This window comes from Myodes glareolus, chromosome 18 (genome assembly GCF_982192425.1).
Source record: "Myodes glareolus chromosome 18, mMyoGla1.1, whole genome shotgun sequence".
Taxonomy (NCBI): domain Eukaryota; kingdom Metazoa; phylum Chordata; class Mammalia; order Rodentia; family Cricetidae; genus Myodes; species Myodes glareolus.
In genome coordinates this window covers 43,806,822-43,951,000 of record NC_142043.1, presented here as the reverse complement: position 1 = coordinate 43,951,000, position 144,179 = coordinate 43,806,822, and the positions used below count along the sequence as shown (strand labels likewise).

Here is a 144,179-nt window from a genome sequence, read left to right as displayed (position 1 = left end):
CTTCATGCTTTTACACCAGCTGTGATGTGAGGGGTTGTCTCTGGGGGCAACACCTCCTCAGTGTTTGAACTCCAGGGTCCAACAATCTAAGCCCTGATGGCATTAGAGTTGGTCAGTGTGCTTGGGTGTCCACCAGTCATGCGGGGCTTCTGAAAATTTCTTTGTTTCACATTCATTTCAGTTTCCTCATTGAATATTCTCTGGTTTTGGTTTTATCCATTTTTAGGTGGTTACTCTTTTGTTTCATATCTAGTTATTGAGTTTTATACATTGAGAATACTATCCCACTACTGGATATGTAGTTATTGAAAATGTTGTCCTGATCTGTAGGCAGCCTCTTTTTCTGAATGGTGATCAATGTTGATGTGCCTCTTATGGACTAGTATCTGACATTATTTATAATGCCTCCTTGTATTTTCACCACAAGAAACCAATCAATTTTCTCTTATCAAACCCAGCAGTAGTTTTAGTGTTTTTTCTTTCTTTTTTCTCAACTGCTACACCACAAAGGAGCCAGGTTATTTATCATGTCTGTGATCAAGGCTCATTTAAGAATGAATTTTAGTCAGGTGGTGGTGGCACATGCCACAACACTCAGGCACAACACTCAGGAAGCAGAGGCCAGAGGAACTTTGTTAGTGCCTGGCAACTCTAGTCTACATGAACTAATTCCTTGGCAGACTCCAAAGATACAGAGAAACCTTGTCTCAAAACAGAAAGAAGCAAGCAAACAAACAATCAAAAAAATTGTTCTAGGATGGAAGAATTTTCTGCACTCAGATTTTCTATAGACATAGTAAGGTATGAGGCTGGAGATATCTTGCTCCTTATAGAGCTGGGTTGTTTATAGTGCTGGTTTGTTTTGTGGCAGGGGACATTGCCTTATAAATTCTCTATTCTGCAGTAATAGGATAGTTTCACCCCTATGACTTCCAAAACTTTCCAAGCAGCACTAACTAATGGTTACTAGTGCTCAAAATCCTGAGATAGTGCTTAGAAAAAAACTGTGGTTGATTTAATGAGACAGGTCCCTATCGTATTGAGCATTTGTGTGCCAGCTTTGGCATGTTTGGGTAAATTCATGTGGTAGAGCCTTGTTGACTAATTACACAGAATTCTCTATAGCATCAGAGTGCCTTATACAATGACACAATCAATTTCCCTCCCCCTTGGAATTTAATGGAACGATTTACAGGCTGCTGTCCAGCTAATCCAACAATAGCTACCTATGAACTGAAAGTTCAAAAATCCAGGAGTTTCTCAGTCAACAAGGCTATAGTTTCTGTCTGGTCTTCAGTATCTGCTAAAATCCAAAAGAATTTGACTCTCATTCCAGTGTAGAAATGGACTTGCTAACAAGGCAAGGGAAAGAGAGAAATGAGCAAAAGCCTCCTTTTATGAATTTACATAGTCTTCCACACAAGTCGTGATCAAAACTAAAGGTGTGTCTTCTAGCATCATGAACTGGATAAAAGGTATGTGTCTTACCACCATTTTTAATCATCAAAGAAGTATCTTTCCCTCATTGAGATTCAGAACGAACTAATCAAAAATGATCTATTATGCCCTCCATTTCTGGATAGTAGTTCATTCCAGATGTAGTCAAGTTGACAACCAAAATTAGCCATCATGATGGCAGTATTCCCTCAGCGGGATTGTCCTTGAGATTAAGGAGCCTACCCTTCATCAAGCTCCTTCTGCTTTCTGATTTAATATGAAGATGTTCATGGTTCATCTCCGCACTCAGGCCTTAAACACATAAGAAAACTGCAGTGTCTCTCACAGCATATTCTTCTGCCCAGTCAGCAGTTTTACAATGCAATTAGTCCTTGTCTTCTTCTTCTTTTTCTTTTTCTTTTTCTTCTTTTTCTTTTTCCTCCTCCTCCTCCTCTTCTTCTTCTTCTTCTTCTTCTTCTTCTTCTTCTTCTTCTTCTTCTTCTTCTTCCTCCTCCTCCCCCCTCCTTCTTCTTCCTCTTCTGCTTCTATTACCTCTCTCTCTCTCTCTCTCTCTCTCTCTCTCTCTCTCTCTCTCTCTCTTCGTTTTGGCTTGATGGACCTTTGATTTTTTGACTTTTTGACTTTTGAGAGAAGGTTTATGTATGTAACAGCTCTGATTGACCTGGAACTCAAATTGGAAACCAGGGTAGCCTTGAACTTACAATCTGTTCTAATGACTCTGTCTTAAGAATGTTGAGACTGAACATGTGAATCACCACCATTTGGCAATTTCTGATTTGATGTGTACAATAAATACCACATCATCATTGGGGATAATCTCAGACAACCTGCTGTTTTCCAGAGAAAGGTTGATTCTATTGTTGACAGCTTTGGGTTGGGGCCATGAAACTTTCCCTGTGAATTCCAGGCTGCCAGATACCACTCTTCCCTTGATGTCTTCCTCTATAAGATTTACCAGGCTCTACCTTTATGCTTGTTCTGCAAACAGCACCACTGTCCTACCCCCACCCATAACCAAACCCACTATGTGAGTCTCCCAAAAAAGCAAGTAGTGATGACTGCAACCACGGCACCTCCAAGTTAGAAGCTTCCTGGTGGACCAAAGTCCCTTATTTACGGATAACAACTGCTTCTCAAGACCAGCTCCTCCATGTGCTCCAGCAGATTGTAGATGGAGTAGTTGTCGGGGTGTATGGACTGAAAAACCAGATCTAATCCCTGATGGCACCTGAGTGGGTCAGCCTGCTTGAGGCTTCTACCAGTCATGCAGGGCTTCAGAAAATTTGTTTATTTCACATTCATTGCAGGTTCTTCTTTAAAAAAATCTCTGTTTATGTTTTGCCCCATTTTTAGGTGGGTTATTGTTTTTTTATATTAGTTATTCAATTTGTATTTAATGTGAATACTATCACTCTATCGGATATGTAGTTATTGAAAATCTTGTCCTGATCTGTAGGCTGCCTCTTTGTCTCAGTGGTGGTGTCTGTTGATGTGGAGACACTTTTCAATGTCACAAGTTCCAGTTTATTAACTGTTGATCTTAGTATGTGTGCTAATGGTGTTATGTTCAATAGTTTTCCCACACTATTTCCAAGACTATTCTTTATGTTCTCTTCTATCAGAATCTGTATATCTGTTTTTTATGATGAAATCCTTGATTTGTTGGGGTTTAGGATTTTTGCAGGCTAATCAATATGAGTCTATTTGGATTTTTCTACATTCAGCCATCCAGTTTAACCAGCACCATTTGTTGATGTTTCTGTCTACTTTCCAGTATGAGGTTCTGTTTTGTTTTTTTTTTTTTTGACAAAAATCTGGTTCCCGAAACATCTAACAGTGACTCCAATATACAAAGAAAGGGCTCAGCTTCAGGCTGTACCATTATGGATTAGTATGTGACATTATTTATAATGCCTCTTTGTATTTTCACCACAAGAAACCAATCACTATTCTCTTCTCAAACCCAGCAGTGCTTTTAATTTTTTTTTAAATTTTTCTCACCTTCTACACCACAAAGGAAGCCTGGTTATTTTTATCATGACTGTAATCAAGTCCCAGTTAAGAATCAATTCCAGTCAAGTGGTGATGGCACACACCTTTAATCCCAGCACTCAGGAGGCAGAGGCAGGAGAAACTTTTTGCTTGGCAGGCAACTCTAGTCTTCATGAACAAATTTCTGGGCAGGTTCCAAAGCTATGGAGAAATCCTGTCTCAAAACACAAACAAGCAAGCATAGAAACAATCAAAAGAATCAGTTCTAGAAAGGAAGGGTTTTTCAGCACTCAGATTTTCAATGACATAGAAAACCATAGGGCTCACATTATCTTATTATAGAGCTGGGTTGTTTTGTAGCTGGTGACATTGCTTGCATGGTTATGGATATTTGTACCAGCATGCCAGAGAACTAGAAATGTATCTATATATGAGTGTGTGTGTGTGTGTGTGTGTGTGTGTTGTGTGTGTCTACAGAATTCTCTACCTTCCAAGACCTGATCTGTTTGTCAGGTTTTCATTTCTGGTACTTTGAAGTATTTGCCAACTAAATGCTAATAGGAAAGGCATTTGCAGATGTGGCTTTGGTGGAGTAGTTATGGCCTTGTTGGATGAAGTATTCCACTGTGGAAGCAGGCCTTGACCTCTCATATATGCAAAAACCTTGGTTCAAGTTTCAGTTCACTTCCTATTTCCGAGAATTAACATGTATATAGAATGTCTGTCAACACACTACTGTGTTGCAACATCATGACAAAGGACTAAGCATCTGAGAATATAAGTCACCAAATCAAATGATTTCCTTTACTAGAGTTGCAATTATCTTGAGATTTCTTTACAGCAACAGAACCATAACTAATATGGAAGATGATGCCAAGAACTGGAGTCTTGCTGTGATAGGTGAGATCATGTTTCTGATGAAGGAATATGGACTTTGCTACTGTGGATTAGAAAAGCAGTTCAAAGGTTTAAGTGCTCCTAGTTAGGGCACACAATTAAGAGAAAAGAAGACAGTGGTGCTGAGTGGGATTTGAACTGTGTGTGACTTCACTGAGAGGTTTCAGAGGAGAATAACATTAGTATGTGCTCTGGAGATTCTTGTGATAATAACATGAAGAATGTATCTGGGTTTTGCCCTTTTGTGAAGAGTCTCTCTATGTCTAAGTTGTGGAGTTTTGAATTCAAAGAAAAATGAAAAAAGAAACCACTAGTATAGTCTCTGTCAAGCTGTTGTTAGTAGTGAATTTAAGTAGTATTTATAATAAAAAGTGGCAAACTGAGCATTTAAAAAATGAAAGAAGTAGAAAATTCAAGTCAAAAAGGAGCACCAGGAAGTGGAATGGAATTAAATCCTGTGTTAAAGGAAAAAACACACTAGGAAATGAAATAAAGGCAGTGGTGACCTCAGGGCAAGGTCAAACTAGTTAAGTTAACAACTAGTGAAAAAGAATTAAAGAAAAGCTTAGCGCCAGGTATTGTGGTACATGCCTTTAATCCCAACTCTAGTAAAGTATAGGCCGATGGATCTCTGAGATTTAGGGAAGCACAGTATGCACAGCAAATTCCTTAGGAGTCAAGCAAAGTTACTTTAGTAGACAAAGAGAAACAGAAAATTGGTGGAGGTGTAATTATACCAGGGACTATGATCCAGCTAGTAACTGAACCTTTCAGCCTTAGCTACATGGTTCTTACATTAGAGTCAAAAGTAGAAGAATGGCGTTTTAGTATCTCTCCTTCTATCTAAGAAAAGCAGTTGAGCTCAGGCATTTGTCAAGAGTGACCCTCAATAGAAGGCTATAGGGAAATTGTGTGAAGGTGTGATCTTGAAGTCTGTATTGCCTCGAATACACCAAGATTTTGTGGATGCCAGAACCATTGGTTATCTGCCAAGGGCAGCTGCTTCTCTGGTGTAGCACCAGCCTAAGTGGAAATAGTATGTTGACAGTTAAAGCACTAGGGATAAATTATGGTTCCACAATCAGTGGCCCAATCTGCAAGACTCTCAATAACTTTCAGGTGTTCTAATTTAGTTTTTTGCAGGTTCCCTTGCTATCAGTCCAGAGTCAGTATCTCTCACTATCTCAGATCAGCTATTCCTGTGGGGATCACTATCATGGTTTTGATCCCTATGCTCATTCACTCTCTCTTTTTTTCCCATTCCTTTAATTGTGGTAACTTTTTTATTTTTTATTGCTTTATAAATAATACCATTCAAAATTTCCACTTCCTCCTCTCCTCTCAATTCAATCAAGCTCCTCCACTTGTGCTATCCCTATCCCCCTTCAATCCTAAGAGAGAGCAGGGTACCACCCTGCCCTGTGGGAAGTCCAAGGACCTCCCCCCTCCATTCAGGCTTAGGAAAGTGTGCATCCAAATAGAGTAGGATCCCAAAAATGCCAGTACATGAAGTAGAGACAAATCCCAGTGCCGTTATCATTGGCTTCTCAGTCTGCCCCAATTGTCAGCCGCTTTCAGAGAGTCCAGTTTGATCCCATGCTAGTTCACTTCCTGTCTAGCTGGCTTTGATGAGTTCCCATTAGATCAAGCACACTGTCTCAGTGGGTAGACCAACCCCTCGCATTCCTGACTTCCTTGCTCATATTCTCTCTCTTTCTTCTCTTAAACTGGACCTTGGAGTTCAGTCCAGTGCTCTGATGTCGGTCTCTGTCTCTATCTCCATCTGTTGTTGCACAAAGGTTTTATGGTGATATTCAAGATATTCATCAGTCTGACAATGAGACAAGGCCAGTTCAGGCACCCTCTCCTCCACTGCCCAGGGTTCTAGCTGGGGTCATCGTCGTGGACACGTGGGAAGCCTTTTAAAGCCAGACCTCTTGCCAACCCCAAATTGGCGCCTTAATTAAGATATCTTCTTTCCTGCTCCCATATCCGTCCTTCCTCCATGTCAACCATCCCACTCCCCCAAGCTCTCTCCAAACCTCCCTTTCTCCCTTCTCTCTCTCCCTCTCCTCTTCCACTATACCACCCCATGCCCATGCTCCCAACTTTTGCCTGGTAATCTAGTCTGTTTCCAACTTCAACGAGGATCTATATATGTTTCTCCTTGGGTTCACATTATTACTTAGATTGATAGAGCATTGGAGAATGGGTGCGGCAGGAAACGGGAAGGAAATGGGAACTGGCAGCTATGTGAAATGAAAAAGATCTTATTTTAAAAATCATTTAAAATGGAAAAAAGAAAGTATGTTGCAGGCAGATAAGCTGAAAGGAGTTAGACATCTGAAGAGCATTTTGGCATCAGACTTACAAATGCAGAGTTTGGAGTAATCACTGGTGTTTTTGGTCTAGCACTGCTTTGGTCTAGTATCTCCTCACTATGTTCTCTTCCCTACTTTTTGAACAGTAGTGCGTATCTCCAGCCATTATAACTTGAAAGGGTTGAAAATGGCTTTTGATTGTTAATTTTATAGCAGAGTATAATTAAGAGATTGTATGAACCTACTCAGAGGAGACATTCAACTTTGAGTTCAAACATTGTTGAGACTGTGGTATATAATGGGCGAATTTGAAGCTGCATAAAAAGAAATTTGCATTATAATATTGATACAAATTTATAGAGTACAGGGATGAAAGGTGGTAGCTTGAACGTAACCAGCATTTATAGAATACTATGCTGTGGCATTACTAGGAAGTGTGCCTTTATTGGAAAACTGTGCCCTGTTTTAGGACGTGTGTCACTATGGAGGTGAGTGTTGAGGTGGCATAAGGACTCAGGCCATGTGCAGTGTACTACACCACTTCCCATTATCTGTAGGATGAAAATTTACATCTTCATCCACTCTCAGCTCTTCATGAGCACCATGTCTTATTACATGCCACCATGTCTAGGATGATCCTAGACAGAACCTCTGAAGCTTTAATTAGCGATCGAGCTAAATATTTTCCTTTGTAAGTGGTCAATGTGTACTCCACAACAATAGAAACTCTAACAGCACGCTGTGTGCTAATGAACACCAGTTTATGTGTGTTTTTGTTATAGGAAAGTTTATACCTAGCAAGAGCTAAACCCATTCTATATGAGAGCACCATGGCTGTTTTGGAGAGAATTTTGTCATGGGCTGGTAGTTACTCGAATGTATGGTAGGAACTTCTGTGTCGTACGTTAGTTATCCATCCCTGTATATGGGTGAGCTGAAAGGAAGAGAAATATAACAGAAAGAGACACTTGACTTTTATGAATATCGTGACCATGATAATCAGGCAGGGGGATACATAGAAAAATTTAATAATGAATTGGGTTTATATAAGTGGGCTTGAAGTTGATAGAGGTGAGTTATATAGTACACCCTGATGTGTAGATATGAGAAATGGGCTGGTGCTTTGTCTGGAGGGCAGGGAATAGCAAGGAAGACCTGAAACAAAGACATGTATGAGGTGAGACTTTGTCCTTACACAATATGATACAGAATAAGTCATGAACCAATGCTATGTGGAGGGCTGGGAGTTTATGTTTGTATACCTTGCAGGCCCTGACAACCAGTTGTATGTGTTCATGCATTTCTCTGTGTGTTTGTGTGTGGTTTTGACTTCAGGGGAGAGATGGATAACAAATGACATATGAGATTGTACTTGTGTCATTTACAAAAATATATTTACTAATATAACATAGTTAAAATACAATGGAAAAGAACATCTTGGTGACCAAAGCAATTAGACCCCTTTTGGATTACACTACCATCTCTTTCTTTGTAGCTTACACAAGAATTCAGAATTCACTCTGGAACAGGCATGACACAGATCAACAGTGCACCGAGTACATGGGAAATTCGCTTCCTCATCCGTTTCCAACCCTTGTATGCCCTGGATGAAGAGGTTGTAGATCCAATCTGTGGCTGGTAGTAGGGCATATTGGGTTCCATGGATGGTTTCTCTGTCGAGAAGTCCATGTTAAGAAACAATGAGGGTCTTCCATCCAAGAGTGATTCACATAAGGATAGATCAACAGGTGAGCTGTCCAGTGAATCCATGCTGTCTCCAATGTCCCCAGTAGCACACTTGATAACATTAGCCATCAGGACACCTCCTTCTGGGTCTGTGTCTTCTGAACAGGGCTTCAACTCCAGGCAGGGGTATTTGTTGAGTTTGATATGACTTTGGCATCTCTTGCGTCTTCCTTCTACACCCTCTTTAGATTGTCTTGTCCCAGCTTTTCTAATTGTTGGAAGGGCTGGTTCACTGGCTCTTCTCTTCAAAGGGAAAAGGGGGGTGATGAGCACCTATGTGGCTGCTCCTTATAGAGGGATGCTCAGTTTGCTGATAACTGTCCTCACAGCTCAATTTGTGTTTTAGAATATTAAAAGTGGCTGTTATATTATTTGGTTGCCTGTGTCTTAGGGATGTAAAAATCTCTTCCAAGGCATAACCCATGGTGCACATAGTCTCAACAATCCTTGGAAGGATTTCTTTAGTTGTAGGTGCTGTATGTTTTTTAATGGAACCCAGCCATGGTCTTTTCACAAGTTGAAATATTGTTATTCTCCTGTTGGTGGGGACCGTGAGTAATTGTTCAATGATGATGAAACAGGGTTTTGACAAGTTAAAGGGAATGGGATACATTGTGTTGGTGATAAGCCTGTACATACCACGTAATGTGTTTTCTGTGTATGGAAATTGTCCTGTGACCAGTACATATAGGAGGACTCCCAAGCTCCACATGTCAACAGCCAGCCCATCATAAGGTTCTCTTGCCAAGATCTCTGGAGCCATATAGAGCAACGAACCACAGACTTTCTTCAACATCTGCCCCTCTGCGAGCTGAATTGCCAAACCAAAATCACAAAGCTTGACGTTGCCATATCCGTCAATAAGGATATTCTCCAATTTAATATCACGATGTGCAATGCATCTTTGGTGGAGAAAGTGCACCGCTGAGACGACCTGTTGGAAGATGGGTCTAGCCTCCTGTTCCTTTAGATGTCCGACCTCACTGATAAACACCTTCAGGTCTTTTCCTGCCACATACTCCATGACTATATAAGTCCTTGACCATGTGTCAATGATGTGAAAAAATTTAATGATGTTACTGTGTTCTAAAGACTGAAGGATCTTTGCTTCAGAGTTGATCTCACCCAGAATATTGCTTTTTTTCCTCAGGATCTTGACAGCAACTGTTGTTTTTGTGGGAATGTGGCAGGCAAGCTTCACCTCCCCGAAAGAACCTGCAGCTAGAGGTGTTAGGATCCTAAAATCTTTTTGAAGGATGTTCGGGTCTGAGGAGACAGCCATGATGTGTCCGTTCAGTTTCACCAGCTTTTCTTGTTGGCAGGCAATGCTAAAACAGAAATTTAATCAATCTTAAGATGAAGGTCTAGCACTCTGAAATCATGGTCATCAAATCTTAGATACACCATACAAACCTAATGATGCACTTCAGGGACATAGAAATACTAGGAGAGCCCCACAGTAGATAAGGAATCACAGTAGAGATCAAAGAGGGATTCACTGATCAGTTCATGCAAATCCAAATACTTAGATAAGAGAAATAAAGATTTGGTTATTTTCAACAATGAATCAAACTGGAAATCCTTGGTCAACCCTATCAAGTAATAAAGATACAAACTGAATTGTGGTAGAAAGATGTAATGTCCTACCCAAATTACAATCCCTTGGATCTTGTCTGGATCTGTCAATATTAAAACCTAAGTAATTTCAAAGATTGAAAGGAATTCCTAGACTCGTGTGAACATTGAAATAAGGTAAAAGGACAACACTTAAACACATGAGACACATTGGCTATGCACAAAAATGACTCTCGGTCAGGCAGATTCCAGGCATCTGGGATTCTCCACATCTCTCAAAACTTAAGAATAAACAATTGACATAAGCTAGAGAAATCAGAGAGGAAGGAAATCAATTGAGGAAATCCCTCTCTGAGGTACAGCTGCTATACATTTTCTCAATTAGTGATTACTGTGGGAGGGTCCAGTCCACTTAAATAAAACCCAAAAAACCATTTCAAGGATACTACCATTTGTTATATTTCTATACTAAAGCAGAGTGAGCAAGCTAGTAAGCAGCACCTTTCTATGGCCTCTACATCACCTCCTGCATCAAGAATCCTGTTCTGTTTGAGTTTCTGTCCTAAGTTTCATCAGAGATGAACAGCAGTAATGGAAGTGTAAGATGAATAAACCCTTTCCTCCCCACTACTCATGTTGTTCGTGGTGTTTTGATAAAGGAATAGAAACCCTAACTATGCCAAACACCTTAGTGAGCGAAAATGCTTTAAGAAAGAGGACGTAAAGGAAGGTATCTACACTGTTGCTTATGGCAGGATTACCCTGAACCCATGACCAAATGAGCACAGTAAATAAAGTCCAAACTCCTTTACCTCATTAACTTATTGAGAACAGTATTAATGAGAGTTCTTGATACATCATATTCATATCAGAATTCCACTCAAGACCTATTCATTATGCCTGGCAATGAAGGCTGACTGAGAAGCCAAGGACAATGGCACTGGGTTTTGATTCTACTGCATGGACTGACTCTGTGGGAGCCTGGTTTGTTTGGATGCTCACTTTTATAGACCTGGATGGAGGGGGTAGGACCTTGGACTTTGCAAAGGGCAGGGAACAATAACTGCTCTTAAGACTAGAGAGGGAGGGTAGGCGGGGAAGAGGAGGAAAAAAGGAGGCGGGGAAGAGGTGGAAATTTTTAATAAATAAATAAATAATAAAATTACTAAGTCAACCACAAAAAAATACCTATTCATTCACAATCAAAATGGCCTCACTGTGGACCCAGAAGAGAATTCAAATTAAACAACTCAAACCTTAGCAGAGCAGGTAAGTAGACTGTGGTGACAGTACCACACTAATCACAGTGAGTACGGAACCATTGTGTTATAATGAATGTAGCTCCAACTAGATATAATTTTGCAGAAAACAAAGCAGTTCAATGTACAGAAATTAGAAAAATTTTGTGTTGCTTGGGTCATGAGGAAGAAGGGGCCTGAGGTTTTGTAAAAGTCATAGGATCAGTCACAAAGACAAATTGGATGGAGTTAAACAGTTCATTAAATATGGTCAAAGTACAGTACAAGCATGCATGGAAAGTTATAATCAAATTTGTTATGTGTGGTATATCAATTATCATATTTTAACAGTACAAAATAATCAAAAGAAAAATAAAGGATTAAATTTCAAAACAGATATTTAGGTAATATTCAGTTAAGAAAGGGACAATAGATTCACAAATTAAACCCTAAAAGAAACAAAAAATTATAAATATAAATATAAACACCAAACAAAAATCACAGAGAGCTAAACCAATCCATTGGGAATGAACATCTATATGTTTAGGTCCCATAGAATAACGAACTCCAAATCTATCAGGACCACTGTTACATCCCAACTGTTGTGTAAGCATCTAACAGTTACTCCAATGTACAAAGAAACGGCACAGATGCAGGTTGTGACCCTTATGGACCAGTATCTGCTATTATTTATAATGCCTCTTTGTAATTCCCCACTAGAAACCAATCAATCTTGTCTTCTCAAATCCGGAATTGCCTTCGTTTTCTAAGCTTTTATACCATAACAGAGCCCTGGTTATTTTTAGCATGACTGTAATCAAGACCCAGTTAAGAATCAATTCTAGTCAGGTGATGGTGGCACAGGCCTTTAATCCCAGCACTCAGGAGGCAAAGGCAGGAGGAACATTGTGGGTCTAGGCAACTCTAGTCTACAAGGAGTAATTCCTAGACAGGCTCCAAAGATACGGAGATATCCTGTCTCAAAACACGAACAATCAAGTAAATAAACAATTAGAAGAATCAGTTCTAGGAATGAATGGTTTTTCAGCACTCAGAATTTCAACAACATAGAAAGCCATGGTGCTAGAAATGTCTTGTTATGTGGCTGGTGACATTACATTAGGAATTATCCACCAATGGCTTACTTCCTATAAATTTTGGGCTCTATGACTTCCAAAGCTTTCCAATCACCACTAGCAAATTGTCACTTAGTGCTCAGAGACCTGAGATACTGCTAAGAACACCACTGTGGTAGTTTTAATGAGACAGGTTCCTACAGTATTGGTTATTTGATCATTAGTTTTGGGCCCATTTGGGTAATTTCATGTGGTAGAGCCTTGTTGCCTTATTAGTCAGAGTTCTCTAAACAACAGAGCACCATATACAACAGTAACATCAACCTCTCTCCCCCTCGGAATTTATTGGAATCACTTACAGACTGCTGTCCAGGTAATCTGACAATGGCTGGCTATGAACTGAAACTTCAAAAATTTCAGAAGTTGCTCAGTTCAGAGTGCTTTCTCTATTGGCTGGTCTTCAGTATCTTCTGGAATCCCAAATAAGTTGGCTCTTGTTCCCATGAAAGAATGGAGATGCTAACAAGGTAAGGGCCAGGGAGAAATGAGCAAAAGCAGCCTCGTCTTAGGTGTTTATATAGTCTTCCAGCACAAGGCGTGGCCAAAATTAAAGGTGTGTCTTCTGGTGCCATGAACTGGATTAAAGGATTATCTTCCCACCAAATCCACTCTTCAAAGGAGTGTCTTTCCCTCGTTGAGATTCAGAACAAACCAATCAAAAATGATATATTACTGGTGTGCCCTCCTTTTCTGGATTGCTGTTCACTCCAGATGTAGTCAAGTTGACAACCAAAAGTAACCATCTCAATGGCAGAATTCCTTCAGTGGCATTGACCTTGAGAGTAAGGAGCCTAGCCTTCATCATTTGTTGTCTCTGGTTTCTGATTTAATTAGAGGTGTTAGTGGTTCAGCTTCTCACTCAAGCCTTTAGAAAACTGCCATGTCTCACACAACATGTTCTTCTCCCAGTCAGTCTTACAATGCAATTAGTCATTTGATTTTATCTTTTCTTTCCTTTCTTTCTTCCAGATCTTTTTTTGGCTCTTCAGATTCTTTACTTTATGACTTTGGAGAGATTTTTTTGTGCATCAGCTGTGGTTGTCCTGAAACTCAATTTGTAAGCCAGGTTAGCCTTGAACTCACAGTCAGATGTGGATGACACTGCCTGAGGAATGCTGGGATAAAGGTTGTAGTCACTACCATCTGAACTTTTTTGCTTTCTTATAGACGATAAATACCAGATCATCACTGGGACTCATCCCAGATAAACTACTGTTGCCCACAGAAAGTGTGATTCTATTATTGACAGGGCTTTGGGGAAGTTTGAGAGTTGGGTGGTTTGAGAGTTGGGTGGTTTGATAGTGGGTGGTTTGAGGGTTGGGTAGTTGAGAGCTGGGTGTTTTCCAAATATGTAGTCCCAGGTCAGTGGGAAAAACAGACCCCTTGGTGGAACCGCTAGGTAGAAGGCTTTTGAGCCCAATAACCCTCTCCAACACAATCATCTGAATCAGACCAAATGAAAGCAAAATTTAAAAAAATCCCAGGTGCATTAATGACAGCATTCCTGGGTGACCCACAAGGTCCTAAGAGAGTATTTGGGGATCTAAGGCCTTCAAACTTCTTGTATTGTTGGACCTTAAGCCTGACCAAGGAGAAGGTTGCCCCAAGAGACACTCTCAGAGTGGTTGACGCAATAGCAAGAGGAATTTTTCTTCTGCTGCCTCGGCAGAGATCCCTCAGACTGGAGAGTTGAAGGACCCCTGCTTTGTCTATTACAGGCCCTTTTATTTTTTTATTATTACAAATTTTCACCTCCTACCCTTCTCCCTTTTTACTCCGCTTCCCCACCCTCCCTCTCCAATCCAAAGAGCAGTCAGGGGTCCCTGACCAGTGGGAAGGACAAAGTCCTCCCCTTCCATTAGGTCTAGGAAGGTGAGCTTCCAAACAGACTAGGTTCCCACAAAGCCAGTACTTGCTGTAGAATCAAATCCCAGTCCCATTGTCCTTGGCTTCTCAGTCAGCCCCCATTGTCATTCACATTCAGAGTGTCAGGTTTAATCACCTGCTCCATCAGTCCCAGTCCAGCTGGCCTTGGTGAGTTCCCATTACCTCAGCCTCACCTTCACATTGGATGGGTCCTGATTTCCTTGCTCCTGTTCTCTGTCCTCCCCCTCATTTGGACCTTGGGAGCTCAGTCCAGTGCTCCAATGTGAGTCTCTGTCTCTCTCTCCATCCATCGCCAAATGAAGGTTCTATGGTGATATGCAAGATATTCATCACTGTGGCTATAGGATACAGCCAGTTCAGGTGCCCTCTCCTCAGCTGTTCAAGGAACAAGCTGGGGACATCTCCTTAGATACCTGTAAACCCCTCTAGAGTTCAATCTCCTGCCAACCCTAAAATGGCTCCCTTAATTAAAATCTATACTTCCCTGCTACCATATCCACTCCTCCTCAATCCCAACTGTCCCTTTCCCCCAAACTCTCCCCATCCTCCCCTTCTCACATCTGTCTCCCTATCTCCCCTTACCCCCACCCCATCCCCACCCCCTAGCTCTTAAATTTTGCCTGGCAATCTTGTCTACTTCCAATATCCAGGAGGTTAACTACATGTTTTTCTTTGGGTTCACCTTATTATTTAGCTTTTTAGGATCATGAATTATATGCTCAATGTCCTTTATTTATGGGGAGAATCCACTAATGAGTAAGTACATACCATATTCCTCTTTTTGGTCTGGTTTACCTCACTCAGTAAAGTGTTTTCTATTTCCATCCATTTTTTATGCAAAATTCAAGATGTCATTGTTTTTTACCACTGAGTAGTACTCTAATGTGTATATATTCCACACTTTACCCATTCTTCCATTGAGGGGCATCTAGGTTCTTTCCAGGTTCTGGCTATCACAAACAATGCTGCTATGAACATAGTTGAACGAATGCTTTTGTAATATGATAGGGCATCTCTTGGGTATATTCCCAGGAGTGGTATTGCTGGATCTTGGGGTAGGTTGATCCCGAATTTCCTGAGAAAATGCCACACTCATTTCCAAAGTGGTTGCACAAGTTTACAAATATATATATATATATATATATATTTGTAAAAGTGGGGAAGAGAAGGGAGAAAAGAAAGACTGGAGAGAGCTTGGGGGAGTGAGAGGGTGGAGATGGCGGAAGGGTGGATATAGGAGCAGGGAAGAAGATGTCTACATTAAGGGAGCCATTTAGGGGTTGGCAAGAGACTGCTCTAGAGGGAATCCCAGTTGTCCACAGGAATATTGCCAACTAGGTCCTGGGGCAGCAGAGGAGAGGGTGCCTAAACTGTCCTTGCCCCACTACCACACTGATGATTATATGAGAAAATCATATAGGTATCCTCGTGGATATAGCAAGTAGTCAAGATTGCAAGGCAAACTTGGGTGCACGGGGTGGAGGTGGGGTCGTGGAGGTAAGAGGAGATGGTTAGAGAGAATGGAGAGGGGGAGGATTGGGGATGGCTTGGGGGAAAGGGACGGGGGAGGAGGGATGGATATGGGACTAGGGAAGTATATATCTCAACCAATGGAGCAATTTTAGTGTTTTCAAGAGTCTCAATTCTGGAGGGGTTCCGAGGCCCAAGGAGAGGTCTCCAGATTGTTCCCTGGGCAGCAGAGAAGAGCGTACCTGAACTGGACCTGGTCCATAACCATACTGATGAATATTTTGCATATCACCATAGAACCTTCATCTGGCGATGGATGGAGATAGAGACAGAGACACATATTGGAACACTGGACTTAACAACCTAGATCTAAATGAGAAGCAGAAGGAGGGTATACGTGAGCAAGATAGGCAGGATCAGAGGGAACCTTCATCTGTCGATAGGTGGCGATACAGAAGGAGACCCACATTGGAGCACCGGACTGAGCCCCCAAGGTTCAAATGAGGAGCAGATGGAGGGAGAACATGAAAAAGGAAATCAGGACTGCGAGGGGTGCATTCACCCACTGATACAAGGGGACTGATCGAATGAGAGCTCACCAAGGCCAGCTGGACTGGAACTGAACTGAGCATGTGATCAAACCAGATTCTCTGAATGTGGCTGACATGGGGGCTGACTGAGAAGCCATTGACAATGGCACTGGGTCTTGTTTTGTCTGCATGTACTGGCTGTTTGGGATCCTAGTCTGTTTGGGTGCTCACCTTCCTAGGCCTGGCGGGAGTGGGGAGGAACTTGAACTTCCCACGGGGCAGAAAACCCTGACTGCTCTTAGGACTGGAGAGGGAGGAGGAGAGGGAGTGATGCGCAGAAGAGAGGGAGTGGGGGGAATGAATGGGAGGGTATGGGGAGGAGGGGAGGAAGTGGAAATTTTTATTAACAAACAAAATATAATTCAAAAAAGAGTGTGAGTCACAATACATTTACAAAGTGACTTAAGACAAACAGAACTGTCTACAAATACCTAGTTCTCATAAGACTTCTACAATGTTAGATTGTTGATGTATGCCCATTGAAACTGGAAAATCAATTACTTATAAACTTAAATCATAATAAAAAAACGTCTAGTCAGAGACTATTACATATCTTCTAATTGTTCTGAGAGAGATAGTTTAACTTCTTTCCATATCCCTCTGCTCATATGGTTCCTTCCAGACTGACATACGATATTCCTAGTAAAGGAAAACAACAAATCAAAGGTTTCCATATTGAATTTACACAGTTTGATCTCTGTTCCTCTTAGGCATGTGGTAAAGGGATTATGGTTTCTCAAAAAAAACTGTCTCTTGTCTGCATCTGCCCATCTCAAAAAACTTAGCAGAGTCATCACCAGTATATGAGTCACACTAGCTTTCCTATGGACTGCTTATTTAGCAGAAGATTTGGGACATATGCTTATCACCTGTTCAAATTGAACAACTACTGTAATATGAGTGGTATGAAATTAAACAGATTGGCAGTTCTACAGCATAGCTCTCACTCAGTTGTGATTCAGATGGTGATAATTTTCCTTGTCTTCTTTCTTACTACCTTGCAAACACTACTTTTCTAACTGACATTGAGGTGTATGGCTTTTTGAGAATTTAATAATCATCAATACACTTTTGGCTGTGCTTATTTACTTCACATCATTTCTTTTTCAAACCCAGGGCACATTTAGTTTTTCTCAGACCCACACTTAAATAATCTTGCTTATTAAAGTTACCTTCCATGTCCTCTAGAACTTTGAGTATGCTCTTAAATATTTTGATCTTCCCAAGTGTATCCTAAAAATAATACCAGAAAATATGTGATATGTGATTGGAAATTGATCAAAATTTAAGTTATTATATTCAATGAACCTTAGCACCATGAATGATTTATTCACCATACTCTTTCTCTTTCTCAATCCACATTATAGAAGACCCTCAATAACCAGGAAACCACTTGTCCCGTTATGTTAAAACATGAGTAAATTTCACCATCTTATCAATAGCAGTGAGGTTCCTGAAGGTCTCCAGCATTATATCCTTGTAGAGATTCTTCTAGGAAGGATCCAGCAAAGCCTACTCTTCCTTAGTGGGGTTCACATGCACATCATCATAGGTCACTGTATTCTAAAATATCCCATACATATGGAAAACAAAAGGTGTGATACCAACAACATTGTCAATGCATACAGTATGATCTTTTAATTCTGGTTCTTTTTGCATTTGTTTCATGACAGGGATTTTATTGCGCCCTCACCACATCACTACAGAATGAAACTGAATAGGAAGTTCAACTTTGTCATTTCTTCAACCTTTACATAAGATTCATCTTGCAAAAGAAATGCAGTCCTCAGTAAACATCAAAGAATCTGTTTGACCTATTACAAAGAACGAAATATAATAGGATATAATAGGTATTGACTCATGCTTTTAATACCAGCACTTAGAAGGCAGAAGCAGGCCTATATTTCTTTCTATGTGTTTGATTGATATTTTGAAGGGAGAAATGTTTAAATATGTATTTTTGTCAAACACAGATGCCTATAACAGAACTGAAGTGAAATCACACACTAAGAATCCATGACATCTAATATTGCATCTTTTTTGTATACTGGACCAATAGAACCTCAAAAATTCATCCAAATTTTGAGTCTACATTGTAATGGCCGATGCAATTCTTGGAACAGAGTTGCAGAAGATTCAGAATGAAGCTGTTTCCTTGGACAAAGAATCTCTTTCTCTATTCCTACCATATACTGAAGGCATTGAGGATGCCTTCCTAGGCATCCAATTCTGAGGTTGAGCCTTCTCCTCAATGGTGCTAAACACCTTGAAATGTCCTTTCTCTGTTTCATCATACAATTGCCTTCTGTAGCAACCAAGTGCTGATTGTCTCTACAAAACAGAAGTGTAAGTCTATTGTAGTTGTAGGTTGTATGTGTTTTCTGATGGACATAGGTGAAGCCTTGTATAGGATTATTGAGCATCTAGGTTTATGACCTATTTGGCAAGTACCACTACTCTAAAATGACATGAATGTATAAATACATAAATTTGTTCTCAATATAAGGAAGATGAAATTCTTTTTGCATGTTTTATTTTTTCAATAAAGCTATATTTTTTTCTGCATTCCCTTTGTCAAACTTCCATGGTCCCCAAGCTACCAACTTTTGAAGAAGATCTTTTCTTTTCTAATTGTCATGTAGATAAGATCCATGTGTGTCTCTCTTATGCTCCTTGTTGTTGTCGAGGTTTTCTAAGATTGTAAGTCGTTTTCCTAACTGATTTTTATTGAGCTGTATATATTTCTCTGCTCCTCTCCCTGCCTCTTTCCTCCCCTTCAAAAGTCTCCCTAGTTCCCCATGATCCCAATTTATTCAGGAGATCTTTTTTGTTCCTGCAATGGACAGTCCATGATGTGACCTCAACTGGTAATTTTAGAACTCTGTGATGTGGCAATGTTGTAATCCCAAAATTTAGAATGGTTAGTCAGGGGCATAGCAAGGACAATGACTTGTGTATCTACAGACAGGGTTAAAATCTACCTTAATTAACACTGAAGACCTTAACACAAAACTGCTTTTCAAACAGGTTTAAGATGAAGTGGTTCAAGAATTAATATATATATTTTTCTCTTTGTTTCCCTTATTTATTTATTTAAAGAATTTCCACTTCCTCCCCTCCTCCCAATACCCTCCCGCTCCCCCCACTCCCTCTCCTCCTCCCTCACCATTCCCAGGAGCAGTCAGGGTTTCCTGCTCTGTGGGAAATCCAAGTTCCTCCCCCCTCCCTCCAGGCCCAGGAAGGAGAGCATCCAAACAGGCCAGGATGCCAAAAAGCCAGTCCATGCAGATGACACAAGACCCAGTGCCATTATCAATGGCTTCTCAGTCAGCCCCCATGTCAGCCACATTCAGAGAATCCGGTTTGATCACATGCTTGTTCAATCCCAGTCCAGCTGGCCTTGGTGAGCTCTCATTCGATCAGTCCCTTGTATCAGTAGGTGTACGCACCCTTCGCGGTCCTGACTTCCTGTTTCATGTTCTCCTTCCATCTGCTCTTCATTTGGACCTTGGCGGCTCAATCCAGTGCTCCAATGTGGGTCTCCGTCTCTATCTCCATCCATCATCGGATGAAGGCTCCCTCTGGTTCTGCTTTCCTTGCTCACGATCTCCCTCCCTCTGCTTCTCATTTGGACCTACTGAAACTGAGAAGCTTCTGTAAAGCAAAGGACACTGTCAGTAAGACAAAAAGGCTACCTTCGGACTGGGAGAAGATCTTCACAAACCCCTCATCAGACAAATGTCTGATCTCCAAAATATACAAACAACTCAAGAAACTAGACACTAAAACTCTAATTAACCCAATTAAAAAATGGGGTACGAACTGAACAGAGAATTCACAACAGATGAACTCCGAATGGCCAAAAGACACTTAAGGTCATGCTCAACCTCCTTAGCGTTCAGGGAAATGCAAATCAAAACAACTTTGAGATACCATCTTACACCTGTCAGAACAGCTAAACTCAAAAACACCAATGATAGTCTATGCTGGAGAGGATGTGGAGTGAGGGGAACACTCATCCATTGTTGGTGGGAATGCAAACTTGTGCAGCCACTGTGGAAATCAGTGTGGCAGTTTCTCAGGAAACTGGGAGTCAACCTCCCTCAGGACCCAGCAATTCCACTCTTGGGAATATATCCAAGAGATGCCCTATCAAACTACAAAAATATTTGTTCAACTATGTTCATAGCTGCAGTATTTGTAATAGCCAGAACATGGAAAGAATTAATATATTTTATGGCACATTGGAACTTAATGTTGATTGTGACCATATAATGGCCTCTTGAGCAGTGTACTGGAAGTCTGATCTTTGGTATGGAGAAGGGATGGCTTTGGTTCACTTAAGCCAATTTTTTTCTTACTTTTTTATGGGAATGTGGATTAATGGCTAATTAACACTGGTGGTGAACAAACATTTACATTTTATCTCATTTTAAATTTTTTGGATTTTAAAAAAAAACTAATCCAAGTTCCTACTCCCTCCACTCTTCCCATTGCCTCCATGCACCCTTCCACCCAATCCTCATCTAATCCTCAGAGGGTAAGGCATATTGCCTAGTGGAAAGTTCCAAGACCTTTCCTATTGAATATTGGCTGTGCAAGGTATACATCCCAAGACAATAGGATCCCCAAAATCCAATACATGAAATAGGGATAAGTCTTGGTGCCACTGGCAGTAGCTCCTCTGTCTGCCCTAGCAACTGTCAACCACATTCAGAGGGACTAGTTTGGTCCTCTGTTTTTCTTCTTTCCCTGTTTCTCTGGAGTTGGTGAGCTCCAATCAGCTCATGCAAGATATTTTAGTGGGTGAATCAATCATGGTCTTGACCTTTTTGTTCATATTCTCATTCCTTTCAATCTTCAATTGGACTTTGGGTGCTAAGTCCACAGGTTTGATGTGGCTCTCTGACTGCCTCCATCAGTTGCTAGATGAAAGCTCTATGGTGATATTTACGCTTTATATTAATAATCTCTAAGAGGCATGGTTTTCCTACTACTTATCTTAGTGTATCTGGGAGGCAGTACTCCCTTAGCTAAATTCTACTTTATGTGACTTGATGCCTCTTTAAGATTTGATAGATCCTTACACATGATCAATTCTTTTTTTTTAAGTAAATTTTATTAAATTATAAAAGTTTCCATTTCCGCCCCCCCTCCCAACACCCTCCCACTCCCCCCACTCCCCCCCTCCTTCCCCTCTGTCCCCCAGGGCAGTCAGGGTTTCCTGCCCTGTGGGAAGCTCCAGCTCCCTCTCCCTCCTTCCAGGTCCAGGAAGGCGAGCGTCCAAACAGACTGGATCCCCAAAATCCAGCATATGCAGAGGAAACAGGTCCCAGTGTCATAGTCAATGGCTTTTCAGAAAGACCCCGGGCCAGCCACAGTCAGAGAATCCGGCCAAATTCCGAGAATCTGGCTAGATCACGTCCTCGTTCAGTCCCAGTCCGACTGGCCCTGGTAAACTCTCATCAGATCCGTTCCCTTGTATCAGTGGGTGATAGCATCCCTCGCAGTACTGATTTCGTCTTTCATGTTCCTCCTCCTTCCGCTCCCTCTCCGGACCTCGGGGGGCTCAATCCGGTGCTCCAATGTGGGCCTCCGACTGCATAGCCGTCCTTCGCCAGACGAAGGATCTATGGTGATAAGCAAAATATACATCAGTATGGTCATGGGCCACAGCCAATTCAGGCACCCTCTCCTCTGTCCAGAAAGCAATCTGGGGGATCTCTCCTTGGACCTGGGATCCCATATATAATCAAGTCTCCTGTAAACCCTAAAATGGCTCCCTTAGTTGAAATATATTGTTCCCTGATCCCATATTCATCCTACCTCCCTCCCCCCCCCATCCCCGGCCACCAAGCTTTCCCCGTTCCTCCCCTACTCCCTTCTCTCTAGCCCTCTCCCCCTCCATCGACCCTCCCAACCCCCATGCACCCGAGGTTACCTGGGACTCTTGTCTATTTCCTACCTCCTGGTGGATAGCTAAATAATCTTCATCAGGTTCATCTTCTTATTTAGCTTCTCTAGGATCACGAATAATAGGCTCAAAGTCCTTTAATTATGGTTAGAATCCACTTATGAGTGAATACATACCGTGTTCCTCTTTTTGGGTCTGGCTTACCTCACTCAGTAAAGCGCTTTCTATTTCCATCCATTTGCATGCAAAATTCAAGATGTCATTGTTTTTTACCGCCGAGTAAAACTCTAATGTATATATGTTCCACACCTTTTTTAACCATTCTTCTATTGAGGGGCACCTAGGTTGTTTCCATGTTCTGGCTATTACAAATAGTGCAGCTATGAACATAGTTGAACAAATGCTTTTGTAGTATGTTAGGGAATCTTTAGGGTATATTCCCAAGAGTGGTATTGCTGGGTCCTGAGGGAGGTTGACTCCCAGTTTCCTGAGAAACCGCCACACTGATTTCCACAGTGGCTGCACGAGTTTGCATTCCCACCAACAATGGATGAGTGTTCCCCTCACCCCACATCCTCTCCAGCATAGGCTATCGTTGGTGTTCTTGACTTTAGCTATTCTGACAGGTGTAAGATGGTATCTCAAAGTGGTTTTGATTTGCATTTCCCTGATCGCTAAGGAGGTTGAGCATGACCTTAAGTGTCTTCTGGCCATTCGAAGTTCATCTGTTGTGAATTCTCTGTTAAGTTCAGTACCCCATTTTTTAATTGGGTTAATTAGAGTTTTAGTGCCTAGTTTCTTGAGTTCTTTGTATATTTTGGAGATCAGACCTTTGTCTGATGAGGGGTTGGTGAAGATCTTCTCCCAGTCAGAAGGCAGCCTTTTTGTCCTACTGACAGTGTCCTTTGCTTTACAGAAGCTTCCCAGTTTCAGTAGATCCCATTTATTCATTGTTTCTCTTATTGTCTGTGCTGCTGGGGTCCTACTTAGGAAGAGGCCTCCTGTGCCTAAATCTTGTAGACTACTTCCCACTTTCTCTTCTATCAGGTTCAAAGTGGACGGATTAATGTTGATGTCTTTAATCCATTTGGACTTGATTTTTGTGCATGGTGATAGATATGGATCTACTTTCATTTTTTTACAGGTTGACATCCAGTTATGCCAGCACCATTTGTTAAAGATGCTTTCCTTCTTCCATTGTATACCTTTAGCTCCCTTGTCGAAAATTAGGTGTTCATAAGTTTGTGGGTTAATATCTGGGTCTTCTATTCGATTCCATAGGTCGACTTCTCTGTTCTTATGCCAATACCAAGCTGTTTTCAATACTGTAGCTCTATAATAGAGTTTGAAGTCAGGGATGGTAATGCCTCCAGAAGTTCTTTTATTGTGTAAGATTGTTTTGGCTATCCTGGGTTTTTTGTTTTGCCATATAAACTTGATTATTGTTCTCTCAAGATCTGTGAAGAAGTTTGGTGGGATTTTGATGGGGATTGCATTGAATCTATACATTGCTTTTGGTAGAATTGCCATTTTTACTATGTTGATTCTCCCAATCCAAGAGCAGGGGAGGTCTTTCCATTTTCTGGTATCCTCCTCAATTTCTTTCTTCAAAGACTTAAAGTTTTTGTTAAATAGGTCTTTCACTTCCTTGGTTAGAGTAACCCCAAGATATTTTATGCTATTTGTGGCTATCATGAAAGGTGTTGCTTCTCTGATTTCCCTCTCTGCTTCTTTATCCTTTGTGTATAGGAGGGCCACTGATTTTTTGGAGTTGATCTTGTATCCTGCCACGTTACTAAAGGTGTTTATCAGCTGTAGGAGTTCTTTGGTAGAGTTTTTGGGGTCGCTTATGTACACTATCATATCGTCAGCAAATAACGAAAGTTTAACTTCATCCTTTCCAATTCGAATCCCCGTGATCCCCTTATGTTGTCTTATTGCTATTGCTAGAACTTCAAGCACTAACCTTCTGTATTGATTTAACACTGGAAAGCTGCTCTACAGCGGGGGTATCATTTACAAACTCCAAACAATCAACTCCTGATGTATCATAAACCTCAATGTTCAATTTTACTAGTGCAGAAATTCTGGAAGAGACTAGAGAGACCAGGCTTCTTTTCCTTTGGCAAATCTTCATTCCATAGCACAATACAAGCACTACAGGCAGCAACGTTTCACAGTAAAGTCAACAAGAAGGGCCTTTCTAAACACGATTCCACTCCCAGTGCTATACGCAGATGCAGACAGCAGAGTTAAATTATTCTAAGCCTGCTGTCCTAGCCTAGGGAATTACAAGGATCTCACAGAAACCATGGAGAACCAATCAGAAACACACTGAACTCAGCAACAGCCCATTAGCTCTCACCCAAACGAGGGAGGACCCAGCACATGGGTTCCTGTATTTCAGCCAGCTGCTCCACTCAGTCTGGAGACAGTGGCGCATCACTCAGCATGGCCTGCCGCTTTTCCTTCTCCGAGGACAGCTGCCCATATCTCACCATGGCCCGACTGTAGAGCTCAGCCATGCTCTCTGTACATGGAGCCCACAGCGCAGCAGAATATGGCCCAACTTCTCAATTGCACAAGAGAGCACAGGAGCCTTGAAACCAGAAGAACTCTCCGATCTGAGTGGCAGGATGGGCAAAGGCTTTGATTGGCTATTGATGCTTGAGTGACCAGAAGGAACACAGCACAGTAGTACTTAGGTGGAGCTTCCTTTCTAAGCACACCCCTAGCACAGAGTTCCTGGAAGATTTGAGACAACTTCCACAAGTCTTGTTAATGTAAACCAGTGGTTTCTGTTCTAAAAAGAAATATTCAAATTCAGAAGGAGGTTAATCAAGCAATGGTGCACTAATCAAACACATGGTGACTCGAGATTATAATAAAATCAAGTCTACAGTGGCATTCCCTGTAAAATGATGCATTTTCAGGACCTGAAGCAAACCCTTTTTCTCTAAAGGCCATGGTTGCAAGACATTACTAGCGCTTCCAAGCATCTTCTTGGTATCAAAGGAGATCTAATTTCCGTCGATATAGTAGGGTCTCGGAGAAACTCAACGAAGCCCAAGCAGGTTGCTGTTTTTGGAGAAGCCTAGTTTCTCAAGTGTCATCTAGAAATAATTCAATTTTTATATGACATTTAGGAATAAAATTAATTTGGAGATATTTGTGGAGGTTGTATACTGTACCACACAATCTGGGTAGAACTCCCATGCTGATCTGTAATGTATAAGGACAGAACTGCTGGTGTATAAGATTTAATAACTCCTAGAAAATATTAATTGACACAAGATAGGATTAACTTGAAGGAGGGATGCCTCTAAAACATCGCAATGGCTAGTAGTATGAAAAACAGGCCTGAATAAAATTAGGATGCTTAAATGTAAAGGTTTATTCACATTTAGTGGATACTGTTAATGGTCACTTTCCATGGTAAAATCAGCAAATGGAATTCATATTGATGGAAAGGATAGAGAGATCTTCTGTGGAAAGATCTTTCTATAGTAAGCTCGAGCATCATAGCCTTAAAAGCAATTTCTTAGATGTGTTGTATTCAATGCTCTACCCAACAATTTAATGATGTTTTGTTAAAAATTTGCTGTGTCTTAGAATGCCTACATACTTCCATAGAAATTCAAAAGGATAGTTAGAGCAGCAATGCTGTGTATTCTACTGTTTGCTCTAAGGTGTAGTTGACCACATTGTTCCAAGAAAATATAAATTTGTTGCATTATTTTATTTGCTTAGAGCAACTAACACAGAAAATATTTATGCCTTCTCCTTGAATTTCAATGATATTCAAGTGGCTGGGGATGAAGGCCATTAGTCACTTGTCTTATTCAAGGAGGTCATAGATATCCCACTCAATGAATTTGAAACATTTTCCATTCTACAGGAAGGAAGGTCAATGTGGAAAAGATTTTCTGAAATCATTAAACGAACACGTTGTACATTAAGCTGTGCCTTTGACTCATCCTAACTATGATGGACAACTACTGAAAGAGGGGCAAAAGAGTCTGTGATTTCCCCTTTAACCCAAGTGGCCCCTGTGGACTAGCTGCTCATTTGTTCTTGAGAGCACAGAAAAAAATTAATTTTGGCCATCTGCATGATCTGCAGCACTCAGGAGCAATGCGTAAATGGAGACTGAACAAGTGAACTGGTCACAAACCAAGGGATTGCTCTCCACAAGTATTAGATGTGAATCTACATGAGCTATTATTTAGACAATCAACCTCAGAAATATTTTCTTCTACACTCAAATAAATTACCCAGATGTGAGACAACACACTTTTCTTCAATAAACATCACCTCAGACTGAAGAAAGACAGGCCCATGATAGTTTCAACCACTGAAATTAAATAATGGCTAAGACTCCTTCTCTTTCCACGCAGAAGCTACATGGGAAGGGAATGATGCTGAGTTTTCACTGATAAAAGTGCTATGAAGGGTGCTGGAAGCTGATTTTGGGTTCCTCACTCTGGATCGCAAGCATAAATGTCAAAGGAAAACATGTAGTAGTTTGTGGCTACTGTGAGCCCATCTAGAATATCTTATGAATTATGGACAATTTAGTTCTGAGACACCAGTATAGGAATTCCTTTCCTGTAGTTCTCTGAGATTTTTTAACTTTACGAAAGGCCATCAGGGATGGTATGCCAATACTGCAACCAGATTCTCCAAATTCTGCTGGAAGAAGCCATATCTATCAATAGCATTTACGACTAACCTCATCAGAGGCAGGTGGGGTAGGAATTGGACGTAGAAATTTGTCAGGCAGTTTAGGGTGAAAAGACAGCACCAAAAATAATAGATACTTTCTTGACTAAAATACAGAAGTGTTACTGGGATTCTATACAGTTTTATCCTTGAAAAATGGGTGGAATTTCTATCCCAAGCCTCCTCCTGTGGGAGTTGCCTCAGTCCAGACTCCACCTCTTTATTAGCCTGCCAAACAGAGGCCCCTCATTCCCACAGGATATTTAAACTGCTCTGTGGAGAACAAGCAGGTTGTCTGCTGGGCTTAGTTTCCCATCTGCTAAGTGGAGCCCTGGGGACCCACCCAGGAGTGATGGCATCCATTAAAGCTGGGCGTTTACTAAATTGGTTTGATTTGGTCTGATTCAGATTTTATATCGTAGAGGTTTATTGGGCCCAAGAAACCTTCTATCTGGAGGTTCCACCAAGGGAGCTGTTTTTCCCACCAACCCAGAGCTACATGTTGGGAAAACACCCATCTCTCCCTTACCTGCTCTCTGCCAGGCTATCATTGTCTTCATGTTCTGAGTTCCATGTCATTGCCTTAAAGGACCAAGGTGTCATACAATTCTGACAATCTGCAAAAGTTGTTGCTATCTCAGGCACCCAACTTGACTGAGTCAAGGACCTGCTATGTTCAGTAGGTGCAAGGGCTTGCATTGTAACTGTAGGGTTCTTTCATTAAGAGACACCTTTTAAACAATTTCCCACACCCTTCTGCTTTTTTCAGTATTATTTATTGCTTTATAAATAATACCATTCAAAACTTTTATCTCCTCCCCTCCTCCCATTTCCCTCCCAGTCCCATCACTCCCCGTCCCCTCTCACCCTCTAGTCCTAAGAGAAGGCATAGTACCCTGCCTTGTTGAAAGTCCAACGCCCTCCCCCCTCCATCTAGGCCTAGGAAGGTGTGCATCCAAACAGACTAGTATTCCAAAAAGCCAGTACATGCAGTAGAGACAAATCCCAGTGACACTATCATTGGCTTCTCAGTCAGCCTCCATTGTCAGCCACATTCAGAGAGTCCAGTTTGATCACATGCTCATTTGGTCCCAGTCCAGCTGGCCTAATTGAGCTCCCATTAGATCAGTCATACCGTCTCAGTGGGTGGATGAACCCCTCGTGGTCCTGACTTCCTTACTCATCTTCTCCCTCCTTCTGCTCTTCATCTGGACCTTGGGAGCTCAGTCTAGTGCTGTAATGTGGGTCTCTGTCTCTATTTCCATCCATCGCAGGATGAAGGTTCTATGGTGATATTCAAGATATTCATCAGTGAGGCTATGGGACAAGGCCAGTTCAAGCACCCATTCCTCTGCTGTCCAAGGACCTAGCTGGGGATATCACCTTGGACACCTGGAAACCCCTCTAGAGTCAAGTCTCTTGCCAACCCCTAAAATGACTCCCTTAATTAAGATATCTTCTTCCCTGATTGGCTCCTTTGGAATCTGCTGTGAATACTGTGCTTTCTTAAATCTCAGAGATCTACCAGCCTATACCTTAATAGAGTTGGGATTAAAGGCATGTACCACAACAGCTACTGCTAAGCTTTTCTTTAATTTCTTTTCACTAGTTGTACACTTAACTGGGTTGATCTTGCCCTTAGGTCACCGCTCCCTTTATTTCATTTCTTAATTTGTTTTTCTCCTTAAAAACAGAATTTAACACCATTCCACTTCCTGGGTTTCATTTTTTACTCGAATTTTTCTTCAACTTTCATTTTTTTCTTTACTTTTTTCTTTCCTACTCCCATATCTGCCCTTCCTCCATCTCAACCATCCCATTCCCTCAACCTTTCCCCAATCCTCCCCTTCTTCCTTCACTCTCCTCCTCTCCCCTTCCACCCACTCCACCCTCACCTCCATACCCCAACTTTTGCCCCGAGCTTTTGTATGCTTCCTATTTCCAGGAGGATCTGTATATGTTTTTCTTTGGGTTCATCTTATTGTTTAGCTTCTGTAGGATCACAAAATCTATGTTCAATGTCCTTTATGGCTAGAATATGCTAATGAGTGAGTACATACCATATTCATCTTTTTGGGCATAGGTTATCTCACTCAGTTTAGTGTTTTCTATTTCCACACATTTGCATGCAAAATTCAAGATGTCATTGTTTTTTACCGCTGAGTAGAACTCTAATGTGTTTATGTGCCACACTTTCTTTATCCATATGTCCATTGAGGGGCACCGAGGTTGTTTCCTGGTTCTGGCTATTACAAATAGTGCAGCTATGAACATAGTTGAACAAATGCTTTTGTAATATGATTGGGCATCTCTTGGGTATATTCCCAAGAGTGGAATTGCTTGGTCCTGAGGTAGGCTGACTCCCAGTTTCCTGAGAAACTGCCACACTGATTGCCAAAGTGGTTTCACAAGTTTGCATTCCCACCAGAAATGGATGAGTGCTCCCCTGACTTCACATCCTCTCCAGCATAGGTTATTATTGGTGTTTTGATTTTAGTCACTCTGACAGGTGTAAGATGGTATCTCAAAGTTGTTTTGATTTGCATTTCCCTGATTTCTAAGTATCTTTTGTGTCTTAAGTATCTTTTAGCTATTTGAACATCGATGTTCATGAGTGAGATTGGTCTGTAATTCTCTTTGTGTTTGAGTCTTTGTGTGGTTTGGAAATCAGTGTAACTGTAACTTCATAAAGGGAGCTTGACAATGACTCTTATGTTTCTACTTTGTGAAACACATTAAGGCATATAGATATTAGGTCTTTTGGAAGTTCTGGTAGAATTCTACATTGAAACCATCTGGTCCTGGGCTTTTTTTGGTAGGGAGGTTTTTTTTGACAGCTTCTAATTCTTGTCCTATTATAGGTCTTTTTAAATTGTTCACCTTGTCTTGATTCTATTTTGGCATATGGTACTTATCTAAAAAATGTCCATTTCTTTCACATTTTCCAATTTTGTGGCATACAGGCTTTTGTAGTAAGATCTAATGATTCTCTGAATTTCCTCTGTGTCTGTGGTTATGTCCCCCTTTTCATTTCTGATCTTGTTAATTTGGGTGTTCTCTCTCTGCTGTTTGATTAGGTTGGATAGGGGTTTTTCAATCTTTTTGATTTTCTCCACAATCCAGGTTTTTGTTTCATTGATTCTTCGGATTGTTTTCTATTTCTCTTTTGTTGATTTTAGCCTTCAGTTTGCTTATTTCCAGTCTTCTACTCCCTCTGGGTAAGTCTGCTTCTTTTTTTCTAGAGCTTTCAGATGTGCCGTTAAGTCTCTAATGTGAGCTTTCTCTGTTTTTTTTTTTTAAATGTGGGCACATAGTGCTATGAACTTTCTTCTTAGTACTGCTTTCATAGTGTCCTATAGGCTTGGGTATGTTATGTCTTTATTTTCATTGAATTCAAGGAAGAATTTAATTACTTTTTTAATTTCTTCCTTGACCCAGGGGTGGTTCAGTAGTTGACTGTTCAGTTTCCATTATTTGTAGGCTTTCTGGAGGTAGAATTGTTGTTGAATTTCAATTTTTTTCCATGGTGATCTGATAGTACACAGGTGGTTACTACATTTTTTTGTGTGTCTGTGGATGTTTGCTTTGTTACCAATTATGTGATCACTTTTTGAGAAGGTTCCATGAAATGCTGAAAAGAAGGCATATTCTTCTTTGTTTGGTGGAATGTTCTATAGATGTCTGTTAAGTCCATTTGGTTCATTACATCTGCTAGTTGTCTTATTTCTCTGTTAAGTTTCTGTCTGGTTGACCTGTCCATTGGTGAGAGAGGAGTGTTGAAATCTCCTACTATTAGAGTGTGGGGTTTGATGTGTGTTTTGAGTTCTAGTAAAGTTTGTTTTACATATGTGGGTGCTTTTATATTAGGGGCATAGATATTCAGGATTGAGACTACCTCCTGATGAATTGTTCCTGTTATGAGTATAAAGTGTCCTTCTCCATCTCTTCTGATTGATTTTAGTTTGAAATCAATTTTGTTAGATATTAGTATAGCCACACATGCTTGTTTCTTAGGTCCATTTGATTGGAAAACCTTTTCCCAACCCTTTACTCTGCGGTACTGTCTGTCTTTGAGGTTGAGGTGTATTTCTTGTGAACAACAGAATGTTGGATCCTGTATTTACATCCATTCTCTTAATCTGTGCCTTTTTATAGATAAATTGAATCCATTGGTATTAAGTGATATTAATGACCAGTGGTTGTTAACTCCGGTTATTTATTTATTCATTTTTTTGGTTGTAGGGTTTGTGTGTTTCCTTTCTTTGAATTGTGTGGGTGGAGACTTGTCAGATACCTGTGTTATCATGGGTGTTGTTGGCTTCCTTGGTTTGTTTTTTCCTTCTAGTATTTCCTGTAAGGCTTGGTTTGTGGCTATGTATTTTTTAAAGCTGTTTGTGCCCTGGAATATCTTGTTATCTCCATTGACAGTGAATGCAAGCTCTGCTGGGTATAGTAGTCTGGGCTTGCATCCATGGTCTCTTAGTGTGAGCAGCACATCTCTCCAAGGTCTTCTGTCTTTCATGGTTTTCACTGAGAAGTCAGGTGTAATTCGGATAGGTTTCTCTTTATATGTTACTTGACCATTTTCCTTTGTTGCTTTTAATATTCTTTCTTTATTCTGTATGTTTTGTGTTTTGATTATTATATGGCAAGAGCATGTTTTTTTAATCCAATGTATTTGTGTTCTGTGTGTTTCTTGTACCTTCAGAGGAATACCCTTCTTTAGGTTGGGAAAGTTTTCTTCTACAATTTTGTTGAATATATTTTCTGGGCCTTTGAGCTGAAATTGTCCTCCTTCTTCTACCCCTCTTAGGTTTGGTCTTTTCATGGTGTCCCAGAGTCCCTGGATGTTTTGTGTTAAGAATTTGTTGGATTTTCTGTTTTCTTTAATCAAACAGTATATTTCCTCTATATTATTTTCAGCATCTGAAAATCTTTCTTCTATCTCTTGTATTCTGTTGATGATACTTGTCTCTGTAGTTCCTACTTTTTACCCCAGATGTTCCATATCCAGCTTTCCCTCGATTTGTGTTTTCTTCCTTACCTCCATTTCATTTTTCAAATCTTGAACTGTTTCCATTAACAGTTTGATTGTTTTTTCTTAGTTTTCTTGGGTATCTTTGAGAGATTTATTCATTTCTTCTACATTTTGTTTGTCTTCTCCATTTCTTTAAAGGAGTTTTTCACATCCTGTTTAAGGTCCTCTATTATTTTCATAATGTTATGTTTAAAGTTGACTTCTTCTATTTCTTCTGGAATAGGGTGTTCAATCTTCTTGTTGCATGATCACTGGATTCTGGTGTTTTTATGTTGCTTTTCAGGTTGTTGGGGGAATTCTTGGCTTGGTGCCTTCCCATCTCTTCCTTCAAATGCAGCCAGGAGAGTATTGGCATCTTGGTCCTACCTTTGCTCTGAATGACTCTGTACTTGGGGAATTTACTTGGTCTGGCTTCTCTTAGGGCCCTTCGGCAATGAAGCTGGTCGTGCTGGTGGATCTAAGGACCCCGCAGATGGAAAGGAGTGCCCTCTGACTGGATCTCCTCAGTGCATGAGTAGGATCTTTTCCTAGGCCAAGGACCTTGCAGACAATAGGGCATGCTTGGGGGACGCAGGGTCATGTGGAATGAAGAAGCCCCTGCCACAGGAGCTGAAGGGTTCCTGTACTCCCTTCCAGACTGTCTGCTCTGGGGGACACACACTCACCCCTCTGGATGGATCTCCTCAGCACTGGAAAGCTTAATTTTTTCAAAAATAATGTTCCTTTTGCCGTGCTTGGAGGCTGATTTTTATAAAATCCTGGTGGTCCAGAAGCTGAGACAGAAGAATCTCTGCAAGTTCCACATCAGTCTGTGCTTTAGCCACAGATTACACACCAGGTAACCTCTAATCCTCCAGTTTATTTGCTCTGTCTATTGGTTCACAATTAGTCTAGATTATTGATTGTGATGAGATATCATGTCTGCTGGACAGGGCAAATCCAAAGCAAAATGAAGAGGTTGAAAAATATTTGAATCGTTATGTGAAGGACCTTTGTGGCTACAGTATACAAAGTTTAGGGAGAAGACGTCTGGCCTGTTGTGTTCTCAGCCAATGATGCCTTCACTCTGTCAGTCCCTAAGCCACACAAAAGAATCCCATATGGAGGACTAATCTCAGTTTTAGGCAACTAGGTGTTGCTTATTACCATGAGAACTATGCAACCTTGGTTTTCATGTGTCTACACTTTCTTACCATGGTACTATGACTCTGCATTTAGGATGTAGGTGGGAAAGAGGTAGAAGTTTAATTAACTTAGTCAATTGTCTGCTCTGGATATATCAATTGTTTTTCATCTCCATGGTAATATAAAGTGATGTTCTCTTCTTGGGAAAGATGCTGTGGCCTTGAAAAGAAGTGGAGTTGGTTTTCTATATTAAAAGACACCTAAAGTGACCCTGTACTCTGCCAGGATTATCTGGAGTCACCATGTCTGCATGACTTCTTCCATGTTCTTAGCTGTGTCAGTTTAGTACATTCTATGGTAGGGGTGTGAGGATTAGATATGTTAGGTAGGAAGAACAGAGATAAAGAATCAGAGAGACACAGGATAGCAACAAGAGGTCAACTTTATGAATACTGAATGCTGAGTTGTTCTTTTGTGTTTGCCTTCACTTATTTTCCCACACACTTCCATACCCCAATACAAATAGTGTAAGAAAGCAATAGATTCTTTTATCATGACAAATATGTTAACCAGACAGTTATTTGCCCCAATACTTGTGACACCAAGACATTACTACTGAAAAAAGGCATTCTATTATTTAGACAGTAAACCACACTAAACCAAGTATCCTAAAGTTACCACTCCCTTGGTCAAATCTCCTATTTCAAAAGAACCAGCAGAAGTATTCTTGAATTATAGGACCCTTGGTTAAGATGTAGTGAATCATTTAAGGGATATTTTAATGTCAAAAACATCAAGTAACAACATCCTAGTCCAGTGTGTGTGGTGACAGTTGTCAACAATTTTGAATAAGTTCCAACTCTCTGATCTTCAGGCAAAGTGGAATTGGCTCACTTTTTTGGACTTCCCCCAACATAGGAGGATGTTACTGCAGAGGGGAAGAGAATCTTTATTCTACCTCTGTTTTAACAGTTCTCTTACTGACAGTTGATACCTCTTTCCATTACTAGCCTCTTTCATAGAGACAATAATAATCTACTTTTTCTCCTAACATTCTGTCTTTTCATCTCCTGCAAGAAAAAGATGCCTATGGCCTCCAGGATGGCAGTTACCTGCATGCCTCTCCAACCACACCTCCTGCAGAGCATGAGCCCACCAACTCCCAACTCTCCCACCTTCCATGTCACCCCATGTATGTTTGAAGTAGCCAGACTTGAGCCAGTGCTCCTACAACCAAAGAGTCTGTGAAGTTTGGTTGGAAGTGTTATTCCACCCTCTGGTGGGATCCATATACCCATAGACTCTGAAAGGTTGAGTTAAGGCTTCACCCCAGCCTCTGGCATCCTTAAATTCATAGAGTCTGAAATATTTTGGTGGAAATTCCATACCAAGCCTCTTTTTCTGATAGTTGCCTCATTCCAAACTCTATCTCTGAGGAAGCACGCTAATTGGGGACTTCTTCTCAGAGATGCTTAAGACCACACCCAAAAATTATTTAAAGTGCTTCCCAGAGGACAAACAGGTAAGCACTGGGTCTTCCTTCCCCATCTTGATCTTCTCCCTGAGGGACTACAGGGCCACCCAGGAGCACTGGCAGCCATTAAACCTGAACATTTTCTAACTTGGTTTGATTTGGTGTGATCAAGATTATTCCTCGGAGATATAATGGAGTAAGTCACAAAACAATACCACACCAGTTTGGAATATTTATTAATAAAAGGGTTATTTATTTAAAGGGAAAAACTTACAGATCACCGTCCTAGACAACAGCCTTCTTCATGACCAGGAAAAGAGTCTGGTAGTCAAAAGTAGAGTCCAAAACAAGAGAGGGAGCAAACAGCTACCATTGCCTTTTTAAGCTAAAGAGAACCACACCCACGTGGGCTGGTATCTTAAAGGCTATTGGCTAAAGGAATAAAAGGAGTTCCTGCAACAGAGATGTTTATTGGAACATAAAAACTTCTCACCACAGCCCAAAGATGCCAAAACTGTTTGGGGAGCAGGAGGAACAGAGATAACAAAGAATCACAGAGACACAGGAGAGTAACCGGTGGGCAACTCTGAATGGTGGGCAACAACTGAATGCTGAGTTGTTCTTTTGTATTTGCCTTCACTTACTTTCCCATACACTTCCTTACCCCAATACTAATGGGGTAAGAAAGCAAAAGAATGCTGTAACAAGACTCATATGTTGACCAGAACATTCGTTTGCCCCAACACTCAAGAAACCAAGTCATTATTTCTTTACAACAACATTCTATGATTTAGAGGGCAAACCACACTAGCCCACATATCCCGAAATTACCACTCCCATGGTCAAATCTTCTATTTCCAAGAAGCAACATAAATATGCCTGAATTGTAAAACTGTTGGTTAAGGTGTAGTGGATCTACCTTTATCGTATATATTCATGCCCAAACTCCCAAGTAACAATACCCTAGTTCAGCGTGTTTGGTGACAATTGCCAACAATTTTGAATAAGTTCAAACTCTCTGATCTTCACACAAGGTGGATTTGGTTCATATTTTTGGGCTTCCCCAACATAGGAGGGTAAGACTTCTGAGAGGTGAGAAGCCTTCTTACACATCAGATCTAACAATTACTTGTACCATATCTCCTGAAGTTTTGGAACTTCTGGGAATTCAATTCACACTGGACAACTGGCTTGCAATTGGTATCTATACTGGCAAATCCATACACACAAATTAATTTTAATTCTTTAAAAAACCAACATTGATCAAGAACAGTTTTCATAAGATGGAATTATATATGTATTTTTCTTTTCACTATTTGCATACATGGTTTCCTACAGGTCAATAAAATGCAACAGATCTTCAGAACATGGAAACACAGTTCATTCTGAGCCATCAGATGTGGGTGCAATCAACCAATCATGGGTACCAAAGAACAGTACTCTTGAGTCCCAAAATATTTCATTATAATGCACAAGAATAAGATCCCCATTATTTTTCTGTCTCCTATCACTGGAAGGTGATGATCACCCCACTAGATGACTGGGAAAGACTCAATGACTCTCCTCTTCTGTGAATGGAGTCTGCGTATGTCTTCTTATTAACATTTCAACACAGTATTCTTAATGTATTCATATATTTTCCAAAAAATGGACTACTTGTTTAGTTAATCTCATCCATTTAAATGTGTGAACTGTGTCTGTGCACACATCTGTGCCATTGTGAGTCTGTGGCAGTGAGAGGATAACATAGAGGTTTCCATTATCTACTCCCTCCACGTGAGTTCTAGAGATGAAACCAAGGGAGTTGTTTGGATACACTTGACTTGTTGGTGCTTATTTGGTTTTCAAGGTTATTTATGTATATTCTGATGTGTGATTATGGATATACCACAGACCAAGTGCAGATGCAATAGAAAAAATTGCTGGAGAAATATAGGTCTCCATGGGATACACCATGGGTTATCTGGCTTACCAGTAACTAATTGTATCTCCTGAGACAATTCTGTGATATTCACTTGTGTACTGAGAAAGTGTTATGAACAAGTATTCAGTCTGTAGAATAAACTAACACAAATAAAATAAAAAGATAACAATATATAACTTTCATTTGTAAATGGAAATTCAAAGATTTATGGCATTAGGGAACTTGGCAGGTCCCACTGGGTATGAAGGACAATGGGAAAAAAACAGAACATGGCATGCAGAGACAGTTTGGGAGTATAAAGCTTTATTTATGCAGAAGGAATTGGGAGGGTAAGACAGAGGAAGGAAGAGAAACATAGACAGTGTGAGAGATAGAAGCGAGAGAGTGACAGAGAGTTAGGAGAAAAGAGAAAGAAAAGAAGGGAGAGAGGCCCAGATTAGCCTCTTCAGAAGAAATGGCAGAGAGAAAGGTGTCCAAGATAAATTTGCCTCAGTGTGAAGAAAGAGACTGTTTTCTCAAATACCTATGAAGACCACTGCGATATAAAAATGCTTTACCACACTGATTACATCCATAGGGTTTCTCTCCAGAGTGTGTTCTGTTATGCACTTGAAGAAAACTGGGACATGTAAAAGCTTTACCACACTGATTACATTCATAAGGTTTTATGTATTTTTAGTCGAGTCTGACATGCAGTGGTTTCATCAGGCTGAATATGCTCACATGCTTTGTCTTCCATACATACTCTTTCATGTCTTTCAAAATGACTGTTACAGAAAGAGTTTAACACATTAACAATATTCAGAAGGTGACTTGGCACATGCAAGAGCATTAAAACATTTATTACCCTTTATCTTTATGTATTAATTTTATCTTTTTGTATATTTTAATATATATAGAATGTTCCTCTTGTCTATACACCTCCATGCCAGATGAGCACATCAGATCTCATTAGCAATAATTGTGAGCCAACATGTGTTTGCCGTGAGTTGAACTCAGGACATCAGTGTTCTTAGCTTCTAAGACATAGTGAATTTTGAAAAGAAATCAGAACTTTAGGTTTCATCATGTCATTTCAACTCATGTTTTCCCTTAATTAAAGGTTGTTGTGCATCTTTGAAGATGCCTTTTATGGTAAGAGCTTTTATTACATGGTTTATTTTTGGAACAACTTATTTCCATATGGGATTATTCACCAATGTAATGATAACTGACAAAATTCAGAGAATCAACAAACATGTACAAGAGTGTGGGTCATACTACATTTGCAAAGTGACTCAAGACAAACAGAACTGTCTACAAATACCTAGTTCTCATAAGACTTCTGCAATGTTAGATTGTTGATGTATGCCCATTGAAACTGGAAAGTCAATTACTTGTGAACTTAAATTAAAATAAAAAAGGCTAGTCAGAGACGACTACATATCTTCTAATTGTTCTGAGAGAGATAGTGTAACTTCTTCCATATCCCTCTGCTCATATGATTTCTATACAGACTGACATATAATATCCCTATTAAAGGAAGAACAGCAAATAGAAGGTTTCCACATTGAATTTACACAGTTTGATCTCTGTTCCTCTTAGACATTGGTATAGAGATTATGGTTTCTCCGTAAAAACTGTCTTTTGACTGCATCTACCCATCTCAAACACTTAGCTGAGTCATCACCAGTATATGAGTCACACTAGCTTTCCTAGGTACTGCTTGCTTAATAGAAGATTTGGGACATATGCTTATCACCTGTTCAAATTGTCCAACTATTGTAATATGAGTGATATAAAATTGACACATTGGCAGTTTTACAACACAGCTCACACTCAGCTGTGATTCAGATGGTGATAACTGTTAAGGGACTCTTTTCTTCATTCTTGATGTTTTCCAAACAAAACTTTCATACCTGACATTGAGGTGTATGACTTTATGAGAATTTAATAATCATCAATACACTTTAAGCTGTGCTTACTAACATTGCTGAATTTCTTTTCAAAACCCAGGGCACATTTTGCTTTTTCCAGACACTCACTTAAATAATCTTGCTTATTCAAGTTACATTCCATGTCCTCTAAAACTTTGGGAATGCTTTTCAATCTCATGATCTCCCCTAGTTTATCCTAAAATAATACCAGAAAATATATGATATGCAATTGGAAATTATGCAAAATTTAAAGTATTATCTTCAATTAAGATTAGCACCATGAATTATTTATTCACCTCACTTTTTCTCTTTCTCAATCCATTAAAGAAGACCCTCAATAACCATGAAACACTTGTACCCTTATGTTAAAACGTGAGTAAATTTCACCATCTTACCAATAGCAGTGAGGTTCCTGAAGGTCTCCAGCATCACATCCTTGTACAGATTCTTCTGGGAAGGGTTCAGCAAAGCCCACTCTTCCAGAGTGAATTTAACATGCACATCATCATAGGTCACTGCATTCTAATATACCTCACACATGTGGGAAATAAAAGGTGTGATACCAACAACATTGTAAATGCATACAGTATGATCTTCTAATTCTGATGCTTCTTGCATTTGTTTCATGACAGTGACTTTATTATGCCATCACCATATCACTGCAGAATGAAACTGAATAGGAAGTTCACCTCTGTCATTTCTTCAACTTTTAAATAAGATTGCAAAAGAAATGCAGTCCTCAGTAAACAGAGAAATTGTTTGACATAATACTAAAAACAAAATATAATAGTCTATAATATCTTTAATAAAATATAATACTTTTAATAAAAGTGCTGCCTGTAATACCAGCACTTAGAAGGTAGAAGCACATCTATCTTTCTTTCTCTGTGTTAGATTGATTTTTTTAGATACAAAGTCTAAATATGTAATTTTGTCAAACACAAATGCCTGTGACATAACTGAAGTGAAATCACAGACTAAGAATCAATGACTTATAATGTTGCATCCTTTTTGTATACTGGAGTAATTGAACCTCAAGGATTCATCCAGGTTTTTCAGTCCATACTATGCTTGAAACAGAGTTGCAGCAATTTCAGAATGAAGTTGTTTCCTAGGACAAAGAATCTCTTTCTCTATTCCTACCATATATTGAAGGCATTGACGATGTATTACTTCCAAGGCATCCTATTCTGAGGATGAGCCTTCTCATCAATGGTGCTAAACACCTTGAAATGGCCCTCCTATGTTTTATCATACAACTGCATTCTGTAAAAACCAAGTGCTGATTTTCTCTATAAACGAAAGTGTAAGTCTACTATAGTTATAAGATGTATAATAAATATGTGTTTTCTAATGGGTATATGAGAAGACTTGTATAGGATTTTTGAGCCTCATGATTTATGACCTATATGGTAAGAACCACTACTCTAAAATGATACTAGTTTATAAATACATAAATTTGTTCTTAATAAATGTAAGATGAAATTCTTTTGTACATGTTTTTTTTAATTAAGCTATATATTTTTCTCTGCTCTCTCCTTCTCAAACTCCCATGCTCCCCAAGCTACCAAATTTTGCAGGAGATGTTTTCTTTTCTAATTGTCATGTAATTACGATTCATGTATGTCTCTCTAAGGCTTCTTCCTGTTGTCTAGGTTTTCTGGGATTGTAGGTCATTTTTCTAATTGATTTTTATTGAGCTCTACAGTTTTTTCTGTTCCCCTCCCTGCCTCTTCCCTCACCTTCAACAGTTTCCCAAGTTCCCCATGATCCCAATTTATTCAGGAGTTCGTCTTTTTCTATTACCCATAGAGTTTAGATCTATGTATGTGTCTCTTTGGAATCTCATTGTAGTCTAGGTTCTCTGAGGTTGTGATTTGTGCACTGGTTTTCTTATTTTATGTTTAAACACCACTTATGAGGGAGTACATGTGATAATTGTTTTTCTGGGTTTGGGCTACCTCACTCATAATGATGTTTTCTAGCTACATCCATTTGCTTGCCAAATTCAAGATGTGATTATGTTTTTCTGCTGTGTAGTACTCCATTGTGTAAATGTACACAGTTTCCTTATCCATTTTACAGTGGGGGACATTGTTTCCAGGCTCTGGCTATGACAAATAATCAAACAATGCTGCTATGATATAGTTGGGCACATACCCTTGTGGCACAATTGAGCAGTAATACCACCTTTGGGTATATATCCAAAGTATGTTTTTTTCTTTGTATCTAATGTGTATCATATGTGAGTACGTGTGATATTTTATAATAAAATTCTTAGTGATTGGGAAAGGTTTAAAAATAGAAACAATAGAGTTTAGTGCAGTAATAGAGTTAAAATGAAATCTAAATAATTATGCAGACAATTGACTTGTTAAAAAGATAAAAAATATTGTAATAGCACTTAGCTAAACTCAATTTGAAAAAGAATAGGAACTTTCCTTGTTTAGAATTTGTCTGTATGACTACATGAATTTGTCCCATGTAATATTTTCGCTGCTGAGTTCCTGTAAGCTGACAAAGAGTGAAAGCCAATGGCCTGTGTCTCAAATCTCTTAACAGACTGTTAACTGTGTCACTCAGGATTGCACAAATCTGCAAGGGAGAGAATGCTACTGGGAACTGAATACTCAGTGGTTAAAGCCACTCTCTCAAAATTGTAAGCCCACCAATAATATCTGCCATTATTCACATGGAAGGAATTAATGTCTGGGAAATTACACAGACATTCACTTGCCATGCTCCATCAGGTCCTTCTTTATGATTGAGAGCTCTGCAGCTCGTGGCTAAGACATTAGTCTGTGATCTAGGTATTGCCTAGTCTGTTTGCCAGTGCTATGTACACAGGACACTGCCCCTTCTCTTCTGATCTGAAGGCAGAGTCACGCTCCTCATGCAAATCCTCTTTTTTTTTGTTCCTGCAATTGACAGTCCATGATGCGACTTTGACTGGTAATTTTAGAAGTCTGTGGTGCTGGAATGGTGTAATCCAAAAATTTCAGATGGTTAGTCATGGGGATAGCAAGGGCAATGCCCTGTGGGTCTACAGACAGGGTTCAAATCCATCTTAATGAACACTGAAGCCCTTGACACACAACTACTTTTTAAACAGGTTTAACATGAAGTGGTTCAAAAAGTAATATATTTTATGGCATATTGTAACTTAATGCTGGTTGTAACCATATAATGGCCCCTTGATAGCATACTAGAAGACTGATCTTTGGTATAGGTAAAGGATGGTTTTGTCCCAGTAAATCAGATTCTTTTTTTTTATGTGAATGTGGATTAATGGCTCATTAATGTGGGTGTACAATCTCTTAAATTTTATCTCTTTTTAAATTTATTAGATTATTTAAAAAAAATTACCAATCCAAGTTCCTGCTCCCTCCTCTCCTCCCATTCCCTCCAAATGACCTCCCACCCCACACTATCTAATCCTCAGAGTGGGGATGGCCTGTTGCCTTTTGGAAGGTCCAAGACCCTTCCTACTATATATAGGGTGAGCAAGGTATACATCCCAAGAAACTAGTATCCCCAAAATTCAGTACCTGAAGTAGGGACAAGTCCTGGTGCCATTGTCAGTGGCCCCTCAGTCTGTGCTAGCCATGCAACTGTCAATTACATTCAAAGGGACTAGTTTGGCCCCATGTTTGTTCCTTCCCAGTCCAAATGGAGTTGGTGAGCTGCCATAAGCTCAGGAAAGCAGTTCTAGTGGGTGAACCCATCATGGTCTTGACCTCTTTGCCTATATTCTCATTCCTTTCACTCTTCAACTGGATTTAGGGGGTTCAGTCCAGTGCTCCAATGTGGGTTTCTGCTTCTACCTCCATCAATAGCTGAATAAAAGCTCTAAGGTGATCTTTAGATTTTATCTTAAAAAATTTCTAACAAGCATGATTTTCATACTACATATCTTTGGGAAATTTGGGAGGCAGTACTCCCTTAGATAAATTCTATTTCAGGTGACATTCTCTCTCTCTCTCTCTCTCTCTCTCTCTCTCTCTCTCTCTCTCTCTTTCTTTCTCTTTGGTTTTTGTGAGACAGGGTTTCTCTGTAGCTTTGAAGTCTGTCCTGGAACTAGCACTTGTAGATTAGGCTGGCATCAAATGCACAGAGATCTGCCTGCCTCTGCCTCCCCAGTGCTGAGATTAAAGGCGTTTTATACCAAGGCACAACTACGTTATTTTTCTTTCTTTGTGGTTTTTCAACATAGGGTTTCTTTGAAGCTTTGGAGACTGTCTTGGAACTAGCTCTTGTAAACCAGGCTGGCCTTGAACTCACAAAGATCCCGTTGCCTCTGCCTCCAGAGTGTTGAGATAAAAGCATGTCCCAATACCACCAGGTGACTTAATGTTTCTTTAAGATTTGTTAGATCTTATATATGATCAATTGTATTACCCACAATTCTAATCTTCTCTATCGATTTAGCAGTGCAAAGCTACCCTTCACAGCAGATATCATGTACAAGCTCCACACAATCAAATCCAGATAAATCATAAACCAAAATGTTCAATTTTACAAGTGCAGAAATTCTGGAAGAGACTAGAGAGACCAGGATTCTCTTACTTTGACAAATCTTTATTCCCTAGTACAATACAAGCACTACAGGCACCAAGTAAAGTCAACAAGAAGGGCTTTTCTAAACACGATTCCACTCCCAATGCTCTTCACAGATGCAGACAGCACAGTTAAATTATCCCAAGCCTGCTGTCCAAGCCTAGAGAAATACAAAGATCACACAGAAACTATGGAGAATCAAGCAGAATTATGCCAAACTCAGCAACTGCCCATTAGCTCTCACTCAAACAAGGGAGGACTCAACACATTTGTTCCTGTATTTCAGTCAGCTGCTCCACCCAGTCTGGGGACAGTGTCCAGTCACTCACCATGGCCTGCCGCCTTTCCTTCTCCAAGGACAGCTGCCTGTATCTCAGCATAGCCTGGCTGCAGACCTCAGCCATGCTTTCGGCACATGAAGCCCACAGAGCAGCAGAACATGGGCTAATTCTGACTTCCACAAGAGACCATACTAGCCTGGAATCCCGAAAAACCATCCCATCTGAGTAGCAGGTCGATCAGAGGTTCTGATTGGCTAATGTTGCCTGAGTGACAAACATATTAAACACAAGGTAAGGAGCACAATGTTTCTCAGGTGGAGCTTACTTTCTAAGCACAACCCTATTCGAGAGTTGCTAAAGATTTGTGCCAAATTCCACAAATCTCTTGTTTATGTAAACCAGTGGTTTCTGTTTTATCAGGAAGTATACAAATTCAGAAGGAGGCTAATCTACCAATGCTGCACAAAACAAACACATGGTAACTCGAGATTGTAAAAAAAAGGCAGTGGTGCAGGCCTTCAATGTGGGGAGGCTGAGGCAGGCGCATCTCTGTGAGTTCTAGGCCAGACTGGTCTTCAAGAGCTAGTTCCAGGACAGGTTTCAAAGCTAGTTACAGAGAAACCCTATCTCAAAAAACTGAAAACAAACAAAAAATAATACCAAGTCTACAGTTGCATTCTTTGTAAAGAGTTGGGTTTTCAGGAACTGAAGCAAACCCATCACAAAGGTCATGGTTGGAAGACATTATAAGCTCTTCCAACCTTATTCCTGATTTCAAAGTAGATCTATTTCTTTTTGTCTATGCAGCAGGGCCTCAGAGAAACACCATGAGGCCCAGGCAGGTTACTATAGTTGGAGAGGCCTAGGTGCTCAATTATTCAATTTCCATTGGACATTTAGCTGTAAAATCAATTTGGAGATATTTGTAAAGTTGTGCATGGCATCTCACAAACTGGGAAAAATTCTGAGGATAATCTGTATAAGAGAAGAACTGCTGATATAAAGGAGTTACTAACCCTTAGAAGATATTAAACAAATCAACATAGAAATTTCCTGAGGGAGGTTGCCTCTAAAACATCCCAAAGTCTAGTAGTATGACAAGCAGGGCTGAATAAGATTAGAATGCTTGGGTGTAAATGCTTATTCACGTTTTATTTAGACTGTTAATGGTCACTTTTCTGTGGTAAAAACAGCAAAGGGAATGCATATTGATGGATAGTGTAGAGAGACCCTCTGTGTAAAGTTGTTTCTATAGTAATTTGATGCATCAGAGTTTTAAAATGGATTTATTAGATGTGTTATACTGGATGTTGTACACATCAATTTAATGATGTTTTGTTAAACATTTGCTGGGCCTTAGTATGGCTACATACTCCCATAGAAATCCAAAAGGATTGTTAGAGCAGCAATGCTGTTTATTGCATGCATTTGCTCTAGGGTTTAATTGATCACATTGCGTCTAGGAAATATAAATTCATTGCATTATGTCATTTAAAGTTTTTATTTAGCTTTCTTGTTCTTGAGACCTTACCCAGATGTGAGACTTCACACTTTGCCTCAATAAGCATTCACTCACAGTAAAGGTAGGCAGGCCCAAGACTACTTCAACCCGTACCCAAAGCTTTGTGGGAAGGTTATGCTGCTGACTCTTCACTGATTAAAGTGCATGAAAGGGTTTGGAAGCCGATTTTGGGTTCCTCACTCTGGATTTCAAGCACAGATGTCAACAGAAAACATGTAATAGATCGGGGCTACTGTGAGCCCATCTAGAATATCTTATGAATTTTGAACAGTTTAGTCCTTTGAAAACGCCAGCAAAGCTATTACTTTTTTGTACTTCTGAGATTTTAGACTTTACGAGATGTCATCAGGGATGGTATGCAAAGACTGCAAGCAGATTCTCCAATTCTGTTGGAAGAAGCCATATATATCAACAAAATTCCACAATAGCAGTTAGGGCTAACCTCTTCAGAGGCAGGTGGGGTAGGAACTGGAGGTAGAAAATTACCAGGCAGTTTATGGTAAAAGGACAGCAACAAAATAAATAGATATATATTTTTTTTCATTCAAAAATTTACACTTTCTCCCCTCCTCCCATTCCCCTTTCCCTACCCCACTCACTTGCCTCTCTTCCCCTCCCCCCTTAAGAGAGGGCAGGGAACCCTGCCCTGTGGGAATTCCATGGCCTTCCCTCCTACAGTCAAGCATAAAAGGGTATGCTTCCAAATAATCCAGAATCCCAAAAAGTAAGTACATGAAGTAGAGACAAATTCCAGTGTCATTACAATTGGCTTCTTAGTTGTCCCCAATTTTTAGCCACATTCAGAGGGTTCAGTTTGATCCCATGCTCCTTCAGTCTCACTCTAGCTCGCTTTGGTGAGTTCCCATTTGCTCAGGCACACTGTCTCAGTGGCTGGACCAACCCCTCGAGGTGCTGGCTTCCTTGTTCTTCCTCTCCCTCTTTCTGCTCTTCAACTGGACATGGGGAACTCAGTCTGTTACTCTGATGAGGGTCTCTTGTCTCTTTCTCCATCCCTTGCCAGATGAAGATTCTATGGGATTCTGTGGTGATAATTGAGATAATCATCATTGTGATAGTGGGGCAAGACCAGTTCAGGCACCCTCTCCTCTGCTGCCCAATGACCTAGTTGTGAATATCCCTGTGGACACCTGGGATCCCCTCTAGAGCCAAATCTCTTGCCAACCCTTAAATGGATCCCTTAATGCAGATATCTTCTTCCGTGCTCCTATAACCACCCGTACTCCATCTCCACCCTCCCATTCCCCCAATCTCTCTCCAGTCTTTCCTTTCTCCCTTCTCTCTCCCCCTCTCCCCTTCACCCATCCTCACTCCCACCCCTGCCACCACTCCCATGTTCCTACCTTTTGCCTGGCAATCTTGTTTGCTTCCAATTTCCAGGAAGATCTATAGATGTTTTTTTTGCAAACTTGTGCAACCTCTTTGTAAATCAGTGATGTGGTTTCTCAGGAAATACGGGATCAACCTACCTCAGGATCCAGCAATACCACTCCTGGGAATATACGCAAGAGATGCCCTATCATACTACAAAAGCATTTGTTCAACTATGTACCTAGCAGCATTATTTGTAATAGCCAGAACCTGGAAACAACCTAGATGCCTCTCAGTGGAAGAATGGATAAAGAAAGTGTGAAATATGTATGCATTATAGTACTACTCAGTGGTAAAAAAAAATGACATCTTGAATTTTGCTTGCAAATTGATGGAAATAGAAAATACTCTACTGAGTGAGGTAACCCAGACCCTAAAAGAGGAATATGGTATGTACTCACTCATTTGTGGATTCTAGCCATAATAAAGGTCATTGAGCCTATAATTCATGATCATAGAGAAGCTAAATAGGATGGTGAACCCAAAGAAAAACAAATAGTTATCCTTCTGGATATTGGAAGTAGACAAGATTGCCAGGGAAAAATTGAGAGCTAGGAAGTAAGGGTGGGGTGGGGTTAAGGGAAGAAAGGGAGAGAGAACTGAGAAGGGGAGGATGGGGAGAGCTTGAGGGATAGGGACAGTTAGGATGGAGGAGGAGTGGATATGGGAGAAGGGAAGTATAGATCATAATTAAGTGAGCTATTTTAGGGTTGGCAAGAGACTGAACTCTAGAGAGTTCCCAGGTGTCCAAGAAGATGTCCCCAGCTTGTTCCTTGGGCAGCAGAGGGGAAGGTGCCTAAACTGGCCTTATCCTATAGCCACACTGATGAATATCTTGCATATCACCATAGAACCTTCAACTGGCGATGGATGGAGAGAGAGACAGAGACTCACATTGGAGCACTGGACTGAGCTCCCAAGGTCCATATGAGGAGCAGAAGGAGAGAGAACAAGAGCAAGGAAATCAGAACTGCAAAGGATCCGCCCACCCACTGTGACAGTGGGGCTGATGTAATGGGAACTCACCAAGGCCAGTTGGACTGGGACTGATGGAGCATGTGACCAAATCTGACTCTCTGAATATGGCTGACAATGAGGGCTGACTGAGAAGCCAAGGACAATGGGACTGGGATTTGATTCTACCGCAAGTACAGGCTTTGTGGGAACCAAGACTGTTTGGATGCTCACCTTCCAAGACCTGGATGGAGGGGGAAGACTTTGGACTTCCCAAAGGGTAGGGAACCCTGACTGCTCTTTTGATTGGAGAGGGAGGGGGATAGGGAGTGGGGTTGGGAGAGGGAGAAAAAAGGAAGGAGGGAAGGAGGTGAAATTTGTAATAATAAAAAAATAAAAGGGCCTGTAATAGACAAAGCAGGGGACCTTCTCCTCTCCAGCCTGAGGGATCTCTGCCGAGGCAGCAGAATAAAAATTCCTCTTGCTATTGCATCAACCGCACTGAGAGTGTCTCTTGGGGTACATTCCTCCTTGGTGGGACTTAAGGTCCATCAATACAAGAAGTTTGAAGGCCTTAGTTCCCCAAGTACTCTCTTAGGGCCTTGTGGGCCACCCGGGAATGCTGGCATTAATGCACCTGGGCTTTTTTTTTATTTTGCTTTCATTTGGTCTGATTCAGATGATTGTGATTGAGCGAGTTATTGGGCTCAAAAACCTTCTATCTGGTGGTTCCACCAAGGGGGCTATTTTTCCCACTGACCTGGGACTACATACTGGAAAAACACCCAACTCTCAAACCACCCAATTCTCAAACCACCCAATTCTCAAACTACACCAAAGCCCCGTCAACAATAGAATCACACTTTCTGTTGGCAACAGCGGTTTATCTGGAATGAGTCCCAGTGATGATCTGGTATTTATCGTCCATAAGAAATCAAAAAAAAGTCAGATGGTAGTGACTCCAACCTTTATCCCAGCATTCTTCAGGCAGTGTCATCCACATCTGACTGTGAGTTCAAGGCTAACCTGGCTTACAAATTGAATTCCCTAACAATCACAGCTGATACACAAAAAAAAATCTCTCCAAAGTCATAAAGTAAAAGATCTGAAGAGCCTAAAAAAGATCTGGAAGAAAGAAAGGAAAGAGAATATAAAATCAAATGCTTAATTGCATTGTAAGACTGACTGGGAAGAAGAACATGTTGTGTGAGACATTTCAGTTTTCTAAAGGGTTAAGTGGGGAGCTGAACCACTAACATCTTCAAAGGAAATCAGAAAGCAGAGACAGCAAATGGTGAAGGCTAGGCTCCTTACTCTCAAGGTCAATGGCACTGAAGGAATTCTGCCATTGAGATGGTTACTTTTGGTTGTCAACTTGACTACATATGGAGTGAACAGCAATCCAGAAAAGGAGGGCACATTTGTAATAGAACATTTTTGATTGGTTTGTTCTGAATCTCAATGAGGGAAAGACACTCCTTTGAAGAGTGGATTTGGTGGGAAGATAATCCTTTAATCCAGTTCATGGCACCAGAAGACACACCTTTGATTTTGGCCACGCCTTGTGCTGGAAGACTATATAAACACCTAAGGCGAGGCTTTTGCTCATTTCTCCCTGGCCCTCACCTTGTTAGCATCTCCATTCTTTCATGGGAATAAGAACCAACTTCTTTGGGATTCCAGCAGATATTGAAGACCAGTCAAGAGAGAAAGCAGTCTGGACTGAGCAACTCCTGAAATTTTTGAAGTTTCAGTTCATAGCCAGCCATTGTCAGATTACCTGGACAGCAGCCTGTAAGTGATTCCAATAAATTCCGAGGGGGAGAGAGGTTGATGTTACTGTTGTATATGGTGCTCTGTTGTTTAGAGAACTCTGACTAATAAGGCAACAAGGCTCTACAACATGAAATTACCCAAATGGGCCCCAAACTGGTGCTCAAATGCCCAATACTGGAGGGACCTGTCTCATTAAAACTACCACAGTGGTGTTCTTAGCAGTATCTCAGGTCTTTGAGCACTAAGTGACAATTAGCTAGTACTGATTGGAAAGCTTTGGAAGTCATAGAGGCAAAACTTTATAGGAAGTAAGCCATTGGTGGATAATTTCTAATGTAAGGTCACCATCCACATAACAAGACATTTCCAGGACCCTGGCTTTCTATGTTGTTGAAATTCTGAGTGCGGAAAAACCGTTCCTTCCTAGAACTAATTCTTTTGATTGTTTGCTTGATTGTTTGTGTTTTGAGACAGGATATCTCTGTATTGTTGGAGTCTGTCTAAGAATTAATTCTTGTAAACTAGAGTTGTCTGGACCCACAAAGTTCCTCCTGCCTTTGCCTCCTGAGTGCTGGGTTTAAAGGCGTGTGCCACCATCACCTGACTAGAATTGATTCTTAACTGGGACTTGATTACAGTCATTCTAAAAATAACCAGGGCTCTGTTATGGTATAAAAGCTTGGAAAAAGAAGGCACTTCCGGATTTGAGAACAAGATTGATTGGTTTCTTGTGGTGAATTACAAAGAGGCATTATAAATAATAGCAGATACTGGTCCTTAAGGGTCACAATCTGCAGCTGTAACATTTCATTGTACATTGGAGTCACTGTTAGATGCTTACACAACAGTTGGGATGTAACAGTGGTCCTGATAGATTTGGAGTTCGCTATTCTATGGGACCTCAACATATAGATGCTCATTCCCAATGGATTGGTTTAGCTCTCTGCGATTTTTGTTTGGTGTTTATATTTATATTTATAATTTTTTGTTTCTTTTAGGGTTTAATTTGTGAATCTATTGTCCCTTTCTTAACTAAATATTACCTAAATGTCTGTTTTGAAATTTAATCCTTTATTTTCCTTTTGATTGTTTTGTACTGTTAAAATATGATAATTGATATACCACACATAACAAACTTGATTATAACTTTCCATGCATGCTTCTACTGTAATTTGACCGTATTTCATGAACTGTTTAACTCCATCCAGTTTGTCTTTGTGACTGATGCTATGAGTTTTACAAAACCTCAGGCCCCTTCTTCCACATGACCCAAGGAACACAAAATTTATCTAATTTCTATACATGGAACTGCTTTGTTTTCTCCAAAATTATATCTAGTTGTAGCTGCATTCATTATATCACAATGGTTCCCTAATCACTGTGATTAGTGTGGTACCATCCCCATAGTCTACTTACCTGCTATGCTATGGTTTGATTTGTTTAATCTGAATTCTCCTCTGGGTCCACAGTGAGGCCATTTTGATTGTGAATGAATAGGTCTTTTTTTGTGTGATTGACTTAGTAATTTTATCTTTTATTTATTTATTAAAAATTTCCACCTCTTCCCCACCTGCTTCTTCCCTCCTCCTTCCCACCTCCCCCTCCCTCTGTAGTCCTAAGAGCAGTCATGGTTCCCTGCCCCGTGCGAAGTCCAAGGTCCTACCCCCTCCATCCAGGTCTATAAAAGTGAGCATCCAAACAAACCAGGCTCCCACAGAGTCAGTCCATGCAGTAGAATCAAAACCCAGTGCCATTGTCCTTGGCTTCTTAGTCAGCCTTCATTGCCAGGCATAATGAATAGGTCTTGAGTGGAATTCTGAGATGGATATGATGTATCAAGAACTCTCATTAAAATTGTTCTCAATAAGTTAATGAGGTAAAGGAGTTTGGACTTTATTTACTGTGCTCATTTGGTTGTGGGCTCAGGGTAATCCTGCCATAAGCAGCAATGTAGATACCTTCCTTTACGTCCTCTTTCTTAAAGTATTTTCTCTCACTAAGGTGTTTGTCATAGTTAGGCTTTCTATTTCTTTATCAAAACACCATGAACAACATGAGTAATGGGGAAGGAAAGGGTTTATTCATCTTACACTTCCATTACTGCTGTTCATCTCTGATGAAACTTAGGACAGAAACTCAAACAGAACAGGTTCCTTGAGGCAGGAGGTGATGTATTGGCCATAGAAGGGTGCTGCTTACTAGCTTGTTCAGTCTGCTTTAGTATAGAAATATGACAAATGGTAGTATCCTTGAAATGGTTGTTTTGGGTTCTATTTAAGTGGACTGGGCCCTCCCACAGTAATCACTAATTGAGAAAATATGTAGCAGCTGCACCTCAGAGAGAGATTTCCTCAACTGATTTCCTTCCTCTCTGATGTCTCTAGCTTATTGTTTATTCATATGTTTTGAGAGATGTGGAGAATCTCAGATGTCTGGAATCTGCCTGACCTGGAGTCATTTTTGTGCATAGCCACACTTGCTGCATATGTCTCATGTGTTTAAGTGTTTTCCTTTCACCTTATTTCAATGTTCACACAAGTCTAGGAATTCCCTTCAATCTTTGAAATTACTTAAGTTTTAATATTGAAAGGTCCAGACAAGATCCACTGAATTGTAATTTGGGTAGGACATTACCTCCTTTTACTATAATTCAATTTCTATCTTTTAATACTTGATATGGTTGCCCAAGGATTTTCATTTTGATTTATTGGTGAAAATAACCAAATCTTTGTTTCTCTGATCTAAGTACTTGGATTTGCATGAACTTACCAGTGAATACCTCTTTGATCTCTACTGTGATTCCTTGTCTACTGTTGGGCTCTTCTAGTATTTCTATGTCCTTGAAGTGCATCATTTGTTTTGTATGGTATATCTAAGATTTGATGACCATGGATTCATAGTGATAGACCTTCATCTTAAGATTGATTAAATTTCTGGTTTTAGCATTGCCTGCCAACAAGAAAAGCTGGTGAAACTGAACGGACACATCATGGCCGATTCCTCGGACACGAACATCCTTCAAAAAGATTTCAGGATCCTAACACCTCTAGCTGCAGGTTCTTTCGGGGAGGTGAAGCTTGCCTGCCACATTCCCACGAAGACAACAGTTGCTGTCAAGATCCTGAGGAAAAAAAGCAATGTTCTGGGTGAGATCAACTCTGAAGCAAAGATCCTTCAGTCTTTGGAACACAGTAACATCATTCATTTTTTTCATGTCATTGGCACACGGACAAGGACTTATATTGTAATGGAGTATGTGGCAGGAAAAGATCTGCAGATGTTCCTCAGTGAGGTTGGACATCTAAAGGAACAGGAGGCTAGACCCATCTTCCAACAGGTCGTATCAGCGGTGCACTTTCTCCACCAAAGATGCATTGCACATCGTGATATTAAATTGGAGAATATCCTTATTGACGGATATGGCAATGTCAAGCTTTGTGATTTTGGTTTGGCCATTCAGCTCGCAGAGGGGCAGATGTTGAAGAAAGTCTGTGGTTCGTTGCTCTATATGGCTCCAGAGATCTTGGCAAGGGAACCTTATGATGGGCTGGCTGTTGACATGTGGAGTTTGGGAGTCGTCCTATATGTACTGGTCACAGGACAATTTCCATACACAGAAAACACATCACAAGGTATGTACAGGCTCATCACCAACACAATGTATCCCATTCCCTTTGACTTGTCAAAACCCTGTTTCATCATCATTGCACAATTACTCACGGTCCCCACCAACAGGAGAATAACAATATGTCAACTTGTGAAAAGACCATGGCTGGGTTTGATTAAAAAACATACAGCACCAACAGCTAAAGATATCCTTCCAAGGCTTGTAGAGACTATGTGCACCATGGGTTATGACTTGGAAGACATTTTTTCATCCCTAAGACACAGACAACCAAATAATATAACAGCAACTCTTAATATTCTAAAACACAAATTGAGCTGTGAGGACAGTTATCAGCAAACTGAGCATCCCTCTTTAAGGAGCAGCCACATAGGTGCTCATCACCCCCTTTTCCCTTTGAAGAGGAGAGCCAGTGAACCAGCCCTTCCAACAATTAGAGAAGCTGGGATGAGACAATCTAAAGAGGGTGTAGAAGGAAGACGCAAGAGATGCCAAAGTCTAATCAAACTCAACAAATACCCCTGCCTGGAGTTGAAGCCCTGTTCAGAACACACAGTCCCAGAAGGAGGTGTCCTGATGGCTAATGTTATCAAGTGTGCTACTGGGGACATTGGAGACAGCATGGATTCTCTGGACAGCTCGCCTGGTGATCTCTCCTTATGTGAATCACTCTTGGATGGAAGACCCTCATTGTTTCTTAACATGGACTTCTCGACAGAGAAACCATCCATGGAACCCAATATGCCCCACTATCAGCCACAGATTGGATCTACAACCTCTGCATCCAGGGCATTCAAGTGTTGGAAACGGATGAGGAAGCGAATTTCCCATGTACTCCGTGCACTGTTGATCTGTGTCACGCCGGTTCCAGAGTGAATTCTGAATCCTTGTGTAAGCTACAAAGAAAGAGGTGATAGAGTAATCTGTAAGGGGTCTAATTGCTTTGGTCACCAAGATGTTCTTTTCCATTGTATTTTAACTATGTTATATTAATAAATATATTTTTGTAAATGACACAAGTACAATCTCATGGCATTTGTTATGCATCTCTCCTCTGAAGTAAAAACCACACACAAATACACAAAAAAAATGCATGAACACATACAACTGGTTGTCAGGGCCTGCAAGGTATACAAACATAAACTCCCAGCCCTCCACATAGCGTTGGTTCATGACTTATTCTGTATCATATTGTGTACAGACAAAGTCTCACCTCATACATGTATTTGTTTCAGGTCTTCCTTGCTATTCTCTGCCATCCTGACAAAGCACCAGCCCATTTCTCATATCTACACATCAGGGTCTACTATATAACTTACATCTATCAACTTAAAGCCCACTCATTAATCCAATTCGTTATTAAATTTTACTCTGTATCCCCTGCCTGATTATCATGGTCACAATATTCATAAAAGGCAAGTGTCTCTTTCTGTTATATTTCTCTTCCTTTCTGGTCACCCATACACAGGGATGGATAACTATTGCGTACTACACGGAAGTTCCTACCATACATTCGAATAACTGCCAGCACATGACAGGATAGGAGCAATTCCTCCTGTGCATTCTCTCCAAAACAGCCATGGTGCTCTCATATAGAATGGGTTGAGCTCCTGCTAGGTATAAACTTTTCTATAACAAAAACAAACATAAACTGGTGTTCATTATCACACAGCATGCTGTTAGAGTTTCTATTGTTGTGGGGTACACATTGACCACTTACAAAGAAAGATATTTAGCTCGATCGCTAATTAAAGCTTCAGAGGTTCAGTCTAGGATCATCCTGCCCAGCTATGGTGGCATGTAATAAGACATGGTGCTGATGAAGAGCTGAGAGTGGATGAGGATGTAAATTTTCATCCTACAGATAATGGGAAGAGGTGTAGTACACTGCACATGGCTTGAGTCCTTATGCCACCTCAAAGCTCACCTCCATAGTGACACACGTCCTAAAACAGGGTACAGTTTTCCAAGAAAGGCACACTTCTTAGTAATGCCACAGCATAGGATTCTGTGGATGCTGGTTATGTTCAAGCTACCACCTTTCATCCCTGTACTCTATAAATTTGTAGCAATATCATAATGCAAATTTCTTTTTATGCAGCTTCAAACTCGCCCATTGTATTCCACAGTCTCAACAATGTTTGAACTCAAAGTTGAACATCTCTTCTGAGTAGGTTTATACAAACTCTAATAATAATCTGCTATAAAATTAACAATCAAAAACCATTTTCAACACTTTCAAGTTATAATGGCAGGAGATATCCACTACTGTTCAAAAGGTAGGGAAGAGAACATAGTGAGGAGATACTAGATCAAAGCAATGCTAGACCAAAAACACCAGTGCTTATTCCAAACTCTGCATTTCTAAATCTGATGCCAAAATGCTCTTCAGATGTCCAACTCCTTTCAGCTTCACTGCCTGCAACATACTTTCTTTTTTCCATTTTAAATGATTTTTAAAATAAGATCTTTTTCATTTCACATAGCTGTCAGTTCCCATTTCCTTCCCATTTCCTGCCGCACCCATTCTCCAACTCTCTCCCGGTCTAAGTAATAATGTGAACCCAAGGAGAAACATATATAGATCCTCCTAAAAGTTGGAAGCAGACTAGATTGCCAGGCAAAAGTTGGGAGCATGGGCATGGGGTGATATAGCGGAAGAGGAGAGGGAGAGAGAGAAGAGTGAAAGCGAGGTTTGGGGAGAGCTTGGGGCAGTGGGATGGATGACATGGAGGAAGGACAGATATGGGAGCAGGGAAGAAATATCTTAATTAAGGGGTTGGCAAGAGGTTTGGCCTTAGAAGGCTTCCCACGTGTCCACAGCGATGACCCCAGCTAGGACCCTGGCCAGTGGAGGAGAGGGTGCCGGAACTGGCCTTGTCTCATAGTCAGACTGATGAATATCCTGAATATCACCATAAAACCTTTGTGCAGCAACAGGTGGAGATAGAGACAGAGACCGACATCAAAGCACTGGACTGAGCTCCAAGGTCCAGTTTAAGAGAAGAAAGAGGGAGAATATGAACAAGGAAGTCAGGAATGCGAGGGGTTGGTCCATCCACTGAGACAGTGTGCCTGATCTAATGGGAACTCACTAAAGCCAGCTGGACTGGAACTGAACCAGCATGGGATCAAACTGGACCCTCTGAATGTGGCTGACAATTGGGACAGACTGAGAAGCCAATGATAATGGCACTGGGATTTGTCTCTACTTCATGTACTGGCATTTTGGGATCCTACTCTATTTGGATGCATACCTTCCTAAGCCTGAATTGAGGGGGGAGGTCCTTGGACTTCCCACAGAGCAGGGTGGTACCCTGATCTCTCTTAGGACTGGAGGGGGAGAGGGGTAGCACAAGTGGAGGGGCTTGAGTGAATTGAGAGTAGAGGAGGAAGTGGAAATTTTGAATGGTATTATTTATAAAGCAATAAAAAATAAAAAAGTTACCACAATTAAGGGAATGGGAAAAAAGAGAGAGAGAGAGAGAATGAGCATAGGGATCAAAACCATGATAGTGATCCCCACAGGAATAGCTGATCTGAGATAGTGAGAGATACTGACTCTGGACTGATAGCAAGGGAATCTGCAAAAACACCAAATTAGAACCCCTGAAAGTGATTGAGAGTCTTGCAGATTGGGCCACTGATTGTGGAACCATAATTTATCCCTGGTGCTTTAACTGTCAACATTCTATTTCCACTTTGGCTGGTGCTGCACCAGAGAAGCATCTGCCCTTGGCAGATAACCAATGGTTCTGGCATCCACAAAATCTTGGTGTACTCTAGGCAATACAGGCGTCAAGATAACACCTTCACATAATTTCACTATAGGCTTCCATTGAGGGTCACTCTTGACAAATGCCTGGGCTCAACTGCTTTTCTTAGGTAGAAGGAGAGTTACTAACATGCCATTCTTCTACTTTGGACTCTAATGTATGAACCATGTAGCTAAGGCTGACAGGTTCTGTTACTAGCTGGATCATAGTCCCTGGTATAATTTCACCTTCACCAATTTTCGTTTTCTCTTTGTCTACTATAGTAACTTTGCTTGGCTCCTAAGGAATTTGCTGTGGATACTGTGCTTCCCTAAATCTCAGCGATCCATCGGCCTATACTTTACTAGAGTTGGGATTAAAGGCATGTACCACAATACCTGGTGCTAAGCTTTTCTTTAATTCTTTTTCACTAGTTGTTAACTTAACTAGTTTGACCTTGCCCTGAGGTCACCACTGCCTTTATTTCATTTCCTAATGTGTTTTTTTCCTTTAACACAGGGTTTAATTCCATTCCACTTCCTGGTGCTCCTTTTCAACTCGAATTTTCTACTTCTTTCATTTTTTAAATGCTCAGTTTGTTGCTTTTTATTATAAATACTACTTAAATTCACTACTAACAACAGCTTGACAGAGACTATACTAGTGGTTTCTTTTTTCTTTTTTCTTAGAATTTGAAACTCCACAATTCAGACATAGAGAGACTCTTCAGAAAAGGGCAAAACCCACATACATTCTTCATGTTATTATCACAAGAATCTCCAGGGCACATACTAATGTTATTCTCCTCTGAAACCTCTCAGTGAAATCACACACAGTTCAAATCCCACTCAGCACCACTGTCTTCTTTTCTCCTAATTGTGTGCCCTAACCATGAGCACATAAACCTTTGAACTGCTTTTCTAATCCACAGTACCTAAGTCCATATTCCTTCATCAGAAACATGATCTCACCTATCACAGTAAGACTCCAGTTCTTGGCATCATCTTCCATATTAGTTATGGTTTTGTTTCTGTAAAGAAATGTCATGATAATTGAAATATCATAATAATTGCAACTCTAATAAAGGAAATCATTTGATTTGGTGGCTTACATTATCAGATGCTTAGTCCTTTGTCATGATGTTGCAACATAGTATTGTGTTGACAGACATTCAACATACATTACATACATTGTATACACTACATACATTCTAATTCCTGGAAATAGGAAGTGAACTGAAACTCTAACCAAGATATGTGCATATATGAGAGGTCAAGGCCTGCTTCCACAGTGACACACTTCATCCAACAAGGCCATAACTACTCCACCAAAGCCACATCTGCAAATGCCTTTCCTATTAGCATATTGTTGGCGAATACTTCAAAGTACCACAAATGATAACCTGAGAAACAGATCAGGTCTTGGAAGGTAGAGAATTCTGTAGACACACATCACACACACACACACACACACACACACACATATGGATACATTTCTTGTTCTCTGGCATGCTGGTACAAACATCCACGACCATGCAAGGAATATCACCAGCCACAAAACAACCCAGCTCTTTAATAAGGAGATAATGTGAGCCCTACGGCTTTCTATGTCATTGAAAATCTGAGCTGAAAAACCCTTCCTTTCTAGAACTGAAAGTTTTCTATGTTTGCTTTTTTGTGTTTTGAGACAGGATTTCTCCATAGCTTTGGAACCTGTCCAGGAATTATTTCAGGAAGACTAGAGTTGCCTGCCACGCAAAAAGTTTCTCCTGCCTCTGCCTCCTGAGTGCTGGGATTAAAGGTGTGTGCCATCACCACTTGACTAGAATTGATTCTTAACTGGGACTTGATTACAGTCATGATAAAAATAACCAGGCCTCCTTTGTGGTGTAGAAGGTGAGAAAAATTAAAAAAAAAATTAAAAGCACTGCTGGGTTTGAGAAGAGAATAGTGGTTGGTTTGTTGTGGTGAAAATACAAAGAGGCATCATAAATAATGTCATATACTAGTCCATAAGGGTACAGCCTGAAGCTGAGCCTTTTCTTTGTATATTGGAGTCACTGTTATATGTTTTGGAAACCTGATTTTTGTCAAAGAAACCAGAACCTCATACTGGAAAGTAGACAGAAACATCAACAAATGGTGCTGGTCAAACTGGAATGCTGAGTGCAGAAAAATCCAAATAGACTCATATTGATTAACCTGCATAAAACCTAAACCCCAAAAGATCAAGGATCTCATCATAAAAAATAGATACACAGATCCTAATAGAAGAGAACATAAAGAATAGCCTTGGAAATAGTGTAGGAAAACTTACTGAACAGAACACCATTAACACACATACTAAGATCAACAGTTAATAAACTGGAACTTGTGACATTGAAAAGTGTCTGCACATCAACAGAAACCACCACTGAGACAAAGAGGCAGCCTACAGATCAGGATAAGAGTTTCAATAACTACATATTCAATAGAGCGATAATATTCACAATAAATAACAATTGAATAACTGAATATAAAAACCAATAACCCACCTAAAATGGGGCAAAACATAAACAGAGAATTTTTTAAGAAGAACCTGCAACGAATGTGACATAAACAGATTTTTTGAAGCCCTTGTATGACTGGTAGAAGCCTCAAGTGGGCTGACCCACTCAGGAGCCATCAGGGATTAGATCTGGTTTTTAAGTCCACACACCCCGACAACTACTCCATCTACAAGCTGCTGGAGCACATGGAGGAGCTGGTCCTGTAGAAGCAGTTGTTATCCGTAAATAAGGGCTTTGGTCCACCAGGAAGCTTCTAACTTGGAGGTGCTGTGGTTGCACTCATCACTGCTTGCTTTCTTGGGAGACTCACATAGTGGTTTGGGTTATGGGTGAGGGTAGGACAGTGGTGCTGTCTGCAGAACAAGCATAAACGTAGAACCTGGTAAATTTTAGAGAGGAAGACATCAAGGGAAGAGTGTTATCTGGCAGCCTGGAATTCACAGGGAAAGTTTCATGGCACCGACCCAAAGCTGTCAACAATAGAATCACCCTTTCTCTGGGAAATAGCAGTTATCTGAGATCATCCCCAATGATGATGTGGTATTTATTGTACACATAAAATCAGAAACTGCCAAATGGTGATGATTCACATGTTCAGTCTCAACATTCTTAAGACAGAGTCATTAGAACAGATTGTAAGTTCAAGCCTACCCTGGTTTCCAATTTGAGTTCCAGGTCAATCAGAGCTGTTACATACATAAATCTTCTCTCAAAAGTCAAAAACTCAGAAAACAAAAGAGCCATGAAGCCAAAAAGAAGAGAGAGAGAGAGAGAGAGAGACAGAGACAGAGAGACAGAGAGACAGAGAGACAGAGGGAGAAGAAGAGGGAGAGGGAGAGAGAGAGAAGAAACAGAAGTGGAAGTGGAAGCGGAAGCGGAAGAGGAAGATGAAGAAGAAGAAGGAGAAGAAGGAGAAGAAGGAGAGGAAAAAGAAAAAGAAGAAGACAAGGACTAATTGTATTGTAAAACTGACTGGGCAGAAGACTATGCTGTGAGAGACACTGCAGTTTTCTTATGTGTTTAAGGCCTGAGTGGGGAGATGAACCATGAACATCTTCATATTAAATCAGAAAGCAGAAGGAGCTTGATGAAGGGAAAACTCCTTAATCTCAAGGACAATCCCGTTGAGGGAATACTGCCATCGTGATGTCTACTTTTGCTAGTCCACTTGACTACATCTGGAATGAACTATAATCCAGAAATGGAGGGCATAATAGATCATTTTTGATTAGTTTGTTCTGAATCTCGACGATGGAAAGATACTTCTTTGATGATTAAAAATGGTGGTAAGACACATGCCTTTTATTCAGTTCATGATACAAAAGACACACCTTTAATTTTGACCATGTCTTGTGTGGAAGACTATGTAAGTTTAGAAAAGGAGGCTTTTGCTCATTTCTCCCTTTCCCTTGCCTTGTTAGCAAGTCCATTTCTACACTGGAATGAGAGTCAAATTCTTTTGTATTTTAGCAGATACTGAAGATCAGACAGAAACTATAGCCTTGTTGACTGAGAAACTCCTGGATTTTTGAACTTTCAGTTCATAGGTAGCTATTGTTGAATTAGCTGGGCAGCAGCCTGTAAATCATTCCATTAAATTCCAAGGGGGAGGGAAATTGATTGTGTCATTCTATAAGGCAGTTTGATGTTATAGAGAATTCTGTGTAATTAGTCAACAAGGCTCTACCACATGAATTTACCCAAACAGGCCAAAGCTGGCACACAAATGCTCGATACAGTAGGGACCTGTCTCATTAAATCAACCACAGTGGTTTTCTAAGCACTATCTCAGGATTTTGAGCACTAGTGACCATTGGAAAGCTTTGGAAGTCATAGGGGTGAAACTATCCTATCACTGCAGAATAGAGAATTTATAAGGCAATGTCCCCAGCCACAAAACAAACCAGCTCTATAAACAACCCAGCTCTATAAGGAGCAAGATATCTCCAGCCTCATGCCTTTCTATATCTATTGAAAATCTGAGTGCAGAAAATTCTTCCTTCCTAGAACAATTTTTTTTGATTGTTTGTTTGCTTGCTTGTTTCTGTTTTGAGACAAGGTTTCTCTGTATCTTTGGAGTCTGCCAAGGAATTAGTTCATGTAGACCAGAGTTGCCAGGCACTAACAAAGTTCCTCCTGCCTCTGCTTCCTGAGTGTTGGGATTAAAGGCATGTGCCACCACCACCTGACTAAAATTCATTCTTAAATGAGGCTTGATTACAGACATGATAAATAACCTGGGCTCCTTTGTGGTGTAGCTGTTGAGAAAAAAGAAAAAAAAAACACTAAAACTACTGCTGGGTTTGATAAAAGAAGATTGATTGGTTTCTTGTGGTGAAAATTCAAAGAGGCATTATAAATAATGTCAAATACTAGTTCATAAGAGGCACATCAACATTGATCACCATTCAGAAAAAGAGGCTGCCTACAGATCAGGACAACATTTTCAATAACTACACAGCCAGTAGTGAGATAGTATTCTCAATGTATAAAACTCAATAACTAGATATGAAACAAAAGAGTAACCACCTAAAAATGGATAAAACCAAAACCAGAGAATATTCTACGAGGAAACTGAAATGAATGCGAAACAAAAAATTTTCTGAAGCCCTGCATGACTGGTGGAGACCCAAGCACACTGACCAACTCTAATGCCATCAGGGCTTAGATTGTTGGACCATGGAGTACAAACACCGAGGAGGTGTTGCCCCTAGAGACAACCCCTTACATCACAGCTAATGTAAAAGCATGAAGATTTTATTAATTTCTGTCATTACAGGGTCCCTTAGCATTCGGGAAGCCAAGAAACTCGAATAGCTGGTACAGGCTACTTTTAAAGGAGAAGTCCACAGAAGCAAAGGGGGTTTGTTTTTTGACTATTATGATTGGGTTATTCAACAGGGTTATTACCAATAATTGACTGGAGAACTGTTGCCAGATCAGATGAGGTAAGAAGTCATTTTGACCCCATTTCCCAGGGACTGAATCAAAACATACATGTATGAGTAATTGTTCAGGAACTGAGTCAACATCTTAAAGGTTATCTTGCCCCAATTTCCGGAAACATATGTGCATGTATAGCTGTTAGGTTCTTGGTTCCCAGGGGAGAAGGGGAAGCACTATGGCACAGAGGCTGAGAGGGTTCAGAATTGTCAGAAATGGTTTCAGAATTGTCTTAAAGTTTTACAAGATCCAATGTTGTCAGTACACACACACACAAAAACTACCCCAAAAGCTGCTAGAGCACATGAAGAAGCTGGATCTGCAGAAGTAGATGTCATCTCTAAATAGGACAGGAGCTTGTAACTTTTGAGGTGCTGTGATTGCAGTCGGCACTGCCTGCTATCCTGAGAGTCTGACCTGGTGGGGTTTGGGTTGGAGGTGAGGGTGGGACATTGGTGCTGTCTCTACCTGGAAGCCTAAAGGTAGAACCTGGCAAACCTTAGAGAGGAAGACCTCAAGGAAAGAGAGGTGGCTGGCAGCCTGGAATTTACAAGAAAGCTTTCATGGTCCTCACCCTAAATCCCTGACAAAAATAGGATCACACTTTCTGTGTGGTATCTGAGATGAACCCCAGGGCCGATCAGGTATTTATCATCCAAGAGAAGCCAGAAACTCTCAAATGGTGGTGATTCACACCTTTAATCCCAACATCCTTCAGACAGAATCATGCAGATCTGTCTGTGAGTTCAAGGCTAACCTAAATTACAAATCGAGTTGCAGGACAACCAGAGCTGTTACACACATAAACCCTCTTTTAAAAGCCAAAAGTAAAAGGAGCCATAGAGCCTAAAACCCAAAGAGCCAAAAATAAAAGTAATGGAAGAAAGTAATAAAAAGAAAAAAATAAAGTCCAATGACTAATTGAATTATAATCCTGACTGGGCAGAAGAATATGCTGTGTGACACAGTGCAGTTTTTTTAAAGGCTTGAGTAGTGAGATGTGTAGAGGACCGTAACCACATTCGCAATTCCAAGATGGCGCTGACATCCGGTTCCACTGCCCGGTAAACAGGATAACGCGCATGTGTTGGCAAATTTCCAACGCTGTAGTCCCTGCCTCTCCCGAGGCATCATCTGGGATGATGGGCAGCTGACCAATCTGAGAGTGACACGTCCGAGGCGGGGACTGTTTCCTATATAAGGGCTGGGTTCGCCTCGCTCTGGGTCTCCGCCATGTCGGCTTATGCTCTAGCTCTCAAGATGCATTAAAAAGCTGTTCTGCAGAAGGATCCTACGTGCCCCGCGTCGTTCTTGCTGGCGAGACAGTAGCGCGGGACAGAGATGAACCACTAACATTTTCAAAATAAATCAGAAAGCACAGATAGCATATGATGAAAGCTAGGCTCCTTAATCTCAAGTTCAATTAAATGGAGGAAATTCTGTCACTGTGAGAGTTATTTTTGGTTGCCAACATCACTACACCAGGAATGAACTATAATCCAAAAATGGAGGGCAGAACTGTAATGGATCGTTTTTGATTGGTTTGTTCTTAATCTCCAGGAGGGAAAGACACTCCTTTGAAGAGTGGATTTGGTGGGATGACACATACCTTTAATCCAGTTCTTGACGCCAGAAAACACACCCTTAATTTCAGCCACGCCTAGTGCTGGAAGAGTATATAAGGACATAAGAGGAGGCTTTTGTTCATTTCTATGTTGTGCTTGCTTTGTTAGCAAGTCCATTCCTTCATTGGAATAAGAGGCAACTTCTTCGGGATTCCAGCAGATCCTGACGACCAGACAAGAGAGAGCACATTGTGGACTGAACAACTCCTGGACTTTTGAAGTTTCAGTTCATAATCAGCCATTGTTGGACTAGCTGGCCAGCAGTCTGTAAGTCATTCTAATAAATTTCAAGGGGGAAGAGAGATTGATTGTACCATTGTGTCAGGTGCTCTCTTGTTTAGAGAACTCTGACTAATAAGTCATAAAGGCTCTACCACATGAAATTAAACAAATGCGTCCAAAACTGGTGCTCAAATGCCCCAAACTGTAGAGACCTGTCTCATTCAAACTACTACAGTGGTTTTCATAACAAGATCTCAGGATTTTGAGTACTATTGACAATTAGCTAGTACTGCTTGGAAGTTTGGAAGTCATAGGGGTGAAATTTACAGGAAGTAAGTCACTGGTGAATAGAGAACTTGTACTGCAATGACATCAGCCAAAAAACAACCAAGCTCTATACTAACAAGATATTTTCAGCCCCATGGCTTTCTATGTTGTTGAAAATCTGAGGGCTGAAAAATCTTTCCTCTCTAGAACTGATTCTTTTGATTGTTTCAATTTTTTCAATAAGTTAATGAGGTAAAGGAGCTCATACTTTATTTACCATGCTCATTTGATTGTGAGCTCAGGTTGATCCTGTCACATCTATCTGTGTAGGTACATTCCTTTGCGTCCTCTTTCCTAAAGTATTTTCTCTCAGTATGGTATTTGTCATAGTTAGGGTTTCTATTGCTCTGGCACAGCACCATGACTAACATGAATGATGGGGAAGAAAGAGTTGATTCATATTACACTTTCAAGACTGCTGTTCATCTCTGACATATCTTAGGGTAGGAACTCAACAGAAGAGGATCTTTGAGGCAGGAGATTATGCAGAAGCCATAGAAAGTTGTTCTTACTAGCTTGCTCAGTCTGCTTCAGTATAGAACCCAGGACAACCAGTCCAAGGATAGTACCATTTAAATAAACTGGACCCTCCTGCATTAATCACGAATTGAGAAAATGCCTAACAGCTGTACATCATAGAGGATTTTTTTTCCTCAATTAAGTTCCCTTCTGTGGAGGGCCGCAACCATATTCTCCATTGCTTCAAGGGACAAAGGTAGAGATTGACCTCTGTGACCTCAAGGTGTGGTAGTACACGCTTTTGGTCCCAATGCCTGGGAGGCAGAGACAGGCAGATCTCTGTGAGTTCAAGGTGTTGTAGCACACGCCTTTAATCCCAGTGCATGTGCTGGGTAACTTTCTACTGCTGCGTCCCTGCCTACTTCCGAGGCATCATCTGGGATAATGGGCAGCGGATCAATCCAAGAGTGACACGTCCGAAGTGAGGACTGTTTCCTTTATAAGGGCTGGGTTCCCCTCATTCTGGGTCTCTGCCATGTAAGCTTATGCTCTCTCTCTCAAGATGCATTAAAGCTTTTTCTGCAGAAGGATCCTAAGTGTCCCGCATCGTTCTTGTGGGCGAGATGGTAGCGCGGGACACCGTTCCTTTCTGACTCTAGCTTATGTCAATTCTTTATTCTTTATTTTTGAGAGATTTGGGGAATCCAAGATGCCTGGAATCAAACTGTGCTGGAGTCATTTTTCTCAATAGCCACATTTGCTATGTATGTCTCAAGTGTTTAAGGTTTTTTTCTTTTATCATATTTTAATGTTCACACAAGTCTAGGAGGAGTCTAGGCATTCTTTTCATTCTTTCAAATGTCCCTGGTTTTAATATTTGAAGCATTCAGAAGATATCCTCTGGATAGTTATTTGGCTAGAACATTATCCCTTTTTACCGATAATTTAATTTGTATCTCTTATCACTTGATAAGTTTGGCCAAAGATTTTTATTTTGGTTCATTGTTGAAAATAATCAAATCATTATTTCTCTGATGTAAGTATTTATATTTGCATGGACACCTCAGCGATTCCCTCTTTGATCTTTTCTGTGATTCACTGTCTATTGCTTTGAGGTTGGGCTCTTCTAGTATTTCTATGTCCTTGAAGTGCATCATTAGGTTTGTTTTGGAAGTCTAAGATTTGATGATAATGGATTCATAGTGCTAGACCTGTGTCTTAACGTTGATCAAATTTTTGTTTCTAGCATTGCCTGTCAACAAGAAAAGTAGGTGGATTGAGACAACACATCATGGCCAGCCCCTGGGACGAAGACATCCCTGACAAAGATTTTAGGATCTTAACACCTCCAGCTGTAGGTTCTTTCAGGGAGGTGAAGATTGCCTGCCACATTCCCACAAAAACACAGGTTGCTGTCAAGATTCTTAGTAAAAAAAAGCAACTCTCTGGGTGAGATCAACTCTGAAATAAAGATCTTTCAGACTTTGGAACACAGTAACATCATTCGCTTTTTTCACGTCATTGACACACAGTCAAGGACTTATATAATCATAGAATACGTGGCTGGAAAGGATCTACAGATGTTCCTCAGTGAAGTTGGATGTTTAAAGGACCAGGAGGCTAGACCCATCTTTCAACAGGTTGTATCAGCTGTGCACTTTCTCCACCAAAGACGCATTGCGCATCGTGATATTAAATTGGAGAATATCCTTATTGACAGAAATGGCAACGTCAAGCTTTGTGATTTTGGTATGGCAATTCAGCTTTGCAGAGGGGCAGATGTTGAAAGAACTCTGTGGTTCCTTGCTCTATATGGCACCAGAGATGTTGGCAAGGAAACCTTATGATGGACTGGCTGTTGACATGTGGAGCTTGGGAGTCGTTCTATATATAGTGGTCACAGGACAATTTCCATACACAGAGAACACATTACATGGTATGCACAGTCTCATCATCAGCACAATGTATCCCATCCCTTTCAACTTGTCTAAACCCTGTTTCACCATCATTACACAATTACTCATGGTCCCCACCAACAGTAGAATAACAATACGTCAACTTCTGCAAAGCCCATGGCTGGGTCCCATTAAAAAACATACAGCACCTACAACTAAAGAAATCCTTCCAAGGCTTGTAGAGACTATGTGCACCATGGGTTATAACTTGGAAGAGATTTTTGTCATCCCTAAGATACAGACAACCAAATAAAGTAACAGCAACTTTTAATATTCTAAAACGCAAATTGAGCTGTGAGGACAGTTATCAGAAAACTGAGCATCCGTGTTTAAAGAGTAGGCATGTAGTTGCTCAACACCCTCTATTCTCTTTGAAGAGAAGAGCCAGTGAACCAGCCCTTTCTGGAATTATAGAAGCTGGGAAGAGACAATCTAAAGAAAAGTGTGTAGTACAAAGACACAAGAGATGTCAAAGTCTTTTCAAGCTCAATAAATATTCCTGCCTGGAGCTGAAACTCTGTTCAGAAGACACAGTCCCAAAAGATGTCTTGATGGATAATGTTATCAAGCATGCTACTGAGGTTATTGGAGACAACATGAATTCTGTGGACAGTTTGCCTGGTGATCTCTCCTTATTTGAATCACCCTTGGATGAAAGACCCACATTCTTTCTGAACATTGACTTCCCAACAGAGGAACCATCCATGGAACCCAATATGCTCAATGACCACCCTCAGATTAGATCCACAACCTCTACATCCAGACCATTCAAGGGCTGGAAACGAATGAGAAGTGAATTTCCCATGTACTCGGTGCACTGTTGATCTGTGTCATGCCCATTCCAGAGTGAACTCTGAATCCTTTTGTATGATCCAAAGAAAAGATATGCTGGTGTAATTGGTGAAGGGCCCAGTTGCTTTTGCCAGCAAGATGTTCCCTTTCATTGTATTTTAACTCTGTTAGATTAATAAATATTTTTTTCTAAATGAGAAAAGTACAATCTCATAAGGCACCTGTTATGCATCTCCCCCCTGAAGTCAAAACCACACACAAACACACAGAGAAATGCATGAACTCATACAACTGGGTTCAGGGCCTGCAAGTTATATAAACTCCAAGCCCTCCACATAGCCTTGGTTCATGACTTACTTAGTGTCATATTGTGTATAGACAAAGTCTCACATATACATATATGTATATATTTCAGGTCTTCCTTGCTATTCCCTGCCCTCCCGACAAAGCAACAGCTCCTTTCTCACATTTACACATCAGGGTCTACTAAATAGCTCACCTCTATCAATTTGAAGCCCACTTATGTAAACCAAATTCATTATTAAACCTTACTATGTAACCCCCTGCCTGATTATCATGATCACGATATTCACAAAAGGTAAGTGTCTCTCTCTGTTATAGTTCTCTGCTTTTCATATCACCCATACAAAGGGAGGAGACACTAGGCCTAAGTATTATATACTGCACAAAAGTCCCTACACTACATTCAAATAACTACAAGCACTTGATAGGGTATGTTGCAATTCCTACTGTTCATTCTTTTCAAACCATCTCTGGTTCTCTCATACAGAATGGGTTTACATCCTGCTAGGTACAAACTTTCCTATAAGAAAAATACACATAAACTGGTGTTCATTAGCACACAGCATGCTGTTGGAGTTTCTATTGCTTTGGAGTACACACTGACCACTTACAAAGGAATATATTTAGCTAGATCTCTAACTTAATCTTTAGTTGTTTAATCATCCTGCCCAGCCACGGTGGCCTTTAAGAAGACATGGTGCTGAAGAAGAGCTGAGTGTGGATGAGGATGTAAATTTTCATCTTACAGATAATAGGAAGTGGTGTAGTACATTGCACATGGCTTGAGTCCATATGTCACCTCAATGCTCACCTCCATGGTGATACACGTCCAAAAACAAGGGCACAATTCTCCAACAAGCCACACTTTTTAGTAATGCCACTCCCTGGGATTTTATGGAGGCTGGTTACATTCAAACTACTACCTTTCATCCCTGTACCCTATAAATTTGTAGCAATATCATAATGCAAATTTCTTTTTATGCAGCTTCAAATTTGCCCATAGTCTACACAGTATCAAGACTGTTTTGAACTCAAAGTTGAACGTCTCCTCTGAAGAGGTTCATACAATCTCTTGATTATAATCTGCTATGAAATTAAAAATCAAAAGCCATTTTCAACACTTTCAACCTATAATGGTAGAAGATATGCACTACTGTCCAAAACGTAGGGAAGAGAACACAGTGAGGAGACACTAGGCCTAAGCAAAGTAAGACCAAAACCACCAGTGCTTACTCCAAACTCTGAATCTTTAAGTCTGATGCCAAAATGCTCTTCAAATATCCAAGTCCTTTCAGCTTCATTGCCTACAACATACTTTCTTTTTTTCATTTTTAATCATTTTTATAATAAGACCTTTTTCATTTCACATAGCTATCCCAGTTACCACTCCCTTATCATTTCCTGCCCCAACAAATCTCAATCCCTCCATCTCCCCATCCAAGTAATAATATGCACACAAGGGAAAACATATATAGATCCTCCTGGAAATTGGAAGCAGACAAGGTCGCCAGGCAAAAATTGGGAGCATGGGCATAATTGTGTCTTAGGGGAAGAGGAGAGGGAAAGAGAATAGGGAGAAGTAGAGGGTTGGGGAGAGCTCGGGCGAGTGGGATGGTTGAGATGGAGGAAGGATGGATATGGGAGCAGGGAAGAAAATATCTTAATTAAGGGAACCAATTTGCGGTTGGCAAGAGGCTTGGCTTTAGAGGGCTTCCCAGGTGTCCAAGGGTATAACTGTAGTTGGGACCCTGGGCATTGCAGGAGAGGGTGCCTGAACTGGCCTTGTCCCGTAGTCACACTGATGACTATTCCTGAATATCACCACAGAAACTTCTTCAGGCGACAGATGGAGATGGAGACAGAGACCAAATTGGAGCACTGAACTGAGCTCCCAAGGTCCAGTTGAAGAGTAAAAAGAGGGAGAATATGAGCAAGGAAGTCAGGAATACAAGGGGTTGGTCCATCCACTGAGACAGAGTTCCTGATCTAATGGGAGCTCACCAAAGCCAGGTGGACTGGGACTGAACGAGCATAGGATCAGACTGGACCCTCTGAATGTGGCTAACAATTGGGGCAGACTGAGAAGCCAATGATAATGGCACTGGGATTTGTCTCTACTTCATGTACTGGCTTTTGGGGATCCTAGTCTATTTGGATGCACATCTTTCTAAGAGTGGATGGAGAGAGGAGGACCTTGAACTTCCCACAGCATGGGGTGGTACCCTGCTCTCTCTTAGGACTGGAGGGGGAGAGAGGTAGCGAGAGAAATGGAGCGTGAGTAAAATAGGAGTAGGGGAGGAAGTGGACATTTTGAAATTTATTCTTTATAAAACAATAAAAATTTACCAAAATTAAAGGAATGGAAAAAAAGAGAGAGAATGTGAATAGGAATCAAAACCTTGATAGTGATACCCACAGGAATAGCTGATCTGAGATAGTGAGAGCTCACTGACTCTTTACTGACAGCAAGGGAACCTGCAAAAACACCAAATTAGAACCCCTGAATGTGATGGAGAGTCATGAGGTTTGGGCCACTGATTACAGAACCAGAATTTATCCCTAGTGCTTTAACGTTTAACATACTATTTTCACTTTGGCTGGTGCTACACCAGAGAAGCAGCTACCCTTGGCAGATGACCAATGGTTCTGGCATCCACAAAATCTAGGTGTACTCTAGGCAATACAGGCTTCAAGTTCACAGCGTCACATAATTTCACTATAGGCTTCCATTGAGGGTCACTCTTGACAAATGCCTGGCCTCATCTGCTTTCCGTAGGTGGAAGTAGAGATACTAAAATGCCATTGTTCTACTTTTGACTGTAATGTAAGAACCATGTAGCTAAGGCTGACAAGTTCTGTTACTAGCTGGATCATGGTCTCTGGTATAATTACACCTTCACCAATTTTTGGATTCGCTTTGTATCCTACACTAACTTTACTTGACTCCTCAGAAATTTGCTGTGAATACTGTGCTTGCCTACATCTCAGAGATCCACCAGCCTATACCTTACTAGAGTTGAGATTAAAGGCAAGTACCAGAATACCTGTCTCTAAGCTTTGCTTTAATTCTTTTTCACTAGTTCTTAACTTAATTAGGTTGCTCTTTTTCTGAGGTCACCACTCCCTTTTATTTCATTTCCTAATGTGTTTTTCCCCTTAAACACAGGATTTAATTCCATTCCTCATCCCGGTGCTCCTTTTTGACTTGAATTTTCTACATTTTTCATTTTTTAAATGCTCAGTTTGCCGCTTTTCATTATAAATACTACTTAAAGTCACTACTAACAACAGCTTGACAGAGAGTATACTAGTGGTTTTCTCTTTATTTTTTTTTCCCTTTTTTTAAAGATTTTCTCTGCCATAAGGATCAATTCCAACTCCACAATTTAGACTTAAGCAGACTCTTCAGAAAAGGGCAAAACCCAGATACATTCTTCATGAAAATATCACAAGAATCTCCAGGGCACATACTAATGTTATTCTCCTCTGAAACCTCTCAGTGAAGTCACACACAGTTCAAATCCCACTAAGCACCGCTGTCTTCTTTTCTCCTTAACTATATGAACTGTATGCCCTAACTAGGAGCACTTAAACCTTTGAACTGCTTTTCTAATCCACAGTAGCAAAGTCCATAGTCCTATATCAGAAACATGATCTCACCTATCACAGCAAGACTCCAGTTCTTGGCATCATCTTCCATATTAGTTATGGTTCTGTTGCTGTAAAGAAATCTCATGATAATTGCAACTCCAGTAAAGGAAATCATTTGATTTGATGGCTTACACTCTCAGATGCTTAGTCCTTTGTCATGAGGTCACAACACTGTAGTGTGTGGACAGACATTCTACATAAATGTTAATTCTCGGTAATAGGAAGTGAAGCGAAACACTAACAATGGTTTGTGCATATATGAGAGGTCAAGCCCTGCTTCCACAGTGGCACACTTCCTCCAACAAGGCCATACCTACTCCACCAAAGCCACATCTGCAAATGCCTTTCCTTTCAGTGTATAGGAGGCAAAAACTTCAAATTACCCCAAATGATAATGTAAGACTTTAAGACAATTCTGAAGCCATTTCTGAACACTCTCAACCTTCATACCTTAGTGCTTCCCCTCCTCTTGGAACCAAGGACCTAACAGCTACACATGCAAGTATGTTCTCCAGAAATTGGGGCAAAATAATCTTTAAGATGTTGACTCAGTTCCTGAACAATTACCCATACACGTATGTTTTGATTCAGTCTCCTGGGAAACGGGGTCAAATTGACCTCTTACCTCATCTGATCTGACAATAGCTCTCCAGCCAATTATTGGTATTAGTCCTTTTCGAAGAAGCCTATCATAATGGTCAAGGAACAACCCCTTTGTATCTATGGGGCCTTCTCCTTTAAAAGTAGACTGTACCAGCTATTCGAGGTCTCTCAGCTTCCTGAATGCTGAGGGACCCTGTCATGACAGAATTAATAAAATCCTCATGCTTTTGCATTTGCTGTGGTTTGTGAGGTGGTCTTTGGTGGTGACTCCTTCTTGGTGTTAACCTGACAAACAGACCAGATCTTGGAAGGTAGGGAATCCATAGACACACACACACACACACACACACACACACACACACACACTGACTCATATATGGAGAAATTTCTAGTTCTCTGGCATGCTTGGTACAAATATCCATGAACATGCAAGCAATGTCACCAGCCACAAAACAACCCAGCTCTATAATAACAAGATACTTTGAGCCCCGTGGCTATGTTATTGAATATCTGAGTGAGTAAAAGCTCTTCCTTTTTAAAACTGATATTTTGATTGTTTCATTGCTTGCTTGTTTGTGTTTTGAGACAGGATTTCTCCTTAGCTTTGTAGCCTGTGTTGGACTCTAGTGTCCAAACACCAAAAAGGAGTTGCCCCCAGAGACCATCTCAGACACTACAGCAAATGCAAAAGCATGAGGATTTTATTAATTCTGTCATGACAGGGTCCCTCAGCATTCGGGAAGCTGAGAGACCCCAAGTAGCTGGTACAGGCTATTTTTAAAGGAGAAGACCCCACAGAAACAAGAGGGGTTGTTCCTTGACCATAATGATTGCCTTATTCGAAAAGGGCTAATACCAATAATTGGCTGGAGAGCTATTGTCAGATCAGATGAGGTAAGAGATCATTTTGACCCCATTTCCCAGGGGACTGAGTCAAAACATACGTGTATGGGTAATTGTTCAGAAACTGAGTATGTGCATGTGTAGCTGTTAGGTCCTTAGTTCCCAGGGGAGGAGGCAAAGCACTAAGACATGGAGGCTGAGAGGGTTTGGAATTGTCAGAAATGCCTTCAGAATTGTCTTAATGTCTTACACCTGTCCAGGAATTAGTTCTTGCATACTAGAATTGCCTGGCATTAACAAAGTTCCTCTGGCCTCTGCCTCCTGAGTGCTGGGATTAAAGTTGTGTACTACCACCACCTGACTAGAATTGATTCTTAACTGAGGCTTGATTACAGCCATGATAAAATAACCAGGGCTCCTTTGTGGTGTAGAAGGTGAGAAAAAAGAAAAAAAACAATAATACCTGATAGAAGAGAACATAAATAATAGCCTTAAACTCATTGGTGCAGGAAAACTTACTGAACAGAACACCATTAGCACACATACTAAGAACAACAGTTAATAAACTGGAACTTGTGACACTGAAAAGTGTCTGCATATCAATAGACACCACCATTCAGAGAAAGAGGCAGCCTAGAGATCATGACAAGATTTTCAATAACTACATATTCGACAGAGCGATAATATTCACAATAAAAACTGAATAACTGTAAATAAAAAACCAGTAACCCAACTAAAAATAGGATAAAACATAAACAGAGAATTTTGAAAGAGGAAACTGAAATGAATGTGAAATAAAGAAATTTTCTGAAGCCCTGCATGACTGATAGAAGCCTCAAGCAGGCTGACCCACTCTGGTGCCATCAGGGCTTAGATCTGGTATTTCAGTCCACACACTCTGACAACTACTCCATCTACAAGTTGCTGGAGCACATGGAGGAGCTGGTCCTGTAGAAGCAGTTGTCATCCGTAAATAAGGGACTTTGGATCACCAGGAAGCTTCTAACTTGGAGGTGCTGTGTTTGCAGTCATCACTGCTTGCTTTCTTGGGAGACTCACATAGTGATTTGGGTTATGGGTGGGGGTAGGACAGTGGTGCTGTCTGCAGAACAAGCATAAACATAGAGCCTGGTAAATCTTAGACAGGAAGACATCAAAGGAAGAGGGGTAGCTGGTAGCCTGGAATTCACAGGGAAAGTTTCATGGCCCCGACCCAAAGCTGTCAACAATAGAATCACCCTTTCTCTGGGAAACAGCAGGTTATCTGAGATTATTCCTGGTGATGATGTGGTATTTATTGTCCATATGAAAGCAGAAACAGTCAGATGGTGATGATTCACATGTTTTATCTCAACATTCTTCAGACAGAGTCATTAGAACGGATTATGAGTTCAAGGCTACCCTGGTTTCCAATTTGAGTTCCAGGTCAACCAGAGCTGGTACACATAAACCTTCTCTCAAAAGTCAAAAATTCCAAAAGCCAAAGAGTCATAAAGCCAAAAAGAAGTGAGAGAGAGGGAGAGAGAGAGAGAGAGAGAGAGAGAGAGAGAGAGAGAGAGAGGAAGAAGAAGAAAGAGAAGGAGGATGAGAAGGAGAAGGAGGAAATGGGAAAGAGAAGAGAAGAGAAGAGATAATTACTAATTGCATTGTAAAATTGACTGGACAGAAGAATATGTTGTGTGACACACTGCAGTTTTCTAATATGTTTAAGGTCTGGGTGGGGAGATGAACATCTTCATATTAAATCAGAAAGCAGAAGGAGCTTGATGAAGGTTAGGCTCCTCAATCTCAATACTCTCAGTAACTCCACTGAGGGAATATTATCATCGTGATGGCTGTTTTTGGTTGTCACCTTGATTACGTTTGGAATGAACTACAATCCAGAAATGGAGGGCACACCCATAATAGATCATTTTTGATTAGTTTGTTCTGAATCTCGATGAGGGAAAGACACTCTTTCGATGATTGAAAATTGAGGTAAAACACATGCCTTTTATCCAGTTCTTGATGCCAGAAGATGCACCTTTAATTTTGTCCATGCCTTGTATGGAAGATTATATAAATACATAAAAGGATGCTTTTGCTCATTTCCCCTTTTCCCTTGCCTTTTTAGAAAGTCCATTCCTACACTGGAATGAGAACCAACTTCTTTTGGATTCCAGAAGATACTGAAGACCAGCCAGAAGCTACAGCCTTGTCGACTCAGCAACTCCTGGATTTTGCAACTTTCAATTCATGGCTAGCCATTGTTGGATTAGCTGGACAGCAGCCTATAAATCATTCCAATAAATTCCAAGTAGTAGGGAAATTGATTGGATCATTGTGTAATGTATTCTGATGTTATAGAGAATTCTGTGTAATTAGTCACCAAAGTTCTACCACATGAATTTACCCAAACAGGTCAAAACTGGTACTCTAATGCCCAATACGATAGGGCCCTGTCTCACTAAATCAACCACAGTGGTTTTCTAAGCACATCTCAGGATTTTGAGCAGTAGTGACAATTAGCTAGTGCTGATTGGAAAGCTTTGGAAGTCATAGGGGTGTAACTTTATAGGAAGTACGTCACTGCTGGATAGAGAATTTCTAAGGCAATGCCACCAGCCACAAAACAAACCAGCTCTATAAGGAGCAAGATATTTCCAGCCTCATGGCTTTCTATGTCTGTTGAAAATCTGAGTGCAAAAAAATTCTTCCTTCCTAAAACTGGTTTTTTTATTGTTTGTTTGCTTGCTTGTTTGTGTTTTGAGACAGGGTTTCTCTGTATCTTTGGAGTCTGCCAAGGAATTAGTTCATGTAGACTAGAGTTGCCTGTACTCACAGAGTTGCTCCTGCCTCTGCCTCCTGAGTCCTTGGATCAAAGGAGTGTGCCGCCACCATCTGACTCGACTTGATTCTTAACTAAGGCTTGATCACAGTCATGATAAAATAACCAGGGCTCCTTTGTGGTGTAGAAGGTGAGAAAAAAAGAAAAGAAAACGAACAAAGCCACTGCTTGGTTTGATAAGAGAAGATTGATTGGTTTCTTGTGGTGAAAATACAAAGAGGCATTATAAATAATGTCAGATACTAGTCCATAAGGTGCATATCAACATTGACCACCATTCAGAAAAAGAGGTTGCCTATAGATCAGGACAACATTTTCAATAACTATATATCCAATAGAGGGATAATAGTCTCAATACAGAAAACTCAATAAACAGATACGAAAACAAACAGTAACCCACATAAAAAGGAATAAAAACAAAACCAGAGAATATTCAAAGAGGAAACTGAAATGAAAGTGAAACAAAGAAATTTTCTGAAGCCCTGCATGACTGGTGGAGGCCCACGCAGGCTGACCCACTCTGCTGCCAACAAGGCTTAGATTGTTGGACCCTAGAGTCCAAACACTGAGGAGGATTTGTCTCAAGAGACCATCTCTCACACCACAGCTGATGTAAAAGCATGAGGATTTTATAAATTCTGTCATTACAGGTTCCCTCAGCATTCGGGAAGCAGAGAGACCTCAAAAAGCTGGTACTGGCTACTTCTAAAGGAGAAGGCTACAGAAGCAAGGAGGGTTGTTCTTTGACTATTTTGATTGGGTTATTTGAAAGGGCTATTGTCAATATTTGCCTGGAGAGCTGTTGCCAGATCTGATGAGGAAAGACGTCATTTTGACCCTATTTCCCAGGGACTTAGTCAAAACATACATGTATGGGTAATTGTTCAGGAACTGGGTGAACATCTTAAAGGTTATCTTGCCCCAATTTCTGTAGAACATACATGCACTTGTAGCTGTTAGGTCCTTGGTTCCCAGGGGAGGAGGGAAAGCACTGTGACATGGAAGCTGAGAGGGTTCAGAATGGTCAGAAATGGCTTTAGAATTGTTTTAAAGTTTTACAAGATCCAATGCATTAATCCACACACAACAACAACTACTCCACAAGCTGCTAGAGCACATGGAGAAGCTGGTTCTGCAGAAGCAGATGTCATCCTTAAATAAGACAGGCCTTTGATGTACCCAGAGCTTGTAACTTGGAGGTGCTGTGATTGCAGTAAGTACTGCCAGCTCTCCTGGGAGATTCAGCTGGTGGGGTTTGGGGGTGGAGGTGAGGGTGGGACAGTGGTGCTGTCTCCACCTACAAGCCTAAAGGTTGAGCCTGGCAAATCTTAGAGAGGAAGACCTTAAGGAAAGAGAGGTTGCTAGCAGCCTGGAATTCACAAGAAAACTTTCATGGTTCTCACCCCAAAGCCCTATCAAAAATAGGATCACACTTTCTGTGTAATATCTGAGATGAACCCCAGGGCTGATCTGGTATTTATCATCCATAAGAAGCCAGAAACTGTCAAATGGTGGTGATTCACACCTTTAATCCTAACATCCTTCAGGCACAATCATTCAGGTCTGACTGTGAGTTCAAGGCTAACCTGCTTTATACATTGAGTTCCTGGACAACCAGAGCCGTTACACACATAAACCCTATTTCAAAAGATAAAAAGGCAAAAAAGTCATAGAGCCTAAAACCTAGAGAGCCAAAAATAAAAGTAATGGAAGAAAGTAATGAAAAGAAAAGATAAAGCCCAATGCCTAATTGCACTGTAAACCTGACTGGGCAGAAGAATATGCTGTGTGATACACTGCAGTTTTCTAAAGGGTTGAGTGGTCAGATGAACTACTAACACTTTCAAATTGAATCAGAAAGCGCAGATAGCAAATGATGAAAGCTAGGCTCCTTAATCTCAAGTTCAATTAAATGGAGGAAATTCTGTCATTGTGAGAGATATTTTTGGTTGCCAACATGATTACATCTGGAATCAACTACATCTGGAATCCAAAAATGGAGGGCTCACCTGTAAGAGATCATTTTTGATTGGTTTATTTTGAATCTCAACGAGGGAAAGACACTTCTTTGATGAGTGGATTTGGTGGGAAGACACACACCTTTAATCCGGTTCATGACGCCAGGAGACACACCCTTAATTTCAGCCACGCCTTCTGCTGGAAGAGTATATAAGGACTTAAGAGGAGGCTTTTGCTCATCTTTCTGTTGCCCTTGCCTTGTTAGCAAGTCCATTCCTTCATGGGAATAAGAGCTAATTTCTTTGGGATTCCAGCAGATACTGAAGACCAGACAAGAGAAACAGCATTGTGGACTGAGCAACTTTTGGAATTTTGAAGTTTCCATTCTTAGCCGGCTATTGCTGGATTAGCCGGACAGCAGCCTGTAAGTCATTCTAATAAATTCCAACGGGGAGAGAGATTGATTGTACCATTGCATCAGCTGCTCTATTGTTCAGAGAACTCTGACTAATAAGGCACCAAGACTCTACCACATGAAATTAAACAAATGGGTCCAAAACTGACCCTCAAATGCCCTAAACTGTAGAGACCTGTATCAATAAAACTACCCCAGTGGTTTTCTTAGCATGATCTCAGGATTTTGAGAACTTAGTGAAAATTAGCTAGTGTTTCTTGGAAAGCTTTGGAAGTCATAGGGGTGAGATTTACAGGAAGTAAGTCACTAGTGGATAGAGATTTTTAATGCAATGTCACCAGCCACATAACAACCCAGTTCTATAATAACAAGATATTTTCAGTCCCATGGTTTTCTATGTCTGTAGAAAATCTGAGGACTGAAAAACCCTTCCTTCCTAGAACTGATTCTTTTGATTGTTTCTTTGCTTGCTTGTTTGTGTTTTGAGACAGGATTTCTCCGTAGCTTGGGTTCCTCTCTAGGAATTAGTTAATGTAGACTAGAGTTGTCTGGACTCACAAAGTTCCTCCTGCCTCTGCCTCCTGAGGGTTGGGATTAAGGTGTGTGCCACCACCTGATTAGATTTTATTCATAACTGAGACTTGATCACAGTCATGATAAAAATAACCAGTGCTCTGTTATTGTGTAGAAGCAGAGAAAAAAAACAGTAAAACAACTGCTGGTTTTGACAAAACATGATTGAATGATTGCTTGTGGTAAAATTATAAAGAGGCATTCTAAATAATGTCAGATACTAGTCCATAAAGGTCACATCCTGAAGCTGCGCCTTTTCTTTGTACATTGGAGTCACCGTTAAATGCTTACATAGGAATTGGAATGTAACAGTGTTCCTGATGAATTTGGAGGTCTCTAATCTATGGGACCTCAACATATAGATGTTCATTCCCAGATGGTTGGTTTAGCTTTCTGGGATTTTTGTTTGGTGTTTCATATTTATATTTATAATTTTGGGTTTGTTTCTAGGGTTCATTTGTCAATCTATTGTCCCTTTCTTAACTAATTATTATCTAATTCTCTATTTTGAAAATTAAATCCTGTCTTTATCTTTTATTTTGTCCAATACTTAAAAAATATTAAAGTATAAACCACACATAAACAATTTAATTATAACTTTCCATGCATTATTGTACTGTGCTTTGACCATATTTCCTGAATTAACTCCTTCCCATTTATCTTTGTGACTGATCCTATGACTTTCATTAAAGCTCAGACCCCCTCCTTCATCATGATCCAAACAACACAAAATATGTCTAATTTCTGTATGTGAACCTGCTCTTTTTCATGCAAAATTATATCTAGTTTACCTCCATTCCTTATAAAACAATGGTTCACTAGTCACTGTGCATAGTGTGGTACCATCCCCACAGTCTCCTTACATACTATGCTAATGTTTGATATGTTTAATTTGAATTCTCCCCTGGGTCCACAGTGAGGCCATTTTGATTGTGAATGAATAAGTCTTTAGTGGGATGCTGAGATGGATATGATGTACCAAGGACTCTCATTATTAATTTTCTCAAGAAGTCAATGAGGTAAAGGAGTTTATGCTTTACTTACTGTGCTCATTTGATTGTGGGCTCAGGGTAATCCTGCCATATGCATCAGTGTAGACGCATTCCTTTGCATCCTCTTTCTTAAAGTATTTTCTCTCACTAAGGTGTTTGTCATAGTTAGGGTTTCTATTGCTTTAGCACAACACCATGACCAACATGAATGATGGGGAAGAAAGAGTTTATTCATATTGCACTTCTAAGACTGCTGTTCATCTCTGACGAACCGTAGGACAAGAACTCAACAGAACAGGATCTTTGAGGGCAGGAGATTATGAGGAAGCCATTGAAGGGTGCTCTTGCTAACTTGTTCAGTCTGCTTTAGTATAGAACCCAGGAAAACCAGTCCAAGAAAAGTACCATTTAAATGTACTGGACCCTTCCACATTAATCGCTAATTGAGAAAATGCCTAACAGCTGTACCTCATAGAGGGATTTCCTCACCTGTGTTCCCTTCCTCTCTGATGACTCTAGCTTATGTAGATTGTTTATTCTTATGTTTTGAGAGATTTGGGGAATTCCAGATGCCTGGAATATGTCTGTCCTGGAGTTATTTTTCTCAATACCCATATTTGCTACGTATGTCTCATGTGTTTAAGTGTTTTTCTTTTATCCTATTTCAATGTTCACACAAGTCTAGGAATTCCTTTCATTTCAAATATCCTAGGTTTTAATATTTGAAGTATCCTGAAGAGATTCTCTGGATTGTAATTTTGCTAGAACATTATCTTTTTTTCCTACAATTTAATTTGTATCTCTTATCACATGATAACAATGGCCAAAGATTTTCATTTTGGTTCATTGTTGAAAATAACCAATTCATTATTTCTCTGATGTAAGTATTTGTATTTGCATGGACACATCAGTGATTCCCTCTTTGATCTTACTGTGATTCCTTTTGTACTGCTTTGAGGTTGGGTTCTTCTAGTATTTCTATGTCCTTGAAGTGCATCATTAGGATTCTTGGGAATATCTATGATTTGATGACCATGAATTCACAGTGCTAGACCTGTGTCCTAACGTTGCTGAAATTTTTGTTTCTAGCATTGCCTGCCAACAAGAAAAGTAGGTGGATTGAGACAAAACATCATGGCCAGCCCCTGGGACGAGGACATGCTTGACAAAGATTTCAGGATCTTAACTCCACTAGCTGTAGGTTCTTTTGGGGAGGTGAAGCTTGCCTGCCACATTCCCACAAAAACACAGGTTGCTGTCAAGATCCTTAGGAAAAAAAGCAATGATCTGGATGGGACCAACTCTGAAGTAAAGATCCTTCAGTCTTTGGAACACAGTAACATCATTCATTTTTTTCACGTTATTGACATGTGGTCAAAGACTTATATAGTCATGGAGTATGTAGCAGGAAAAGATCTGCAGATGTTCCTCTGTGAGGTTGGATATCTAAAGGAACAGGATGCTAAACCCATCTTCCAACAGGTTGTATCAGCGGTGCACTTTCTCCACCAAAGACGCATTGCGCATCGTGATATTAAATTGGAGAATGTCCTTATTGACAGAAATGGCAACGTCAAGCTTTGTGATTTTGGTATGGCAATTGAGCTCGCAGAGGGGCAGATGATGATGAAAGTCTGTGGTTCGTTGCTCTATATGGCTCCAGAGATCTTGGCAAGAAAACCTTATGATGGGCTGGCTGTTGACATGTGGAGCTTGGGAGTCCTCCTATATGTACTGGTCACAGGACAATTTCCATACACAGAAGACACAATACATGGTATGCATAGGCTCATTACCAACACAAAGTGTCCCATCCCCTACCACTTGTCAAAACCCTGTTACATCATCATTGCACAATTACTCAAGGTCCCCACCCAAGAGAGGATAACAATATGTCAACTTCTGCAAAGACCATGGCTGGGCCACATTAAAAAACATACAGCACCTACAACTAAAGAAATCCTTCCAAGGCTTGTAGAGACTATGTACACCATGGGTTATAACTTGGAAGAGATTTTGTCATCCATCAGATACAGGCAACCAAATAAAGTAACAGCAACTTTTAATATTCTAAAACACAAATTGAGCTGTGAGGACAGTTATCAGCAAACTGGGCATCCCTGTTTAAAAGCAGCCATGTAGGTGCACATCACCCTTTCTTCCATTTGTAAAGGAGAACCAGTGATCCATTCCTTTCAATGATTAGAAAAAGTGGGAAGAGTCAAACTAAAGAGGGGGCTGTAGAAGAAAGAAGCAAGAGATGACAAAGTCTTTTGAAGCTCATCAAATACTCCCACCTGGAGCTGAAGCCCAGTTCAGAAGACACAGTCCTAGAAGGAGGTGTCCTGATGGCTAATGTTGTCAAGTGTGCTAGTGGGGACATTGAAGACAACATGAATTCTCTGGACAACTCGCCTGGTGATCTCTCCTTATGTGAATCAACATTGGATGGAAGACCCACATTGTTTCTGAACATGGACTTCTCGACAGAGGAACCATCCATGCAACCCAATATGTGCCACTACCAGCCTCAGATTGGAATCACAACTTCTGCATCCAGGGCATTCAAGGACTGGAAACGGATGAGGAAGCAAATTTCCCATGTACTCGGTGCACTGTTGATCTGTGTCACGCCCGTTCCAGAGTGTACTCTGAATCCTTGTGTAAGCTAGAAAGAAAAGAGATGATAGTGTAAGCGGTAAGGGACACAATTTCTTTGGACACCAAGTTGTTCCCTTCCATTGTATTTTAACTATGTTATATTAATAAATATCTTTTTCTAAAAGACAAAAGTAAAATCTCGGCACCTGCTATGCATCTTTCTTTAACGTCACAACCACACACAAACACACACAGAAATATATGAACACATACAACTTGGTGTCAGAGCCTGCTAGACTTTTAGACATTACTCCTACTTTATATATATATATATGAATAATATATTATGTAATACTACATAATAATATAATATTAAATTATAGTATGGTAAATATTCAACATATTGGGAGAAATTTTGATTTCTGTGTTTGGGTTACTCCACTTATATTTTCCCTAGCCATTCAGTTTCCTGAAATTTTCATTTTTCATTACAACTGTGTAATATTCCTTTATGTATATGTTCCACAACTTCCTTCCCAATTCCTCTGTTGATAAACATAAATGCTGGTACTGATTTTTTGATAGTTATCATGATTGAAGAGAAATAACCATGGATTTTTTTAAAAAAAATATCTCTGTGGTAGATGAGGGGCTCTTATATCCAGGAGGGGGATGTGTAGGTCATATGGTAGTTCTGTTTTTAATTCCAAGGAATCTTCACTGAGTTCCATAGTAGCTATGCTACTTCAGACTCCTACTGACAATAAATAAACCTACATATTTTCCCATATTAACCTCTTCAGCACAGGACATTGAACCCCCAGGAGCAAGAGTTACAGACATTTATTAGCCTTTCAACCTAGGTTTCCGGTAGTAAATTTAGATTTTCTTAAAGAACACAAACTTCTCTTAGTTGCTGGGACATATCTCCAGCCCTAATTTTCTGACTGATGTGAAATGGTTATCTCTAAGTAGTTTTAATTTTTTTTGCAGTCCTTTGTATGTTTTGGATGGTAGCCTCAAGTCTGAATGAAAGCAAGTAAATGTCTACTCCCATTCTATGGGATATTTGTTCTCTTGATAATTCTACTTTCTGGGCAGACACATGTTAATTTAATGTGGTTCCATCTACTGAAATCTTGGATGCTAGATTCTGTGCTGCTAAAGTTCTATTCAGAAAGTTCTTAAGCATCCAGAGTCTTAAAGACTCTCATACATGTTTTCCTCCTTTGCCGTTCATGTTTTAACTATGTTTTTAAAACGCTTTGAACTGACTCTTGTTTAGAGTGAGAGATGTAAATTTAACTTCTAATCTGCAGGTAAAAATTCAGGTTTACCAGGGACATTTGCTAAATAGGCTTTTCTTCCACTGCATTTTTATCACCTTTGTAAAAACTAGATACCTACAGTTTTTTTTTTCAGTTTATTTTTGGGTGCTCTCATCTGTCCCATTGGTCTAATTGTCTGTTTTTAGTCTAGTAATGGACTGTCATTGTCACTATAATTTTTTAGCATATTTTAAAGTAAGATATTTTGATACTTGTATCTTTATTCTTTCTCTTTAGGATGGTTTTGGTGATTTGTAGTCCTTTGGGTTTCATTGTGAATTCTTGGATTAATTTATCTATATCTATTAAGTACATCAGACCCTTTTAAAATAGTTTGAAAATATCATACACACATCTACTTTGTTTTGATTATATCTACTAACCCTCCCCTCCCCTCCAATTTATTCCAATACCCTGCCTTTTCTTCTCAATGCTATGTGCTCTCAATAAAATAAACTAAAATAACATGAAATCTACTTAGTATTTTCTGAAAGCATTGATGCAGGACTATATACTGGAGCGTGAGTAGCCTCTCAGAGGCTGCCCCTATGAAGGAATTGACTCCCCCTTCCTCTGCAGCTGTCAGTTGCCAATAGCTCCATAGATGGAGGGGAATTTAATGAGTCCTCCTGCATTCCTACTAAGACTGATGGGTTTAATCTTTTTTTAAAAAAAATTGTTTAGACCCTTTTATTTTTTTATAATTTTTTTTATTAATTTATAAAAGTTTCCATTTCTGCCCCTCCTCCCAAAACCCTCCTACTCCCCTCACTTCCTCTCCTCCTCCCTATCCAGCCCTAAGAGCAGTCAGGGTTTCCTGCCCTGTGGGAAGATTAAGTTCCTCCCCCCTCCCTCCAGGTCTAGGAAGGTGAGCATCCAAACAGACTAGGATCCCAAAAATCCAGTACATGCAGAGGAAACAAGTACCAGTGCTATTATCAATGGCTTCTCAGATAGTCCCTGTGCCAGCCACATTCAGAGAATCCGGTTTGATCACGTGCTCGTTCAGTCCCAGTCCAGCAGGCCTTGGTGAACTCTCATTAGATCAGTCCGCTTGTATCAGTGGGTGAACGGACTCCTCACGGTCCTGCCTTTCTTGTTCATGTTCTCCCTCCTTCTTCTCCTCATTTGGACCTAATCTTGTGAAGGTCTTATGTACATAGTACCCATCTTTTTGTAAATGCATTTGTACAACATCTCTGTCATGTCTTACAAAAAGTTTTTTTGCCACAGATATTGATTCTTATGACCCTTACAACGTTCATCTGAAAGACCAGCCTACATATCTTATTTTGTGAGGGTGAATTTTTGTTTCGTTTGGTACAGGAAAATCCTGGCTTTAAGAAAGGAACTTGGAACTCTTCCTTCCTTCCTTGTTGTATGCAATAACTAGGAACATGGTAGTTCTTAAAGATACTGATAGAATTGTGTCCTAATTCCATCTTATTACAGATTCCTTTCAGTTGTGATTTTTTATGCACTTGCTTCTATCTCATAGACCATCATGAGTTTATTTAATTTACTTACTGTTGATTTAATTTTCATAGACTGTATGCATTGAGAAGTTCATCTTTATTTTTAGATTTGCCAGTTTATTGGAATGTAAAAATTTTTAGAGTGTGTCCTTTTGTTCCTCTGAATCTCTCTCTCTCTCTCTCTCTCTCTCTCTCTCTCTCTCTTCTCTCTCTCTCTCTCTCTCTCTGTGGAATTTGACTAAGGTAAGTCAATCTTGTTAATATTATCTTTAAAAATAGAACTCTTTTTTTGATTTTTGTTTTGTCTTCTATATTTTAAAATTTTTAATTAAAACATTACTTTATAATCTGTAATGTTCTTATTTCTATTTTATCTACTTAAGAACTTAATCTCTTTCTATCTGCTGTTTGGGGTATGTTTTAAATTTGCTTTTTCAAGATCTACAAGTGGATAATTGAGTTATCAAGGTGACATATCTCAAAGTGTTTTATTTAGGCATTTACTACTGTGAGGTGTCCTTGTTGGCTTTCCTTCACTGTGTTCCAAAAGTTTTGAAATGTTGTGTTCTCATTTTCATTCAGTTTTAGAAATAAAATTTTTTTCATGACCCAATTGTTGTTTGATATGTTTTTTTATGAGTTCTAAAATTTAATATTTGTGAATTTATTGAGTTTTATATTTTTCTCTACTCCCTTCCCTTCCTTTTTTCTCCTCCTCTTGTACCCTTTTCCATGGTCCCCGTGCTTTTAATTTGAATCAGGAGATCTTATCTTTTTTTACTTACATGTAGAATAGATCCATGTATGTCTCTCTTAGGATCCTTATTGTTGTCATTACAATTGGGATTGTAAATTGTGAGCTGGGACTGATTTTCTTTGCTTTGTGTCTAAAAGCCATTTATGAGTGAGTACTCATGATATTTTTCTTTCTGGGTATAGTTTATTCAGTCAATATTATGTTTTCGAGATCCATTCATTTGCCCTAAAATTTCAATATGCCATGATTCTTTTTTGTTGTGTAGTACACCATTGTGTAAATGAACCATATTTTCCTTATCCATTCTCCAGTTTAGGGGCATTTGGGCTGTTTCCAGGTTTAGCTGTGACAAGCAATGCTGCTATGAACATAGTTGAGCACATGTTATTGTAGTACAATCGAGAATCCTTTGGGCATATACCCAAAAGTGGTATTGCTGGGTCTGGAGAAAGATTGTTTCCAAATTTTCTGAGAAGTCATGATACTGATATCTAAAGGGACTGTACCAGTTTGCACTCCTACCAGCAATGAAGGAGTCTTTAATGGGTTAATATAAGTTATAAGAGTTAACAAGAAGCCTGACCTAATGAGCCAATCAGTTTATAACCTGATGTAGACTCCGTGTGATTTTCCTTGGGACTTGCTGGCTTGTTGGGGTACTGGACGGGACAGAAACCCCAACAAGCCGGCCCTCATGCTACATATGGCGCCCAGACGTGGATAACTGAATCCACAGAAAGCCTGAGAAAGCTTGGAAAAGAATAGAGTAAAGCATGGCTTCTTGGTGGCAGCAATTTCTCAGGTCTACTTTCCTTGCTAGAGGCAAGCAAGCGCTCTCATCTGAGAGAGGCTTCCTGACTCAGCTTTAGCTGCAAAACCTTGCAGCTCTTTAAAGAGGTCCTGCCACAAAACACTTAAATGTTGTTGATGACAAGCTGAACGCATTCTTTTCAGTTTTCAGCTGTAGCAGGAGAAAAGCTGTGCTGTTTTAAAATGCCGGCTATCTGGGCTGTCCTGCCAGAGCAAACTCTGACTCTTTCAGGCAGGCAGTCCGACTGAGTGTGGTCTGTGAGCAGAATGCTGCAGCTTGCTTGCTGGCAAGGACCTTGAAACGCCATAGAGTTGTGGCAGTGAACACAGCTCTGGCTGGTACCTCAGCCTTGAGGCTGAAAAGCTAAGGAATGAGCTGGATCTAGCCGTCAAAGCCACAGCTCTCCATATTGCTTAGTAAATTAAAGACTCATATGGTCAGAAAAAGAAAAATATACAGTAAAGAGAGATTCAAAGAGGAAGAAAACCTCTAAATGGTTTACAGTGTGTATATGCAGGCTAAAAGTTAAAGTTCTTAAAGTTAAAAGGAAAGAAAGAGAGTAGTTGGGTGTGGTGGTACACACCTTTAATCCCAATGCCTGGGAGGCAGAGGCATATTGACCTCTGTGACTTCAAGGGCTAGAGGTAGATTGACCTCTGTGACCTCAAGGTGTGGTAGTACACTCCTTTAATCCTAGCACTGGGGAAGCAGAGTCGCGTGGATCTCTGTGAGTTCAAGGTGTGGTAGCAAACACCTTTGAGCCCAGTACTGGGGAGGCAGAGACGGAAGGATCTCTGTGAGTTCAAGGACAGCTTGATCTACAGTGTTATTCCAAGACAAAGATATACAGAGAACCTGTCTCAAAAAGTAAAAGTAAAATTAAAAGAAATAGAGGTTAAAGTAAAGCCACACAAAGATGTAAAATACAAAGAGAATCTTGATACTGTGTGTTATTATGCTCTCTTTGAATTGTTTGAATGCTGAGGAAGGAGCAACAGCTGCTAAAAGACTTTTGTTTATAAATGCTGCTGAACTAACCCAAGATAGGCATTTTGAAAATACCTTGGCTTCAAAACTGAAGTCAAAAGGTATGTTACTTTGGAGAAGAGATTTTGCTTTTGTTTCCACAGAAAATGAGAGGCTATGGATTCATTCTGAGTTAAGAAAAATCATCTTTGCTCAAGGGAGGCCACCTGAAAAATCTCCGACAGGAATAGATGGCCCAGATGTCTGAGTTCTTCATTCAGAACAGGTTCAAGACTGCTGCCTGAGATGATCAAGACTCACAGGATACTCCAGTCAGGACTTGATTATAACACTAAATTTTCTTTAGGTCCCCATAAGACTATCAGCGCCCCCAACCAGCAGGAAGTAGCCTGAAATACTACGCCCACATTCCCAACAAATGGATTATGGATATTTTCCTTTGTTTAAAAAAAAAGAGGGAAATGGTGCGGGAGAATTATCTGTATTCTGTCAATCATATTTTAATAAAACGCTGATTGGCCAGGCAGGCAGTATAGGCGGGAAAACCAGACAAGAAGTAGGGGTGGAGCAAAGAGATTGGGAGTATTCTGGAAGCAGAAGCTCTCAGCCACTCCTGCGCAGACCACCAAAGAGGCAGCATGTAACTTGCCCAGCTGAGAAAGGTACGGAGCCATTATGGCTAACATAGATGAGAATAATGGGTTAATATAAGTTATAAGAGTTAACAAGAAGCCTGACCTAATGAGCCAATCAGTTTATAACCTGATGTAGACTCCGTGTGATTTTCCTTGGGACTTGCTGGCTTGTTGGGGTACTGGGCGGGACAGAAACCCCAACAAGCCGGCCCTCGTGCTACAAGTCTTCCCTTTACCCCACATCCTCTACAGCATAAGTTGTCATCAGTGTTTTTGATCTGGGCCATTCTTATAGATTTAAGATAGAATTTTAGAGTTGTTTTGATTTTCATTACTTTGAAGGTTGAGAATGTTGAGCATTTTCTTAAGTGTCTTTCAGTCATTTTATATTTCTTTATTGAGGTCTGTACCCCATTTTTATTGGATTATTTATTCTTTTGATGACCAATTTCTTGAGTTCTTTGTATGTTTTGGAGATCAGTTCACTGTCTGATGTGGGGTTGGTAAAGATCTTTTCCTATTCTGTAAACTGTCATTTTATCTTGTGACCATGTCCTTTCTTTATAGAAGCTTTTCAGTTTTAGGAGATCTCATTTATTAATTGTTTCTCTCAGTGTCTGTGCTCCTGGAGTTATATTTAGGAAGTGGTCTCCTGTACCAAAGTGTTAAAGTGTGCATCTCACTTTCTCTTCTATAAAGTTCAGTGTGGTTGGATTTATGTTGAGGTCTTTGATTTATTTTGACTTGAGTTTTGTGCATAACCAGAGATATGGATCTTTACTCATTTTCTACATGTTGATATTCAGTTATACCAGCACCATTTGTTGAATATGTTTCCTTTTTTACATTTTATACTTTTTGCTTCTTTGTCAAAAATCAGGTGTTCATAGGTGTGTGGATTAATATCTTGTTCTTCAGTTTGGTTCCATTGGTCCTCCTGTCTGTTTTTATGCCAATACCAGGTTGTTTTCAGTACTGTAGTTGTGTAGTAGAGTTTGAAATCAGAGATTGTAATGTCTCCAGAAATCACTTTTTAATACAGGATTGTTGTGGCTATTCTGGGTATTTTGCTTTTTTTTTTTTCAGTTGATTACTGTACTTTTGAGGTCTGTGACGAATATTGCTGGGATTTTTATGGGCATTACATTGAATCAGTAGATTGCTTTTCATAAGATAGCCAATTTACTATGCTAATTCTACCTACCCAAGAACATGGGAGATCTTTCCATTTTCTGGTGTCTTTTTTAGTTTCTTCTTTCAAGATTTAAAGTTCGTATCATAAGATATTCCACTTGTTTGGTCAGAGTTACTCCAAGATGTTTTATGCTACTTGTGGCTATTGTGACAAGTGATGTTTCTCTGATTTCTTTCTCTAAGCATCATCTATGTAAAGAAGAGTTACTGATTTTTTTATGTTAATATTGTTTCCTGCTATATTACTGAAGGAGTTTATGAGTTGTAGAAGTTCCCTGGTTTGAATTTTGGGGTTGCTTATTGAAACTATCATCTCATCAGCAAATAGTGAGTTTGACTTTTTTTCCAATTTTTATTCCTTTTGCTGTCTTATTGCTCTAGTTAGAACTTCAAGAACTAAACTGAATAGATATGGAGAAAGTGGACAACCTCGTCTTGTTCTTTGAGTTTCTCTCCATTTAGTTTGATGTTGGCTGTTGGCCTCCTGTACATTGCCTTTATTATGTTTAGGTATGTTCCATGTAGTTTCATGTATCCCTGCTCTCTCCAAGACCTTTGTTCTGAAGGGATTTTGTATTTTGTCAAAGGCTTTTTCAGCAAGCCTTTGACTGAGTTGATCATGTGGGTAGTTTTTTCAGTTTGTTTATATGGTAGATTATATTAACAGATTTTCATACTTTGAACCATTCCTGCATCTCTCAGATAAAGCTGACTAGATCATAGTCGATGATTTTTCTGATGTGTTATGGATTCAATTTGCCATTATTTAATTGAGTAATTTTGCCTCAATCTTCATGAGTGAGATAGGTCTATAATTCTCTTTCTTAGTAATGTCTTTACATGGTTTGAGGTTCAGGGTAATTTTAGTCTCATAAAAAGTGATTGGCAATGTTTCTTCTGTTTCTATTATGTGGAACAACTTGAGTATTATTATTAGTTCTTAGTTAAAAGTCTTTGCAGAATTCTGAGCTGAAATCATCTGGTTCTGGACTTTTTTGGTTAGGAGAATTTTGTTTACTGTTTCTATTTCTTCAGCAGTTATAGGTTTGTTTAACTTGATTATATGGTCTTGATTTAATTTTGGAAACTGATATTTATCCAGAAAGTTGTCCATTTCCTTAAAGCTTTCCAATTTTGTGGAATAAAGATTTTTGAAACACGACCTAATGATTCTCTGGCATGCCTGCTGTTATGTCCCCTTTTCATTTCTGATTTTGTTAATTTGGATATTCTCTCTCTGCCTTTTGGTTAGTTCAGATAAAGGTTTGTCTATTTTGTTGATTTTCTCAAAGAACCAACTCTTTGTCTCATCGATTCTTTGTATTGTTTTCTGTTTCTATTTTGTTGATTTCAGCTCTCAATTTGATCATTTCCTGCCATCTTGTTGTCTTAGGTGAGTTTGCTTCTTTTTGTTCTAAAGTTTTCAAATGTTCTGTTAATTCACTAGTATGGGATTTTTTTTCCGACTTCTTTATGTAGGTATTTAGTGCTATGAACTTTCCTCTTAACACTGCTTTCATTGTGTCCCATAAATTGGGGTATGTTTTGTGGACATTTTCATTAAATTTTAGGAAGTCTTTAATTTCTCCCAATATTTTTTCCTTGACCCATTGATGATTCAGATGAGCATTGCTTAATTTCCATGTGTTTGTGTGGTTTCTGGAATTAGTATTGCTGTTGACTTCTAATTGTAAACTGTGGTGATCCGATAAGGTACACTGGGTTATTCCATTTTTTTGTATCTGTTGAGGTTTGTTTTGTTACTGAGTATGTGGTCAATTTTTGAGAAGGTTCCATGAGATGATGAGAAGAAGGTATATTCTTTTCTGTTTGGATTTAATATTCTATAGATGTCTGTTATGTCCATTTGAGTCAAAACATCTGTTAGTTCCGTTATTTCTCTGCTCATTTTTTGTCTGACTGACCTGTTTAGTGATAAGAGGGGAGTGTTGAAGTCTCCCCTATTAGTGTGTGGGGTTTAATGTATGATTTAAGCTTTAGAAGTGTTTCTTTTAATATGAGGGTACCCTTGTATTTGGGGCATAGATGTTCAGTATTGAGTTTCCTCTTGATGAATTTTTCCTGTGAGTAACATGAAATGTCCTTCTTTGTCTCTTTTGTTTGATTTTAGCTTGAAGTCTATTTTGTTAGATATTAGGATAGCTACACCCACTTGTTTCTTAGGTCCATTTGATTGATATATTTTTTCCCAACCCTTTACTCTGAGATGATATCTGTCTTTGAGGTTGAGATGTGTTTCTTGTATGCAGAAGATGAATGGATTCTGTTTTTGTATCCAATATGTTAGCCTTTTTATAGGTGAGTTGAGTCAATTTACATTAAGGGATATTAATGATCAGTGATTGCTATTTTTTGTTAATTTAGTTTTCATTGTTGGTGATGTTAATTTGTGCATTCTTCCCTTCTTTGGGATTTGCTGCTATGAGACCATCAATTGTCTGTGTTTCTGTTGGTGTAGCCAACTTTCTTGGATTGGAGTTTTCTTTCTAGTATTTTGTGTAGGGCTGTGTTTGTGTCTAGGTATTGGTGAAATCTAGTTTTGTCATGGAATATCTTGTTTTGTCCTTCTATGGTGATTGAAAGTTTTGCTAGGTATATTAGTCTGGGCAGGTATTTATGGTCTCTCAATGTCTACATAATGCTTGACCATGATATACTGACTTTCATTATCTCCAATGAGAAATCAGGTGTAATTCTGATATGTCTACCTGTGTATGTTACTTGACCTTTTTCCTTTGCAGCTCTTAATATTTTATTTATTTATTTATTTATTAGAAATTTCCACCTCCTTCTACCCTCCCATCTCCCCCTACCCCTCCCTCTCTAGTCCTAAGAGCAGTCAGGGTTCCCTGCCCTGTGGGAAGTCCAAGGTCCTCCCCCCTCCATCCTGGTCTAAGAAGGTGAGCATTCAAACAAACCAGGCTCTCACAAAGCCAGGCCATGCAGTAGAATCAAAACCCAGTGTCATTGATTTTGGCTTCTCAGTCAGCCCTCATAGTTAGCCACATTCAGAGAGTCTGGTTTGATCACATGCTCCATCAGTCCCAGACCAGCTGGCCTTGGTGAGCTCCGGTTAGATCAGTCACACCTTCTCAGTGGGTGGATGCACCCCTCGCGGTCCTGACTTCCTTGCTCATGTTCTCCCTCCTTCTGCTCCTCATTTGGACCTTGGGAGCTAAGTCCAGTGCTCCAGTGTGGGTCTATGTCTCTATCTCCATCCATCGCCAGATGAAGGTTCTATGGTGATATGCAAGATATTCATCAGTGTGGCTATAGGATAAGGCCAGTTCAGGCACCTTCCCCTCTGCTGCCCAAGGAACAAGCTGGGGACATCTCCTTGGACACCCGGGAACTCTTCTAGAGTCCAGTCTCTTACCAACCCTAAAATGGCTCTCTTAATTAAGATATCTACTTCCCTGCTCTCATAGCCATCCTTCATCCCAACCATCCCATTCCCCCAAGCTCTCCCCAATCCTCCCCTTGTCCCTTCTCTCTTCCCATCTCCCTTTACCCCCACCCCACCTCCACCTTCTTGCTCCCAACTTTTACTTGGCAATCTTGTCTACTTCCAGTATCCAGGAGGATAACTATATGTTTTTCTTTGGGTTCACCTTCTTATTTAACTTCTCTAGGATCACAAATTATAGGCTCAATGTCCTTTATTTATGGCTAGAATCCACTTATGAGTGAGTACACACCATATTCATTTGTTTGGGTCTGCGTTTATCTCACTCAGTAAAGGGTTTTCTATTTCAATCCATTTGCATGCAAAATTCAAACTCTATTACAGAGCTACAGTAATGAAAATAGCTTGGTATTGGCATAAAATCAGATGTTGACCAATGGAATCGAATTGAAGACCCAGATATTAATTCACAAATCTATGAACACCTGATTTCTGAGAAAGGAGCTAAAATTATACAATGGAAGAAAGAAAGCATCTTTAACAAATGATGCTGGCATAACTGGATGTCAACCTGTAGAAGAATGAAAATAGATCCATATCTATCACCATGCACAAAACTCAAGTCCAAATGGATGAAAGACCTCAATATTACTCTGACCACACTGAACCTGATAGACGAGAAAGTGGGAAGTAGTCTACAACACATGGGCACAGGAGACCACTTCCTACATAGAAGCCCAATAGCACAGACAATAAGAGCAACAATGAATAAATGGAACCTCCTGAAACTGAGAAGTTTCTGTAAAGCAAAGGATACTGTCATTAAGACAAAAAGGCAACCTATTGATTGGGAGATGATCTTCACCAACCCCGCATCAGACAAAGGTCTGATCTCCAAAATATATAAAGAATTCAAGAAACTAGACATTAAAACTCTAATTAACCCAATTAAAAAATGGGGTACTGAACTGAACAGAGAATTCTCAACAGAAGAAGTTCAAATGGCCAAAAGAAACTTAAGGTCCTGCTCAACCTCTTTAGAGATCAGGGAAATGTAAATCAAAGCAACTTTGAGATACCATCTTATACTTGTCAGAATAGCTAAAATCAAAAACACCAATGATAGCCTCTGCTGGAGAGGATGTGGAGTAAGGGGAACACTCATCCATTGTTGGTGGGAATGCAAACTTGTGCAGCCACTTTAGAAATCGGTGTGGTGATTTCTCAGGAAACTGGGAGTCAACCTACCTCAGGACCAGCAATTCCACTCTTGGGAATATACCCAAGAGATGCTCAATCATACTGCAAAAGTCTTTGTTCAACTATGTTCATAGTAGCACTATTCATAACAGCCAGAACCTGGAAACAACCTAGGTGCCCCTCAATATAAGAATGAATAAAGAAGGTGTGGCACATACACACTTTAGAGTTTAACTCAGCGGTAAAAAACAATAACATCTTGAATTTTTTTTTAGAAAAAAAAAGCTGCTTTAATTAAACTGTTCAGTCTTCTCAATCCAGAACAGGGACTGAAGTTAAAGATAGCAATCAATTTCTGCAACCTTTCAGGGCAGCTTGTGAAATGTCAAGGTTTAAAAACTTATTTTACAGCAGGAATTTACATATGAATACATTCTATACAATGTATGAGCTGGGAAATCAAAGGACTTCCATCATGGAGGAGATTCCATGCTGAGGCAGGCCAGGGCAGGACTCCTTTACTGCTTGCTTAGGGGGAGACTCTTCAGTCGACTCAGCAGCTCCTGGGGAGACAGGTCCACTGTCCCTCAGCCCTCCGACTGTCTCTGCTGTTGGCACTCCTGGAACTACTGCTTTTCTCTGACTTATTCTTTTGTTTACTTTTGTGCTTGCACTTCTTGTGTTTCTTTTTCTTCTCTTTCTTTCATCTGTGCTCTTTCTTGGTCTTGTGTTTTTCTTTGCTCTTCTTAGGCTTCTCTTTTGGAGGTGTCTCAAGTTTCTGATGAGTATTGGGGCAGAAGATTGGAGGCAGCCGCAGTCTAAACTCTTCTCGTTCATCCATTGGTACCTTCTGGATGGGGAAGGGTGCTGTAGGCTCACAGGGCTCTGGCTCAGCAGCATGGGTCACAGGGGTCTCTCCAGCATCAGCCTCCTGGGATCTTTTAGAGCTGGCCTCCTCCGTGTGCTCTTGATTGTCTTCACTGTCGTCTTGCTCCTTTTCTGAGGATGAAGATTGTTCATCAGAAGAACTTGCAAAGATGGCCTTGAATATATCCACGGAAGGGTGGCTACTTTCCCCTTCCATCTGTGTATCCACCACACACTTTGTCTATAGACATGTCTGGGTGTGGCTCAGGGGCCTGTTCCTCCTTGTTTCCTGAGGTGCTGGGTTCTTGTCTCGGTGGGCCAACTTTTGAGCTAGACTGACTTAAAAACTAACTAATGGAATCCTCTCTCATCTCCTGTTTGAATGTGTTGCATCGTGATGGCTTCCTGGATTTGTCAGGACCCTACTGCTGTTGTGGGGCTTTTTCACTGGGTGTCGGGGCTGTGGGCAGAGGGTTTGTCTTTGGGAGCATCAGGAAATTGAAGACTGAGTATTTATCCCGCTTTACTCTGGGTAGACCAACTACTGTTAAGCCTAGAAAAGGGTCAGGGACATTAAACCTCTTACTTGTCGGGGTGCCACTCAAAAGTGTCTCAGGTGAGCTTCCCAAATGTCTTCATTTTCACAGCTGACTGCTTGTCACTGACGTCATTCTCTTGGTCTCGAGGAACTTCAACCTGATCAGAGTTGTCTTCCTCCTTGGCATGAGTGAACCTGGAGGACAGGGTGGAGCGGGAGGACACATAGAGCTGGGCTGGCTGAGCAAACTCCTCTCGCTCTCGGCTTTGCTCCCACTCTGTCATGCTGGGGTCCAGACATCATTCCAGAGCGTCTTTCTGACCCTTCCATTTGTACTAAGAACTCTTCATATCGCCTCTGCTTTTCTGGCTCTTTGGCAAAAGTCTTGAAGTTGCTGACTCTTGTGGTGGTTGGCTGTGAGGTCCAGTGTGGAGGCAGGCTCTCTGCTGATTGTAGCGCTCTGGGCCAGACTCCAGGCCTTGGCTTGAGCTGCCTTCACGTTAGTTGCCTGCTTCATTTCTTTAATTCTTTGTCTTTTTGGGACAGAAAACTCCAACACTGAAGTAGCTGACTCATGAACAGGCATCTCTCCTAGCAAGTCCCTCCACTTGGAGGCATTGAGTTGATGCCTATTTTGCAACCCGTGTCTTGTCCTGCTTTCCCAGTTGACTCTGACAACACCTAAAGTGAGTGAGTGTTCTCAGGCATTGCAGCAACCAGGGGCCTGAAGTAATGCACCAGTTGATAGTCTCTGGGCAGCTGAGGGGGTGGATAAATTTTCTTTGAAGATAGAGGTTTAGAAGCCAAGGAAAATCCTTCCAAAATTTTGCCAACATGAAGGCATAAGTCACAAACAATCCCACACCAGTTTGGAATTATGATTAATAGAATGGTTATTTATTTAAAGGGAAAAAACTTACAGATCACCGTTCCAGACAACAACCCTCTGCGCGATCAGGAAAGGAGTCTAGTAGCGAGAAGCGGAGCTGAGTGCAAGCTACCGCTGTTTTTTAAAGCAAATGAGACCACACCCAAGTGGGCTGGTATCTTAAAGTCTATTGGCTGAAGGAGCAGAAGCAGCTCCCATAGCACCTCCCCCTTTGGTTTAAGTAAGAGAGTTCTAAACCTACTATGAAATTATATACAATAAGAACAAATATCCTAATCTAACTAGCTTAAGTCTTGTATAATAAATAGCTTGGCCAAGTCATGAGAAGAAAGTAATTATGTTTATATAGTCTTCAACTCCATCAAAGATCTGAGAAGGGAAATAATGTTACCTGAGTAATTAGGAAGTACAATCAAACGACTTCCAAAACATGCAACAAACCACAGAGACAACTGGCTACCTGGACAATCACCCAAAGTCACGTTTGCAGTATTGAAGCAAGCAAGTTTGGCTAAGGCCTAACGTAACTGACATACTATTTTCAAAGGCAAGAAACTTTTCAAAACTATCTTACCCTGTCTTGGCAGGATATGACAGTCCTGTTTTATCCATTTACAGATACTCTATATCTCTGTCAGTGGTTGAGGTATGGGCATTTCTTTGTCCAAAGGCCAGTTCTGCCAAGAAGAAAGGCTCCAGGTGCAGTGTCTTTGGTGCTCAACATTCACTTGGGAATAGATTGGTGTTGCCAGGAGTGATTGTTTTTCACTACCACAGAACTCTGAGTTAGATTAAAGGCCATTTTCTACAGCTCTTTGAAGAGGTTGAAGATTATCTATCTATACTGAATGTAATCTCTATGTATCTAAAGAACCTGATTAGTCTAATTATAAATGACAAACATAGATGACTATTGATCTATATAATTCTCAATACCTATCTAACTTAAAGACTAAGACAATAAACAACTGTGCAATAAATGAAGACAATGACCTCCAAATGTAAACAATGTACAAGTATACATTGCAATATGGTAAATATATGTATCAATACATAATCAGAGGTAGAAATATACACTGCAATATGGTAAATATACACATATCAATACAATATATATATATCAATACATAAAAATGTTTTAAACAGAGGTAGAAGCATGTGTGCATACAATAGTCAATATAATTTAACTTTGTATCAATATACAAGAATCGATACCAATATAATTGTCTAAAAACAATAACTCACAAGTACCAAACTATTATCCCATCATCCAATTATCACTCATTTTTTCTTTTTCAAAAAGATCCCAAAGCTTATAAAATTCCTCCCCCAACCTTCAACTACATACTAATTATAATCAACCCCTAAATGGTGTCCCTAAACCCAAGGACAAACATTACTGGGAGAGGGTGATGTAGGAGGGTCATTTGTCTATGTGTTACTTTCAATGATTAATAAAAAAAACTGCCTTGGCTTTTGATAGGACAGCAGTTTAGATAGGTGAAGCAGACAGAACAGGATGTTGGGAGAAAAAAGCAGAGTCAGGCGGACGCCATGGAGCCAGCCACCAGGTCAGACATGCTGAATCTTTCCCGGTAAGCCACTACCTCATGGTGCTACACAGATTATTAGAAATGGGTTAATCAAGATGTGAGAATTAGCCAATAAGAGGCTGGAACTAATGGGCCAGGCTGTGTTTAAATGAATACAGTTTCCGTGTAATTATTTTGGGTGTAAACTAGCCAGGGAGCCGGGGAGCCACTGCTCCTTTTACAAGAGGGGACATTGTCCTCTAGAATTACTTCCAGATGTCATGGGGGCAATGTTCTTTCTGAGAGATCCTGTGAAAGTAAAATGATGGTTAAATTTCAAGATTAATGTCTGGTAAGATTGCAAATAGTCTCTGAGTATTTTGTGGAGGTCTGGGCAGAATGTTGTAAAAGATGTGCACCATTTTAGCTAATCAAGTTGGAACCATCTTGTGCAGCTGGTACCCAAAACATGTCTTGTAGTAGCGATATCAGTATCATAGCATCATATCAACCAGGTGGAGTTGTTGTTTTGGGGCCCCATATTCTTCCTGGAAACTTCAAAAATTATTGCAGAAAAATTCATTGTTCATTGTGGAAAACTTAAACGTTATTTATATACACATTTATAGACATATATATTCGATGAAAGATATAATAAAGACAAAAATAGATATGAAGAAAAACAAAGATGTTTTCTAAATTCATTTTTCTTTTTGTCCCACATCAAATGGCTCTTGACATGAGATAGAAAATCTGGGTTTTTTCTTTTAATAACATGCTTGGATTTAAAGAATGACAGAGCCGTTGTCCAACTCTAAAACCAGCTCTATATATTCATAAACATATACATACCTATACATATAGATATACACATACATACATATATATGTATAGATTGTATCATTTGTACTTATGAACCATATTTGATTTTCTTGATGATCCTTATTGGATAGTTATTTTTCTACCTGTCATCATTCAAACATCAGGGGTTTCTTGAATTTTTGAAGATGAGTATTTTCCTGCAACGACAAGAACAGGACCCTGCCCCCTTCCTAAATGCTTTTCTTACCACCTGTATGGTTATCACCAGTGTGGATGAGCTGTCATTTCTCTGTTTCAATAGGTTTCTCCTTTTCAAAGTGAATCTTAATTAATTTTGATGGTATCTATATTTTTTCATCTCCTGTGGAAACAAGAGCAAAACCCCTTCCCCCATGTAGTATATCTCCTGGATTCTATTGTGAAGTCAACACATTCTTGAAATATACTGGTTGATTCAATTCAGAAGCTTTTCCCATTATCCAATGCCTCTCCACTGCTGTTTTTCCTTTCTCATTAGCGTTAAGAAAATTCAAGGTTAATAAAGCATTATGCAATCTATTTCTGGGGGTATCTTTCATCCCTTTCTGTTTGTTCTGCATATCCTTTATAGTACAATTTGATCTTTCTATAACTGCCTGACCTGTAGGATTATTTGGTATACCTGTATTGTGTTTTATATTACAATAAGCAAAAAAATGTTTCATTTTCTTAGATACATATGCTGGACCACTGTCTGTCTTTATTTGTATACATATACCCATGATGGCCATAACTTCCAATAAATGTGTGACTGCTGTATCAGCCTTTTCTGAGCTCTGGTCAGTTGCCCATTGAAAACCTGAATACATGTCTATGGTTCATTATTATTCCGTAAAGATTGTATTGTACTTAAGAGTGCCATATTCTTCTTTAATGATAGAATATGGAAAAGAAAACTGAACCATCTCTGCATCTCTGGCATGAAGCCAACTTAATCATGTTTGATGGTGTTTCTGATGTGTTCTTGGATTTGATTTGCCAGTATTTTATTGAGTATTTTTGCATCAATATTAATGAGTAAGATTGGTCTATAATTTTCTTTCTAGTAATATCTTTATGTGGTTTGGGCATTAGGGCAATTGTAGCCGCATAAAAAGAGTTTGACAATGTTCCTTCTGTTTCTATTCTATGGAACAATTTGAAGAATATTGGTATTAGTTCCTCTTTGAAAATCTTGTAGAATTCATAGCTGAAACCATATAATTGTGAGATTTTTTTTGGTTGGGAGATTTTTGATGAGCGTTTCTATTTCTTTAGCAATTATAGTTCTATTTAATTTGTTTATCTGGTCTTGTTTTAAGTTTGGTAAGTGATATTTATCCAGAAAGTTTTCCATTTCCTCTAAATTTTCTAATTTTGTGGGGTACAAAATTTCAAAATATGACCTCATGATACTCTGAATTTCTTCCAAGTCTGTTATTATGCCCCTCTTTCATTTCTGATTTTGTTAATTTGTATATTCTCTCTCCACCTTTTGGTTGGTTTGAATAAAGGCTTGCGGTTCGGGAGAATTGTCTGTATTCTGTCAATCATGTTTTAAATAAATGCTGATTGGCCAGGCAGGAGGTGTAGGTGGGAAAAACAGACAGGAAGTGGAAATGATTCAAGGAGAGGGTCCTGGCCTTATAATTAATTGGAGGTAGAATTACACATGCAAACATCCCTAAACCAGTGTCAAATCCCACAGAGTTTATAAACTCTAAGGAGAGGGCATCAAGCATTAAACCAGAATGGTATTTTCTTTTTGCCTACCAGGAGAATTCTGGGGAGGAGGATGTTGATTACTCCCACTCCTGCCAAGACCACAGAAGCAGCAGGATGTAAGCTGCTCCACTGAAAAAGGTACTGAGCCACATGGCTAAAATAGATCAGAAAAATGGGTTAATCAAGATGTGAGAGTTAGCTAATAAGTAGCCTAACCTAATGGGCCAATCAGCTTTATAACTTACAGAGTCTTCTGTGTCATTTTCTTTGGGGCTAAACAGCTGGGGGGCTGGGCAGGATAGAAAAACACAAACAAACTGGCTCCACTCATGTTACAGGCTTGTCTATTTTGTTGATTTTTCTTAATGAGACAAATCTTTGCCTCATTGATTCTTTATATTGTTTGTTTTTATTTTGTTGATTTAAGTTCTCAATTATTTCCTGCTGTTTAGTTCTCCTCATTGAGTTAGCTTTTGTTCTAAAGTTTTCAAATGTTCTGTTAATTCACTAGTGTGGAATTTTCCAGCATCTTTATATAAACATTTAGTGCTATTAACTTCCCTCTTAATACTGCTTTCATTGTGTCACCTAAATTTGGATATGTTGTGTGATTATTAAATTTTATTTAAATTAAATATTAATTTAATTTATTAAATTAAAATATTAAATTTTAGGATGTCTTTAATTTTTCTCTTTATTTCTTCCTTGGCCCATTAATGCTTAAGGTGAGCATTGTTTAATTTCCATGTGTTTGTGGACCTTCTAGAATTAGTGTTGTTGTTGAATTCTAATGTTAAGCCAAAATGATCTGATAAGATACATAGGGTTTTCCAAATTTTTTTATATCTGTTGAGGCTTTCTTTATTACCTTGTAGGTGGTCAATTTTTGAGAAGGTTCCCTGAAGTGTTGAGAAGGTATACTATTTTATGTTTGGATGAAATGTTTTATAGATGTTATGACTTAAATCCATTTGAGTCATAACATTTGTTAGTTACCTTATTTCTGTTAATTTTTTGTCTGACATACAAGTCCCATGGCAAGAGTGGAGTGTTGAAGTCTCCCACTACTAATGTGTGGTTTAGCTTTAGAAGTGTTTCTTGCACATATGAGGGAATCCTTGTATTTGGGATATAGACGTTCAGTTTGAGATTTCTTCTTGTTGGTTTTTTCCTGTGAAAATATGAAATGTCCTTCTTTGTTTTGTATGTCCATTTAATTGGAAATTTTTTCCCAAACCTTTACTGAGGTCATAAATGTCTTTGAGGTTGAAGTTTGTTTCTTGCATGCAGCAGAAGAATGGATTGTTTTCTTATCAAATTTGTTAGCCTGTGTCTTTTTATAGGTGAGTTGATTCCATTTATATTAAGGGATATTAAAAACCTGTGATTGCGGGAAATGGGAGGATGGGAGGAGGTAGAAATTTTTAATGAATAAAAAAGAAAAAAACAGTGATTGCTTCTCCTGTTAATTTAGTTTTTGCTGTTGGTTATGTTATTTTGGGTGTTTTTACCTACCTTTGGGATTTGCTGACAATTATCACTGTTTTTGTTGATGTAGCCAACTTTCTTGGGTTTGAGTTTTTCATCTAGTATTTTATATAGGGCTGGGTTTGTGGCTAGGTATTGGTTAAATCTGGTTCTGTTGTGGAATTTCTTGTTTTGTCCATCTATGGTGACTGAAAGATTTGAGGGGTATAGTAGTCTGAGCTGGCATCCATGTTCTCTTAATGTGTGCATAATGCTTGACCAGGACCTTCTGGCTTTTGTTGTTTCTATTGAGAAGTCAGGTGTAATTCTGATGGGTCTGTCTTTATATGTTACTTTTCCTGTTTTCTTTGCAGCTCTTAATATTATTTATTTTGTATGTTTATTGTTTTGACTATTACGTGGCGAGGGGAATTTTTTTTTGATCCAGTCTATTTGGTGTTCTCTAAGTTATTTGTATTTTCATTGACATACCATTTTTTAGATTGGGAAAATTTTCTTTTTTGAGTTTTTTAAATTTATTTTTGTGCTTTTGTTTGAACTTCTACTATACCTATTACTATTACATTTGGTTTTTTCATGGTGTCCCATATTTCCAGGATATTTTGTGTTAAGCTTTTGTTATATTTAATGTTTGACTGATTAGCATATTTCCTCTATTGTATCTTCAATGCTTGGGTTTCTGTCTTCTCTCTTGTACTCTGCTGTTTATGCTTGCATTTGTGGTTCCTGATTGCTTTCTCATGATTTTGTTTCTATAATTCCCTTGGCTTGTGTTTTCTTTATTGTCTCTATTTCAGTTTTCAAGTCATGAATAGTTTCTTTCATGTTTGATTGCTCTTTCTTGGTTTTCTTTAAGGGATTTGTTGATGTCTTTCAATTTTTTTTTTTTTTGTCTTCTTCATGTGTCTTGAGGGAATTTTCCATTTCCTCTTTAAGAGCTTCAAACATTCTCCTAAAGTTACTTTTTATGTCATTTTCTTCTGCTTCATCTATATTGAGCTGTTCAAGTCTTGCTGCTATATGGTCACTAGTTTTTAATGGTGTGTGCTGCTCTTTGTGGCGTTGCATGTGCTCTTACCTTGTCTACCCATCTTTTCCTTTGATTGGTGTAGTTGGAGCTATGATCAATTTTCCAGCTGCCAGTAGATCCATGGCTCAGAAGGCTGCTCCTTGTGGTACAGTAGGGCCACTGTTCCAGTCACCATGTTGGTCACTCCATGTTCCTGGAAGTCACCTGGCACTCCCATTGTTTGCTTGGCAATACCAGGAAGTGATTCAGGTCTGCTCCCAAAGAATTTGCTTGCTTGGGGCACTTTCGGCTGAGGTTGCTGCTTTTGGCCTACTTTGGTAGAGGTCCTGGCTCAGGTCTTCTCCCTTGGTGTTCTGGATTTGTGCTCCAGATCTGTAGTGGTCTCTGGTTGCTGCCTATTCTCTTGGAGGTCCCAGACTCATACCTGGACCCTCAGAGGTCGTAACTCAGGCCTGCTAACTCAGAGATTCCAGACTCATGCCTGGACCCTCAGAGGTCTCTGGCTCTGGCCTATTCCCTCAGTGGTTGCTCCCTTGTACCTGCTTCTGTGGAGTTCGCGGTCTCAGGACTGTTTTGGCCTAGGTTGCGGGATCAGTTCTGTTTCTGTAAATATCCCCGGTCTGTGTCCACTCCTGCGGAGTTCCCTGGCTCAGGCTTGGGCCTGCAAAGGTCTCAGGCTCTAGTCTATTCCCTTGCAGGCCCAAGACTTGGGGTGTGACCAGACCACAAAGGTCCAGTCTCAGGCCTACTCCCTTGGAGATCCCAGACTTATGTCTGGACCCAAAGAGGTCTCTGGGAAGTCCTTCTGTCTATGTACTGCTTTTATTGGTTAATTAATAAATCTGTTTCAGCCAGTAGCTTAGCAAAATATAACTAGACAGGAAAACTAAACTGAATGCAAGGAGAAAGAAGGTGGAGTCAGGGAGAAGTCATGTAGCCTCTGGGGACAGCTGTCTGTGTTGGAGCCTGCCAGAACTTTGCCACCAGGCCATGACCTTGTGGTAATGCACAGATTAATGGTGATGGGTTAGTTTAGCATATAAGAGTTAGTCAGTAATACACTTAAGCTATTGGCCAAACAGTATTGCAATTAATACAGATTTCTGTGAGATCATTACAGGAATCTGTGTGATTGGCAAATAAATAAGTGGACTCCACATACAGCATTCAATGGCTTTCTCCTTCTCTATGAATGGGTTCTTCAGATGGCCCCTTATTGACATTGTTATCAATGTTCTCTTAAGTGAGTAAGGTAACAAATGTTCTTGTTGAGACAAGTCAGAGCCTAGTAAGATTATAGTAGATAATGTTCCATAATTTGAGATATGATTTTTCCTTTCAGAAACTTTTTGAGACAGGACATCATCACCTAGCCATGGCTAATCTGGAACTCACTTTGTGGACACAGTTGGTCTCAAACTCAGGGAGCTGGTCCTCCCACTGTCTACCATGTCCTGGGATCATAAGCATGCATGAGACCCAGCTATGTCTTTTTATTGCTCTATCTATAAGTCAGAGAATATGGGGTAAAATAATATGTAAAAATCAACAATCAATGTTTTGATTAATGGTAATTTTTTAAATTCTATAGTAACAATTTGAATTTGCAATTCATTACTTATATTTTCAATAACTGCACTACTTGCTTTGTTAATCTCATCCATTAAAATGTTTGAACTGTGTTTGAGTGCATACATCTGTTCCTTTGTGATTTTGTGGTAGTGATGAGAAATTAGAGGTTTCTATTATCTACTTCCTCCATGTGAGTTCTAGAGATGAAACCATGGGAGTTGTTTGGCTACCCATGACCTAATGGTGCTTATTTGGGTTTCAAGATTATTTATTTATGTTTTGATGTGTGATTGTGCATATGCCACAGACCAAGTGCAGAAATAAGAGAAAAATTGCCAGAGACATATGGGTCTCTCAGAGATAGAACTCAGGTCATCAGACTTAGCAGCAACTGAATTTTGCTACTGAGACAATTCTCTGACATTCACTTTTGTTCTGCAAAAGTTTTACAAACAAACATCCAGTCCTTAAAAGAAATTAACACAATCAAAATAAAAACCGCAATAGTATATCATTTTCATTTGCAAATAAGATTTGAAAGATTTAAGCCACACGGGACCTTGGTAGGTATCACTGAGGGTGAGGGACCATGGGCAAAAAACAGAATATGTCATGCAGAGTGTTTGGGGAGTATGAAGTTTTATTTAGGAAGACGCTAGTGGAAGGCTATGAGTGAGGATTGGAGATAAATAGATAGAAACAGACAGAAAGGAGAGAGTAGAGAAGGGGAGGATGCCGAGAGCTTCCTCTTCAGAAAAAAGGCAGAAAGAGAGAGGAAAAGGTGGCCAATGGGAGCTTGCCTCAATGGGCAGAGAGACTGGTAGTGGACAGAACTTATCTCTTAAAGGGACAGGTTACTTACTGACAGGGAATGTCAGTATAATCATAACAGGAATTATTATTTAAATTATCCTTTTTCTCCATTCTTAAACAACAATACATTAACAACTTAAAAAGAAGAGATAATGTTCAACTTATCTTCTTTGAAAATTAGTGAAATGGCTCAGTGTGAAATGTTTGTGGTGTGCAAGACTGGAACCTGACCACGATCACCATATGAAGATAGCTAAAAGAAGATCCCACAAAGTTGTCTGCCATGTCCTACAAATCCAGAATTCCATTACAAACACATAAAAAAAGAATTTTTTAATATAAATCTTATTGCTGTTAAATTATCTGGCATCCATGGATAACCTGATTAGAAGGCAGTACTTCAAGATGAAGAAACAAATAGATAAGTAATCAGGACATGAAGAAGAAAATGAAACATTAAATCAGATAAAAATATACATAGCACATCAAGCTATGTTATGAAATATAGAGTTGATTGCTGATTATCCTACTTTATTATATATCAACCATATAAAAGGAAAATCCTACTTTGAATATGCACATGAGGTATTTACTGTTTCTTATATTCTCTATTGTTCAGTAATTTAACATCAATATCATTAAAACATGTTATATCACAACAAAAGAAAAGGCACAAATATACATCCATAAATGTTTATAGCTGAATTAGTTATCTAATATAACTGAAGTGCACTGCAAAATCTAAAATAGTTATATGATTATTTAAATTTATAAGGGTTTCCTTCATATCAGTTTGCAGTGCAAACAAAGTAAAGGACACAACAATGCTTGGATAGATTGTTGATATTGTCAGATTTTTTTTTCTCCAGAATCAACCCTCCTGTGTACCTTAATAATTATGTTGCCAGCCGGGTGGTGGTCACACACAACTTTAATCCCAGCACTTGGGAGGCAGAGGAAGGCAGATCTCTGTGAGTTCAGGGCCAACCTGGTCTACAAGAGCTAGTTCGAGGATCGGCCCCAAAGCTACAGAGAAAACCTATCTCAGAAAAAATAAATAAAAATAATGTATGTTGGCAGAAGATCTTGCCAAATCCTTTATAGTTAGACTCCCTTCAGTATTGGTTTTGCACGTCCTCAAAGAATACTGTAATATGTAAAGGCTTTAACAGATTGATTGTGAACTAAATGCTTATTCTTGTAGAAAACTACCATGAAATAAAAATAAGTAATCACACTGACTATACGTATAGGGTTTCTTTGCAGCATATTTTCTCATGAATTTGAAGACTTCTGATATGTGCAAAGGCTTTACCACATTGGTCGCATTCATATGTTTGCTTTCCAGTATGTGTTCTTTTGTTTTTGAAGATTAGTGTGATGTGCAAAGACATTATGAATAAATTCATAGCTTTTATTGCCAGTATGTTTTCTTATATAAGACAAAAGATTACTGTGACTTGCAAAGGTTTTAACACACTTATTACACTCTTCAGATTTCTCTCCAGTGTGTGTTCTTTTATGCCTTTAGGATGACTGCTTTGTGGAAAGACTTTACCACACTGAACAGATTCATAGGGTTTCTCTCCAGTATGTGTTCTTTTATGCCTTAGAAGACTACTATGACATGTAAAGGCTTTATCATAATGATTACACTGACAATCTTTCTCTTTCATTTATATATTTGGAGAAGATTCTGATGTTAAAAAGCTCTAAAATACTGATTTACAATCACAGTTTCTCTTTAGTGTGTATTCTTTTATGCCTGCGAAGACTACTCAAATGTGTAAAGGCTTTATGACACTGATTACATTCATAGGATTTCTCTCCAGTATGTATTCTTTTATGTATTTTAAGATAACTGTGCTGTGCAAAGGCTTTATGACACTGATTACATTCATAGGGTTTCACTCCAGTATGTATTCTATTATGCTTCTGAAGGTAATTGTGTTGTGAAAAGGTTTTATGACACTGATTACATTCATAGGGTTTCTCACCAGTATGTATACTTTTATGCCTTTGAAGATAATTGCAAGATGTAAAGGCTTTACCACATTGATTACATTCATAGGGTTTCTCACCAGTATGCGTTCTTTTATGCCTGTGAAGATGACTGTGATATGTAAAGGCTTTAGCACACTGATCACACTTGTAGGGTTTCTCTCCAGTATGCGTTCTTTTATGCACCTGAAGAGTGCTATAACATGCATAAGCTTTATAACACTGGTGACACTTGTAAGGTTTCTCTCCAGTATGTGTTCTTTTATGCTTTTGAAGATGACTGGGACGTGTGAAAGCTTTACCACACTGATTACATTCATAGGGTTTTTGTCTAGAATGTGCTCTTTTATGAACTCGTAGTTGACTGTGACATGCAATGGCTTTATCATGTTGAATATCTTCATAGGTCTTCTCTTCAAAATGAATCCTCTCGTGCTTTTCAAAATGACTGTAATATGTAAAGGATTTAACACATTAACTATATTCAGAAGGTTACTTGGCACATGTAAAAGCTCTACCACATTCATTATACTGATAACTCTTTATATCTGTATAAATTAATTTTACATGTTGTCTAAATATACATATATGTATGTATATAATGATTCTCCTGCCTGTACACTTCCATGCCAGAAGAGGGCATCAAATATCATTACAAATGGTTATGAGCCATCACCATGTGGTTGTCAATGAGCCTTGGTCTAATTATTTTCCTTTTTTCTTTTTTATTGATTTTTATTGAGCTCTACATTTTTCTCTGCTCACCTCCCTGTCTCTCCCTTCCCCTTCAACCCTCTCCCAAGGTCCCCATGTACCAAATTCACTCAGAAGATATTGTCTTTTTCTACTTCCCATGTAGATTAGATCTATGTATGTCTCTCTTAGGGTCCTTATTGTTGTCTAGGTTCTTTGGGATTGTGATTTGTGGGCTGGTTTTCCTTGCTTTATGTTTAAAAACCACATATGAGTGAGTACATGTGATTTTGTCTTTCTGTATCTGGGTTACCTCACTCAAAATGATGTTTTGTAGCCTTGGTCTAATTTTAAAAAGGAATTGGACCTAAAGTTTTTATCACTTCATTTAAACTCATGTTTTCCCCTTCACTGAAAGTTGATATTCATCTTTGAAGATGTCTTTCATGGTAAGAGCTTTCATTTCATGGTTTATATTTATAGCCTCTTTTTCTATATGAGATTTTTCACATATGTGAAGAGAACTGGAACACTCAGAGCATTAAATAAATATTCATAAATTGTTCAAGAGTGTGAGTCATAATACATTTGTAAAATAAATCATGACAAATAGAAGTGTTTACAAATCTTTAGTACTCATGAGGCCTTTTTTGCAGTGTTAGTTTATTGATGTATTTCCAATGAAGCTGGAAAATCAATTACTTGTAAAGTTAAATCTTAATCATTAAATCTCGTCTAAATAGAGACTACTGCATATCTTCTAATTGTTCAGAGACAGATACTGTTACTTCTTTCCATATCCTTATGTTCACACGGTTTCTATCCAGAGTGACAGTAAAGGAAGAATAACAAATAAATGATTTCCACGCTGCATCTTGATAGTTTGAATTTGATTCACATAGACATGTGCTATGAGGATTATGGTTTTTCCACAAAAATTGTCCCTTGACTCTATCTGTCCATCTCAATAAACTCAGCAAACTCATCACCAGTATATAAGTCACACTAGCTTTCCTATGTACTATTTGCTTATTAGAAGGTTTTTGGACAGATACTTATCACCTGTTCAAAACGCACACCTATTGTAATACAAGTGGTATGAAACTATACAGATTGGCAGTACTACAGCATAGTTCACACTCAGCTGCGATTCAAATGGTGATATCTGTTGAGGCAATCTTCCCTTGTCTTCTTTCTTATTTCCTTGCAAACATAACTTTCCTACCTTACATGGAGGTATTTGGCTTTTTGAGAATTTAATAATCATCAATACACTTTAAGCTGTGCTTATTTACATTTTTGTCTTCCTTTTAAAAATCCAGAACACACTAAACTTTCCTCAGAGGCACATTTATATCAGCATGCATATGTAAATTACCTGCCATGTCTTCTAGAACTTTGAGAATGTTCTTCAATATCATAATCTTCCCAATTGTAGCCTAAAATATAATAGCAGAAAATGTATAATATATTATTGGGAAATTTGAAAAATTTAAGTTAATATCTTCAATGAACCTTAAAACCATGCATGATTTATTCACCACACTCTTCCTCTTTCTCAATTTAAATTACAGAAAACTCTCAATAAAAAAGAAAAACTTGTTCCCTGATTTCAAAATGTGAAGTAAATTTAACACTTTACCAAGAGTAGTGAGGTTCTTGAAGGTCTCCAGCATCACATCTTCGTAGAGATTCTTCTGAGAAGGATCCAGCAAAGCCCACTCTTCCTGAGTGAAGTTCACAAGCACATCATCATAGGTCACTGTATTCTAAAATATCCATACATGTGTAAAACAAAAGGTGTGATACCAACAATATTGTAAATGTATACTTATTTGATAGATTAGTCTTCTATTGCTGGTGTTTCTCACACTTACTTCATGACAGGGACCTTATAATGTCACCATCACATCACTACAGAAGGAAACTGAATAGGAAATTCACCTCTGTCATTTTTGCAATGTTTCAATGGGATGTACCTTGCAAGAGAAATGCAGTACTCAGTAAATATCAGAGAAATTATATGACCTATTACTAACAGTGGAAAATAATAGACATGCTGGGTATATTGATTCATGCCTTTAATTCCAGCACTTTGAAGGCAGAGGCAGGTATATCTATCTTTTTATATTCTAGATTGATCTATTTCAAGGGAGACAAGGTCTAAATTTGCATTTTTGGCAAACACAGATGCCCATAATTGTACTGCAGTAAAATCACAAACTAAGAATCCATGACCTTAAATTTTGTAATTTTTTGTGCACAGAACCAATTCAACCTCAATAATGCATCCAAATGTTGGGTCGTTGTTGTAACAGACCCTGCCATGCCTGGAACAGAGTGCAAAGAGTTTAAGTATAAAGTTGTTTATTTGAAATAGGAATCTCTTTGTCTATCCCTAACATACACTGAAGACTGAGTTGGATGGAGTCCTTCTAGGCATCCAGTGCTGAGCAAGGGCCTTCTCTTCAATGGTGCTAAACATGTTGAAATTTCCTACCTCTGTTTCACCATACAACTGACTTCTGAAACTGCCAAGTACTGACTTTCTCTACAAAGCAGACTTTTCATTACTTTCTGCTAAAAAAATTACTGGTTTCATTGCTAATAAACACCTTAATAAGTTATCAGTAATACCATCCAAAAGATTCTATATTCCATCTAAGATAACATCCCATTATTCTTTTTTTTTTTTTAGTAAATTTTATTAAATTATAAAAGTTTCCATTTCCGCCCCCCCTCCCAACACCCTCCCACTCCCCCCACTCCCCCCCTCCTTCCCCTCCGTCCCCCAGGGCAGTCAGGGTTTCCTGCCCTGTGGGAAGCTACATCCCATTATTCTTAAATACTGCCTTATTCAATTTCTTGCTGCGATACCAGGAGCCATGTGACTTCTTCAGGTGACAAGGCCTGAGAATAGCATGGACAAATTCTCTTTTGTGGCTAGGCCCTGGAGTGCGGATGTCCTAAAATCTGAACCTATTTCCACCTTTTCTGAAGGTCAGAGAGTTTCATCTTGCTCCAAGTTATTGCCATTCCACCCCTAAAGGACAGAAAGTTGGTACTTAATTTTATTCTGTTTCTGCCTCAAACAAAGGTTTCACATAGATTTAGCTCAGAAAGTTCTGCTCTTTCTCAAGTTGATTTGCAACAGGTGTGGCTAATATCCAGAATTTGTATTTCAGGAATAGAGCAATATATCTGTTCTAAGGATCCAACTAAGTTCCGACTCCAGGTAAGAGATATGGATTCCACCCAGGGAAGGAATGGTTTTCCTAAGGAATGTTTTGGTCTAGGGTGTGAAAGCTCCTTGTCTTGTTCTAGTAAAAGAAGGTTGAACTAAGAACGTAGCCTACAACCCTCAACTGGTCTGTTCATTTCCTTGTATCATGTTAATGTAGGTTTTTTTTTTTTAATCTTCTCCCTTCTGGGGTCTGGGGTATTTTAAGCAAATGGAAATTAAAAGCAGGTGATTTCAATTTTCATTGGAATGCCCTCCTGGTACTGCTCTGTGTTTTCTGAGTTACTGTTTTTACACTCATCTTTGTCCTCTTTACCGAACTTTCAAATTCCCATGTCCCTACCCTGATACGCGATATTTGTATAGAAGCTGGTCTCTAACACTGGAGAACCGGACCCATTTTGGCAAAGCCTATGGATAGTTCCCTGCATAACTCTAGGCATGACCCCGGGAGCCTAGGTGCAACCCCCTCTCAAGGAACAGGTTCTACCAGAAACAAGTTCTCTTTGTGGCAAAGTCATGGAGAATTTAATCAACCTTTGGCAGGCTGATGGATAGTTTGCTGCATAATTCTGGGCATGACCCTAGGAGCTTATGTGCTGCCTGTTCTTCTTGTTTTCTCTTATCAAAATTATCTTTGACCCCCTAAAGTTTTTTTTTTTTCTTAGAGTTAGGGATGAAATGGCTTTTACATAGGGAAAGCTTTCCTCTGGCAATTCTCTGCATGAGCCTGAGAGGATGTTGTTAACAAAATACAGTGATCCTGAATTAGCTCCTAAAGCCTTTGATATTTCAAGTGTGACCATAAATTAAGGAGTCTCGAGAACAGGATATTATCTTTCCATTGCATTTGTGACCTGAATAGTGTCACGGTAGCTCAGGACATCACAAATCTGGATGACTGTTCTGGAGAGATTGATTTTAAGCACAACTGTCTTGGAGAAAAGCTAATAAGTAGATGGTATCGAGAGTTAATGGGAACAGTGTAGGAATTAGGAAAGAAGCAGACTCATAGAAAGCCATAGCACCCTCACCTCATTTCTAACAGCTGTGCCAATACTAAAGGAAGCTGAGAAGCAAGAGACAAGAGAGCAAGAGATAAGCAATGCCAACTATGAAGAATAAGCTTTTCAGTTATGTTCCTTACAGGATGATGGAATAACCTGGGATATTCACCATCGGAGATAGATTAGCACAGAATGTAGAATGAACTGATTCAGCTTCAACTGTGAGTTATTGTGAGAACTTAGATTTCACTAGATGTAAACATTAACCACTAGACACAAAATTCTCTTTCACTTCTCATGATGCTTTAGCCAGAAATGCTGACAACCTGGCACACTGTTTTGCCTGTAAGTGTGACTATTTAGAAAACTTCTTTTGTTCTTTGCTATATAGTAAAAGTATGAATCAAGTAGGTAATGGTTACCAGTGGGAAAGTTGGGATGGAAGGAGAATAAGATAAAAGAACATGCTGGAAATTATGGTAACCATTATTAGAAACTTGACGGATTGTGGTTCAGATCTCTCAGGAACTGTGTCTCGGGCTCTCTTGTGGGCAGATAGCCTGTCAGCTAGGCAGCTGCACTATGCCCCGCCAGCCATCCCAGCTTCCATGCAGAGGGCCTTCGGAGTGGTGAGTTGATTCAGCCCGCGGCAGGGGCCCGGCGAGGGCGAGCTAGGACTTTCCCCGACCCCATAGACTCCCAGGTCAACCTGCTCTGCTGGCTCCACCCTGCTAGCTTCCCACCAGCCATCCCAGCTTCCATCCAGAGGGCCTTCGGAGTGGTGAGTTGATTCGGGCCCGCGGCAGGGGCCCGGCGAGGGGGAGCTAGGACTTTCCCCGACCCCATAGACTCCCAGGTCAGCCTGCTCTGCTGGCTCCACCCTGCTAGCTTCCCCGCCAGCCTTCCCAGCTTCCATCCAGAGGGCCTTCGGAGTGGTGAGTTGATTCGGGCCCGCGGTAGGGGCCCGGCGAGGAGGAGCTAGGACTTTCCCCGACCCCATAGACTCCCAGGTCAGCCTGCAGTGCTGTTTCCACCCTGCTAGGCTCTCCCGCCTGCCATCCCAGCTTCCATCCAGGTACAAATTCCTATATTTCTCCCCTCCCACTGAGGCCATAAAATTTCCCCAGTTCAGCTGCCTTGCACACTGGGCCTGCTCTGTAGGGCCATCCCGGAAAGAGGGAGTGCCTGTGCTTCAATACCCTGCCTGGGGAAAGGTAGGCATTCTATCAGTGAACTCCCTGCCCAACAAGGGAACCTGACCCGATACCAGAAGTTCCAATAGAGAGCATTTGATAGAAGAGATGGGCAGACGCCAAGGCAAGACCTCCTCCAACAATCTGAAAAACAACATGAAAATATCAGATCCCAACGACCCTACAACAGAAGGATTTGAACACTCTAACCCAGATGAAGTGGAAAAAAGTGCCATTATGAAAGCAATAGAGTCCCTTAAACAGGATATGAATAACTCCCTTAAGGAACTGGTCGAGAAGTATAACAAAAAGTTTGAAGAAATGAGTATAGAAATGGATGAGAAATATAATAAAAAGTTTGAAGAAATAAGTAAATCCGTGAGTGATACCCTGAGAAACCAAGAAAAAACAATCAAACAAGTAAAGGAAACAGTCCAAGAATTGAAAACTGAAATGGAGGCAATGAAGAAAACACAAAACGAGAACCAGCTGGATATGGAAATCCTAGGTAAACGAGCGGAGACTACAGAATCAAGCATAACCAATAGAATACAAGAGATAGAAGAACGAATCTCAGATTCTGAAGATACCATAGAGAAAATAAATGCTCTGGTCAAAGAAAATGGCAAATCCAACAAATTCTCTACACAAAACATTCAGGAAATCTGGGACACAATAAAAAAACCAAATGTAAGAATAATAGGGATTGAAGAAAGAGAAGAATTGCAGATCAAAGGTCCAGAAATTATATTAAAAAAAATTATTGAAGAAAACTTTCCCAACCTAAAGAACGATATTCCTATGAAGGTACAAGAAGCATACAGAACACCGAATAGATTGGATCAGAAAAAAACATCCCCGCGCCATATAATAATCAAAACACAAAACATAAATATTAAAGAAAAAATTTTAAGAGCTACAAAGGAAAAAGGTCAAGTAACTTATAAAGGTAAACCTATCAGGCTTACACCGGATTTCTCTATGGAAACCATGAAAGCCAGAAGATCCTGGATAGAGGTACTGCAGAAACTAAGAGACCATGGATGCAAACCCAGACTAATATACCCAGCCAAGCTATTGTTCACTATCAACGGAGAAAACAAAATATTCCAGGATAAAAACAAATTTAAACAATACGTAGCTACTAATCCAGCCTTACAGAGAATATTAGAAGGAAAATCACTACCGAAGGAATCCAACATTCCCAACACGGCCTACAATAACTCGAACATCTAGCGACCATTCACAAGCACAAATCAAAGAAGAAAAACACATACACTCTACTACCTAAAAAAAAAAAAATGACCGGAGTCAACAACCACTGGTCATTAATATCACTTAATATCAATGGACTCAATTCACCTATAAAGAGGCACAGACTTAGAGATTGGATACGAAAACAGGATCCAACATTCTGTTGTTTACAAGAAACACACCTCAACCACAAAGACAGACACTTACTCAGAGTAAAGGGTTGGGAAAAGGTTTTCCAAGCAAATGGACCTAAGAAACAAGCGGGCGTGGCCATTCTAATATCTAACAAAATCGACTTCAAACTAAAATCAATCAGAAGAAATGGAGATGGACATTTCATACTCATAACTGGAACAATTCATCAGGAGGAAGTCTCAATCCTGAATATCTATGCTCCTAATATAAAGGCACCCACATATGTAAAAGAAACTCTTCTAGAACTCAAGGCAGTCATCAAACCACACACACTAATAGTAGGAGACTTCAACACTCCTCTCTCACCAATGGACAGGTCAATCAGACAGAAACCAAACAGAGAATTGAGAGACCTATTGGAGGTATTGAATCAAATGGACTTAACAGACATCTATAGAACACTCCACCCAAATAGGAAAGAATATACCTTTTTCTCTGCAGCTCATGGAACCTTCTCGAAAATTGACCACATACTCGGTAACAAAGCAAACTTCCACAGATACAAAAAAATATTAGTAACTACCTGTGTCTTGTCAGATCACCATGGACTAAAATTAGAATTCAACAACAATGCTCCCCCCAGGAAGCCAACAAACTCATGGAAACTGAACAGTCAACTACTAAATCACCCCTGGGTCAAGGAAGAAATAAAGAAAGAAATTAAAGTCTTCCTTGAATTTAATGAAAACAAAGACACAACATACTCAAACCTATGGGACACTATGAAAGCAGTGCTAAGAGGAAAGTTCATAGCACTAAGTGCCCAATTAAAGAAAATGGAGAAAGCACACATTGGAGACTTAACAGCACACTTGAAAGATCTAGAAAAAAAGAAGCTGATTCACCCAGGAGGTCTAGAAGACTGGAAATAATCAAACTGAGGGCTGAAATCAACAAAATAGAAACAGAGAAAACAATCCAAAGAATCAATGAATCAAAAAGCTGGTTCTTGGAGAAAATCAACAAGATTGACAAACCCCTATCCAAGTTAATCAAACGGCAGAGAGAGAACATGCAAATTAATAAGATCAGAAATGAAAAGGGGGACATAACCACAGACACAGAGGAAATTCAGAGAATCATTAGATCTTACTATGAAAGTTTATATGCCACAAAGTTGGAAAATGTAAAAGAAATGGACATTTTTTTAGATAAGTACCATATACCAAAGTTGAACCAAGAACAGGTGAACAATCTAAATAGACCTGTTAGTCGCGAAGAGTTAGAAGCTGTTATCAAAAATCTCCCTACCAAAAAAAGCCCAGGACCAGATGGTTTCAATGCAGAATTCTACCAGAACTTCCAGGAAGAGCTAATACCTATACTCCTTAACGTATTCCACAATATAGAAACAGAAGAGTCATTGCCTAACTCCTTTTATGAAGCTACAGTTACCCTAATACCAAAACCACACAAAGACACAACCAAGAAAGAGAATTACAGGCCAATCTCACTCATGAACATCGACGCGAAAATTCTCAATAAAATACTGGCAAACCGAATCCAAGAGCACATTAGAAAAATTATCCATTATGATCAAGTCGGCTTCATTCCAGAGATGCAGGGCTGGTTCAACATACGCAAATCTATCAATGTAATCCATCATATAAATAAACTGAAAGAAAAAAACCATATGATCATCTCACTAGATGCGGAAAAAGCATTTGACAAAATTCAACACCCATTTATGATAAAGGTGTTGGAGAGACTGGGGATACAAGGATCATACCTAAATATAATAAAAGCAATATACAGCAAGCCGACAGCTAACATCAAACTGAATGGAGAGAAACTCAAAGCCTTTCCACTAAAATCAGGAACGCGACAAGGCTGTCCACTCTCTCCATACCTCTTCAATATAGTGCTTGAAGTTCTAGCAATAGCAATAAGACAACATAAGGAGATCAAGGGGATTCGTATTGGAAAGGATGAAGTTAAACTTTCGTTATTTGCTGACGATATGATAGTTTACATAAGTGACCCCAAAAACTCTACCAAAGAACTCCTACAGCTGATAAACACCTTTAGTAACGTGGCAGGATACAAGATCAACTCCAAAAAATCGGTTGCCCTCCTATACACAAAGGATAAAGAAGCAGAGAGGGAAATCAGAGAAGCATCACCTTTCATGATAGCCACAAATAGCATAAAATATCTTGGGGTTACTCTAACCAAGGAAGTGAAAGACCTATTTGACAAAAACTTTAAGTCTTTGAAGAAAGAAATTGAGGAGGATACCAGAAAATGGAAAGACCTCCCCTGCTCTTGGATTGGGAGAATCAACATAGTAAAAATGGCAATTCTACCAAACGCAATCTATAGATTCAATGCAATCCCCATCAAAATCACATCAAACTTCTTCACAGACCTTGAGAGAACAATAATCAAGTTTATATGGCAAAACAAAAAACCCAGGATAGCCAAAACAATCTTATACAATAAAAGAACTTCTGGAGGCATTACCATCCCTGACTTCAAACTCTATTATAGAGCTACAGTATTGAAAACAGTTTGGTATTGGCATAAGAACAGAGAAGTCGACCTATGGAATCGAATAGAAGACCCAGATATTAACCCACAAACTTATGAACACCTAATTTTCGACAAGGGAGCTAAAGGTATACAATGGAAGAAGGAAAGCATCTTTAACAAATGGTGCTGGCATAACTGGATGTCAACCTGTAAAAAAATGAAAGTAGATCCATATCTATCACCATGCACAAAAATCAAGTCCAAATGGATTAAAGACATCAACATTAATCCGTCCACTTTGAACCTGATAGAAGAGAAAGTGGGAAGTAGTCTACAAGATTTAGGCACAGGAGGCCTCTTCCTAAGTAGGACCCCAGCAGCACAGACAATAAGAGAAACAATGAATAAATGGGATCTACTGAAACTGGGAAGCTTCTGTAAAGCAAAGGACACTGTCAGTAGGACAAAAAGGCTGCCTTCTGACTGGGAGAAGATCTTCACCAACCCCTCATCAGACAAAGGTCTGATCTCCAAAATATACAAAGAACTCAAGAAACTAGGCACTAAAACTCTAATTAACCCAATTAAAAAATGGGGTACTGAACTTAACAGAGAATTCACAACAGATGAACTTCGAATGGCCAGAAGACACTTAAGGTCATGCTCAACCTCCTTAGCAATCAGGGAAATGCAAATCAAAACCACTTTGAGATACCATCTTACACCTGTCAGAATAGCTAAAGTCAAAAACGCCAACGATAGCCTGTGCTGGAGAGGATGTGGGGTGAGGGGAACATTCATCCATTGTTGGTGGGAATGCAAACTCGTGCAGCCACTGTGGAAATCAGTGTGGCGGTTTCTCAGGAAACTGGGAGTCAGCCTCCCTCAGGACCCAGCAATTCCACTCTTGGGAATATACCCTAAAGATTCCCTAACATACTACAAAAGCATTTGTTCTACTATGTTCATAGCAGCACTATTTGTAATAGCCAGAACCTGGAAACAGCCTAGGTGCCCCTCAATAGAAGAATGGTTAAAAAAGGTGTGGAACATATACACATTAGAGTTTTACTCAGCGGTAAAAAACAATGACATCTTGAATTTTGCATGCAAATGGATGGAAATAGAAAGCGCTTTACTGAGTGAGGTAAGCCAGACCCAAAAAGAGGAACACGGTATGTATTCACTCATAAGTGGATTCTAACCATAATTAAAGGTCTTTGAGCCTATTTTTCGTGATCCTAGAGAAGCTAAATAAGAAGATGAACCTGATGAAGATTATTTAGCTATCCACCAGGAGGTAGGAAATAGACAAGAGTCCCAGATCCTTCATCTGGCGAAGGAAGGCGATACAGTCGGAGACCCACATTGGAGCACTGGACTGAGCCCCCCGAGGTCCAAATGAGGAGCAGAAGGAGGAAGAACATGAAAAACGAAATCCGTACTGCGAGGGATGCTATCACCCACTGATACAAGGGAACGGATCTGATGAGAGTTTACCAAGGCCAGTTGGACTGGGACTGAACGAGGACGTGATCTAACCAGATTCTCGGAATTTGGCCGGATTCTCTGACTGTGGCTGGCCCGAAGTCTTTCTGAAAAGCCATTGACTATGACACTGGGACCTGTTTCCTCTACATATACTGGATTTTGGGGATCCAGTCTGTTTGGATACTCACCTTCCTGGACCTAGAGGGAGGGCGAAGGAACTGGAACTTCCCACAGGGCAGAAAACCCTGACTGCCCTGGGGGACGAAGAGGGAGGAGGAGGGGGAGTGGGGGAGTGGGAGGGTGTTGGGAGGGGGGGGCGGAAATGGAAACTTTTATAATTTAATAAAATTTACTTTAAAAAAAAAAGAAACTTGACGAACAAATTTCATTGTAAATCTGTTTATGCAACCTATTAAAACTGTATAAATAAAAATGGCTCTGGCTATGCAGGACCATTTGTATGAAACAGGTGGTCAGGGTTTCATCTTTGAGCAAATGTCAAACATTCATTACTGGTAATCAAACCAGTGAGGAATTAGGAGTTGGTCTCTAAATAGATGGCACCATGAACATGCATGAGAGGAAGGTAATTTATTGGACATCTGTGTAGTGTAAAAAGGTCTTCTACCTGAGTAACCCGCAGAGCCTCTGGGAATGAGTCCAGGTGAGGAACAGTAGACAATTGAAGAACTTTTGAGAAGGTTGCGATGAAGAAAATGGATAGAATACAAAAATAAGTGAAGTTCCATCATTTTCCAGATAAACAACAATATAATTAGACTATACCTAATAAAATCACACAATATAGATGACACCAAAGATAAAAGGACACACAAACGGAGATCTACAAATTTTCCATGGGATGTCAGCCGAGAACTACAAGATTCTAACAAAATAAAAATCAAAGAAGTCACCATGGGTTCTGAAGTTCTCTACTTTTCACATGATACAAAAAGGCTTGAGCAAGAAGGGCTGTTCCACCAAAATTGAATAGATTTTCTAGACGCCTTCAGGTGTTTTTCCATTGCAGAAAAATGTTTCTGACTACTAAAAGAATCTCATTCCCTTATGATGAAGAAAAGGATGTCTGTTAGGATCACTTAGAAACTATTTTCCTTCCTGTAATTGATGATTGGATGTGGAAAAATGAAGACCAAATCAAAACACATTCACAATAACAGATATTTAAATAGACATTGAAGGGTTTGTATTATACAACCAAAGCATCTTGTTTTCCATGTGTGTACAAGTGACACTCCAAATAAGATTATTTCAGATTTCCTATATCTGGAGTAACAGGTAGTTATAAGCCTCCAGACTTGGGTACTGGTTTCTATATTCAGGTCAACCCCAAGAAGAGCACTTGCTAAATGACATGTCCAGCCCACATAGTACGTTTTATCCAATAAACTAAAAGTATTTCACAGATTAACAAAAACCTAAATAAAGAAAGAAGTAAGTAAATGCTGCCTGGGAACCTGGTGTATCATTATTAAGATTTTTAGTATGTGACCTGGTAGGTTGCCTGCAGACCTTCCTTCCCCACTATCTGTTACCTAAGACCCCTAGGGCTGCAACAGATCAGCAGCTATAAATTCTTCTCATTTATCCACATGTCTCTGTGGATTCCATAGCACATCGTCACCGGCCCATCCCTTCTTGTCTTTCCTCTGTGTCCCCATCACAACTGATTCAGACACCCTCCAGCTCAAATACTTGCCACATCTGCCAGATGACCAGGTAAGCTATTTGCATATCTACCATATTATCTGTTACCCTAGATCCAGTTTTCACAGTTGCCCCTAACATTGGACTAGAACACAAGAGACAGCTTCCCATTACCCTTACCCTTTCTCCAGGCCTCCAATAAATAGCTAGGATAATCTCCCACTGGCTTCCCCTTCCTCTAGCTTCCAACACCAGCAAGGATTCTCCTCTGAACACATCAGCCAATGTCGGTAATAAAGGCACTACTCACCTACTACACGCTCTGAAATTCCAGGGAGCAAACAGAAACTTAGGGGAAAAAAACCTCCCATCCAACCAAGACTTTCCCAGAAATCAGCAACTCGATTCAATTCCTCCAAACCCAGATTCCTAGATATGAGCATAGGAACATAATCCACAAGAGCCAGAGAAGTGTGTCACAACAAAGTCCAGGTATCCTATCTCGGCTGCTCCTAATATTCCAACAGGGTTGAACTATGACAAAAAGACATTAAAACTAAATATATCAAGATGACAAAGGCCCTTAAAAGGAAAATTAATAAATCGCTCAAATAAATTCAGGGAAATAGAAAAAGAATGTAGGAAACAAATAAATCCCAAAATAAAGAGGAAAAAAAACAATAGTTGCAGAAAATAAATAAACCTTTTCAAGACATGAAAATGAAAATGGAAGAAATAAATAAAGTGAAGAAATCCCGGAAATAAAATCAGCCTGGATGGAGAAGAGAGCTGTCTTGCCAGCACTGGGCTGCAAAGTCAGGAATAGGTGTTCACAGCAATGTCCAGTTTCATACAGGGAGGCAAGCTTCAGCTGTTGGGGATGTTGATTTAGTCTTTTCCAATTGTCCTGATGCTGTGACCCTTTTTATACAGTTGCTATTGTAGTGGTGTCCTCCCCCATTATCTCCATTGCTACTTCATAATTGCGATTTTGCTACTGTTACGTACTGTATAATAAACATCTGTGTTTTCTGATGGACTTACGTAACCCCTGTTACAGGGTTTTGACCATGAAGGGGCATGACCCATAGAATTACAACCACTATTCTAAAATGATATAAATATATAAATACATAAATAAATAGCAATTAAGAAAAAAAGTGAAACGAAGTTCTTAATGACTAGGAAATGTCTGGAAAATAGAAACAACAAAGCATAGAGCAGTAATGCATTTAAAATGAAATTTAGAAAACGGTATCAATAATTGACTTGTTAAAGAGGTAAATATAACTGGAAGAATACTTAGCTAGAACGACTTTGAAAAAGAGGGGGTATTTTCATTGTGAAGAGAATGTCATCCATAAGAGACTGTATGACTTTGTCTCATGTAAAACATTAGCTGCTGAGTGCTTTAAACTGACAAAGAGTGACAGTCCATGGCCTACATCTCAAACCTCTCAGGTGACCTTACTGTGTCAACCAGGACTGCACACATCTGCATGGGAGAGTTCACTAATTGAAAATTAAATATTTATTGGTTAAAGCTACCCTCCCTAAATTCTATTCTCCTCAATTATGTTTATCTTTATTCACGTGGAAAGAATTAATACATGCTGGGAAATACACAGAGTCACTCACTGTGCCCCTTCAGGTCCTTCTTTATGATGCAGCGCTCTGGGCTCACTGCCTTAAGCATTAGTCTGTGATCTATATCTACTGCCTAGTCTGTCTCCCCCTGCAGCGCACTGCAGACACTGTTACTCCTCTTATGGTCTGAAGAGAGCCATGCTCCACGTGCAAATCCTTTTACTCTTCCTGCAATTGACAGTCCACTCTGTGATTCAAACTGGTAACTTGAGGACTCTGGAAAGGTGTAATCCAAAAACTTTGGGTGCTTAGTCAGAGGCCTAGCAAGGGCAATGCCCTCCGGGACTGTAGACAGGGTTCAAATCAGTCTCTGGCATCATTGAAGAGGCTGACTCAAAATGGAAGACTGCTTCTCAAAATGGGTTAAAAGGCAGCTGTTTAAGAATTGATATGTTTTATGTCACAGCAGGACTTAATGCTGATTGTGACCCTTTAATGCCCCCTTAAGCAGCATGTTAGAGGCCTGCTCTCTGAAGTAGGGAAGGGAGACTTTTGGCCCACAGTAAATCAGTGTTTAATCTTTTTTTTTTTTTTTTTTTCCTGGGAGTGTAGCTAATGGCTGATTGATGCTGATTAACAAACATTTACATTTTATCTTACTAACCTCTAACAGGTGTGGTTAACAAACTACTTATTTTTGGGCTATTTGCGAGGCAGTCCTCCCTTCGCTAAATTCTACTTTAAGCGACTTCATGTCTCCCTAAGATTTCCTAAATGCTTACACCATCAATACTATTATCACCAATTCTACTCGTCTACATCAGTCAAGCAAGGGAATGTACTCTACATAGGACGCATTATTTAAAAGTTCCACAAAATTAACCCAGATGGATCCTAAACCTAAATGTCAAATTTTACAAGTTCAGATCTTCAGGAAGACACGACAGAGACCAGGGTTCTCCGAGTTTGTCAATTGTGCCTTCCATATTGACAACACAAGTACTACAGACAGCAGTATTTCACAGTAAAGTCCACAGGACGGACATTTCTAAATACGATTACACGCCCCAATCTTTTCACAGATGCAGCCTGCGGAGTTAAATGATTCGGAAACTGCTGCCTCGGCCCAGGGAATGATAACGACTGCGGGCGAACAGCCACAGCCATGCAGGAACGAACATGTCCAATTCAGCGTCTGCCCACTAGCTCCCACCCAGACAAGGGAGGGAAACATGGGCTTCCGTGGATCAGAGAGCTGCTCCGCAGAGTTTGGGGACAGCGGTCCCTCACTCACCATGGCGTGCCAAACTTCCTTGTTTGATGACAGACGCTCATAGTTCACCATGGTCCTGCTGCACAGCTCATCCGTGCTCCCCGCACCAGGAACCCAAGACGCAGCCTACAGGGGTAAGTAACTTGAGACTTCCTCAGGAGAGCACACTAGCCGGGAATCAGGAAGGACCCGCCCATCTGACAAGCGCATTCGCTGGCGGCTCTGATTGGCTAAGTGCTGCCTGAGTGACAGGACATAGTGTGCTGACTGGAACAACACAATGGTTCTTGGCCCTAGCTTTGCTTCTAAACTCAGATTTACCCCAGATTAGCTGGGAATTTGTGCCAAATTCTACGGCAAGTCTCTTGTTAATAAAGAGCAACGGGTTCTGTTTTAAAAAGAAGTATGCAAAATCAGAAGGATGCTAATCAGAAATTGTTGCACAAAACAAACATAGGATAACTCAAGAATATAATTTAAAATATTTGCAGTGGCATTATGGCTGATAATCTCAGCCTCTTGTCATGAAAGAGTTGGGTTCTCAGGATCTGAAGCAACCTCTTCACGAAGGACGGGGCCCCAGACCATTAACAGCTCTCGGAAGCATATTCCTGATTTCAGAGAATGATACTGTTTCTTTATACATCAGGACCTCGGAGGAGAAACGCCTCTGAGGCATAGGCAGCAGGCTGCCAAATTTGGAGAGACCTAGTTCTCACGCATTATCTGGAAATTCTGCACTTTTTGTTTAAGATTTAGGTGTAAGATTCCTTTGGAGATTATTTGAAGAGGCTGTATTTGTCATCTTACATTCTGGGTAGAACTGCAATGTTACACTGTGATCTAGAAGAGCAGAATTGATGATATAAAGGATTTCCTAATGCTTAGAAGGTATTAAGTTACACAAGGTAGAATTTAGCTAAGGAAGGACTGCCTCTAAAAGACCACGAAGCTAAGTAGTATGCCAAGAAGTCCTGATTGGGAAGAGGATGCTAGGGTGTAAAATGTTTATTCACCTTTTGTGTACATTGCTATTGGTCACATTTCTGTGGTAAAAAGAACAAATGAGATGCTTATCAAAGGGGAACTCAGAGAGATACTCTGGGTAAAGATCTTTCTGTAGTAAGCTGGAGCATCATAGTTTTAAAAGGGATCACTGAGATTTGTTGTTCTGGATTCTTTACTCATGAATTTGATGATGTATTTGCTGTATGTATTGCTTACATTCAGCTATTAAAATTCAAAAGCATAGTTATAGTAGCAGTGCTTGTATTATATGAAGAATGCCTTGTGTTTTTGCTAAGGTTTAGTTTAACACACTGAACCTAGGAAATACTAATTTCTTGTATTATCTTATATACAGTTTCTATTTAGCTTTCTTTTATTTCATTGTTGTTGCTCAACATTATCATAAGTCAAACAAGTGGCACCTTCCTATGATCAGCTTTGCCTGCTTACAAAGGAAATCCACCAGCAGGGTTGCTGAGTGTTGATATTAGCTCATAGAAGAGGGGTTAGAAAAAGAAAGCAGTGCATATAAGAATGTATGGAAATGTCTTTAGTAAGGAAGGACTTACTTGTATTAAGATGATAATGACTGGATGGCTCTAGAAATAAAAAGATTGGAAAATGTTTGGAAATTATGAAGTTATAAGTAAGTTGTTTTAGGTACATAAAGGATGAGATTTAACAACCATATAGTCTATTGAGATTGCCAAGCTCAGATATCAAATATTTCAAGGACAGGTTGAAATGTTTGTCAAGCAAAAGTTTATTTAATTGTGTCTGGCTATCAAAATATTTTTTTCTAAGCATACACACACAGCACACATGGCACACACATACATAGAGCAAGAATCTGGTGAAATCTAAGAATTGTGAATAAGAAAAAGTACGACCCTTTGTCACCTAGTGCATTGATTATGACTGAAGCATCCATGAAGAGGGATTAACAAGAGAGTAGCATGCGGGACACAAGTATTTAATGAGTACTGTAAATGACATCCATGCTTCCAGAAAGGGAGACTCAAGGAAACCTTCATATGGTTATATTAAGTGTGTGATACATAAGTTGGTAATGAAAATGCCTATAAACAATAAGCTGGGGGTGACTCAGCAAGACTGTGTACTCAATACATTCTTCACATGACTTTTCAGAGGTACAGGCAGCATTTTCCCTACTCACAGAATGGTGTCTCTGGAGGGACATCACTGGAATGTCATTGAATTTTATGGTCTGCTTTGGGGAATGCAGGATTAAAGAGCATATGATCTTCTAGCTTCTATTTCCTCAAATGACAGTATATCATATTTGGAGTGATATCCTGCCCAGACAATCTTCAGACCTTATGTCTTATCTCAGCAAGAGAGAGGATGACAGATGCAGGTATGTTTTCACTTACTAGGGAATACATTTATCCTGGAAGAAATGAATGCTCCTTAGAGGAACAGATTGGAGATACAATAGTCATGAAATAGTTGATCTAGTTTTCTCTCTTGTGACAGGAATGAGTTGAATATTTTCTAGTCGATTTTTTGATTTCCTTTGGAAGAGTCTACCTATCAATGAGGGAATTCAGACTCTTCCTTGTTGTACTTATTTTTTCCCAGATGCCTTCAGCTCAGAATAATCACTGTATTAATATCTCGCCATGTACACACACCCTGAACTGAAGACACTTCTATGTACATCTGTCCTACTTTCTGTAAGATTCCTTTGTCTTTTCTTAGTACGGCAACTTGATTTGAAGGGGTGTAACATGACGGCTGGCTTGTTGGGGTTTCCGTCCCGCCCAGTACCCCAACAAGCCAGCAAGTCCCAAGGAAAAATCACACACAGGACTCCATAAGGTGATAAACTGATTGGCCCATTAGGTCAGGCTTCTTGTTAACTCTTATAACTTATATTAACCCATTATTCTCATCTATGTTAGCCATAATGGCTCCGTACCTTTCTCAGCTGGGCAAGTTACATGCTGCCTCCTCAGTGATCTGCGCAGGAGTCGCTGAGGGCTTCCTGTGTCCCAGAATACTCCCAGTCTCTTTGCTCCACCCCTACGTCCTGTCTGGCTTTCCCGCCTATACTGCCTGCCTGACCAATCAGCGTTTTATTAAAATATGATTGACAGAATACAGACAATTCTCCCGCACCAAAGGAGTGCATCTTCAACTCTTTTAACTAAGGCTTAATTTTTTATCATTTGAGTGTGTGTAAATGTGTCTCTGTGTGTAGTTTTTGTTAACAGGAGTTCATGTGTCCTTGGAGGACAGAGGTGACAGGAGCTCCTAGGTAGAGGAAGAGACATTTGGAAGATGTCTGCTATGGGCTCTGAAAGTTAGCCTGGGTCCTTTGCAGGAGCGGTGTACACTCTTAACTGCTGAAACACCTCTCTAATTCAGACATCTTTTACTTTGTTAAAAACAAACTATCTTTTTCATTTTACAAACCAAATTCAGTTCCCACTCCCTCCCATCCTCCCAATCTATCTCCCACCCACACACAACACCCACCATCCACTCGTCAGAGAGGGTAAGGTAGGTACATTATTTTGAGGAAGGTCCAAGGCCCTCCCTACTATATCTAGGCTAAGAAAGGTATCCATCCAAAGAAAAGGGGTTCTGAAAAAAAAACTAGCACAAGCAATAGGGATAAATCTTGGTGCTACTGCCAGTGGCCCAACAGTCATACAACTATCACCCACATTCAGAGGGTTGTAGTTTAGTCCTTTGCTGCTTCATTCCCTATCTGGCTGCAGTTTATGAACTCCCATTAGCTCAGGTAAACTGTTTCAGTGGGTTTACCCATCATAGTCTTTACTGTTTTGCTCATATTCTCACTCCTTCCAATCTTCATCTGGACATTGCAAGCTCAGCCCAGCGATCCACTGTGGGTCTCTGCCTCTTTTCTCTCAGTGCCTGGATGAAGGTTCTATGGAGCCATGTAAGATATTCATCAATCGACTACAGAGCAAGGCCAGTTTGGGCACCTCTCCTCTGTTGTTTATGGTCTTAGCTGGGGTCATCCTTGTGGATTTCTGGCAATTTCTCTAGTGTCAGATTTCTTGCTAGTTTCATAATGGCTACCTCAATAAAAATATCTCTATTCTATCCTTGATCTCATCTCTGTCCTTCCTCTATCTCAACTATTCCACTCCCTCAATTTTTTGTCCTCCTTCCTCCTGTACCCTATTTTTCCACTTTTGCCCTCCCTTCTCCCCTCATCCCCATACTCTCAATTTTGTCAGGCAATCTTGTCTATTTCCACTTTTCAGGGGGATCTATATATGTTTTTTTTTATGGTTCATCTTGTTACTTAGCTTCTTTGTGGGCATTCATAATAAGTACTTTGTCCTTTACTTTACAACTAATATCCACTTATGAGTGAGTACATACCATGTTCGTCTTTCTTGGCCTTGGTTACCTCTCTCAGGATGGTTGTTTCTAGTTCCATTCATTTGCATGCAGGTTTCAAGATGTCATTTTTTTTAACTGCTGAGTAGTATACCAATATGTAAATGTACATTTTCTTTATCCATTCTTAGTTTGAGGGGCATCTAGGTTGTTTCTATGTTCTGGTTGTTACAAGTAAGGCTGCTGTGAACACAGTTGAATAAATGTCCTTGTAGTATGATTGAGCATCCTTTGGGTATATGCCCAGTTGTGATATTGCTGGGTTCTGAAGTAGGTTGATTCCCAATTATCTGAGCAGCTGCCGTACTGATTTTCAGAGTGGCTGTACAAGTTTGCATTCCCACCAGCAGTGGAGGAATGTTCCCCTTTCTCCACATCCTCTCCAGCATAAGCTATTATTGGTGTTATGATCTTAGCCATTCTGACTGCTGTAAGATGGTATCTCAGGATCATTTTGATTCGAGTTTACCTAAAGGCTAAGGATGTTGAACATTCCTTAAGTGCCTTTTGACTACTTGAGATTCTTCTGTTGACAATTTTCTGTTTATGTCTGTACCCCCATTTTTAATTGGATTATTTGGAGTTTCTTGAGTTCTTTATATAGTTGGGGGATCAGTCCCCTGCCAGATGTGGGGTTGGTGAAGATCTTTTTCCATTCAGTAGGCTGTCCTTTTGTCTTGTTGACAGTGCCCTTTGCTTTACAGAAGCTTCTCAATTTCAGGAGGTCCCATTTATTTAATGTTGCTCTCAGTGTCTGTGCTACTTGTGTTATATTTAGAAAGTAGTCTCCTGTGCCCAAGCATTGAAGGCTACTTCCCACTTTCTTTTCTATCAGGTGCAGTGTGGTCAGATTTATATTGAGGTCTTTAATCCATTTATACTTGAGTTTTGTGCATGGGGAAAGATATGGATCTATTTGCATTCTTCTACATGTTGATATTCAGTTATACCACTATTATTTGTTCAAGATGCGCTCTTTCTTTTTTTCCAGTGTATAATTTTGGCTTCATTGTCAAAAGTTGGGTGTTCATAGGAGTATGAATTTATATCTAGGTCATTGATTTCATTCCATTGGTCAGCCTGTCTGTTTTAATGCCAATACAAAGTTGTTTTCATTACTGTAGCTCTGTAATAAAGCTTGATGTCGGGGATGGTGATGCCTCCAAAAGTTCCTTTATTGTACAGGATTGTTTTGGCTATCCTACATTTTGTTGTTATTTCATATGAAGTTGATTACAGTTTTTTTCAAATCTGTGGAGATTGTGTTGGGATTTTGATGGGGATTGCACTGAATCTATAGATTGCCTTTGGTAAGATTGCCATTTTTACAATGTTGATACTACCTATCCAACAGCGTGGGAGATCTTCCATTTTCTGGTATCTTTTTCAATTTCTTTCTTCAAAGACATCAAGTTCTTGTCAAACAGGTATTTAATTTCTTTTGTTAATGTTACCCCAAGATATTTCATGTTATTCATGGCTATTGTGAAGGCTACTGTTTCTCTGATTTCTTTATCATTTGTATATAGGAGGGATACTGACTCTTTTGAGTTGAGCATGTATCCTGACACATTACTGAAGGTTATATATCAGCTATATGAGTTCTCTAGTAGAGTTTTGGGGGTCACTTATGTATACTATCATATCATCCACAAATAGTGAAAGTTTCATTTCTTACTAGGCAATTTGAATCCAATTAATCTTTTGTTGTCTTATTGTTATAGACCTTCAAGAACTATGTTGAATAGATACAAAGAGAGTGGACAGTCTTGTCTTTTTTCTGATTTTAGTTGGATCACTTAATTTCCCTCCATTTAATTTGATGTTGGCTCTCGATTTGTTGTATATTGCTTTTATTATGTTTAGATATGTTCCTTGTATCCCTGATCTCTCCAAGACCTTTATCGTGAAGTCGTTTTAGAATTTGTTGAATGGTTTTTGAGTATCTAATGAGATGATCTTATAGCCTTTTTTCAGTTTATTTCTATGGTGGATTACATTGGTAGATTTTCATATGTTGATTCATCCCTGCATCTCTGGAATGAAGTCAAATTGATCATGGTGGATGATTTTTGATGTGATCTTGGATTCAGTTTGCTAGCAATTTATTGAGTATTTTTTGCATCTTTATTTATGAGTGACTTTGGACTGTAATTCTCTTTCTTGGATGAGTCTTTGTGTGGTTTCACTATCAGGGTAACTGTAGCCTCATAGAAAGAGTTTAACAGTGTTAATTCTGTTTCTATTATGTGGAACACTTTGAGAAGTATAGGTATTAGCTCTTCTTTGAGGTTCTGATAGAATTCTGCACTGCAACTATCTGGCACTGGACATGTTTTTGTTGGGAGGCTTTTGATGACTGTTTCTATTTCCTTGAAGACAAGGACAGCCTTGTCTACAAGAGCTAATTCCATGACAAGCTCTAAGATTATAGAGAAACCCTGTCTCTTAAAAAAAATTAGTCACCTTATAAACAAATAAATAAATAAATTTTAAAAAATTAGTCACCTATTAAGCTAAGGGTCAGGTCCTACTGTGCTGCTACAAGTCACATTATATAGTAATTGCTCAGCCATCTTTTCATGAGTGACGTATCAGAATCAAGTACTTTGGTAAAGGTTAAACCAAAAGTCCAGGCTCTTTGGTGTTATTGCTTTGTGAATAAAGTGGCTAATTTTGCTGTATATTTTTGTTGCAGCTGACTCCCCTCTGTTACATATTTGGAAAGTAATTCCTACAGTTCAGAAGTGTTAGCTATGTGTGAAAACAGTTTTCCATTGCTAGGCCTTTGCTCCTCTCTCCTAGGTAAACCAGAGATCTGCCTTCCTGCAATTATCTTTTTCAGCATGCATTTGGTCCATGTTTAGGGTCCAGGCAAAAGCATCTTATAGGCATAGGCAGTTCATTTGTTCCCAGCTGCCCAGACCAGAAATAATCCAGAGTGTTTCTTAATAATTGTGAGCTGTATAAAATTCTAAATTTCTTGTCAAATATGTCAAATCCAAGCACTCATAGGAAATGTCAAACTTTTTTTAAACATCTTTTCATGAACTAAAGCGGTGACAAACATTATCCAGTAAATACTATAATACTAGAGTGGAAATTAACAATAAACTCACAATTTGTCACACCACAATTCTCTTAAATCCATTCCAATACAGTGACAAGAAAAGGTTTCTCTGATAGGTGAGAGTTCAACTGCGTTGCTGCTTTTAATTGTCCCAGTCTCTGAGAAACAGCAAAAAACCTTTAGGCTACCCTTCCTCATACTTGGAAAGAGGCTTCAGTCATGCCTTGTCATGAGTCCGTTTTCCACTGAGGGGAAAATTTAGATCTCAGTTCTCAGGTCCCATATTTCAACAGCAGACTGAATATCATATTGGCAAAATGAGTTCTGTGTCATAACAAGTAAAACAAGTCATTTGTTCAGTCTGCATTTCTGGTCTGGCTCCAGGGTAAACAGGACTCACTAGGTCTGGAAGTCTGCATTGCAAGTCCAACAAGGGGCTGGAAATCAGCAGTCATAGCCAGGATCTTCTTTCCCTTGTCAGACTGCAGCAAATTGTCAGAATGGAACATTCATTCTGGTACCCCTTTCCTCAGCCTGCAGCGTGGTGGTATGAGGAAGTCAGGATCACAGGTTCAGGAAGCTCTTTCCGCTTTTCCTGTTGAGTCATCAGTGACTGGTCTCCTCTGCTGTATCTGCAGTCATCTCATCCAGCTTTATTTCCTTCCTGTGAAAAAAGAACATATCCTTGAGCCTTTTGTAAACCCTAAATCTCTGGACCTGTGTATAATTTTAGTCATCTCTTTGATTCACATAACCTCTGGTCCTCATTCTGTACACATGATTCCAAGGTATAAAATTTATCCATTAAGAATAACGTCTCTTCCTTGGATAATATTTGGATGGCACACAGACTGCCTTCCTGGAGAGATACTCTATCTGCTAACATATCATAAATTGTTAAAAAAATAATGATTGTTAAAATTAACAGTATGATTTTTTCAGATAATTTTTAGCACCCTTTGACAAGGATTGAATTTTTCCTGTCAAATTAATGTTATTTTTGTCAATTGTATTAAATTTTTAGTTAACCTTTGATTTTTACTGGTAATAATCCTGTCAGCTGGCTGTTTATTATTAGTCTGTAAGGCTGTGTCATTTTCAAAAGTGCCTCATTTTTGGCTCTGTTATCGAACCATTTTCTTAAGGTTATAATATGAAAAACAAAGCTAATTCTCAAATATTTTTATAAATGTTTGTTTACACTTAAAGGGAAATATGCTATAAAGACGAATACTTTGCGTTGGTATGGATCTTGGTTTATTGATACAAATTTACGGTCAATTTTGTTATATGTTTATTTCTGCTCTTCGTTAATGTATTGTGTTTGTGCATCTTGTTTTAAAATGTAATCCATAATTAAGAAATACAGGTAAATAGATAGCAGTCTCCGCCTAGAGAGTTCCATTTAAGATATTCACATTTATCCAAGAACACAGAACTACTACTTGCCCAAAGCTGTTGATATACAGGTGCTCAGATATGTAGAAGACTAAGCATTCACTGGTTTACCTCACTTAAAAGATTCCTAAGTCCTTTCACTCACCTTCACCTCAGTTTACTGGTGATTTTAGTTCAGGAAATTTCCTGCTTGTGTTTTACTCAGGACAGCAGAAGAGATAATTAACTGCTACCCAGCCACAGACCCACAATTCCTGTGATCAGAACAGTTGATAACAGCATACCCCAGAACTGATCATTTAGAGGCCTGGATCTCCTCTTTGTTTCTACTGCTAAGAACAATAAGTGTAAACTCCAGCTAGGCCAATAAAAATTGCAGCATCTGGTGAATGGGCTAATCAGATCAGGAGGCATTAGTTTCCTCCTCACTGTTTATGTAGGTTGCCTGGATATCACTGGGTATCCTCTCTAAATGCTGGCAGAAAACAGTGGAGCACTGACTTAAAAGCAATCCATTATTATTTTACTGATAATAAACCTTTCGGCTCTTTATCTTATCACCTAAAAATGTAGCGTAGCACACTAACATTCCCATCTAGAATTTCCTGATGATTTATTTCCTGTCTTAACTAACTTTCTCCATTAAGGATGTCACTGGATGTGTAGTAGCCACTCCCGCCTTTGAGCTGACAGTCACATTCCTATGTGTGAGTATGTGAATACTCTTATCTGATTTTAATGGGGGAAAAAGATTTCCAACACTGGACATAAAATTAGCCAGCACAGGGATGCAATCTTATTAAATTAATTAAGACAAATGCTGCATGTTTTCTGTAATTGCTAGTTCTTGGATGTAATGTAGATACATGAAATCATTCAAACTATATGACAAGGAAGTAGAAATGACCCTGTCTAGGGGAACAAAATAAATTGAGGGTAAAGTATTATGGGGGTGAACATATGTGGCAATGACAATGTAACATATTATGATGTGCAATCAATATACAGGGAGAACAATTTTGGAAAGAAAATATGGAAATATGTTCATTTTAAATTTCAATTTCACCTATTATTAGAAAACATGACCAAACTGATGTTAAAAATTGACAACAAAGTAGAATAATAAAAGTATTTAAAATGCTCACACAAAATTAGGGGTGGGAAATTGTGATATTTTGACCAGGAACCTTTAAACAAAAAGAATCATTAAATGTAACAAATTTTAAAGCTTCAAGGGTTTGGCTGGTGAAAGAGAAACTCCAAAGAAATAGGAGGCACTATAAATCTGGAGGCTGAGATGGGCAAAGCTAGGATTTACTATATACACCTCAGCAGCTGATAATGATGATCTATGAGTGTCCCCAGAGGTGCACCTGAGGCACCTGTCAATGGTGGAGATCAGCTATGGTAGCTAAACATCCTGAGCAAAGCCAAGAGGTTTGCTTTTGTGATGTCTGCTGTAGTGGTACTCTACCTCAAAACCCTGTGCTTGTTACGTGTTTTTGCCACATGGGACTTGCTTGCTACATCTAGCTTGTCCTGATTATACACTTGTATGTTTGTGACTTTTCTTAATCCTCACAATATAAATTGTCTGATGCTCTGAATAAAGTTGTCTATTGCTTGAGACCTTAGTCTGCCTCATTTATGGGATCTGTTTTCCCAGATCCCACTGTTCTTTAGTGCGGTAAACAGTCAGCCTACCATGGCTTATGTTAATGAAGAAGACTGGCGTTCTGTCTCCTCCTGGCACCTATCAGTTGTCAATAGCTTCTCAACTAGTGGTAGAATTTCATGCCTCCTTTCCCTTTCATACTGCGATTTAATCTGGTTTCAGCTGTCACAGGTCTGTTGAATGGTGGCACAATTGCTTCAAGACTATGTGCAACTGCCCTGGCTGTGTTTGGAAAACAAGATTTCCTTGAAGTTATCCACTAATTCTGACTGTTATAATAGATCTGCTTTTCTTCTGTGAACATCCTTGAGGTTTTTGAGCGTGGCAATACATATGTCCAGTTTAGGATTGAGCACCCCCACCGTCTCTCATTCTCTGTCCACTGGCACCATGAGCATCTCCATGTCAAATGTTTTCTATTGCCAAAGACTCTTCTTTGATGTGAGGGCTGAGAGATGCACTGACCTATGGGTATAGTAGTCAGTCATTTTAATTCTGTGTTCACTTAGCAGAGTAGTACTAGTAGCCTTCCCCTTGGTCATATGGCCATGGTTTGGGGCACTGTAACAGTGCTGTGTATTCTGTCCCATGGAGTGGGCACTGATTCACTCAGAAAACAGCTGATGATTCGCTTTGCTTTCTTGCCACTGTTGTACCAGTGGGCATATCCTATTAGGCCCATCATACTTTTTAGCTCACTGCATTCCCGACTGGGTGATACTGATGTTTATTTGTCTCCTCCAGTAGCATACACAGAACCTTTTAATGTTACAAAAGCTAAGAATGAAAGCAGGGGGTGAAACTTTGAAGTGAGTACCGCCTTAATTTCCTCATGTGCTGTGACTCAGAGACATGGTGTGTTTAGCAACAGGGTCTTAGTCTCAAGTTCTGGGGAGTAACCAAGAGACTGACCATAATCGGTGATACTTGGGTGATTGGAGTCTACAGAAGCCCATTGACCAACAACTCAAAAAGGAGGTAACTCTGTTCTTGGTAATGGAGGTTTTATTAGTTAGATTTTGGTGTCTAGTTTGGATTTTGTTATAGGTTAACTCCATTTTTACTCTTGCAATGTATATATGTTAGGAAGCTTTTACAGTAGGTCTCCACATCAGACCCTTTTTAAATTGTTTGAAAATATCATACACACATATAATTTGTTTTGACCACATCTTCCCACCCTTCCCTTCCCTCCAATTCATCCCAGTATCCTGCCTTTTCTTCTCAATGTCATGTGCTCTAAATAAAATAAAATAAGATAAAATAAAATAACACTAAATCTACTTAGTGTTTTCTGAAAGCATTGATTCAGGACTATATTCTAGAGCATGAGTAGCCTCTTGGAGGCTACCCTATGAAGAAAATTGACTCTCCCTTCCTCTGCAGCTGTCAGTTGCCAATAGCTCCATATATATGAGGTGGAACATAATAAGTCCTCCTTCATTCCTACTAGGACTCTGGCTGGTTTGATCTTGTGAAGTTCTTATGCACATGGTCTCTTTCTCTGTGAATGCCTTTGTACAACGTCTCTGTCATGTCTTACAAGAAGTTTTTTTTTTTTTTTTTGCTACAGGCATTGATCCCTATAATCCTTAGAAGTTTCATCTGAAAGATCAGCCTTAATATCTTTTTTTTGGGGGGGGCATCTTTATTTGTTTTTGGTACAAGCTAATCCTAGCTTTAAAAAATGAACATGGAACTGTTCCTTCCTTCCATGTTGCATACAGTAGCTAGAAATATGGTAGTTCTTTAAGGTTCTGATAGAAATGTGTGCTGAATCCATCTTATTTCAGACTCTTTTCAGTTTTGATTTTTTTTTAATATACTTGCATCTATCTCATAGGCCATCATGGGTATATTTAACTTACTTACTGTTGATTTAGTTTTAATAGCTCATATGCATTGAGAAGTTCATATATTTCTTTTAGATTTTCCAGTTTATTGAAATGTAAAAAATTTAGAGTGTGTTTTTTGGTTCCTCTGAATTTCCGCAGTGTCTGTGATGCCCCCTTTAATTTCCAGTTTCATTAATTGAAGCTCTCTGTCTCCATATATATGTTCCATATTTCTTTAAATGTCGTATACTCATTTTCATTCAATTTTAGGAATATAAAATTTTATTCTTTACCCAATTATCTTTTAATGTGTTGTTTAGTCTTCATGAGCTCTTTATTTTAAATTTTTTTGTTGATTTTTATTGAGTTATACATTTTTTTCTCTGCTCTCCTTTATTCCTCTCCCTTTCCTTTCTACCCTCTCCCATGTTCCCACACTCCCAATTTACTCAAAAGGCCTTGTCTTTTTCTACTTCAGTGTGGATTAGATTCATTGTGTCTGTCTTAGGGTCCTTGTCTAGGTTCTTGAGATTGTGAATTGTGGGTTGGTTTTCTTTACTTTATGTCTAAAAGCCACTTATGAGTAAGTACATATGATATCTGACTTTCTGTTAACTCAATATAATGTTTTCTAGATCTATGAATTGCCCACAAATTTTAAGATTTTATTATTTTGTTTTGCAGTGTAGTACTCCATTGTGTAAATGTACCATATTTTCCTAATCCATTTTGATCAAGGGGCATTTAGGTTGTTTCAAGTTTCTGGCTATTACAAGCAGTGCTGCTATGAACATGGTTGAGCACATGTCCTTGTGGTACAATTGAACATCCTGTGGGTATATATCCAAAATTGGTATTCCTGGGTCCTGAGGAAGGTTGTCTTGAGGAAGGTTGTTTCGTCATTTTCTGATAAATCACCATACTGATATCCAAAGGTACTGTACCAGTTTGCACTACTAACAGCAATGGAGAAGTGTTCCCTTTACCCCACATCCTCTCCAGCATAAGTTTTCATCAGTGTTTTTGATCTTGGCCATTTTTACAGGTATAAGATGGAATCTCAGAGTTGTTTTGACTTGCATCTCTCTGATGGTTAAGGATGTTGAGCATTTCCTTAACTGTCTTTCAGCCATTTTAGATTCTTCTATTGAAAGTTCTCTGTTTAGGTCTGTGTCCCATTTTTTGTTGGATTATGCCTTCTTTTGATGAGCAATTTCTTGAGTTCTTTGTATATTTTGGAGATCAGCCCTCTGTCTGGTATGGGGTTGGTGAAGATCTTTTCCCATTCTGTAGGCTGCCGTTTTGTCTTGTTGACCAAGTCTTTTGCTTTACAGAAGCTTCTCAGTTTTAAGAGATCCAATTTATTAATTGTTTCTCTCAGTGTCTATGTTTCTAAGGTTATATTTAGGAAGTAGTCTTCTGTGCCAATGTATTCAAGTGTACTTCTCACTTTCTCTTCTTTGAAGTTCAGGGTGGTTGGTTTTATGTTGAGGTCTTTGATTCATTTGGACTTGAGTTTTGGGTATGACCATAGATATGGATCTATTTTCATTCTCCTACATGTTGATATCCAGTTATGCCAGCACAATTAATTGGCTATGCTTTCTTTTTTCCATTTTATACTTTTTGCTTTTTGTAAAAAAAATAAAAGGCATTTGTAGGTGTGTGGATTAATATTCATGTTTTTGATTTGGTTCCATTGTTCCTCCTGTCTGTTTTTATGCTGATACCAGGCTGTTTTCAGTACAATAGCTCTGTAGTAGAGTTTGGAATCAGGGATTGTGATGCCTTCAGAAGTCCCTTTATTATACAGGATTGTTTTGGCTATCCTGAGTTTTTTTTAATTTTTTGCTTTTTTATATAAATTGATTACTCTTCTTTTGAGGTCTGTGAAAAATTTTGCTGGGATTTTGATGGGCATTGCATTGAATCTGTAGGTTGCTTTTTGTAAGACTGCATTTTTGCTATGCTAATTCTCCCTCCTTAAGAACATGAGAGATCTTCCCATTTTCTGATGTCTTCTTCAGTTTCTTTCTTCAAATATTTAAAGTTCTTGTCATACAGGTCTTCCACTTGTTTGGTTAGAGTTACTCCAAGGTGTCATATGCTATTTGTGGCTATTGTGAAGGATAATGTTTCTCTGATTTCTTTCCTAGCCCATTTATCGTCTATATACAGGAGGGCTTCTGATTTTTTTTGAGTTAATCTTGTAGCCTGCGATATTACTGAACAAATTTATGAGTTGTAGAAGTTTTTGATAGAATTTTTGGGGTTGCTTATGTAAACTATCATATCATCAGCAAATAGTGACACTTTAACTTTTTTTCAGATTGTTATTATTATTATTATTATTATTATCTCCTTGATCTCATTTGTTTTCTTTGCTCTAGTTAGAACATGAAGGACTATATTGAATATATATGGAGGGAGTAGATAATCTTGTCTTGTTCCTGATTTCAGTGGGATCACTTTGAGTTGTTCTCAATTTAGTTTGATGTTGGCTGTTAGCTTGCTGTATATTATCTTTATTGTGTTTAGGTATGTTACTTGTATATATTCTCTCTCCAAGTCCTTTATCATGAAGGGACATTGTATTTTGTTAAAGGTTTTTTTCAGTATCTAATAAAATGATCATGTGGTTTGTTTTTATCACTTTATTTATATAGTGGATTACATTGACAGATTTTCCTGTGCTAAACCATTCCCGCATCTCTGGGATGAAGCTGACTTGTTCATCATGAATGATTTGTCTGATGTGTTCATGGTTTCATTTTGCCAGTATTTTATTATTTTTGCATCCATGTTCATGAGTGAGATTGGTCTGTAATTCTCTTTCTTAGTAATGTCTTTATGTGGTTTGGGTATCAGGGTAATTGTAGCCTCATAAAAAGTGTTTGGCAATGTTCCCTCTGTTTCTATTGTGTGGAATAATTTGAGAATTATTGGTATTAATTCTTCTTTGAATTTCTTGTAGAATTCTACCCTGAAACTCTCTGATTCTTGTTTTTTTTGGTTGGGAGATTGTTGATAACTGTTTCTATTTCTTAGCATTTATAGGTCTATTTAATGTGCCTATCTGGTACTAATTTAATTTTGGTAAGTGATATTTATCCAGAAAGTTGTTCATTTCCTTTAAGTTTTCCAATTTTTTGGAGTACAGATTTTTGAAATCTGACCTAATGATTCTCTGGATTTCCTTCATGTCTGTTTTTATGCCCTCTTTTCATTTCTGATTTTGATAATTTGGATATTCTCTCTCTGCCTTTTGGTTAGTTTGGGTAAAGGTTTGTCTATTTTATTGGTTGGGCCTGCTCAGGCTGAGGTAACTGGCTGGCTCAGGCCAGTTCTCACAGATGTCCCTTGCTTGGGCCTGCTCCCTAAGGGGTGTCTGACTAGTGCCCAGTCCTGCAGAGGTCTCTGGCTTGAACCTGCTCCATTGGCAGACTCTAATGGGCCTATCTTTATAAGTGATTTTACCTTTCTTCTTTGTAGCCTTTAATATCCCTTTTCTATCTATAACAATAGTAATAATAAAAATAATAATGATAATAATATTGTCATGTAGGGCTTCTTTTTATTTCTGTCTATATGGTGTTATAGGCTTTTTATACCCAGTAACACCTCTTTCTCTAGAATGGGATATTTTTCTTTTATGATTTTATTGAAAATGTTTTTATTCATCACTTACAGTTTTCTTCTGTTTCTTCTATGTGCCTGATACAAAGTTTTGGTCTTTTTATGGTGTCCAATAGCTCTTGCTCATTCTGTTCATAGTTCCTTTCAAATGCGTCATTGATCTTTACAGAGTGATCCCAGTTCATCTACCTGGTCACTCAGACCTGGGTCTCTGCATTTACATGAACCATTCTGTTAGGCTTTCCACTAGTTTGTATTTGGATTTACAGTTTTCTTCTGACTATTATTTCAGTTTGGGTTTCCCTTAACAATTCTAGCTCAATTCTCTTATCCTGAATTTACTTCCTTATTTTATTCTTCTTTTGCCTTTTTGTTCTCTTGTAGCATATTCATTTCTCCTTTGAATTGTTTGAACATAATAGCAATCATTTTTTTGAATACCTTCTCTGAAATTTCTTACGGGTTGTTCAAAAATTTGTTTAAGGTTTATTTTATTTTGTGTGGATGAATGTGTTTAGTTTCCTGCAGAGATCAGAAGAGGGCCCAGATCCTCTGAAACTAGAGTAAAAATAGTTCTGACAAACCATGTGGGTGCTGAGTACTGAATCTTGGTTGTCTGGGAGAGCAACACGTGCTCTTAACTGTGGAGCCTTCTCTCTACCCCTTACATGATGTGCCCTGATTGCGGGATTAACAATTTGTGAAGGAGACAAGATGTCATGGTTTTAATGTTGGTTTGGCTTCAGCACTGGAATTTGTATATCTGTAATCAGTTTATTTGTTTGTTTTTTATTTTTTTCTTTTGCATATTTTATTTTTGAAATTCAAAATGGGCTTTGGACAGATGACTGAGTAGTTAAGAAAATGTGTTGCTTTTGCAGGGGACCTGGGTTTGTTTCCCAGTAACCATATGGTTGTTGGTGCTCAACTGCCTTTAACTCCTATTTCATAGGATTGGATGCCCTCTTCTGACTTCTATGGGAACCAGGGCATGTATGGACTGGTGGACATATATACATACAGGCAAAATTCACATATAAACTACAATAAACAAATTTTTAAAAACAAGAAACCTCATGTTCTGCTTTTCTTTTGGTGGTTGCATTTGCAGTGTTGAGTGGCATTAGGCCTATGTGAAAGACTGAGATTCTATAACTGTAAAGTAATAGTTTGGACACTAGAGGGAGACCTTACCTTTCTGTTTTTTATTTTCAGACGCGAGCAATATGGTCAAAGCAAAAGCTCTGTCTTCCATTAGAGATAAAGCCAGCCTGTTTTATAGTGGGTTTTAGACTCACATGTGGTTGGTGTTTAATTACTTAATTAATTAGTTAATTTCCTTCCATTGCCCTTCAACAGCTACAGTAGCACCACTCTTTCTAAGACTGGTTTGGGACCTTTTTTGTTTTTTAAATCCCCCTTATCAGCTCCAGGTCTGCCCAACCTCCTAGGCTCAGACTGTACCTTTGTCTGGACATCACTGCCTTTTAAAGGTGCTATTGAGTTATCTCTCAAGTTTTTATCACACTTTCACTGCAGGATCCTGACCCCAGATCTTTGCAGTAGTACCCAGGGAACTCCCAAATACGGAGTGTTCATAATTCACAAGTAAAGTTCTTCTAGAGATGTAGACCCAACCTTTGTTTTCTCTGAGGGTCAGTTCTGACATGTTGTTTGTCTTTTTCAGATGCACTGAAAACTGTAACACGCTGTTGTTTTGACTCTCTGTCCACCATCTTTGCCCTTCCTCTCTGCTACATCAGGCAGCAATTCTAAAACAATAGCAGTTCATTGGGCCGCTCCTTAGAACCTCAGGCAAAGGATGTAACAAGGGAGATAAAGAATCAGTTTCTTTGTTCTAGATTCCATCCAATTCCCTGAATTGTAGTGTTAGAAACAAATGGGATATATATCCTATTTCTGATATTTGTCATAGACTTGGGAAAGCTTACTATGGTGAGCTTGAAATATATTGCCTATGCTTAAAAGAATCACTTCAGTTAAAAATAAGGAAATCACCTTCAACTCTGTTTTCTCCATGTGGGTATACAACCTTGATGCCTGCTGTTCTATTTCATGCTTTGGAAAATGTCTATGATTCTCACATTTTCTGAAGGACATGGTAGATTTTAAAGCAGGACCTCATCCATGAGTATTCTCAGAAACTGAGTCAGAGTTCGGAGTTCTTCCCCAGGAGTTTAGAGTTGAAGCTAAGAAACTACCTTCAGGTTATGCTTGCTCCTGACTTAGATAGAATACAATTAAACTTTAGCAGTTGGTTTTTGTATACACAAATGAGCAACAACATTAGAACTTGCTTATAGGGTGTGAATATTTATTTTATTATAAATTAAGAGAAAACATTAAAATCATGGAGTAAAATAAACTGTAAAAATTCTCAAATCAATATTTCTTCATTACTTTGGAGTTTTTTCTTTTTCATTATTTGAGAATTTCAAACACATATACAATGAAATATGGCTGAATCCATTTCTTGTTTTTTCTCTCCAACTACTCCTGGATTCTCTCCAACATGTCTACCTCCCAACTGCATGTCTCTTCTTTAAAAAAAAATTATTAAGTCCTTTCTATTATGTCCATGGATGTGGAGGTCCTAACCCTGGGGAATGGGAAACGTACCAGGTGCCCACTCCAAGAGCAGCATGATTCTCCCTTCCTCATCAACTACTCACTGCCAATAACTCTTCATTTCGTGACGGTGCATCTTAAGTTCCTTCCTCATCTATGTTGGGACTTCGACTGACTTTGCATCACGCACATCTTATGCAAATCCCCGCAGCTGTGAATGTAGAATGTTTGGAAGTACAACAGCCATATCATATCTAGAAGAGGGTGTTTCACGGTGCTCTGTACATCCTCTGGCTCGGACACTCTTTTGTTTTCTCTCCAGAAACTTTCTCTGAGCCTTGGTGGGGTGAAGGTGAGGGGTGAGGTGATAAAGATGTCTCTGTTAAGACTGAGCACCCACAGTCACTTGTTTGCTGCGTTTCAGCCAGTTATAAACCTCTTCACTGACTGATGTGTACTAGATCAAAGCTCCTCTAACCAAGTCTGAGAGCAACACTGACCACTGAGTATAAATGCATTATAAGGCAGTTTGATAACATGATCATTTAAAGAAGTAAAAATAATAGTTTATGGCTTGGATTTATAGTGTCCCCTGATGTGGACTTTTGTCCAAACTAACAGTACCAAGCATTAATTCCCTGCAGTAAAGTAGGACTCAATCCTAATCAGAAAGCAATTGGTTACATCTTAAGAATTGTGTCATTATTGCAACAGTGGGCAATATCTGGCAGTTTGGAATTGTTGCATATATCCATAGGATTGACCTATAGGAAAACCTGTGAATTATCTTCTTGATAGACTGTTGATGCAGGAAGGTCTGGGCCACTGTTGATGATGTTTTGCCTGCATAAGTGGTCCTGGGGTGTATAAAAAAACAAAACTGAGCATCCCATTTCTTTATGTTCCCTCCCGTCCATCTTCCCTTCCCCTTCCCAATCTTCTCAAAAGAGCAAAGGTAAAGGACAGAGAGGGAGAGAAAGGAAAGAGATATTTGACTGAGGGAACCAATGAAGGGCTAGAAAGAAATATGGCATTATGGTAAATCCCAGGAATACACAAGTGGTGTTGGAAGTCCTTCTGTGTATGTGTTGCTTTTATTGGTTATTGAATAAATAATCTGCCTTAGCCTGTGATAGAATAGAGTAGAGCTAGGCAGGGAAAACTAAACTGAATGCTGGGAGAAAATGGGACAGAGGCAGGAGATACGATGTAGCCGCCACTGGGAACAGACTAGCCGTAAACTTGCCAGTAAATCACAGCCACCTGGCAAGACACAGATTAATAGAAATGGATAAGAGCTAGCTAATAAGAAGCTAGAGCTAATGGGCCAAGTAGCGATTTAATTAATACAGTTTCTATGTGGTTATATCAGGAGTCTGGGCAGCTCGGTGGGGGGAAGGGGGGAGGAGTAGCTTCCAACTGCATACAAGGATGACCAGAACTAAAACTCTGAACAACAGTGGAGAGGATGCCTAAACTGGCTTTGTCCTGTAATCAGATTGATGACTACCTTAATTGTCATCATAGAGCCTTCATCCAGCAACTGACAGAAGCAGATACAGAAAGTGCAGCAAAACACTGGGCTGAACTCCCAGAGACCAGTCCAAGAGAGGGAGGAGCAATAATATGAGCAAGGGGATGAAGACCATGATGGTGATACCCACAGAAACAGTTGACCTGAGCTAATGAGAGCTCACTGACTCTGGACTGATAGTGGGGGAACCTGCATAGGACCAAACTAGGCCCACTGAATGTAGGAGACAGTGTGAGTCTCGGGAGTCCGAGCAGCCACTGGCAGTGGGACCAATGATTTATCCCTAGTGCTTCAATTGGCATCTTGGAGCAGACTCTTTTTGGAGGGATACATTGCTCAGCCTAGATATAGAGGGGAGGGTTTTGGCCCTGCCTTAAAGAGATGGGTCAGACTTTATTGACTCCCCTTGGGAAGCCTTACCCTTTCTGAGGAGTAGATGGGGGCAGTGAATGTAAGGATGGGGCAGGAGAGGGAGGGAGTTGAGCCAGGGATAACTATGCAAAATAAGAAAAGGTCATGTTAAAAATTAATTAATTAATTTTAAAAACTGAACAATTCATGACAAACAAGCCAGTAAATCACTCTCCCCCAGACTTCTTCAATAGCTCCTGCTTGCACATTCTTGTCCTAAGTTCCTACTCTGACTTCTCTGGAGGATAGACTACAATCTCTTAAGATGAAATGAACTTTTTCTTCTACAAGTTGATTTTGGCCATGGTGTGTTATCATAGCAGCAGAAACCCTAATTAAGACAAATGGCTTTATGTATCTTATTGTTACTGTACTGAGGATTACAAAGTAGCCACGGAACATTGTCTCATAGGTATGACATGGCCAAAGCACTCATGAATTCATAACAACTATGTTCCCTTGCATACGGTCTTAAAATATTTGACCCAGATTCCATTATGTATGGTAGAGGGGTTCAC

The 144,179-nt window shown here is 39.6% G+C and overlaps 3 protein-coding genes and 3 pseudogenes across 5 annotated transcripts; 3 read left to right on the top strand and 3 right to left on the bottom strand.

Moving 5' to 3' along the window:
- Positions 1 to 8,183: 8,183 nt before the first annotated feature.
- Positions 8,184 to 9,696, bottom strand: LOC146890787 (putative sperm motility kinase W). The gene is given in 2 exon segments (XM_087897801.1): positions 8,184 to 8,685; positions 8,687 to 9,696. Coding segments are annotated over 2 exon segments (1,512 nt in total).
- A 42,195-nt stretch (positions 9,697 to 51,891) lies between these two features.
- Positions 51,892 to 53,403, top strand: LOC148119126 (putative sperm motility kinase W). Its single transcript, XM_087897800.1, has one exon. The coding sequence runs from the start codon at positions 51,892 to 51,894 to the stop codon at positions 53,401 to 53,403; it is 1,512 nt and encodes a 503-aa protein (XP_087753926.1).
- A 12,294-nt stretch (positions 53,404 to 65,697) lies between these two features.
- LOC148119125 (sperm motility kinase-like) lies at positions 65,698 to 67,211 on the top strand (annotated as a pseudogene).
- Positions 67,212 to 80,453: 13,242 nt separating this feature from the next.
- On the top strand, positions 80,454 to 81,943 carry LOC125397763 (sperm motility kinase-like; annotated as a pseudogene).
- Positions 81,813 to 123,280, bottom strand: LOC125397762 (zinc finger protein 431-like). 3 transcript variants are annotated; one of them, XM_048430176.3, is made up of 4 exons: positions 123,125 to 123,280; positions 109,365 to 109,491; positions 109,101 to 109,161; positions 81,813 to 81,987 (listed from the first exon to the last, which is right to left on the bottom strand). In XM_048430176.3, the coding sequence occupies exons 1-4, from the start codon at positions 123,173 to 123,175 to the stop codon at positions 81,948 to 81,950; spliced, it is 279 nt and encodes a 92-aa protein (XP_048286133.1). In that variant the 5' UTR covers positions 123,176 to 123,280; the 3' UTR covers positions 81,813 to 81,947. The 3 variants fall into 3 exon arrangements, with proteins under 3 accessions (XP_048286133.1, XP_048286131.1, XP_048286132.1); XM_048430174.3 differs by lacking the exon at positions 81,813 to 81,987 and adding an exon at positions 105,336 to 107,477; XM_048430175.3 differs by lacking the exon at positions 81,813 to 81,987 and adding an exon at positions 105,336 to 107,477 and having other exon boundaries at positions 109,365 to 109,449.
- Positions 94,253 to 95,991, bottom strand: LOC146890783 (G patch domain-containing protein 1 pseudogene; annotated as a pseudogene).
- Positions 123,281 to 144,179: the final 20,899 nt, after the last annotated feature.

Bases quoted from the DNA above. Each gene is read 5' to 3' on its own strand.
- LOC148119126 (XM_087897800.1), top strand. From the start codon at position 51,892: ATGGCCGATTCCTCGGACACGAACATCCTTCAAAAAGATTTCAGGATC.
- LOC125397762 (XM_048430174.3), bottom strand. From the start codon at position 123,175: ATGGTGAACTATGAGCGTCTGTCATCAAACAAGGAAGTTTGGCACGCC. The intron at 109,492-123,124 runs GTGAGTGAGGGA...TGGATATTTTAG, and splicing joins AGGAAGTTTGGCACGCCATG to AATACAGTGACCTATGATGA. The intron at 107,478-109,100 runs GTAATTTACATA...TACATATTACAG, and splicing joins AGTTCTAGAAGACATGGCAG to TCATTTTGAAAAGCACGAGA.